Consider the following 128,869-nt stretch of genomic DNA (forward strand, 5'->3'; position numbering starts at 1 on the left):
ATGCATGTCGGTTTGGACAAGGGGAAGGAGGGAGCCCCAGAAGAGGTATAAAATCCTCTCTCGGCGCGCATGCATACCTAATCCTGGAAGGAGGGTCCTCGGGAGCCCAGCTGAAACGTTATTGGTCCCGCCTCGGCACGTGACTTTGCGCAGCGCTATGGGTTGCAGAGGAGTCGCCATTAGACGATGTCGTGTGTTTGAAAAGTTGGGGATTGCACTGGATCAATCGTGGTCTTATTTAATACGGTTTGAGACGGTCTAAGCTGCTCTGTAACAGGCTTAAGGCTTGTTTTATCTGAGGCTGCATTCACTAACAGATTTCTGACAGCTTAGGTGAGTTTATTGTGTTTTATCTCCTTTAAATGTTCAAACACAGACATTTAAGAAGATTAGAAAGACTGATCTTGATGTGTTATTGACGATATTACAGTAAGCGTACCCACTTAGTGTTGTGACACCTACAGCCTTTTATTTTTTTTATTGTTTTTTCTGCATTAATGTGTGCATTACGTTCGATATCTTTTTCTTTCGTAGAAGAGGAGGTGGTTGGTGCCTTATTGGTTTAGGAGTTTTGTAGCAAAGTGGATTTTTTTCTTGAATGGTATTAGCGCGTTGAAGGAAAGCGGGGAGGGTGGAATTCCTGCATGGGCAAACTGGTTTTTTTACTAATTGGTCGAGTGGGCGATCTCCGGTTGAGTGATTTGAATGTAGCAGGTGATAATATGACACCTCTGACCGTGCGGAGGCTAGCGGGAGACGCTGGGGAGGGGGTGGGTGGGGGCGTTGATGTGATTTACGTCGCGTCGAGAGGATAATGATGATGAGGATGAGGATGAAATTGAAATCCGGAATTAGTATTGTCAATTACACCGCGACTCTCGCAATCATTTGCATCGCGACCCCTCGATATGAAAGTTCGCAAGAATTTCTTGTCGGTGCTCTCGAGATACGATCTGGAAATTTCAGTGCACTGAACGATGAGGTTTGAACCCCTTATTTTGCAACCGCACCGTTCGGGGAAAAAAGGAGGGACGACCAAGATACCATCATCCGCTGGGGGTAAAGAACCCCTTTTAGTTTTCTTAAGGTGTTAGGAACCCGCAATTAGACGTCATGTCACTATGCGAGTAGGCCATACCTGGCTATCACTTCCATTATACACGCTTCGCTCAGTTTATTCACTGGACCGCGTTCCCTTCTTTTTGAGTTTCCACGCCTTCATTTTTCACTTCTTTATTCTTCGGGAAAGGGGAGGGGGAATCACGTCATATCAAATTACGAGCCGGACTTTAACAACCATGGGTACCCTTATTGTGTGTGTTTGATCATGCTTTGTGTGTACGTATGTGTTGTAGAGTGCATAGTTGTTAGGTGTAACGCCTTTAAAAAGTTATCGATTTCCAGCGACAGCTACACCAGACAAAAGTATTAACTTGAAAATACTTTGTTTCGATTCATATGCGTTTGTGCATTTTATTACGTTCAAAAAATTGTTCGGCAACCCTGACTTTACCTTCATGAATATGTCGAGTATATAGAAAATAAATATCTCGTCATTACTTGTCTAAATCGATTCTGGAACGAGATCTGTAATTGTTTGTGATATGCTTTCTCGAATGGAAATGTGTAGCAGTCGTGCGAAAAGGCGAACAGTATTGTGGCAGGGGTCCTAAAGCTCCTACTAAATTAATTCAAATATACACAATTATAGAACTCTAACACTTGATCAGTGTATAAGTTGTTTTAACATTATATATAGTAAAATATCAGGGTAATTTCCAATGGGCTATTTAATTTGGATCGCTGCTCGCCAGATCAACATGTATAGGTTAACTAAATTTGCTTCCTCTTAAATCAATTCATTGGCAGTATTACAGGAAACACATTTACATTTATGTAACACGAAAAAATATTCTCAACGTTGCCATTAAGTCACTGCTACAATTTCCCCTCTCTTGGAGGTTTCCGCACATATTTCTGAATACAGTCTGCCACCATTCAAATTGAGCCTAAGTTCAAAGTTTGTATTTCGGATTTCAATTTTTTTCGAAAGTTTTCCATGATACATTCCAGCCAATTTCTTTCTAAACTTAGTGCAGCGTCAACATTTCCCTTCGCTTTTTAGTTTGATTTAATTTGATGTTTGTTTTTTAACGTCGCGACGATGAGGATGAATGATGATATGATGAAATTGATGAACGGACACTCGCAAAGAACTTCCATGTCAAGGCCGGGATTCGAACCCAGGCCACCTGGCGTCGCAGCTCGCCACGTGTTTTAGTGTACGGATAATGTGCCGATAAATGACATTAATAAACGTTACTGGATATTAGTTTGGATCAGTACGATAATGATGTACGGGTTACGAAAACCCGTCTCGATTTCCAGACAATATTTGTGTGTTTACCGTTTCACCCCCTTAGTAATCATTTGTCATTCATAGTCGCGATTGGCATAACAGTAAAGTTAGCGACGTTTATGTAACCTGTGGAGCATTACGGTATACATTTATTCAAATCAGACGGTTTCAATAATAAAAAAGTGAAAAAAGTACGAGGAAATTAAGAATCACACGTGTAGAATCGTATGAGGATAAAAACCAACAGGGGTCTAAAAACCCTTACTAAATTAATCCAAATATGCACATTTATATAAGTTTTAACACTTGATCAATGTAAATTGTTTTATCAGGGTAACTTCCAAAAGGTTACTTGTACTGCTGCCCGTCGAATAAGGATGTATACCTAGAGTCGCTGGTCTCTGACGAAAACGCTTGGAATTCGTATAGTGGAACCTCACGAATGATAATCCCAAAAGGAAAAGTGTGAAGTGGGGGGAGAAGAGCAAGGGATAAGTGCAAACTTATGTCCTCGGCGTGTAGGCACTGTGATTAGCCTCGACGTCTGTTCCGCCCCTTTCCCGTCGGCGAACACTTGCCCTCTACCCGTCGGTGCTTACATTTGATTACGGCCCTGCGGAAGAAGCACCCTCCCCAGCTACTTGAAGCAATCAGCCCCTAATAGCGATAAATCAATTTCAAAGTTAGCAAAGCAGGGAACGTGCCATTTAGGCTGCAACTTTGAGCTTTGGATTAGGAAAAGGAAAGCAAACACGCATCCAGAACGTTCTTGCGGTTGACGCTCGCACTTGCTTCCGGCAAAGTACGCCGTTCGGTTATGCAACTGGAGGGACGCGCTGTCGCGGCCGCGACGGATAACCAAAGAGTAACTATTTATATTTTGGTTATTTGAAGTCGCTTTTCTACCTCCTGGGACGATGTGTATGACTGAAGTGATGAACAAATTACAAAACAATGATACATCAAGGTTTGAACATGCGACCTCTGGCTACGTGTCGCGTGCGCTGACCACAACGTCACAGCGGTCGGCAACAGAATAGTAATGGTGATGAGCAAAATATATTTCAATTTTTAATTTTTTTATATCGCTTTTACAATAGAGAAGTTCTATCAGTTAACCATGTTTACAAATACAGTGTATTCTTTACTCATTATTAATGACATTTGGAAGAGTATGCAAATTTACGTAAAAGCTGTTACACAAAGGCAGACTTCTTTTATTTTAATAAAAAGAATAATAGACCTACAAAAAATATAAGAAGTTGCACGCAAGAATGCAAGCCTAACCCATACAGGGTTGTACAACGACGATGCTCGTATTCTAATTCTGAAACTTGATTTTGACAATCTTCGAGTTGTGTGTATAGTTTCCGTAACGACCCTAGACAAATTTTCTACAACAAACACATCTATTTTCGAAATAACTAATACATAATATAGAGCGCATCTTCGAAAATTAAGAAACCTTAACATTCCGGTAGTAGACCTTGAGACACACAAACATTGTTGCAAGAACTAATTCAATGATGGTTATTGACCTTTTAAACCAATAACATACCAAAATATAATTTTGAGACATTCACTCTCAAGAATAATAACCGGTGCTAGGGTTAAGGTAGATTGAACATTTACGTATATAGTTGCTTGATCAATTCGCTAATTTAAAATTAATAATATCTGACGGCGAACTCCTATCTTCTGTTACACAAATGTTTCAATAGTATTTGAAGATTAGCAACTAAATCGATACAAAATAAGGAAAATCCTGAGTAATTAGAAGAAATAAACAGATATACCTAAGAGAAAAAATCATTTTTATTGGCACAAATTCGAAATCGTCCTACTGTTTGCAAAGCTCTTGAAGTTCTATTCACAAAATTCTCAGAAATGTAAAAGTATATACGGAATACTATAGGTTAATAATATTATTTTCTAAAAATTGAGTAGCCCAGGTTGCAGCTTCATTTCCCGAGAGCTGTGGCCCATACCGATCCTCATTTAGTGTCGTCATTAGGTAAATTCATTGCACCGAATCAAAACATATTTTCTACAACAAACACATCTATTTTCGAAATAACTAATACATAATATAGAGCGCATCTTCGAAAATTAAGGGATATTTCGAAACAACTGTTGCTGGAACTGTAATATGGTCCAGAAGAAATCTTAACATTCCGTTAGTAGACCTTCAAGTTGGGTTTGAGCCAGAAACGACTTTTACAAAAGCATTCCCCGTTTTAAGGAACAAAAAACAGATTTTTCATGTTTTGAAAAATTGCATCTGTTTTAAAGTACTCGAAAAGCCTCACGAGAATTTTCGTGTGCATTGCACATCTCACTATTTGTATATTTCCATTGAGACCTGCACTGACATTAATCTTACAGATATGTTTGTCCTATTTCACTTATTCATGTCAACACAGATTGTACATTGATTACCGCATTCTCTTTCACAATAATAATATTATATTGTATCCGATCATGACTTTTGGCCCTGTACAAATATATTCGTATTCCAACTCAGTTTTGATGTAATACAAAGTGCTGATTGCAGAGAAGGAAACATTGTCAGTTTCAGAGAAGTTACTTAACCGGGGTTAGAATCTAGAACTCCTGGGGTGTTAGCCGCTACTTTAACCACCCCGCCACGGATAATACCAATGTAAAGAAAATATAACACCAAAATGATCTGAGTGGAGAGTTTTTTTGAAAAATCACTGTTTTCGACTCGGTTCATTGTCTGATATTACTATTAAAAATATAATTAGTAGTTTTATCAAAACATTTACAAGGAAATTAGCAATAGAATCAGTTATTCGAACAAAAGATGCAGTGAAAACATACAAATCATTTTTTTTAACAAAATGAATTAAATTGGATTACAAATATAACTTTCCGCTATATTACGTCCTAGAGTGATTGCAGTCATTCGTTTATTTGCCTGTGTCTATACGAGAGCAAATCCTATGGAAATCAAAAGAAATGCTCAGTAACTGACTTGGTATTGTAATATTCGTAGAGGTGGTGTTTTCAGTCGAGTGAGTTTATTTGCTTCCTAGCATGATTATGCACAAAAGAAAAGGAAGAATATCTTAAAGTTCTGCAGAAGCGTCCACTATAGGCCCATTGAATAAAGAACAGAATATGCACAACACTTGCTAGAATAATTATAAATTTCGCGCACTGAAAAATGTAAATTAAAATAACTTTATAACCAATACGAATAGAATATCAAATGGGCGTTAATAATGTAGAGAATAATTACCGATTGTTGGTTCACACAAGTAATAAAAAATTACACTTCACATTAAAAGAAACGTATTAGAATAAAACTATTAAATTCAAACTAACATTACAAAAAAAGATCTGCAGTCTCATAGCTAAGTTCACTGTAGCCATAATAAAACAAGACGTTTTAATATATACGTATATTTTCACTCCATTTTGTGAAAAAAATATGTAAAGTTGGTTTTATATCTACTTTATACTCAAATAAGTTAATCTGGCCTTTTCTACAGATCAAAGTGAGATCCGAGCAACTATATAAAAGGCCTCCGTGGGGAATCGAACCCGAGACCCCACGATTACAAGGCTCTATTTTATGATTTCCATGCATGTCAGCAATGTATACACATTCTTATCTGTACCCAATTACAGAATTTTAAATGAATCAAAAGGATTTTGTTGATAATGCAGATACGTTGGTGAATGTATGAAATCTAAGGAACGTCTGTCTAATTAAATAAGGCTTTAAATCATGCATTTCCGCTTTTCGGTTAACTACGAAAACTCACGGCGCTGCAATATTAAGGATACTTTTTTGAAATGTTCAGTTACACATACGTGTAGTTGTAGGAAGCTTATCTTTTTTCAGATTGTTTATATCGATTGAGTACAGTGTTATGAATTGTTAGTACAGTCCCGGATATTTCTGGGTTGTAACAGCCACACTGACTTTCAATGGAATAATTGCAACCCAGAAGTGTTTGTGACTGTACAAACAGAATTAGTATTGTATTTTGTTTGTATTTTCATATTTTGTGTCCTGTAAGTGCCTCTTTAGGATAATCGTGTCGAATGGTGATGAGATGAAATTTATGGGACACTCATAAACATCCATGGCTGGACAACGCCTGAAATCTTGATCGATTCATTGATTGATTTGGTTTATTTTAATTCGCTTTTCTCCCACTTTTGGCTAATCGCGAAGATGAGGATGTAATTGGGGAAGGGACATCCATGCCTAGGTCGGGATTCGAACCTGGGACCCCTGGCGGCATAGCCCGCTGTGCTAATCACTCCTCCACGGAGATCGGCGCCTGAAATAGAAGTTGAGTCAGCATTCAAAGCGGTCACCAAGATAGCTCACCATATTTTGTGTTCGGCCGCTCTCAATCATTATAAATAATAATAATAATAATGCTAAAAGTTACCATTGCTAAAAAAATAAAAATAAACTAGAAGACACGTGCTTCAATGACATGAAACATATTACATTCAATATTTAAAAAAAAAAATATTGATTGATTGAATTGTTGTTTTAAGTCCACTTTATGCACAATAAGGATAATCGGGACTGGACCTACAGTTTGAAAGGGGATCCGAACCACTGTGCCATGTGCCTCCACTAGGTATCGAACCCGGGACCTCTTGATTACAAGGCAACAACGCTACCACTGCGCAATCGTGGACACCCTTTTAAAAAATTGAGAAATGTAGAGAAGCCAGTCAGCATCTTCACTTGTTCTGATGTTCCTAAAAGTTCATTTTCTGTGCGCAAATTCTTCAATTTTATTAACGGTCCTTAAAAAGAAAAAGAAGAGTTTCAATTTTCTGTGTCCAATTTAACTCTGTTCTTTTTTTAAAAAAAGTTTGTATTCAATTCCAGAATTAAAACATATCTATTCATCTACAGCATACTACAAAAATAACTGGGATTTTGCAGCAGAGGAATGAAATTACGAAATCATACAACTACTACAAAACCAGTGGCGTGACTACGAATTTCATAACGGGGGCATACACCTTTTTGTTGTCAGTGGTACAATTAAAATATATTTTTCCACATGCAACTTCTATTTTTAAAGATAATTCGATTTAATGTATTTCTATTTCTAATTTTGTTATTATATGCCGATTCTATATCTCCTTAAGCGAAGCGCAACCACAAGGGTGAAGAAGCAATGAATCAGATTAATAGAAAACAGAAATTCGAACCAATTCTAACCACTGCGCTACGGTGGCTGGTACTAAAGTGCATATTTGAATGCAATATATTTTAGCATTGTTCGAACAATAAGCAGCAAGAAGCGAACTGTTCAATTGTTTGTTTTTGAGTACACTTTATACACAGAAAGGCTAATCGGGACGGAATTTACAGTTTAAAGTGGGATCTATGTGCCTCCACCGGGTATAGAACCCAGGACCCCATGATTACATGGTGACAACGTTACCACTACGCCATCTGGGAGGCGTGCAAAATGTTATTAATACATTATTATGACATTTGTCTATTACTAGATGTTAGCACTCAATTAGGTATTTAAAATAAACTACGGTAAAAATGTAGATAATTCCAATCATTAAATCAATGGTGACTGGAATTTTTATTTTTGTACTTTCGTAATTTACATCGCTTTCATAGAGTAACCATGGCAACGAGAGTGAATAATAGAAACAGAATGAATCGAAAACGCCTTACACGACTCGAATCCTGCCGACCACCGTGGCGGAGTGGTTAGCACAGCGCGCTACGACGCAAAGGGTCCTGGTTTCGAATCCAGGCCTTGGCATGAGTGTGAGTGTGAGTGTCAATTTTATCATGTTCATCCTCAATCATCCTCATTGTCGCGATAAGTGGAAGAAAAGCGACGCTAACTAAAAATCAAATCAAAGGACTTGAACTTTATCGTCTTGGCGTTCTGCTCCAACCACTTCTACGTGGAAGAGTGGCAACTTAAACTGTAGCAACCAGGTATCAAGTATTTAATGAAATTCGCGCACGTGCAAGTCACTGCTTGTCCCTCGTTTGTCTCCTGGCCTTAGTGTTTTACATTAAGCACGACCGGAAGAAAGTCATGTACTTGAAATGAAAGTCATTTACATCCCATGTATCAGTATTACGTGATTACTACACCTTTTAGACGTAATTACCAACACTATCATGGCGATCTTTAAGTAAAATAAATGAACTGTTAAACACCTTGGGACATACGTTTTTATTGGATGAATAAAAGCACTCACGTCTTGTAAGGAAATGAAATGTGTATACATTGTAGAATGAAATGAACATACTTTTTAATACTGTACATATAAAGTATGTGTTTGATTTTTGTTTACACTAATTAAATTCTACTTTGGCGCAGGAGAGTTTTAGCGAGAGTGAATACCAAATAGATCCTTATTCTCAGCCGTTACGCTTAATTGATTAATTGATTGCTACAGCCACCTTGAATTACAGTTTAGGACGGACAAACCTCAAAGCTGAAAATTGTTACAATTTAATAGCACCTTCAAACGACTTTAATTTCTAAGACACAGCTATCTATTTATACACACAGACACATAAGTACCTACATATATGTATACTTTATATATGTACGTATGTATGTATGTATGTGTATGTGTGTGTGTGTATATATATATATACACACAAACATATATATATATATATATATATATATATATATATATAACACACACATGAAGTGCGTGTTTATATTAGTATTATGAGTATTAGTTTAAAATTTTCATTTGTGAATTGTACGTCTTGTTTGTAATATCACATCTGCATACTTTACATCTATTACTATATTTTGCGTCTCATGGTCGATTTAAATGCTTTCTAGAAGTACTTTAAAAATAATTAAACAGAAATATACGTTGATATTTCAAAGTTCATGACTCAAATGAAAATTTAATTAATTACCGTGTATTAAGCGCTACCAGTTATTTTTTCTATTTTCATTGTTCACAATCTCAGTGTAAAATGGCCATCTGTGCTGTATCTGAAATATTCTCAATAAATAAATAAATAAAACTAAATAAATAAAATATACTCATATCAATGTTGTTAGATTAATTTTAAAAAAATAAACCCTGGACTTGGGCAATTGAAACTCGTCATTTCTGTATGGACATAGTAACGCGAGGATAATTCGGCAGTTAAATATGAGGAACTCAGTCCAAAAAAAATTCAAATTGGAAAAAGAGGAGTCTGCGTTAAACATGCTACTGGAAAAAAAAAAGTTGCTAGACTGTGGCCTTTGGCACTTTTGAGTCCAGAAGGTAAAGAGACGATAGAAGTGTCGGCAACATTTACGACATCCTACGATTAATTTATTTTTAATTTTTGAGCAACCCATACCCTTCCCCCCATATACGCTGTTGTTGCATGTGAAACAACTAGCGATTCCCGTCCAAAGAAATGTATACCAGTTCGTTGTATACAAGAAAGCATGTGGAGATGACACTAACTCAGTAACCACATACAGTGGAAGCCAAATCCATAATTATATCATCTCTTAACCGTTTACCTTACGCAGCAAAATTCTAAACAAATATTCTGCAATCTTTAATACTTATACATTAATTTTATATTTTAACATACACCTAATTTTCTTGTTATCATACTGAAATCTATCTTGATTCCGTATTTTTTGCAGGTATCATATACTGCGAAGACAGCAGTATATATTCTGCAGACTAAATTTTCGTATTCAAAGCGCATTATTATTATGTGGTATAGGTCAGTACTTTAGAACATTTATGCATCTCTTTTATAATCCTTGATTATTCTGTTAGTTTGTAGTAGTCCTCGAAGGAAAAGTAGAATTTATTTGAACTATCAGTTGTGCGTCCTTTATTCAGAAACTATGCCAATGAACAAATTTATTGATTAAAGATACCGTAAATTTATTTTCTGTTAGGTTTCTCGATTAAATATTCACTTTCTATCCTTTTGAATGTTGTATTTGTGAGATTTCCATTTTGATATATGTGTAAAAACTGAACAATGTTCTTAACTTGGTAAACATAATTGTATTCCTTCATATGTGATTTTATGCATCACATAATTGACCAAGTTTGCTGTTTCAATTTACATTAAATCTGCTGGTAACATTTTATTATTCTGAAAGAACGTCCTCTAATACTCGTAAGAAAAAAATATCGAAGGCATTTTCTTGGTTATTTTATAATGCCATACACTCTGATACCTAGCTTGCCCTAAAGGTAAAATAAACTGTGTATCTAAATGTCCATTTTTCACTAAGGATTACATTATTATTTTAGTCCTTCACGATTTTGTATAAATCCGTCGCACATGCAGACATTAACACAATAGCTGTCGGGCTAAACACAATACCCTACATGGAATTAGAATATAAGCCATTTAATCGTGAATATGAAACTAAACAAGTTAGTTTACGGCTTCCATATATTATAATACGAGCAAGATAACTTTTAGATTCAATTCTTCTTCAAACTGACAATTTGATAGGTTTCACAGGGCGACGTGAGTCAATTCGAACTTAGGATTACTGACTTCGTAGTGCGTAAGGTTGACCACTGAGACTGGTTGATGTTATACTGTTAAGGATATTTCTACTTTAATTAGAAGTTTCTTATTTCTTGTTCGTATTTCTTAATATGCAATTTAGATTAGTTTCACCGTACTTCGTATTTCTTATTGGTGCTTTGCTGAAAAAATAGTTTCTACAGATTTACAAGATTTACATAAATGAAACGATACGTGTACACCTTCCCGACTCGTTGTCATCAGATGATGACAGTGTTTTAAGTAATGTTTTTAGCTTTTTGAGAAAAACGGGCTTTTTACACCATCTCCGAGGAAAATTTTTACTGTTTCCTTACCTTTTAATGTGTTGTGTACGTTTAATGTCCGTGCAGATCCCTTTAAAACCTTGCGCTTTTAACTTTTCTCAAGGAGCATTTTACACTCCCCTTTTCAGGTACTAATTTTAGATCAGCGGTTTATCCTCGTAAATTTGAAGGGTGTAAAATGGCCATCTGTGCCAAAACAGCAAAAATGTATAATTCATGCATTCATTAATTCATACTTGTGAACACGTATCCAGAATCTTTCTCTGGGAGGGGCTCAGAATATGCTGAAAGTGTATAGGCTAATAGGATGTGTAGATTTTTCTACATTATCGCCTATATTACTTTTTTGTTGTAAACGTTTAGCCAAGTTTGTTTGAGGTCCACTTTGAGCTCAGATAAGGTAGCTGGGACTGAACCTGCAGCTTAATATAGAATCAAATCACTGTGCATGTGTCATCACTGGCGTACGCAGAGGGGGGCTGAAGGGGCTACAGCCCCCTTCAAAATTTGAAAAAATCAACATTTTTAAATAAAAGCAGTGAAAAACCTTAGTTGGAAATGTAAACCCTCCCACTAAATGGTTCCCGATTGCCATTTTTAAGAGTGGAAAGTTCTAAATGTATGAGCTATCTTATTGTGCATACCGCCCCCTAGAAACCAGCTGTATACTATCCATCTTTACAATTCAAGCCCCTGCCGAAAAATAATTCTGCGTACGCCAGTGTGTGTCATCACCAGGAAACTCTTGCTTACGGTGCTTGTATTAACAAGGATCCTCAGGAAAGATTTCTCCAAAGTAAATTTGTGTACAATGTCCTCCACTATGTCACTATCTGAGGGAATTCCCAATGGTATAGTATTCACATTATCGTCCTGTAATCAAGATATTCCGGATTTAATTTCTAGCAGCGGCAGCAACACATTTCGTTTCATATTTTGTGTGCAAAAGAATGCTTTGTTTCTTTGGAAATAACCATATCATGACTTTTCACAATACAGTGGAACCTTGATAAGTCGAATTTTTTGTAATCCCCTTGAATTGTCCATAACACTCAATACTAATTTTACCTCAACAACTCGAATAAAACCTTGATAAGACGAATTTTTGTACAGTTTATGGGATGCCGTTTCAGCTCAATAAGTCGAAGGTAGAGTATGAAAAATTTCTATGAGTCGAAGTTAAATTCTAATCACCTCTATATATATAACTCGAAGTTTTAGTCGCACGGACCTCAATAAGTCGAAGTGTAGGGTGCGTACGTACAATGTAAGGTGATCAACAATCGTGTTGGGACTTGAACTCCCCCACGTTCAGAAGGGTCAGTAAACTTTAGACCTCTATAACTCAAAGTCGGCGATTTTGACCCTCAATAACTCGAACCTTGGTAAGTCGAAATCCTTGATACCTCGATTTTTTTCCTTTCCCCCCCCCAAGTTCGAGTTATCAAGGTTCCACTGTACATAGTCATTCCTTTTTGGAGGGGGTGTCCCTTCCGCTTCACCTTCGCTCTCTCAGTTACAAAGAATAAATAGTGTGTTTTAAAAGTCCTGCAGGATTCTAAAAACCTATAACTTTTAAAGTAATAGCTTTATTACAACGAAATATTGTTTGTTACACAGAGGAAACTTTAAAATTAATGTTTGATGTGGTTTTGTTCATCGCCAGATCTCCAGCTGGAAACTATTCACGTCCAAACACTCTTGCAATCTTCGTTTGAATTCGAGAATTGCATTCTGACGGTGCTCGTCCGGAATGTTGTGACCGTATCTTGAACTTCAGATTGTCAAGATCTGTCGGTTTCTCTGCATACACCTGGGTCTTGACATGTCGCCACAGCCAGTAATCGCAAGGCGTAATATCTGATGGCAAGCCATAACACGCACTGAGCTTTTTCCTGCATCGACGCCATCTTGGAATCACTTAATCGCGTGATCAATTGCACACATGTCATTCAGCAGTGTGGGCAGAACAAAATATGAAATATTCCTCTGTGTAAAAAAAAATCATTGTAATAAACCTATTACATTAAAGTTATTGTTTTTTTAGAATCCTGCAGGAATTTTAAAACACACTGTGCACTAATTTTGTTAGAAATGTTTAGCGCGGACGTCTGTGGAAAATAATACTTTTATTAGTTTTTGTGGCAATTCGAAAAAGATGGAAGTTGGCAGAAAGTATTTCTCTCTTCTCCATTGCGATCTGGATGGCAAATCGATTACTGAACGTTTATTCCGCGTCGTTTCATTGTTGAGTGGAAAATTGTGTGGAGGGAGAATCTCCCTTCCCTCCCCCGCTACGGACAATTGAACAACGGGAAGCGGCCTGTGGAGAATATGGATTGAAGAAGCTTCCATGTTTTCTACCCAAATAAAAAAAATGCAGATATGAAGACTTCAAGCAGAATTTTCATGTTTATGAGTGCGGAAAGATGACATTTCAAAAAAATATAATAAAACTGGTTGCGTCGCATGATCGATTTGACAAAAAAATTGAAAGGAGCTTGCGCAGGCGTGATCCGTGTAGTCAACCAGAATGGATTCAGCGTCAAAAATTCTTACTTCTACGTTTTACTTTTTACATTGGATGCACTTGTCTAATGTACTGAGCGACAATCCGATCTAGTGTTGGCTTTGACAACTTGTACTGATAATCAAATATGTGACCAAAGACTTCAAATGGCAAAAGAAAAAAATCATCCCCTAGTAAGTTTACATCATCTGCATATGCTAACAACTGAGTTAAACGATTTAATTTTAGTCTTTCGTTAGTTTCTATTGCCTTATTAACAGCAGATTCCAAGGCAAAAATAAAGAGTAATGGTGATAATGAATTGTAAATTTGTCAGACATATTAATACCAACACGAATTTTACTTTCTGTTTCATTATTGCATACTTTTATCATATTAACAAGCTTCTTAGGTATTCCAAACCCGACTAATATATTATATAAGTTATCTCTTTTAACAGAATCACATGCTTCTTTAAAATCAATGAATACCTGATAATATCACCACTTTTTCTCAAGTGTCTGTCTGGTGTAAAAAAAATGATCTATAGTTGATCTGTTACGTTTGAATCCACATTGATAATCACCTATAATTTCATTAGCATATGGGGTTAGTCAAAAATACATCACTTGCAGAAACATTTCATTCAAAGGTAGAATTTTATAACTTTTTCGTATGTGTATCTATATAGGCTTAGATAAGGGTGATATGTTCCTGAAATATATAAAAACCCATGTTATGAACAATTAAATAAATTAAAATAAATTAAAGTGGTTCTTTAGACCATAGGTCTATGTGCATATTTGTCTGCTTCTACGTGATTGAGCATATCCTAACCATTTTCCGTCTATATTGAGCATATTTTACTTTCTCAAGGTACAAAGAAATTATAAATGTGTAATGTTTACACCGTTTCCGAAGTGAGTTTCTTATTTTCCTTCATGTTCACTCAAGTTCTTGAATTTATTACAAAAATGAATTCTCGGCCCTGTAACCTGCCATGTGGGGAAGGCAAGGGAGGAAGAACATTATACATATATTGATATTTGGAATAAAATAATAGGCCAATTACTTTCACATTTCACTTCTTTGTTTTCCCTCTGTTTTTTAATTCTTAATATCTCACCCCTCGAAGTAAGCTATGTAAGTCATACTTCATTATGAGAAAAATTATAGTTCTTATTCATTCTTTTTAAAGAAATAAAGGGAATAATTATGGAAATTTTAGGTCACAAGTGCATTTTATTTTGTATATTTTGGCAAACTTATAATTCATAGAAATCCTAGCATTACGAATAATAGTGCTAAAATTTACTTTATTAATGTGATAGTTGAAAAACCCTCTGTTGTTTAAAATGATGGAAATATATTTATATAGAGGTGTGTTCAAACTATGCGTCTTCATGCCCCTGAGCGTTATGGCTGTATGAAAAACCGATAATGTACTGTTAAGCGCTGTGAAAATGTGAGATATACATGAAAAGTGTTGCCGTTGTGGAAGACATTATTGCATGTAGAAAGTCACATCACATAATATCTCATTCCATTTTTCTTATACAGTTCTGTAATCTCATTCTGATTTTGCATTTTAAAATTCACAACAATGCAAGCTAGTGGTGTAAGTAAATGACTATATAATTTTTAAAAAATACGGACCAAATCGAATTTGTTCTTTTTGCGTAAACTTTGGGCACATGAGCATCGAACCGAAAATGTACATATGAAGGGCCACAGGAATCCAAAAAAAATTGAGAAGCCCTGATCTACCATCATATTACATGATATGCCATGATTTATTATAATTGGGAACTACCAATTAAAATATTAATGGAAGCGATTTTAGGGTGTCTATATTTATGTAGTATAATTATTTTTTATTTCTCTAATACCGTATTTTCAAATTTCTTTCCTTTGCATTTATATCCACTCACAGATCTATAATATATGCTATTTATTTACTTTTTACTGTCTATTATAAAACTATCTCCTTTCATTCTTAATCAGTTGTTTGAATTGCAACACACCTTTAATGCATAATAACAACTATTAACTATGTATAATAATAAAACGTCCTTGCCTGTAAAATAATTTATTTCGAAATTTCTACTCTTCAAAAAGTTAAATAAATTTAATAAGTGTTATTCTATTTCTAAACAATACTCTAGTCGAGAAGGGCTTCTTAGAATTTGATGCGAGCCAAAAACTTTCTTTCTATTTTGAACGTTCTGAAGAGCAAGCTTATCAGATGACGTCAATAATGTCAATAAAACTAAACATAACATGAAACCATGCTATATTGAGAAAAGTGGGATAGAGGAGGGGCAGACGTTGGCGAAATTGAAAATTGTTTAGAGAGTATTGATGGAAACTGGAGTCAGGAGAGATAAAGTACACGTTAAAATAGTGTGGGAGGATGGCATTGAAACGCACACGTGCGGGGAATTGAAACGTAGAAGTCGGCATTCTTAGACCATTAGAGACTGTAACAGAGAAAGATGTTAAAAAGTCGAATGTGTAGAAATAGATTTTGTATAAATTGCAATACAAGATGGGAAATAGTAAGTGGTATAAATATCTGAAAAATCGAAAACAGGTAGTGTACTTAGAAACTGTTAAGGGGGATGAATGTAAAATAAAGTATAAGATAAGAGATAAATGCAAATTTTAGTTTTAATAGCCGGACACCCGTGATTAGAGAAACAAATAATTAAAGTACGTGAAAGGGTAAAGACTTTTATTTGCATTTAATGTTATTTTAGGTAGCTTTTAAACCACTCTGTTTAACGTTAATCACTGAAAAGGGTGAATAATGATTAGGTGAAATAGATGAGGCTTTTCCTGATTTTTCTTTAGTCATTAGACATATAGTAATCAGGGCAAGGCCTGTCAAGCGCTTTTCATGATGTCAAGTAGCTTTCCAGTTAATATCACGATGCTGGGCCAACAGCGAAATTTTGGAGCTAACACCGGGAATCGATCCCGTGACCCCTTGCACCAAAGGTGGGAACGCATATAGCATTAAATCAGCTAAACAACCAGCTAATTCAACGCACTTTTGCTTGTCGTTTTGTAGCGGATGTGCTAGAAGTGTTTAATGATCGGGAATGCATAACTTCGTCGTACGTTATTGCACTCGACTCACTATCTCGCCTCTGAGAGTACAGTGTCCGAGTTCCAGTCACGATATGGCTGTTTCATTTCATCTATGATTTCGCGATTAACCTAAACATGTATAAAACACAAACACGTAATTTGGAAGGTTATTTCATCCCACATTTTGACGTATAGGCAACCAATTTTGCTTTTGCGTAAAGCACGGTCGCATACATCCTAGGATGACGGCCACCTTACATGGACCACCCTATGGGGTCATTGATCCAGACATGAATCTAATAAAGCCACCCTTCAGAAGCAATTACCAAGCATGTGGGCGACATTTTCCTTCGGATTGGATCCTGAAATCAAACACTTTTGTAGGAATCCAATTTGGAAATGCCCTATCCTTGTAACTCTCCAAATACGACAGCCGGAACAGCATCGTTCGAATCTCCATAAGCTCTCTTCAGCAATTAAACACGTGACAAACCAGCTTATTGGGTGCTACGAGATTCCGTAATCACATCAAGTCAATTGCCACAAGTTGTCAGTGAAGCTGATCGATACGTAAAACCTGTTATTGTATGAACAGGGCGGCTCAGCTACAAGGCTTTGTGTGGTGCGTTAACATGCGCAAAAGGAATAACATTGCTGCACAAAATCTAGGGAAATCATTGCATATTGCATTATCATTGCGTGTTAGTCTTGTAATGCACTTTGTGCATCAATAAATAGTTAACATTGAAAAAGAATGAAACCATACCTTTACATTCACAATAATGTAATAAGTCCGTAGTTTATAGTAGACACTTCATAAATTATTATTTATCCGTAGTCGAAATTGTCTATAAAATATCGGATAGTGGCTGAAAATGTACTGATGTTAGTGACAATTCATATATGAAGCTAAAGTTATACTGAATGATGACTGTGAGTGACAAATTAATATGCATGTAGTTAGTATATGTGTGTGTGAAACGTAACGGCAATATAGTGTTAGTTGACTATATTTTGTTTTGCAATTGCAAATTAAATTACATTACTATAATTTAATTTGCAATTGCAAAACAAAATATTCTGACTACCATGCTACAGGTCCCGGGTTCGATCCCCGGCCGGTTCAAATCCGGGAACTTTTCTAACGTTGGAAGCGGAACGTCAGGGGCGTGATGCTGATCACATCATCCCACTCACAACCGGACCAAGAAAGTTTGGGGCGTTACCCCTACAACCTCTATACGCCTTCATGGCGTGGTGCTAAGCACAGGGGAGCACTTTACCTTTACCTTTTTTTAAAACAAAATATAGTCAACTTACGGAAAAAAATATTGTTTTTGTTGTAAGACAATAGGCTATATGTATACAAAGTATTTAGTATTATTGGTGGAATTTTTGTCTTGGCACTTGTAATTCGTGAAGAATTTCACGGTAATTATGAAGTGTTTATTTTTACCTAGGAGTCTATGCGCTGCTGTTTCATAGTAGCAATATTTTGAGAGTATAAATTTATGTGACCTCGTCGCACATTGCGATGAAATAATAAATAGGTCTATGTATACATATTGATTAGATAAACGTGTATGTGAATATTCTGAATCTCTCCCACTCGAATTATCACTAATACACACATATACTGATGAGTGTAGAAATCGGAGTTTACTATATATATATATATATATATATATATATATATATATATATATATATATATATATAAAGCGTTGTATATGTATCACACATAGAAATACAAGACCTGTGAGATTCTATCACTTTCTGTAATACTATTATTGTAATTTTCGTTACATTGAGGATAAGAACAATAAAGAAAATTTACTAAAAATTCTTCCTTTAGAGGATGAATCAGCTATTGAATTGTGTGAGTTCAGCTGAGCTCCCACTCATCCATCTGGTTGGTTTGCTAGAGGCTTGTTCATTTCCCCAATGCTCTTCTCCAGCCACTCCAAGGGCCGGAGGAAACTCCAGCTCTTTCGAAGTCCCTCATGCGAAAGTTCTTCAGAGTGCACTACACGGAAATTTTCTAACTCCGCTCAGCCTCTCGCTTCCCATAAAGCTAGACAGACACAATTAAGATACAAAAAAACTGCAAGAGGTAAACGATTCATTTTTCTCTAAAAATTTTGAAAATTGAATTTGAGTTTGGTATTACTACGATGAATGTTACACTTCACTGTATTTCTTTATTTTTATAAAGATTTTCCTTCGTGTTCTTCATAGGAAGCATTCCTAGTTGTACAATGCTTGAAGTGGAAATTTGAGTTGTGGTGTTTGTTTCAGTTACGAAACTTTAGGACAGATGGAGGATGTATTTTATGGTTTAGCACGGTGACAAACAAATAGAGAATGAAGAGTACTATACTATTTCTAAACTATCCTTGCTGGGGGGTAGACCCCCTCTGCACCCACCGAATTTATACTGTTCATTCACAGTTAATATTCATTAATTTATTTATTTTTAATAAATATTATGATCAGTTTACTATCACTTATTTGAATTATTATTATTAATAATTTTTACCGGCATATTTTTCTTGTTTGTCAGTTTTGAGAATGGAAGAACATAATCTCATTTGTAGTGCCTTTTAGATGGCAACTTACCCGTTTTAATGCACTTATTCTTTATGTCTGTCCAACAGCCTAATTTAAATTTTAGTGTATTTGAAATTGAAGACTAAAATTGGTAAACGCTGTAAGTGCCAAAATAATTCAAACACCGTTTTCCACGTTAAACGGTGAAATGTTCCATGTTTTATTATGTGGTAAACGTGAAAAGTGGCTGGTAGCCCTCCAAGTAGTTCAAAGGGCGTGTAAAGAGGTCACTAGTGTGCACGTTCTTACGGGCTGATGTGCGGAACGATGCGATTTCCCATTCGCTTTTGGCACTTACAACGTTTACCACTTTCAGTCCTCAATTATTCTTGGATACTGAGTCCGTATACCTACGGTGTATATATATCAGATTATTTTATTTATCATGGAAACACTTAGTTAGATTGAAATTTTCTATATAAAGTAACTACTTACTTAAAAAAAAATATCCAAAGTCTGTAGGAGAGTCGTTAAAAACTAAAAAGAAAAATCAAAGACAGAACGTAGAACGATTAATTTTCATGTAACATCCTCCAACCAAAAAGAAAAAAAAACTAAATGGAAATCTCCCTTTGAGTAAACCTTTAAGGCAACAAGCCATTTTCGCCATGTTTGATTTGACCGCGAGGGATAACACCCCGAGGTGTGAACTCATAGATGCTACAAAAAAGGAGGCTTCTGGTTCTTCCCTATTTCTCTTCCCCCTTTGAAAAAAGAAAAGTCCCTCTCCCCCCCTTTCCGTCCGACTTTACCCAGTGCCCACAGCAAGTTAGTCACCGAACTTATACGAGGTTCACACGCTGAGCAAACAATGGTGCGACACAGGCAATCGTTTTCTCACACTGCTATGAACACTGAGTAAATACAAGGGAAAAATGTACTGTGTACTAAAAGATAAAAAACACCATGTTCAACATTTATTTGTTGCACTGATAATTACAAAAAAGATCGGTAATATGAAATGTGTTCCAAATACAATATCTCCATTGTAGCTCTGTCCATTATAAATCAGATAGAACCTTTGTATTTTCTCAGCAAAATCCAGCTGTTTCAAAATGCTACACATGAAACTAAAGGATAGTAGTTTTGGTGTGCTTAAGATTCTAAGCATGGATGTTTAATAAGGACTAGATTTTTTTAGTTTCGGTAATATATTTGCAATATTTTCACTAATTTTCGAGTTTATAGAGCTTGAATCAACTATTACTTTGCTCGTTCGTAATCTTATCTTAACTATTGCAACTTTATGTGATACTTTGTTTTGAAGGAATTCTAAGAGATGATGTCACTCTCCGTTTTAGAAAAAAAATATTAAAAATTCGAATTATTTTCTGTAATTATTATGTTGATAATCTCTAAGTAGGAAATTTGTTGCTATTAGTTTGTGAAAACTGTTGAGTTACGGCAAAAAGTTAAATAAATAAAAACTAAGGAGCTTTTGTGAAAATTGATTTGTAACTTTCGATCGAACACCCTCCTTTGTTTTCATTTTTATTATTTGCATTTTTTCCCCCACGATTCTCTCACTTGGCAGTATCACACACACAAACACATATAAATTTATTACATTGTTTATAAAATATGTATGATAACCACTAGCAAACACAGGATTTTTTTGGAGGGGGAGGGGGAGGAATTGTAAAGTTGAAAATTAAAATTACATCAATAGTTTCATTCTGAGGAGTGTGATACACATTTTATAAATTAGTTTTAAAAGTTATTCACCGATTAAAATTGTAATCGCAGGTCATTTTAAGGGGGGGGTTGTTGCTTTTATTTAAAAGTTTTGATTTTCTCGAAGTATCGGGAGGGGCTGCAGCTCCAATCAGCTCCCTCTATCCGTACGAGACTGATGATTGCAGGGAGTGTATTGGTCTTTTAAAGTGTATAATGTTTATTATCATATCACATGTAATATGTAATTTTGCAAGGAAATTTTCAAGTGCAACTAAAAATGCTAACCAACATAAGCGACAATAATCCATAAACAACTATTTGAAATTTCTGTTCTCTCGTTCACAGGCCCCCTATGTGGCCCAACAGCCTAGCCGGAGGGTAAGTGTTTTTCTTATATTACCCATTCAGAAATCACAATGTACATTCATTGTAGCTAGGTATGTATCTTTGCAATGATTATATAATAGAAACTAGATAAATATGAAAGTGCATAAGATGCAAAAAAGAAATTTGAAATTGCTGATAGGTCAGATGTAGAACAGAACAGGAGGTATAATGAAATGTGTAAAATTCAGCAAACATTTAATGTTTCCAGAACATGTTAAAATAATCAGAGAAGTGAGTTGAAAATATACTTAAAAAATTGAATCATTTTGGCATATTATGTATTAAAAATTAATGAAAGCGTAGGAATGAGAATGTTTCTAGTGAACTTTAAAATTAATTCATATTTTAATAAATGTTCGAAATATATGATTTAAAATTTTCTCGTATTTCCAAAGAGAAGGGTTGTATTTTTGAAAACTTCGTATAGGAGAGTAAATATTAATTTAGCACGATACTATTAATATGTTACACAGTAATTTTTGCCAATGTCAAAATTTTAAACTTCTACATATGCTCGATTCCACGAATTCGAATTTGTTGTTAGTATGACATAGAGCAGCGGTTCCCAAAGTGTGCGCCGTGACTCACTTATACAGGGGCGCCGCGAAATGTTCCTATATTTTCACTGAAAAGATACTTACTTGTTAGTCCACACATGGTTTTAGTACTTTTTACACATAAGATGTTTCTGAATTTGAAGTGTGTGTTTATATTTTAACTTAAGGCAAGCTACATAACCACACTAACTGAGCTTTGCAAGTGTTATGTAGGCCTACATTCTAACTTGGGCGATGGGGAAAATTCTTGAAACACTAAGGGCGCCGTGAAACGAAAAAGTTTGGGAAACCCTGAATAGAGATTGAACAGACTGTTCTTAAAAGAGATCATTCAAATATACAGAGTATAAAGCACTACGATATTCATGACTCTTGTGTGTAATCGAGTGCTACGTGCTAGGGTCATGAATACTGTTTGCGAAATAGGAATTAGTGGTATTTGTTTGTTTTTATTGACTTCTTCATAGTCGAAGTAGAAAATATAACACTGGACTTTGGGAGGAAATGATATATACTGTATTAAAATCCTAAAGTAATAATTAATTGCCGGCCTGCGTGGTGAAGTGGTTAGCACATCGCGCTACGACGCCAGGGGTCCCGGGTTCGAATCCTGACCTGGGCATGGATGTTTGTGAGTGTCCATTCATCAATTTCATCATATCATCATTCATCCCCATCTGCGCAAATTCGCCAAAAGTGGCACAAAAATTGAAGTAAACTAAAGCAAATCAATCAATCTAAAGTATTAAGTCTCTGATACAAGGATGGTGCTGAGACGAAACTTCGTACATTCTCGACTCGTCTCTTAAATTCTCGTTCTCGGTCATGTCGAAATAATACATTCAGGAAATACAAAAATGTAATTATTAAAATAAACTAACATTTTTTTGCACATGTCCGAATAAGTCGCATAGTAAATCAATTTTGAAAAAGTGAAATTCTTATACATTCAAATTTACTAAAGTATCGAACTTCTTGGTCTCTCAACGTCATCGTATAGATACTGCAGCTTCACTTAACAAGGCAGCAGCAGTTGTCCAGATGGTAAAGAGTGTGAATATTAATGGTGGAGCGCCAGAGTGGCTCTTGCACGAATATTGATGGTAGAATTCCTACCTGAGACCACCCTTCCACGAACTCGAACGAGGGTGTCCTGAGTGCCAGTGAGGCAATATACTGTTGCCTTGTAATCAAGGGGTCTCGGATTCAATTTCCGATTGAGGCATATTACACAGTGGTTCGGATCCCACTTTAAACTGTAGGTCCAGTCTTGATTAGCCTATCTGAGCATAAATTGGGCTTCAGGCTCCGTTAGACCTTTGGACAACGCCAGCCAAGCCGTTATAGAAAAAATCTTCTCCTTTCCAAAAACATCTATGATATTCCAAATTCTAAAACAATTACATCTGCTTAGAATTACTTCTACAGGATTAACGGAAATATTCGTGTGGCTTGATTTCGCTGTTCTCTAGGGAAAATAGGCTTATGTAGCCACGAAACTATTGCGAATATCATGACAGCATCGAAAGCAAACCACACGAAGATTCACGCGAATTGTCTAGAAGGAATTCTTAATAGATGTAATATTTCCAATTTGGGATTTTTTTCGAAAACGGCTTGTCTGGGTCGGCCAAAGGTTCAGTGCGGCCTTAAAAACAAAACCTTTATTTCCAAATGAAAAAGGAAGTTAACAACAACAGCAAGGTATAATGTAAAGAAAGAACAAAATATTGGAGTGAAACATAATTTTAGGCCACCAGTGGCTATGTTACTTAGTAATTGTTGTGGCTTGAAACAACTGGAGGGCAAAGAAAAATGGAAACACTTGGAAAAGTGAGAATGTTCTTACAAAAAGTAGAGGCGCAAAAGAATTAGAGGACGAGTGTAAACTTAAGTGAAAAAAGACAACAAACCAGATCTTCTATGATAACACCCATAAGGAATGGGTGGAAAAATGCATACTATAATGAAAGGGGGGATACAAATTGATGTACTAGAGTTGTATATGAGAGAAACAAATAAATCTAAATTTAAAACTAAAAATAATCTAAAACCTACAAGATTGTTCAAAAATGTACAGAAAGACGCACACGTACATAAAACGGTGTTATATTACAAAATAGTGTATAAAGAACTCGAAAAAGTTACCAGTTATCGTTTAATTGATGATGCATTCGATCATGCAGCTCAGATTTCTGAGATGGTACGTGGCGCTATAAATAAAACCTGGTGCGAAAGTTTGAAAAGAACATGGAACTTCCTGCGGAAAAGCGTCAGGTTTCATCAAATATCTAAGGCTCTCCAGAAGTTGGGAATCCGGAAAGTAAAGATCGATGAATAGCGGAGGCCTCTCCTTTAGGCTGCCACAATAAAAGAATCTCAGTCGAGTGAACTAGGTATTAAAAAGAGGCGAGGGCGAAGTGAATATTGCGGTTACAGGAAAAGTTAGGAAGCACAGCAGGAACCCAGAATATTGTAAGACAGCACGTCCCGCAAATATTTGAAGAAGCGTCTCGTGCAACAATAGTTCATTGTTGTGGATGGGTTTAATTGCAGTTAAAAGGGGGGAGGAGGAGATGAGGGTTGACTTATTTCCCTCCGCCCTTGCCATCTTTCTAAGTGGGCACTTGAGTAACGAGCCCCCATTCAACCTCTCCCAGGATCTAATAGGGCACTGCTGCACGCTTCCAGTTTCAACGATCGATTGATGGAACAGGCCACAACTGTTAGGCTGCAGAACTTGTCCTCAGGTGGCTGTTATCTTTTCCAATTATCTACACACACTTTGTGGGATATATGGTAATGACTCCTTGCAGAACAATACCAGGAAGGTATAATGGCCATCTCGTGGAAGGTAGATTCTCATCGACACGTGACCCAGGTGTTTGTGCCTACTCGTCCAAGTGATCTGAACAGAAAAGTCTGGATCGTGTCTTTCACAACTGTGTCAATATAATGAGGTGGACGCAACATTTGCTATAATCGCCTTCAGCATCCTACTCATGCAGATGCAGCAATCAGAAAAACTAGCTCCGACATTCTTTGCAGTAAGAGTAGCATAAGTGACATGAAGATATTGTTTAATGATGAGCAACTATGTATCCATGGGCGTATCCACAAGTTCTGTATTGTTTTTGTAGGAGTGTGAGTCGGGCCATTGACAAAACTTGAATATTAGAAATAATTAATACTAATTATAATGTTTATGATTATTGCACAATAATAACTAAATAATTTTGATCTAAATCTTTATTATTATGAGACTCTTACACTCTATCCAGCAGATGAGTAAATATTCAGCACAACCGTTTTTCACTGTTTTTCACATTTCATACAGTTAGTGCAATGAGATACAGAGTTATTCCATTTCTATCATTAACTTTTATGTAGACTACCTCGTTCAGGAACAAGCTTTAAAAGTTAAGGGAAAATTTTAGTCACAGTGTTTATGTTGTGTGACACCTCACAAAAACTCTATTTTTTTTGGAATTTTCAAAACTGTGAAATCATTTATCCTTTGATTTATATGGCAGAACATGAAAACATAACCTGGTTTCAGTATTTTTATACTCACTTTTTCGATCTAACGAAGCTTTTACTTTGATTATTCTTTTAAAATACTAACTAAATGAAATTTATATGTCTGTAAATAACAATAAAAATAGCAAGCTTTCTGCTTTTTTATAACTTCAAATGAACGATACCGATTTCCAGAGAGGGTTGACGGACCGGTTCGAGCACCCCCTTCCGACACCAATGATTATGTATGCCAGTGAAGTTCAACAGGAATATCTTTTCACAAGTTCGCCCTACATGAATGTGCAACTGACTCCTTTGTCATGCGTGAGTGAAATCATTGCAACTGCAACAACTGTTGCAAGGTAACAAAGGAGTAGAGTTTAGAATAAAGCCAGGATCATTATCCTTGTTCCTTTCTTATCTTTCCTGATACTCTTTTTTTTTCTTTGACAACATCGGCTATAATGCAGGAATGGAAGATTTCAATCTATACTTGAATGACAATGTTGATGCATCAACATCAAAGAAAACGAGCATAATTTCCTCACTTTAGTATGAAACACTAGCGGGATGAAACTGGATTTCGGGATGTGTAAACGCTCTGGATACATCAACATATTCCATGACTTTCATGTGCCATAACTACAAGAAAGAGAGCGTCATCATGTCTTATCCTATACAATCCCATGTTTCCAAAGTTACCAAAAATAACTTTGCTGGTAAAAAAAAAAAAAGGTAAAGTGCTCCCCTGTGCTTAGCACCACGCCATGAAGGCGTATAGGGGGTGTGGGGGTAACGCCCCACACTTTCTTGATCCGGTCGTAAGTGGGGGTGATGTGATCAGCATCACGCCCCTGACCGCCTTTACCCCCCAAGGTTTTCCCCCAGGTACCCATGTTATTCGACGCTGGGTGGGCGCCGGGGCCGCTTGCTGGTCTTCAAATTATTAAAAAGTTTGCGTGTTCGCGATAGTCAAGTCTCGCAATGCTATAAGTATGGCTCGGACGTTGATGACCTAAAAAAATCTTCAAAAATTACCCATAGAATGACTTTAAAATTATTTTAAAAATGACCTACATTTTAAAAAAATGATCTAAAAATATTTTTCGCCAATTAAATGAATGCTTGATTTTTCGTAAATTATGAAAGAGTAGTTGAATAATTTGATAAAACCCATTGTTTGGCAGTTAAAACTACCGAAGCAAACGAAAAAAAAAACAATTATTTTGTAATGTAGTTTTCTGTATTATTTTTCTTGGAGGTTACATAACATAAAACACCGCTAGTTTTTCTGAATAAGACATTGGCCTCCTTTTCAGAGTGGACATTTCACGATACAGTAGTCGGTCAGCATATGAAAATACAGTTCTATTTCGTGTGCATCATACTGTCATTTTTTTGTGACTAATTTTACTTTAAAACTGAAGATTAAAGCAATGATAGTGAGGAACCTCAAAGTAGGCTTTACCCAAAGTGTTTAAAGTTTGCTGGAGGAAAAATATATTTACCACAATTAATTATTTAATCCATTGTCCATTAAAAATAATATTGCGCTTTTGCATTAACCATATTTTCAATTATAATGGCATATTTGTTAGTAAATTTCAACAGTTAAGTTATGCTAGCAAATGCATTTAAAATTTACGAAACAACATGGAAAGGAGCAAAAACAAGACGAAACCTCAAAAATGATAAAACTGAAAAAGAAACCACCAAAAATACTGAACAGTGACCTAAAAACGAAAAAGGTCAGAAAGTGCAGAAGAATGCATTTCATTATTACCAAACATCTTGTTAAACATTAGAACTTGTGTTTTAACATTTCATTGGCATCGATTCCGTGTAGTATAATAGAAGGTATATCAGAACAAAAGGCAGAATTTTTTTACAATCAGAGATCGACAAATCGAATAAACATGCTATCGAAGTAAAAGTGTTGAGTGAAAACAAAGACAATGTTAACTAAGGTCAAACAATGAAACAAAAAAGTAAGCTGAAGGGTTACAATACTCCAATTTTTCAGGAAACAGTAACATGTGACGTAAAGGCAGACGATTCCAACTTCATAAAACTTTTAAAAACAACTGGAAACGATACATAGAACATGAGAAGCGTAGTATCAGAAAAATATAGGATGTGCTAACGAGAAGAGTTAACATTAAGTGAAGCTGACGAAAGAGAGGAAGACATTATATTCTCGTTCTAACAAAAAAAAAAAAAAAGAATTCGAATATTTTTTTCTTATTTTGCTGAACTAAATTTTCAATATATTTCTATTCTGCCATCTGTTGGGAAATATTCTCATTCGAAGAATTTTACTTTCATAGAGATCATTAAGGGAAAAAATATTTGTTAACTTATTTTTTCTGCCTGACGCTACGAAACCCAGTGTGCGAATTAAACTTCTTGCTTTTGGGGAGGACGAAGGGACAGGCATAACTAGATTGAGGCGTGCATGCAGGAAATCAACTTCATCTTTGCCATATAACAATTACACTAAAAACATTAAAATCAAATCTTACCGGATCATTAACCGTTCCACTTCTGGCCGATATTTTTTTTTTAATAATTAGGCCTACATGAAATTATTATTGTATTTTGCAGCACATATATTATCCATTTTCTTTCACAACAAATTTATCAGATTTTATGGGAAATATTTTCAATTACATTAATATTTGTTGGATTTTTATGTAGGAACTACAGAGAAGACTTCAAAATTATGTTTATTGCACAAAAATTTGGCATAATGGTGTATTCCGTCTTGTAAGCTTTTAAAATTATTAATGTAGATGAGTCTTTTTAGCAATCAATATTGCTGAATATTTCTTGATAATATGTTGGTTATATAATTTGTAATGTCAGCAATTTGCACTCGTTTGAAAGCACGAAATTAACCTCGCTTTTTGTTACATCGTATATGACTCTAATTTAAGGGGGGGTAAAATCATCCCTCGTAGGGAAATGCATTCACCTGACGAAACCGGGGTGTAAGGGGTACCTTCCACGTAGGCACCCAAAAGTCAACCTCCCTTCCACGTAGTGCACCCTGGACTAAAGACAAACGAGGCTCTGGCGACTGGCACTATGGCCAGTATAATTTTGTGTGTGTTGTCCTGTTTTTTGTCCTTGTGTGTGCTGAGTGCCCGTTTACAGCCTCAGCTTTTAACAGAAGTCAGAATATTTTAAGCTTTTTAGTTATGCAACGTTAGAGTTGTTATATGTAATGGTAAGGGGCTGGCCCCCGTATAATATGACGGGAGCAAAATAGCCTAAGTGCTGACGCTCCCACAATTTTAAATTCAAATTCAAATTCAAATTCAACCTGACGAAACCGTAAAAATGGAATTTTATCCTGAATGTATGCAACCACATTGCACATTCGTAGTTATCATTAACGGATTTACTTTCGTAGATATCAGCTTGTGTGAATAGGTTGCATGGTGACTAATTTTGGTTTTGAAATATCGTACATTTTAAACGACGTTTGGTCCAACATGTTAGCAACTACTTGCCGACCCCTGTGGCGGAGTGGTTAGCACATCGCGCTACGACGCCAGGGGTCCCGGGTTCGAATTCTGGCCTGGGCATGGATGTTTGTGTGTCCATTCATCAATTTCACCATATCATCACTCATACCCATCTTCAGAAATTAGCCAAAAGTGGCACAAAAAGCGAAGTAAAGTAAAGCAAATCAATCAATCAACAGCAACTACTACTAATTATTATTATTATTATCATCGGGAAACGGATTTATATGTATTAAAAATGTGGTAAATATGTAAATACATATTTAGTTATTTTCACAAAAATATGGAGTTAAATATGGACTTAAAATTGTAAACATTTACCTCTTTAACAATATAAGATAATACGTACGTAACTCTTGAGTTTTAAAACAATTGATTGCGCTTCTCTCAGCATTGTAACTATTACCGTGACTCTTTGAAGAGAAACCAGAAGCGACTCCCGTACGTGTGCCACAAAATCGTTACTTCTGGCGGTGCTGTCGTGACTGTCTTGAAGAGAAACCAGAAGCGAATCCCGTACGTGTGCCACAAAATCGTTGCTTCTGGCGCTGCTGTCGTGACTGTCTTGAAGAGAAACCAGAAGCGAATCCCGTACGTGTGCCACAAAATCGTTGCTTCTGGCGCTGCTGTCGTGACTGTCTTGAAGATAAACCAGAAGCGAATCCCGTACGTGTGCCACAAAATCGTTGCTTCTGGCGCTGCTGTCGGGAACGCAACTAGTAGCGAGGGTGGAGTTAGCAATGGGGTGCTCGACTTGGGACTCTCTTCCAAAGTTGTCTAAATAACATGTGAAATAACCAGGAGCTGATGCTTGAGCCTACATTCTCTATTGTTGACGACAATTGTAAATAAACAGGAATTTCAAGTTCTTATTGTAAGGATGACAGAAAACTTGTAATTAACGCAATTGGATGTTATAAAAATGGTCGTAAACTTTCGTTTGTTTAACGTCGCTTCGGACTTTGTCAGTTATTCGCAAGAAATTCACCCAACTTTTTCGGTCACACGGGGGTACTTATTGCGCGAATATGGAGTATATGTTGAAAAATGTTCTGAAATATGGAAATAATATGTAAGAATAACTAAAAAATGGAAAATATGAGCCAAAACCTAATATGTGCATAAATATGGAAAATAAAAACTGAAAGTCTACATGCCATGATACCAGTGCCGGATCTACAAATCTTGCCCCCCTCCCCGTAAAATATTACCAAAGGCCCCCTTTTACCTACCTTCACACACACACACACACACATTATATATATAATACATATATAATGTCTTGATCTCATGTTCACAAACTCACATACGAGGGCCTACAGGGTGATTCAAAAGTCTGTTAAAACCCCCTATAAAAAGTAAAGGAGTTAGGCTGGGTACAATTGATAGAAACAGGTTAGGCTTAGGAGGAACCACGTTGGTGTGTTCCAAGCGGGTGTCTACCATATTAGTGGCCGCCATATTGAATTCAACTCCTTTTTTTAGAAAAAAAATGGGAAGGGGTGATGTGCATAGGCGCCGATTTGTTAAGAGATTTGGGAGGGGGGTAAAGCTAAGTAAAGCATAAATACTGATTTCTTTCTGTTTGCGGGAAGAGGGGCAATTTTCCTTAAATGGAACCTAATACACTTGAATTAACCTTTGAAAAATAGTAATTGCAATAACTGTATTTGACAACAAAACATATATATCAGGGTACATCGAACTTTATTAACTGGACAAAAAATTCACTGCACTACTGTGATTATGTAATTATACAACATAATACTTTACATGTAACTTTTGACTCAGAATTTTTTATCATATTCTGTTTATAATACTTATTCTTACAATCCTTTATAGGAGTTTAATATCTTCACACATATTTACATAAAAAAGGAAGGCCCAAGATAAAATGTTCATCTGGGCGAGCGATTTTTGACATTTCCGAAGGGAAACAAAGGAGCATATCTTGCAGTGGACTGGCTCATTCAAGACCATGAAGACTGCAGTATTCCCATGCTTCTTCCTCTATTCTCGCACATATTCATTCATATTATGCCATGCGTTTTCCTTAATTCATTGTCAGTTTGAAAAAGGAAATACTGAAATAGTAAACGCACAAGCACAAGAAAGACACTGAAACTGAATGATAGCCCCACATTATTGATTTCCCACCTGTTGTGTGTGGCGTTTCTGTGTGCAAAAGTTATGTAATATGTTGGAAGATATGCATTGGGCCCCTTATAAGGGGGTCAAACGAGAACTGGATGGGACCGGGCCCCTCTGCCCCTCCCTCCCGGTTTCGACACCGGTGGTGATGTGATATACATATATGACACTATTTTCTCATGAAATTGTAGCCTGATTTGATCTAAGGTCGGAATTTTTCAGGCTTTGTCCCCGCAAAAAACTGATCCAGGATCCACCCAGCATCAAATCAAATGGTACCCGTTGCGGGGGGGGGGGGGGTAAATGCGGTCGGAGCGTGGTGCTGATTACATCACCTCCAAGATCACCCTGCCCCCACATATCCTAAATGTGCCTTCATGGCACGGTGCTACATGCACAGGGAACTTTAACTTTACCTCTGATATTGTATTCGTTTCTGTACCTCTGAGTAACTACGGTTATTTTTTATATGCGCATGTACGAACTCTCTACTATGTCAATGGCTGAGGGTTCCCCTAAAAGCTTACTTGTCTCAGGGCACCCACCGCACTGCGGGGTTTTGCGGGTTGTAGATACGGCACTGCATGATACGTAAACGTAATACAAAATATAACTGATTCATACATAAATATGTAGATATATTTACATATAAATCCGTTCCCTGATTATTATTAAGTGCAACATTTGGCGATAAAGGGAAATTTTGCCCTCAAATTGTGGCAACACTGGAAAAATGTCATCTGCTAGACAGGGAGGAGCGAATGGGTAACAGAGACCCAGCGCTTACGCATGCGCTGTTGCCAATTCGTATTATATTCTCACCTTTTTGTATCTTATTAGGGAATGTAGTTTTTTCTAGTTTTCTGGGTATAGTGGGTAATGTGCTGCACGTACATTTGTGCATTCTCATGTGGTTTATTCGTGGCTTTGAATCCCCCAACGTGGGGTTGTCAGTATATGGTGAAAGCTCTCAGCTGTTTCTTCCTAGAAAGGTCAATGTTCGGAAACTGAGGGAACAGCAACAGGTTAGGCCAAACGCAGTTTAGTATGAGACCGAGTATCTCGGACACAATGTCTCATCTCATCCAAGGAGTCTGTGTAGCAAGCGAACGACAGCAAGTAGGACCCGAGAGAGCTCGACCAATGAACACGTGTGAGGGGAAAGGGATTGCATGGACGGGGCAGCGCAACCGCAGCTACAAACCGCTTGCAGTAGCGCGTATAGCGTCACTCCACCCACTCGCTTTCTCCCCTTCTCTATCGTTCTCTGTCTCCTCCTTCGTCTCGTCTAAATTCATAAAAGGCTGTCTTTGCAGGCCCTTAGCGAGGGGTAGGCGAAGCCTAGGGCGCCATTCGAAGCTTCTTTTGTTGCCATTCGCCGATTTTTCTGCCAAGAGATTGTTGCCCAGCAATGAACATAATGGGAGATGCACGTATATATTCGACTGTTTATTTTTAATTATTATTTTACTTCTTTTACGTGTAGGCTCATATTCTGGAAACACACTGCTGGTATTTTCTGTTCCCAAAGTAGTAGTAATAGTACGTTTTTAAAAGATGTTCCTCAGACACTAAGGCCCGATTTAGACGAAAGCATTTTCTTTACCATTTTCTTAACATTTATGCCATGAACGAAAAGCTACCGTGTAAAGTGAGAAATGTTATGGCATTTCAGATGCCATGGCATATTTCACGGCATTTCTCAAGGATAGGCTCGGTCCGTAGCATTTTTCGTAGCGTAACCAATCAGAAGCGACCTCATGGTCACGAGTGCAAATATAATGGCGGTCGCGTGAGAAGTAAACAACGTATCACTTCACACTTTTAAACGACGATAACTATTCAACCGAGAGGAATATCGCTTCGTATTAAATGGTTTTAGGTAGAGAAGAATGGCGCTGATTAACTACATACTTTACAACGTTTACTGTACACGTATGGAAGAATATTTTAGCTTTTTCAATTGTAAACACCATGCACACAGCATTGACGGTGTAACTCGACGTGCCTTTCGTGCTGTATGTATTGTACATTGTAATTGACACGGCTAACCGAAATGTTCCATAAAATGCTTTTGTGTAAGGTACTATCTGGTATAAGGATATAGCAAATATGTTAAAAGAAATGCTTTCGTCTAAAGCCGGCAACACAACTGAAATATTCTTAAATATCTTAAACTTTTCATTTTAATCAGAAATGCAAACTACGAATCTTTAAAAATAACACTGTCCAACAATGGTTTTGTTAAAAGTAAAAAAATTCAACGGTTCTTTATGTTTTGCCACCTGCTGATTCCGAAAATGAAGTCAGAAATTGTCAATCACCCACCATTTTTTTGTAACAATAAAAATATAATTCTGCATTATTATTGCAGCATGCAGTCCATAATTAGCTGATTTGTAGGCAATATTTAAAATACTTTTATGTTGGTTGGTTGATTTGGTGTTTTAAGTCCACTTTACGCACAGTAAGGCTAATCGGGACTGGACCTACAGTGTAAAGTGGAATCCGAACCACTACGTGCCTCCACCGGGTATCGAACCCGGGACCCCTTCATTACAAGGCGATGATGCTACCACTGCGCCATCGGGGAGGCAATACTTTTATGTCTTTGCTCCAACAATACACTAGTAACTTTATGCCTTTGATGTCTGCATGAATGACAACAATTAAACTTGTTAAACAATCCAACTGAAAAATTTGACAAGGATTAACTTTTCAACACAATGCTGTGATTTAACTGTTATGTCTACTTCTCATTTCAATAGCAAGTTGTCTGGAGGAAAGAAGCTTTTTTTGAGTGTTCTTCAGTTCCAGTGAGTGTTTCGAAGCAAATACAGAATCATGTCAAGAAGTTGCGTAAACGACAGGAACATTTTTTGTTATATCTGTGGTGAGTTGACCTTAAAAGCAAATAGGAGAACATTTACTCCTCGTGTAAGAAGAGCTTTGATTGATACTTTGACAATAAGATAGACGCAAACAAGAAATGGGCCCCTGATATCTGTTGTGCGAACTGTGTAACGCTTTTGAGTGGTTGGCTGGAAGGATCTCGTCATATGCCTTTTGGAGTTCCTATGATATGGCGGGAACTTAAGGATCATATAACAGAGTGCTATTTTTGCTTGACAAATATATCTGGGATAAATTCGAAATCAAGGCATACAGTGAAATATCCATCACTAGAATCAGCAACTCGACCTGTGCCTCATGGACCTGGAGTTTCCATACCTGCTCCTCCAGATGACATAAGTGTAACGGAAGAAAGCGAAAGTGTTCCTAACAAATGTAGCGAATTGCATAATGATCCTCATTTTGTGGGGAGTGTTTCAACAGCTGAACCTCACTTAATAACTGAAGAGGATCTTAACGATTTAGTTCGAAATCTAGAGTTAAGTAATGGTAAAGCAGAACTGCTTGCATCGCGATTAAAAGGATGGCATTTGTTGGAGAGTGACACTAGAGTTACTTTTTTCCGGCAACGCCAAAAATACTTTGTAGATATGTATGCTGAAGATAAGAACCTTGTTTTCTCTTGTAACATCGATGGTCTATTAGAGTCACTACGTGTTGTCCATAAAAGTGAAGAATGGCTTTTGTTTTTAGACTCTTCGAAAACAAGTTTGAAAGGAGTGCTGCTGCACAATTGAAATAAATATCCAAGCATTCCCGTAGCATATTCCTGGGGCATGAAGGAAAGTTATGGAAACATGAAACTGTTATTAACAAATATCCAGTACTGTAAATACTCTTGGCAGATATGTGAAGATTTAAAAGTTAATGCTATCCTCTTAGGATTGCAACTAGGTAACACCAAATTTTGCTTTTCCTGTGTAAATGGGACAGCAGAGATAGAAAATATCATTATGTAAAAAAAAAATTCACTGAAGAGAGAGTCACTCATCGCAGGACAGGAGAATTTTGTTCATCCACCACTTGTAAGTTCAGACAAAATCTTACTGCATCCTCTCCACATAAAGCTTGGTCTGATGAAGAATTTTGTAAAAGGAATGGACCGTGAGGGTGGTGGATTTATGTTCTTCAAAGAGAGGTTTCCGCGAATTACTGAGGCGAAACTAAAAGAGGGAATATTTGTTGGCCCTCAAATCAGGAAACTAATGAAAGATAATGATTTTGAAGAGAACCTAAATGAGCTGGAATTGGCTGCTTGGCAATCTTTCAAGGAAGTTTGCGTAAATTTCCTCAGAAACTACAAGTCAGAAAATTACAGAGAACTTATCAGTAATTTGATTAAGAACTATCATGCTCTGGGCTGTAATATGTCTCTGAAGATACACGTTTTAGACTCCCACCTCGTTTCTTCCCGCAAAACCTTGGGACAATGAGCGACGAACATGGAGAACATTTCCACCAGGAAATTGGTGAAATGGAAAGGCGCTACCAGGGAAAATGGACTCCAAATATGTTGGCAGATTATTGCTGGACACTAAAAAGAGATGTTCCTCAGGCAAAGTACAGCCAAAAATCAAGTTTGAAGACATTCTAGATATGCCATTGTAAATAATATTGCATCGTATCACTATAAAGCTATATAAGATTTGTATGTACCTGATATTTTGTATGTACCCTGTTACTCAAATTTCATGGGTGATGGATAAATTCTGTAATTAGATTTGAAATCAGCACATCAAATTCAATTAGAATCACCCACAGCTTCTCTTTTAACAGACAAAATCTTCAATTTTGTTGGACAGTGTAATTAGTTATATTATTTTTAATGAGTTCTTTGTTTCCTCATTTCAAAATTTGTAGATATCACAAACCATGACACAAGAAGAAAATGTCGGCACATATAACGTCGGTGCTTGGTATATATTGCGTGGAGGCGCCAAAATATCTAGCTACGGGGCAGTGTCTTTGTACTCTCTATACGCAGTGATCAATATCTTTATATTGTGCGTACTCCCTTAGACCGTCATACTTTTCTATCTGATTTCTAGCTCTGTTCTGTATTAAAACCATCTTATATCACTTCTGTCTACGTTGTTGTATAAAAACCGCCTTTTTTTAACACAAAGGGGAGGGGGGAGGAATGCCCTCTTTCAGTAACCCTGGCTCAGAAAGGGTACGTGATGATATTTTTAGGGATGGTTTCCAGAAGTGACAATTTACTGGGAGTGATATTTGCAATAGGGTGAAAAGCACCCCAGGGGGGCGAATAGAGAATTGAGTTTGCACGGCGGGGAGAGGAAGTTTCCCCATTGCGAGGGATTACCGGGGAAGTCCCCTCGAACCCTCCCATGCCATAGTCAACGACAAAGGGCTGGATACAGGCCTCAGCTGCCCACATTGTGAAGGGAGGCAAACAGAGGCCGACAATGAGCCACAATTATTCGGGCTAATCACGCGGAAAGTCTCACACTACAAGTGGTCTCGCTTGGGTCAAATCCAGCCACCGCGCATTGAGGAGGCAGGCCTTCCTGTCAAGAAAGCCAAAGGGTAGGTTGCCGCGCAAAGAAAACCTGCTGAAGGCATCGCCTTGAGTGAAGAATTTCGGTTTGTTCTTCGAGATCAAAAAAGTTTCAGGAAACTATTACAAAAACGATCTGTTTGGGAGAAAATATTAAATTTTCAGGGCGTGCCACTGAATAAAAAAACACAACTAAAATATTCAGAGCGTGGCTGCTAGAATCTGTTTGCTTATTTAACCACAGCAGTGCATACAAGTGATTTATGCACACACCAGCAACATCCCCCTAACATCCCACCAAATTTTCGCAACGCTCACCTAAAATTTTTCACGAAGGCCAAATTTAAGGTCATTTTGGCTCTAAAGTTACCCTTACACTCCCCTAAATGCGATCCTACACCAACCCAGATGTAAATTTTTGGATAAACCCCTGATGCACACCCTCAATATCCTAAAACAGGGTACTCTAAATTTATTTTTCCTTTTTTTATGCAATGCCAGTAGCTAAGTACTTGAACTTCGCGGCCTATAATACTGAAGACAAGAAATGAACAATGACCCATGGCGCAACAGCCCTCGAGAGCCAAGACCTTTCACATGCCTCAGCAGAGGTGGGAGATCTTCCAACCAGTTTCCAACTTCCTCACAATGGTGGGTGGCCACCGGTCCCATACACAGGCCGAAATCTCAGAAGAAAAATTGTTACTCTTTCCTCCAGGAGACTCGATCCAGAGAGCGTCCCATAGCCCGAGCCCAAAGCCTAACGCTAAACCGCACGGCCACTATAACTACAAATAATGCCTAGAGATAAAATTAGATTATACGCAGTAAATTTTGCGGCTCTTGAAAACGAGTTAAATTTTGTAAAATTCGCAGAAAGCCAGTGTGGAACTTGTTGAAAAGCAGCTGTTCTGATTGATTGATTTGATATATTTCCCTTCGCAGAGAATTATACTGGATGTGAGTCCAGACGCCAGAGCCTCGTTAGGCCCATGTGCCTCTCATATCAAGCGTACCAGGCGCTGGGGGGGGGGGGGATGATGGGGCTACAGGCAGCTCCAAAATTGTGAGAACATCAATGTTTTCAAATAAAAGCAGTGAAGAATTCTGGAGAGGCTAGAGTGGTAAATGCAAACAACGTTTAGAATGAACTACGATTTCAGTTTTTGAGAGTGGAAAATTCTAAATTTACGGGAAATCTTATTGTGTATACTGTCCCCCTGGAAAGCAGCTATGCACTACCATCCATCTTTATAATTCCAGCCCCCCCAGAAAAAAATCCTGCGTACACCAGCGGTAGCATGGTATTCATATACTCTATAGCGTGAGCATTTACGCAAGATGATGCCTGATGACGCCAACTCAGTTCCAGATTATTATTGTTCATTACATACTACGAAGCATTTCTTGTTTTGCAGGTGTAATCCCGACGGCGAGCTGGCTTTCCCGCCCTTTAGCAGCCCTTGCGGCACCAGTACCTCAGCTGGAATGGCCTACCTCAAATCATCGCCATACTCCGTCAACGGAATTGGCCTCACGATGCCTACAATGGACTCCCTACATCCGACAATGGGGTATCCTTCAGGTCAGTACCTATGTAAGTCCCTCAAAATCTTTACTTACTCTTCTTTTTTAGTATTTAGATGAACTTAGTTTAGAATATTTGGTGTGTGACTGGAAGTAACGTTTTGACCACTTCCACGCCTTATGGTGAATAAGGTCGAATTGGGTTCCGGCGGTTTTTTAATTAGGTATCAAATTTCATGCTGCTATCTGCTCATATCTGGCTTTGCAATGAAATAATAAATATGCAGATTCATTAGACTACACACAGAGAAGATAGTCAGCGTCTTCAATCACTGGGAACCACCACAAGATTTGCATTCTTGCGATTTTCTTCTAAATGACAATTAACCCGCGTCGATAAAATGAATAATGCACAAATGTATGCAGTGCTAGAAGTGGAAATTCCTAAAGGCTATGAGCAGTGGCGGCGATTGGGTTTCAAAACCGTGGGGGCAAGGTGCCAGAACGGGTGGGGGGAGGCAAGGACAGTTTATTTTCCGTTGGTTGATAAAGTTTAGCAAACTGCAGGGGTAAAAGTGGCAAAAAAGTGGGAGGGCAACTGCCCCCCTCGCCCCCCCTAATCGCCGCCACTGGCTATGAGGATTGCGGATAGGAGGCGGAGATGCATGTATGGTTCACCATGGTGACAATAAAGCAGGTGGGAGGATGCTTAAGCCAAGAATTTCCTGTTTGAATAAAGGTTGACTTTTCTTCAAGGTCATATAGAAAATTTCGAAGCTTTGCTGCTCATGAAAATGGTATCACACATACAGTATTATAGTGTCTTTTCCACTTTAATATAATTCAGTTGAACACTAAATAAGAGTATGGACATCTTTACTGGTTATGAACATGTCACAGGGACTTTCAACGATTTTCTTCTAAATGACAACTCAACCCTTCCCGCGTCGTTTCACCCTCCACTTCGAGCACTGCTAACATGTAATTTCACGAATGCTCGAATTGGGGAGAAGGTGGAAATCCATCCTCCACTTATGAAAATTTGCGTAAACATCCCTCACCCCCCCATCTACCACATTGACTCCATGTTCAGTTCAATCATACATACCTATGATTTTCCACTTTCAGCACTGAATTCCGTCCGTTATTATTGAAGGGGTGCATTCCAGCTTTTTCAGTGTTTTACCCGGCATTTTAAAACTTGTATTGAGATACATTTAGGAAGGAGATATGGGTGGTACTGGAGGTTCACCGCAACACTCAAAACACTGTACAGAGTGTCTCTTAATTTATTAAAATTAATGATCGCTGATTGTGTGCAATTGGTTTCCTAGATATCCAGAAGGGTAGCAAGAGGGGCACCCCACCCGGAAAATGAAAGTCAACCAAAAAGTACATATTTCAGACATATAATTTCATTTCAATCACAGTAATAGATGTTAATTATAGCAAGGGCGCTGAAGGAACATGATAACTTCAAACTAAAGCAATGTTTTTTGAGGGAACAATATTATTATGGAGGAGAATGTGTCCCGTTTGCCCCCACCACCCGGAACAAATACCTTGCTTGCTCCTCCCTGGAAAAAATCTTGTAGACGTCCATGATTTGTTTGCAAGAAAATTACCAGCAGAACTAATTGTGAAAGCAACTTACAGTTACCTTTCAAGTACCAGTAACTGTAACTGAGTTGTTTTCAAGATGAGTAACTGTAACTGTACTTTTAAAAAGTAACTTTCCGAACATTAATTTCTGTGGATATTATTTCGAGATTTGAGACGAGAATTTGTGTACACACACACCGAGATGTAGAGAGGTATTTCCATCTCGAGATGAGTCAGCAAACTCCCTTATTCACGAGATGTATCTGTACTAGAGTGCTGGAGCAAGAGCTTTTCGCTCGAGCACCTAATAGTTCGCACGGACGACGCCAGATAGCGTACGGAATTGAGAGATCCTCGCTCACCAGGATGCCACAAGCAAATGACGCTGGACCAGTCAAAACGAGCGGCATGCACTCGAAGCCCGGTAGCAGTAGCGTACGCAGGATTTTATCAAGGGGGGGGGGTTATTTCTAAAACTTTCTCCAAATTCACATTACCATTGTTTTATTATACTTTAATTAAATAATAATCATCACAATTAATTAATAATACTTATAATTAATTAATTAGCTGAATTACTACTAATACCATTACTACTATTAAGTACTAGAGATCTACATAAATATAGTATTTACGAAAGCAATAGAACAATATAACTTTCTAGTCATTCGATTTTTATCAAATTCTGGGAACATTTTTTTTGTTTCTTTGTTCCGAAATAATTGTCTGGTCAACGAGGTGAGACATTTTAAGTGTAAAGAAAATCCATAAAAACAAGAAAATATATTAAAATAAATTAAAATAATCAAAGTATGGAACTCATCCAAGGAGCTGCGGTGGTCTGGTTGGTAGAGCGTCTGACAACCACGCGGGAGATCCGGATTCGATCCCGGAATTGGTTGGAATTTTTCCGGCTTCTTCCCCTCATAAATGTCCCCGATAATTCACATCTGGATTGTCTCTCGATTCTTACCAACAAAACATTTTACAATAATTAAGCTTATTGTCGTTTGAATAAATGTCTAGTCAACAAGGTGAGACATTTTAAAAGAGAGCAATTCAAACATGCTGCGGTAAACAATGGGAAGGCGGACTGGTGACTGTTCTTGTCCGCCGAGCCTTTGTCTATACATTAGCAGCTTACAACGAATCAAGAACTTTCTTTAGTTAATTCTCATTGTTCACACAAAAAAATACATGTTCATTGAACACTGGCGTACGTAGAGGGGTGGCTGATGGGGTTACAGCCCCTACCGAAATTTTTAGAAAATCAAAATTTTCAAATAAAAATCCGTTAAGAACTTTAAAAAATCAAAATGTGTTAGACTGAAAAGCTCGAAAAATACGAAATATTTTATTATGCATCCTGCCCTCCAAAACGAAGGCATGTGCTATCCACATTTACTATTCCAGCCCATCCCGAAAAAAAATCCTGCATACGCCAGTGTACTGAACATTGTTGCAACTGAGATACAAAACAAGTTTTCACTCTTTTAAATCATAGTTGCCCTCATATTTTGTTTTCAAGAATACTTGTTAATTTTCAAGGCTTTCTCCCTGAAAGACGCATGTGCTTGGAATGCTGTGCTTTTCTCCGTGCTGCATAGAAATAATAATTCAAATTATTATTATTTTTATTATTATTATTATTATTAGTAGTAGTAGTAGTAATAGTAATAATATTGTCCTAGATCTTTGACTGTGGTAAGTTGGCCATTTAATTATTTTTTTCCACAGCATTTTTCATAACATTTCACAAGCTCAAGGGGGGGGTTTAAACCCCGTAACTTCCCCCTTGCGTACGCCATTGTAGTACACGTTTAACCATGGATGTCCGGAAGGGGGCAAGGGGAGCACCCCTCCCCTTGGAAAATGAATGTCCTTCTAAAAATTATATATTTCACACATAATTTCATTTCAGTCACAGTAATTTATGTTATGTTATACGGTATATGCTTACAGGCCGAAACCAAGTGTTAGGTAATAATCAAAATCTAATTATTGATAACAACTTATTTGAACCAGTTTCCAAGTTCAAGTACTTAGGAGGAATACTAACAAATGAAAATGATATTAAAGAGGAAATAAAAAGTAGGCTCAATTCAGGAAATGCATGTTACTTTTCTCTTCATAAACTTTTGTCTTCGCGTTTAATATCTAAGAAACTAAAAGTTAAAATATACAAAACAGTAATTTTGCCTTTATATGGATGCGAAACTTGGTCCCTTACATTGAAAGAGGAACATAAATTGAGAGTATTTGAAAATAAGATCCTTAAGAAAATCTTTGGACCTAAAAGGGATGAGGAGACAGGTGAGTGGAGAAGGTTCCATAATTTAGAACTACATAATTTGTATTCATGTCCAGATATTCATTCATTCATTCATTGTTTTCTGCCTAATTGGCAGGTTTTTCACTGCAATCTCCAGCTTTCCCTATTCTCCGCCTTACGTTTCGTAATAGCATACGACCCAGTTAATTTAATATCATCCATAAGCTGATATCACTTTCTTCCACGGACTTTTCCTCCTTCAACCATTCCCTCCAAGGCATCCCTTAGCAGGCAGTTCCTTCTTAGACAGTGTCCTAACCAGTTTCTTTTCCTCCTCTTGATGGTCTCCAGTATAGATCTTTTTTCACCAACTCTTTTCAGTACGGCTTCGTTTCTTACCTTGTCCGTCCATTTTACACGCTCCATTTTTCGCCATGTCCACATTTCAAAAGCTTCGAGTCGTTTCTCTTCATTTCTTCTCAACGTCCAGGTTTCTGCACCATATAGTGCTACACTCCACACAAAACATTTCACTAATCTCTTCCTTAGACCTATGTCCATGGGTCCACAAAAAACATTTTTTCTTCTATTGAAAGCTTCTTTTGCTATTACGATTCTCATTTTCACTTCTTGTTTGCAGCTCATGTCACTGCTTATAGTGCATCCGAGGTACTTGAAGCTATCCACTTGCTGGATTCTTTCACTGTTTGCTCTGACATTAATATTCCTTGGTTTCCGTCCTATAACCATTGCCTTTGTCTTCTTTACATTAATCTTCATCCCATACTGCTCACATCTGCTGTTTAACTCTTCTAACATACTATTTATGGTTATTTCATCCTCAGCGAATAATGCCATGTCATCAGCAAATCTTATGCAGTTTATTCTTCTTCCTCCCAATTTGACACCTCCTGTTCCCTGGAAACAATTTTTCACTATATCTTCTAAATAGATATTAAACAAAGTAGGCGATAGGCAGCATCCTTGTCGTACTCCTCTTCCAATTTCACAGCCTTCTGTCATTTCGTTTCCTGTTCTCACTTTAACTCGTTGATTCATATATAAGTTGCTTAGAAGTCTCCTCTCTTTCCAATCTACCCGAATTTTCTTCAGAATTTCTGAGAGTTTAACCCAATTCACTCTATCAAAGGCTTTCTCCAGGTCTACAAATACTACAAACACCTCCTTTCCTTTCTCTAAATATCTTTCCCCAATGGTCCTCAGTAAACCAATTGCATCCCTTGTACCACTCCCTTTCCTGAAACCAAACTGTTCTTCATCTAACTCGCCACTGACCTTCGAGTATAGGCGTCTGTTCAGAATTCTGTCCAGATATTATTAGAATGATTAAATCAAGAAGACTTAGGTGGGCAGGCCATGTGGCACGGGAAAGGAAAGAAGAGTTTACAGGATTCTTGTTGGGAAACCTGATGGTAAGAGACCAGTAGGAAGACCAAGACGAAGATGGAGGGATAATATTGAGATGAACCTAAAGGAAATCGGTAGGGATGGAAAAGCGTATATAGATCTTGCTCAGGATAGGGACAGATGGAAGGAATGTGTTGCTGCAGTCATGAACCTTCGGGTTCAAGAAGGCTAGTGAGTTAGTTACTTAGTAATTTATGTTAATTGTTATGAGTGCATTGAAGGGACGTGATAATTTCAGACTGAAACAGTGTTTCTTGAGAGGGAGGCATCACTATTATGGGGGGAAATATTCCTCCTTAACCCCCGGAAAAAATTACCTTACTTTCCCCTCCCTGGAAAAAAAAAACCTGCGGACGTCCATGTGTATAACCGTCATTTGTCCGTGGTATCGGGCCGTAAAATAGATTGTGAAGTGAGAGACACACAACTAAACGGTGCATGCATACCATTTTCTAAATCTGTAAATAATCTAGGGGTGATTATAGATACAAACCTTACCTGGTCTGAACATATTAATAATATATGTAAGAAAGCCTATGCCTCCTTAAACGTATTATACAAATTTAAAAAATTCTTCCGCCTGTTATTAAAGAACGACTTGTACAAGCTTTGGTCCTCTCACATCTTGACTATTGCGATAGTGTATATGCTGATTGTAAATATTAATTCAGAACTCGTGCATAAGATATATATTTAACTATAAGAAGTATGACCACTTAACTGAATATTATAATAAATTAGGGTGGATTAAAATGAAAGAAAGACGAAGGTACAGAAAACTAGTGTTGCTATATAAGTTACTTTATACAGGAAGTCCTTTATATCTCACAGACAGATTGCTTGCCTTAGGAAACCCAGTGTTATCATACACAAGATCCCAAAGTTCCAATCTCCTTACAATTAAAACCCACAAAACTGAATTTTTTAGTAACTCTTTTACTGTGTTAGGGACTGGCATGCACTTTCACATGAAATGAGAAAATCATATTCCATAGGTATCTTCAAAAGAAGATTAAGAGAAAGTTTTATGGAGTGATTTTTTTTGTTTTGTCAAATTAATACATGTTTAATAAATATTTGTAGTGGCCTGTTATGTATATAAACCTATGTATGAGTGTGTGTACATGTATATATATATGTTTTATGTATTTCTTTGAATTATATATTTTTACAGCTGTTGGTTTGACATGAAAGGTATATGTGTGATCGTTATTTGCAATGTTTATATATGAATCAATTTATGAATATGTTATATATTATGAAATTTTGTATGTGGTTGAGTGTAAGAAAAGGCATGAGCCTTAATCTCCGCCACAAATAAATAAGAGACAAATAAATAAATAAAATTAAAACTTAAGTGAACATGGTATATGCTAAGATGTAATGTAGTCTATTTTAACAATACATGAAAATATATGAAAATGAAATAGATTATTGTGGGCTGAGATTGTGATATGATTATTGTCAGATTAAACTATATGCTCGTATACGCTCGAACGTAGCAGGTTCAAGGGTGGGAGACTCAAACGATCACGACAGTACTCTAATCTGTACGACGAAGACCATGAAGTCCACAATGTAAAGTCATGAAGAGAATTAGCATCACCTGCTGCTGAATTTCCTCCTTTGTGCCACGTTATATGAGCAGACTTACTAAGAAAAAACAGAACATTTGTTCAGGAGTACACTGAATCAGAAGGGAAGTCTGGATCGACATTTCTAGCTAGAGTCCCGAGCTCTCTTGAGGATCCAGCAAGTCCATAGAACGACTGATCCAACACGCATGCCCATGATCGACGTCCTGCGATGCTCTCTCTCGTGACCCTCATTGGCTTCATCCAGATTGGCCCCGCCCTTGTCGGAGATGGAGCTCGGAGACGCATACAGGATTACCTGCTCAGCCGTTCAACCTCCCACCCCCACTTCGCCCTTTCTCTTCTTCTCTCCACATTACATACATCGAAAGATGTCAGCGAAGAATCATAGCCCCTAAAATTGATCAGCGGAGCCCCTGTTTGCAAAAGCGGAACGAAGATTATCTTCTCCTATCCTCTTTTCTCTCCCATTTTCCTCCAATTTTCTGATTATCTCTTACTTTATTTTTTGTTCTTTCAATTCATTTGTTACCTTCTTCTACCTCCTCTTATAAAATAACATCGTCTTGTTTCTTGCTCGTGCTGTTAATCGTTTCTTATCCGGAATGTTTTCTCAATTTTATACATGGCTGTTCGGGACAGAGACCAAGCTGAATAAAAGAACAGTCGACAAGAACGTGGGCTGTTTATTTAACGTCGTCTTAACATTTAGGTTAATTGTACCGTCAAAGCAGTTTTCGCAAAGTTACTTTCAAAAGTAACTAATTTACAGTTACAGTTATTTCACTACAAAAGTAACTCATAGATCCAGTTTCATATTTTGAAAAGTAACCCCAGTTACAGTTAGCATTACTCAAAATGTTTCTGTAAATTACTTTACAGTTACTTTATCGCATATAACGTATAACTCGTGAAAAACTGTATGCAAGATCGTTCTTTTTCACTGCTCAGTGGCGGCAATTAGGACGGTCGTGGGGGATCGTTGCCCCCCCCCCCCCACTATCGCCTCTTAATGCTAAGCCTTGTCTACCAAGAGAAAGCTGTCCTTGCCCCCACTTCCCACTTTTGGCACCCAATCGCCGCTACTGGTGATGCTAATCTAAAATTGAAATCAATTTTCACTATAATTAGCCTCATATTTGAAAAAGAAAATAAACAGTAGAATAAAGAAAAGTTAAAGGAATCTAGAATTTCCTTCCATAATAAAACGCAAAGGAGCTTTTACTTTCGTTACATGATACTTAGTTAAAGTAACTTGGACACACAGTAACTCATTTTAACAAGTAAATAAGTTATGGTTACTGTTACTCGAAAGTAACTGTTACTTCCAAAGATTGTTGAAAGGTACGAGAAGTCGATCTATTGATTGAATTAGATTATTTTACGTCACATATTCCACTTTTGACTAATCGCAACGATGAGTTGAATGTTGAAATTGATGAAGAAACACTCACAAAGGAAACCCATGTCAAGACAAGTATTCGAACCCGGTTCTCATGGTGTCGTAGCTTGCTGTGATAACCACTAAGCTACGGACGACCGTGATACGAGAAGTGTATGGAAACATGCTTTTCAATAAGAGTAGGTCAAATTTTGTCTGAGATGCCTGATGAATCACTCAGTACTTATGGCGACTATTCTCAAGGATTTAACAAATTGGGAGTGTTTCGGTTTTTAAGTCCTGTTAGGTTTTCCGTTCAAGCTAAATCTTTTAGTTAAAAAATTAAACTGGACATATTCACAACACCAACACACACTTCGGACGTGTTACAAACTACAAGGCTATTGTATACAGTAGAACAGAAACGTGATTTTATGCGCTATCTTCAATCTACAGACTAGCGCCTACGTAAGAATATAAGGTCAAAGGAGGTCTGGTCTGGCTTGTACTGTATCCTTCAAGGCTTCGCTAACGTTTTGTTAACAGAATGTTGACTGAAAGTAGTGAAGAAAGAATCCAATTCTGAATAACACTCTTAATATTGTTCATTATACCTTGCCATATGGGATTAATTCTCTTTAATATCATATAGTATAATAATAATAATAATTCGCAAAGTCGATTTTTGCATAATTAGTGACATTTTAAGGGAAAAGGTGATTTCAAGTAAAATTATACCTCAACAATCTTAGTTATCATGTAAGTGAATTTTGGGAAAAGGGAATTTCACTATTATAGCTGAAAGAGCTGGAAATATATCTCTTGCAGAGAAAGGGAAATAAATAACTTGCAAGTTGTTATATTTTCATATCTTTTCGCGTATTATTAAAATTAAGAGGGTCGAGAAGTTGTAAATCCAGTAACTCTTTCTAGGCAAATCTAGTGCGGTGGAGCCAATCATGACTATCCTTATGAGATAAATATATTCTATATATATTTCCTTTTCGTTTAATGATGGATATAATTTAGTGACGACGCCAGGGGGCGACCCGGTTAATCAATGTTTCGCCCCTCCCGCCTAACAGTAAACAGGAAATAGGAGATGAAAAGTGTGCCTTTAGCCAAAGCACATTCTCTTTTTGTAGAGTGATGATGGTATATTAAATATGACTGCTTGTCCATTAGAGTCAGTGGAGAATATCAATGCATTATCCGACACTTTCTTCTTTGTTTTACCTCCACTATCATTAACCATGCCTATTTTATGATACATTCACTTTCCCTTGTGTTCCCTTTATTTTTTTTACTATAATTCACTTACTTATGACTTACTTATAGTGAACTCTATGCACTTCCATTACCCAGGGGCGGCTTAAAGGCCGGGCGCTGCCCTATAAGGGAAGGCTCCAAACAGGGTTGTTGTACTTGAGTAGCGTCAAAACTTTATTTTTGAATATACAAGGCTATTTGTATATTATTGTATAAGTGGTGCTATTTGTTTTATAAAGTGTTGGATTTGTGTCGACAAGAATTAATTGAAGTTACTGCTGTATAACATAATAAATGGAGTAAGATGGGGCAAGACTGCGCAGTTTCTGTTCATTATGTTTTATTGAAGTTATGAATCTATAGTAACATACGGAATACGTAACACAGAATGCACTATCCTTTGCCAACATACAGTAAATTACCTAAAGCTCAGTAAACACTATTTCAGCAGAAAACAAACAAAAAGAATGACTATGCAAACGCGCAGTCTTACCCTCAACGCGAGGCAAGACTGCGATCACGTTAGGGTAAGAATGAGCATCGTACTAACACTTTCTAAACAGAATCACATTCGTATGAAGGAAAAGGAACACAAATCACTAAAGAAAGTTCCTCTTTCATATGAGAAGCATTTGTCGTGCCATCCAAACATGTGGCACAGTGAATCAAGTCCTCGGCTGGGGGATCGCTAATACAAATCACAAATGAAGGTTCCACCATTCGTCACATGTGGCACACTGCATCCAATCATCGACTGGGAGTTCGCTGTACTTCTCATCACAACCAGGGCAACTGTACTCTTACTTTTGACGTTGCCAGCTTGATACGTCTTCTTCAGCAAGGATGTTCGGTTTTATCATCTTACCAATAGCAGATGGCGGTGCCCCCTCAAGTAGTTCTGCTTTCATTCTCTCCCGTGGAAAGATGAATGCAGGAGGAATGAAACTTCCTGATGCACTCATACGATATACAGCAGTGATGGTTTGTCCACGTTCTCCACTAACAACTTTCTTTTCCGATCCTTTCCTCTTCACACTTCTCACCTTCGGAGGTTTCGAAGGAACTGTGTTGACACCAGATTCATCCATACTAAATACACGGCATGGTTGAAATTTATATCTATCCAATAATTACTGCAGATTTGTAAAATATCTGTTCACCTGGAATTCATTGCGCAGTCTTGCCCCGTGCTGCAATCGGGAACAAAACACGTAATACTATCAAGCCATTGCACAGCTGCCTCTGTGAATCAACATCGTCATATTCTCTACATTTAGAGTGAAGAAATTCTAAGAAAACTTAGTATCAAAATAAATAGTAAACATCTTAAAATTCTTCTCGCTTTCCTCTCTCAGCACAACAAACTACCAATGTGTCTTCACTAACATCCACGGCTAGGATCCATCTTGTCGAAGTTGTGGTGAAGCAGTTGTGACAATGGTGTATGATTTTCACCTGAAGAAAACTGTTCACAGTCTTACCCGACGCGCAGTCTTACCCTTCTCTACTCTATATTGCAAAATTTTGTAACAATTTAAGCTGAGAGATTACTGTTATTGATATCATTATAGGTATTAAATAAATACATACATACAATAAACGCATTGAAAAGTATTTAAAAAATAAGGCTACTATTTTTCTCATTTAAAATCGTAAGATGGTGAATTTTTTTAAAAATTGGGGATGGAAAATAGGAGGATCAGGGCGGAAAGTAGGGTAGGGAGGAATCCACTTTGACAGTTTATCTTGAGCCACCCCTGACATTACCTTATTTCAATTTACTAGTAAATGGATGAATTTGCGCGTTGTGAAGAGCAATCAGATTACCCGCAGGCCCCCGTGGTGGAGTAGTTAGCACATCGCGCTACGACGCTAGGGGTCCCGGGTTCGAATCCTTGCCTGGCCATGGATGTTTCTGAGTGTCCATTCATCAATTTCACCATATCATCATCATCCCCATCTTCGCAATTAGCCAAAAGTGGCAGAAAAGCGAAGCAAAATAAACTAAACCAATCAATCAGATTACCCGAGAATTTTTAAGATTCCAAAAAGTTAAAACTAGAGAATAGAGATTAGGCCATGAGGGGTAACCCCCTCCTTCACAAGGTAATTTCTGAAATTTATTTTAAAATTTCCTTATATATTTTAAAATTGATAGGTACAATGGAGTTGCATGTTTATATACGAGGGGTGATACAAAAAAACTCTTGGTGCGAGATATATTTCCAGTTTATTTCAATCTTAAATTAAAATATTCGATTGCTGATGGAACAAATGTTAAAATATTGTCAGAATTGTTTTACAGGTTCAAAACGAAAAGTAGCCTGTGCCTATTGTTAAGATAATTATATTTTTTTAAAAGGAAAAGAAAGGCATATAAAATCCCAACGTAATGAATACTAGAGGATCAAAGAAAGTGCAAGCAATATAAAGTAGAAACATTTAAGAGCTACCTTCATTAATATATTTGTCCAGACTCAATCAGAGAATAGCATAATGGAAGAAAATACGCGTAAGTTGACGTCCACGTCGTAGACACAAATTGGAAGTTTTCTTTTTTTCTCATAGAAAACTGATGACCATGGAGTGGTGAATTTGAAGAAACTTAGCAACGAACAAGATATCTTGATTGATTGATTGATTTGTTTCAATGTACTTTACTTTTCTGCCTCTTCTGGCTAATCGCGAAGATGGGGATGAAAAGTGATAAGATGAAATTAAATTGATGAAAGAATAATCACAAACCCACATGGACAGGACACCCAACAAAAACCCACATAGAATTATACTGGCTGGGTGTCTAGACGTCAGAGTGTCGTTAATCTACAGAAATGGGGAAGAAAGGTGATTACGGGAATTACAGTTCAAATTGCATAGGACTCGGGTGGATCTGGGAAGGGGTAGATGGTAGATTGATATGAAAGCGAGGAGGGTCATACTTGGTAGACTAAAATAAATCAGCAAACAGAACTTTTTGGCACAATGTGGCGAAAAATATCGGCAATAACAGTGGATAAGGACCGGGAGTAAGTGAGGACGAATTATGTAAACTCATCTGGGGCAAAAGATAGATCAGGGTTAAGGACTGGGCTCAGACAGTGGAGAATGGCACTACCTTAACAAAAGACTGAAGAGAAGTAGCAGCGGAACCTCAAAGTCGAATAGACATGCATATGGTGGACCAAATGTGGATGCACAATTCTCATCATAATAGTTTTTTTAAAAATTATTTTCTGACACGTCCCACGGCGTTGGTTTTGGCCAACGTTGTAACATTCACAGGCCTCCACGTTCACCCGACCTGACACTTATGAACTTGTTTTTTTTTGGGGGGGCGGGGAGGTATAGAACCATGAACTTTTATGAGATGATATCCTACACAGTCGACAAATTTAAGGTTCATCTCATAGGCATCTATCGACTTTCATGTAAGCGATATTTGAGGGCCAGTGGGTGCAACCACGTGGAATGTTGATGGAGAAAATTTTGAGTACCTAAGAGACTAGACAGTATTGTATACTTACTTTGGGGGCACCCTTATTTCAATATGCACATATAGCACTTGATGCTCGTGTTAACTTGTGCCTTACCAGAAAGACATCCTGGACACGTCACTGAAAGCACGTTTTGAAATTATTCGCTATAAATTCACGTTATTTCACAGAACCTGCTATTTACACTCTGAAATTTTCGTAGTAACTTTTCATTTCTTTCTTTCTTCCGCAGCGGGGAATCCTAGGAAGCAACGTCGAGAGAGGACGACATTCACAAGAGCTCAGCTAGACGTCTTGGAAGCTTTGTTCGCGAAAACCCGTTACCCCGACATATTCATGAGGGAAGAGGTGGCCCTAAAGATCAACTTACCAGAGTCACGTGTACAGGTAAGGATGACATTCTTAGGGAAGGTCACGCACACTTTCACCGTCTGTCCGTCAAATTGATGGGTTTCCTTGTTTGTTACTTAGAGTATGTGTTGTAAAAATCGAGGGAGTCTTACGACAATCACAGACCTCGTTTTCCTTTACGGGAACATCTACAGGGTGGCTCAAAATTAACCTTACTTTAGGTCCTCCGCAGGTGTTAACCAAGAAACAAGAAGTAGGAATACAGTGGAGCATTGATAACTCGAACTTGAGAGGAAAAAGAAACAAATCGAGGTATCAAGGCGACTTACCAAGGTTCGAGTTATTGAGGGCCAAAATCGCCGACTTCGAGTTATAGAGGTCTAAAGGTCCGTGCGACTAAAACTTCGAGTTATAGAGGTGATTAGAATTTAACTTCGACTCATAGAGGTTTTCCATAGTCTACCTTTGAGTTATTGAGCTCGAACGGCATCACATAAACTGTACAAAAGTTCGTCTTATCAAGGTTTTATTCGAGTTGTTGAGGTAAAATTAGTATTGAGTGTTATAGACAATTCAAGGGGATTACAAACATTTCGACTTATCAAGGAATTCGAGATGTTGACGTTCGAGTTATCAAGGTTACTGAGCAGTGTTCCCACATGAAGGGAAGTTTTCTTCTTTGCATGGAAATTCGGGCTAAATATTTAAAGGTAAAATTGATGAAAATTACCAAACTTTTAGGGAAATTTGAAGACATCAGCTCAATTTCAGTACCAATTTTTTTTTTTGGTATTACTTGTTACTTTCACTAATTTTCAGTAAAGTATTTCCATTTTGTTTATTTAGGGTATAAGGATAAATGATGAACTTATGAAAAGGAAAATTAAACGAACACAATTATAACTATGTATTCATAGTTGACCAGGTTTCGAGTCTAGGATTTCAGGCCCGATAGCTACGAGGTTGGGTATAAGAATCAGGCACGTATTTACAAATATACCTATATCAAAGGGAGTCCGAATCATGTGTCTCAGAAATAATAATAATAATGTTCAAATTAATAGTATTATATTCAATTAATTAAAATATGTAAATTAATTAATATTGTATTGTTACTATATATGAATAGGTAAAAATACGATATAAGAATATAGATATATCAGCACGTATTCATAAAAATTATCTAGCTTACCTGTAGTTAAGATCGACAAAGTTTGTATAAAAACAAGTGTCCTGGCAAGGAAATTAATGTCAAAAATAAAGAATTGAATATTTATTGAATAACAAAAAAGGACGTTACGTTGACGAAAAGTAAAGTTCATAATTAATATTTTATGCATATAGCGTATATAAATCTTCTTTGCTACCGTCCTTCAAAGCAGTATGATCTCAATATAATCCTTGCCTTCCGGTAAGTTCGGAGGAAATAAATAACTGGATTATACAACAAATGCTAAACAAGTATATTTTCATTATTTAATTATTGTACTTGGCAAGTCTTTTGGAGGGTGGGTCCAGACGCCGTTGACCCTCCTAAATATGTCCTTGATAACAATGCATGGACAAGAAAATACTACCACTTATAATTCTTATTATGTGATTGCTTTAGATGAAGGGACAGATTAGACAAAAAAAGGGAAATTTTACCCCTTGCAAAGGGAATTTGTGCCCACATATTGTGGCAACACTGATACCGAGACGATCTTTCAAAACTCGAGACGAGATCGAGACTCATGGTCTCTTCATTTCCTCTCTATTTTCGAGACGAAATTTCACATTCTCCTCCAGTGCAAAGAAACAGGGGAGGCAAGACAAAAATATATCAGGGAAATAAATGAAGATAACATTGAGAAGGGAGAGACCGAGAGGGGGGAGGCGCAAATAAGGAATCTGGGAACTTTCCTACATTACGCCTGGGTAAAGAGAGCAAAGAAGCTCAGTGGGGATAGCGAACATGTGTGAAAGGGGGGAGGGTTACTAAATAAATAAATTAATAAATAAATTTGAGAAAACTTAGGAATCACTCAGCTAACAGTGCAAGTATATGGAAAGATTTGAAATGAAATAGTGTTTGTGAACTCCCAAGCAGTGTGAAGGTGGAAGCAGACTAAAAGGAGGAAGGGTGTAGGGAAAGTGCACGAAAATTTCTCAATTGTATGGTATGTATAGCTGTAAAGGCTCATACTGGAAATAAATTCTATTCTATTCTATTATTTTGCGTCACTTTTCTACCTGTTTGGTTAATCGCGACGATGCGGATGAATGAGATAACCACACAGCACACAAATGTCCAAAATATATTCACTGGATATCTTTTGGATACTTGTGTCGGAAGTTCTTGATATCCAATAGAAATCCAGGAATGTCCAATTGACATCCACTGGATATCTGTTAGATATCTATTTGTCCGCATACGTGATATCCAGGATCACTTTTGGACATGTTTTGGACATCAAGTAGGACGTAATCTGGACATTATGCTTTGATTTATACTTTTTTGTACGTACTTCGAATATTGTACAATTTTTGATCTCATCTGGATATTATTTTGATATGAAAGGATGCATGCAACAGTCAACCGCCCTTAAAATACACACTAGTCAAGTTGGATAGTTCAATGAACTATCCGAATTCTGAGTACGTGTGTCAGGTTTTCTCCACCTATCTAATCTTTATTTGGCTTTTTTTTTCGTGAAGTGTCGCCTTTATCATCATGGCTTCTATTTCTGTTGTATCGAGTGAACTATTGGCGTGTTGGTAGTATCTCTGGATTCTTTTACTACTGCCACTGTCGCTTGGAGTTTTCATCTGCGTTGCTCAATTGTAGAAGGGATCTACACTGTAAAAAAAAATACACTTCTTGTACACTTTTGGTACACTTTCTTGCATATAATATGCACAAGATGTGTACTGAAGGTGTTGCAAAAGTGTACTTAAAGTGTTCTAGATGTGTGCGACCCGAAATGACGAAATTTTGTACACTTGTTGCACACTTTGGGGACACATTCAAAGTTGTGTGCACTTCTTCAACGCTTTCTGTACACTTTTGTTTAAAGTAAGTCTGTACACTTCTTGTACACTTTTGTAGCACATGATTTCATTTTGTGTTGTTGGTCATATCGATTGTTATTTTATACTTTTTTGACAAATGAATATCTTATGAACATAAATCAATTTAATTATATAAAGCAGTAACACACTTGAAAGCAAGCAACATTAAACAATAACAAAATATAACTATTTTTTTCCTGGAACACATGGAAATCGCATTGCATCATGAAACTATCAATACTTTTTTGTTTAATGTACCAATTTGATAATTGGATAAATCTCATTAAAATTGAAGAAGGAGCAAGTTGAATGTTCCGAGGAAATTAATAGATTTTCTTAAATCGAACTATTTATCTTTAAAGCACACCAAAACAGATCGTTAACTTCGGGGGGTTGGTTGTTCCTACACCGGCCGCTAGATGGTTCTGTCAAAATGTGTACAAGAAACATAAGTTTTTGTACAACAAATAATGATACGTTTGATTGTAATCATAGTGAAAAATTGTGCTTTAACACTCTTCGAAAAATGTGTGAACATCTAAGACACAAATTAAAGAAGAAAATGTACTGCAGTGAACAAAAGTTAATCTCCCATGAGCAACCTTTTTGATTCTGGACTATATAAGTAGAAGGTACGTGTGTCGCAGAAAAACAAACACGCATCTCACAAAATTTAAGGTTCACAGTTGAAAGTTGTTGCTTTTTCCTCCTTCAATTGTCAAGTTAAATGTGAGTTAACTGTATTTTTATTCTAGAAACTAAGTATGAGTACTGAATTGCGATATATCTCATGTGTGCAAGAAGTGTCGCTCAAGTATTTTCACAAGTGTTCCAAATGTGTAAAGTGTACCAGAAGTGATCAAAAGTAGTTTCTGCAGCACACTTCTTACACACTTTTGGGATACCTTTATATTGGAAGTACTTCTTGCACACTTCCTGTACACTTCTTTTGCTGCACTTTTTGTACACTTCCTGTACACTTTTTAGCACTTCGTGTACACTATTGAAGCACTTCCTGTACACTTCTTGTGCACATTTAATGTGTACAAGAAGTGATCAAAAGTAGTTTCTAGGAAGTGTTCCAAAAGTGTGCAGAAAGTGTATTTTTTTTTACAGTGTATGATCCCATCTTTTGGGCCTGCGAAGGACCTATTGATGACGTGTTCATATTGTGGACGGGGCGTCCTGGTAGCTGCTCTACCCAATGGTATTCTTCCTATCTCCGCAACTGTAGGATTAACGTGTGTTCACTGCTTCTCCCAGAATTTCTGAACTTCTGTAGTAATGACATCTTTTAGCGGTTGCAGCTCAAGATGGATAATAAACCTTTTCGAGCAAGGCCTCATCTCCAGGAAGCTATCAACTCGCGGCAAGCCACGGCACCTAGCTACCTGTTGAATGAGATGAGTCAAGGCAAAATGGATAATAAACCTTTTCCTGCTCCCACAAAAATTGGCAATAATTAGGCTGGAGAGTTCAATGAACTAACCGATCTCTAACTACGGTTGCAGCTCAAGATCTTCTTGGATCTGCACATTTGTCGTTTTTCTCCACCACACGTAGCTCCTGATGTATATAGTCATGAAACAGAAGGGAGATTCATTTTTATTCACAGCATTACATTTCAATTTCCATTTTTTTTATTACTCCATGTAAACCATATACATTGGTATTTGGAGGGTTCAGTACAGTTCATACAAAAAATATATATAATTACAAAATTTCTATAATTTACAATCTAGATATTCACTAACGCTATAATATTCCTTATTAACTAATAATTTCTTTAATTTGTTTTTGAAACTTGTCATACTTTCTGCTTATATATCATTTGGTAAATGGTTTAATATTTTAATTGCCATCTGTTGGGGTCCCTCTTCTCATCCATGTAGCTTAATGTTCACACATCTTTTGAAGAGTATTAAAACACAATTTTTCATTATATTTATAATCAAATATACCATTAATTGTCTTACGAAAACTTAAGTTTATTTTATACATTTTGCGAGTGCCATCTAGCGACTGCAGGTAACATCAACATCATATTGTATTTACATTTCACTTCATAACACTGTATTTCGGTTTTTATTTCATTTTGTCATTATTATTTATGTCTTATGAGTATCTCTATTGTTATATTAAATGGGTGTGTCTATTGTTATATATTTTAAAAATGTACCCACCCACGTTAAGTACCACATAATTAATTCAAGCTTGCGTCCAGCTTGCCATACCAAGCTTGCTATCGTAAGCTTTCCGCAAGCTTGTGTGCTATCTGGGTATATTCCTTGGAGATTTGTGATGCTATAAGCGAGCATTGGCCCGATTCTTGTATGGAGTATATTGTAGCGTTACTGATTCTAAGATTTTAAAAAGTTCCAATCGCTGATAGTAGCAAATAACAAGACGCTCACCAACAAGGAAAACAGTCACAAGCTTCTGATTCACTCAGGCCTCACACGAACTGAAAATGATGTGCATAGCTACTGTCTATGCTAAATATGTATAAGAAACTGGTTTTCCCGGATGAGCTAAGTAGGATTTACTCGATTTTAGTCTCGATTGTATTGTAGCGTTTAGTAAGACTAAATCGAAATTTTCTGATTCTAAGAAGAAACATATTAAATCACTAAAAATAACAAGTAAATAAGTTTAGAAACGCTAATGCTTCAATGCAATTATTGTTTCAATTGCAAGATAAAGAATAAAAAAATATACACAACGGGAATACTATGACAATTTTCTAGGGGTGTGCGGGACAGAATTTTTTGGGTCGGGACGGGAAATTTTCTAAATCCCGACATTCGGGACGGGAAAAATTCGGGATGGGAAATGTTCAAACATCTCGAATTCTACACGTCATTTTCACTTTTAAGTGATTGTTTTCGTATTTATGGTACAAAAACGAACAATTTTCGATAAGTTCCAGACATTTACAATGCAGAAAACGTCGAGAATTAACGACTTTTAAAAATGACCATTCGGTATTTCCAGACTGCTCGGGATCCCGAAAAGTCGGGAATTCATTTCCCGAAGTCGGGATTGGGACGGGAAATTTCTTCCGGATCCCGGTCCCGACTTTTCGGGATCCCGCACACCCCTACCATTTTCTAATATTCGAAACATATCCTATTTATGTCCATTGTTGGATAACAAGTTCTGGATCAGTTCTAGACATGTATTACATATCCAGAATTGTATGTATTTTGGATATCCAGTTTTGGACAAGATCTGAATATGTTTTGGATATCCAGAAATGGATGTGTTTTGGATATTCAGTTTTGGAAGAGATCTGTCGACGTATTGGATATTCGGAATTGGACAATGTTTTTTACAACGGGTTCTACACACGTTTAGGCTGTATATTAGATATAAAGAATTTTTCGAGTTTTAGATGTCCAGTTCTGGATATCCTAAGACGTCCAATGGATATCTAGAATTGGATTTCCAGAAATGGAGATCTAATGGACATTCAATGGATATCCATGGATCTGATCTGGACATTGTGGATAACCAATGGATTTCCCTGGGAGATTTGTGGCGTATGGGTAGTGAAATGGATGACGGGACAGATACACTCATTTCTTAATCAGAGTTCGAAACTGAGACCTCTGGCTTCATAGTCCTTTTACCTCACCACCGAGGCTGGAAGTTTTTCGGTTTCGTTCAAGAAATCTTCACGAAATATGGAATTCTGGAAACCGAAAAGTTCCATTCCCCTTTCACTGTACATAAATCTCCTGTACATTGTGCTCTCTATGCACCGGAAGTCACGTTTCTGGTAGGGGAATACTTCCACAGCTCCCAGAATGCCTGTATTTCAGATCACGCAGCTCCTGGCATGGGTCTCCCCTTCCCACATAGAAAAAGAGAAGAGCCCATTTATCACATAATGCATTGTCAACATTGGCCGGCAGTCTGCAAAAGTCCAGCGGCACTTTCGGCCTTGGCTTTTAAGGCAAGAGCCATCTTGCCAACAATGTACCCAGAGGATCCTTAATCGAGGAAAATTATCCTTTCTGATTCATTGCCTTTCCCCCATAGTTAGTATAATCCCGAACAAGTGCATTTTCAACAAGAGCTAAAAAGATGCCGGAGTAGGTTGTGCTCATAAGTGGTCCAAATCCTCATGTTAATCCTGTGATATCTCTACTTAGTTATGCTCCGTGCGGGGCCTTCCCTCCTTAAATTGAGTAGCTCGTATATGCGGTGTCATGTTCCGGTGATTTGAGTAGGTCGAACGTGTTCCAGAATACCATTTACCAGTGGCTTCTGATTGTTCCCGCCTTGTGGGACTGTCGCTTGAACAATTTCACCAACGGACCTCGTTCATTCCTCCTCCTCCCTCGCTTTCCAACAGTTGGTCGTAGCGATGTACACTTTATTCACTGTGAAAGCTTTCAATGTAGAAAGGGCCCCCATTGTACCGGTCTTGTTTTCTTCGGAGGCACGAACTTGCTTTTGTCTTCTGCACGCTCCCCGCGAGATCTTTTACCTTTGGAGGACACAAAGGGACCAGGTGACAAAGGAAATGCCGGCAAATACCTGAGAATTCGTCGGAAAGTAACACCGCGAATCGGCAGTCCCAAACTTCATCAGGCAGTTAACAACTGCATTCGACTAGAAGGGTATTCAAGAACTCTGAAAACCACCAGTCCAGATAAAACAACGACTCAAGGTTGGGAAATGTTCTCATAATTCCATTGATGTAGCAAGTACATGTCGAACCAATTATATTTATTCGGTTTCCTATTACTGTAAACACATTATAGTCAAGTTACTACTCTTCATTGATGAATAAGTAAAATTTTATTCGAGACCAGGAAAAAACCTACCGATAATTCCAAATTGATGCATACTAAAAAAATCTCTATTTCTGACATTCAAAAACTATAATAGAAACTTCATTACGTACATCCTCTTTCTAGAGTTCTAAACGCCTAAAATCCATCATAATTAAACAATTACGTAGTTATGCATTATTATTGACATAACAAACAAGTTTATCCTGATTAGCACTCATTTTACAATAAGTTAAAATAGAGTTTTGAAGCCAAAGTAGTTTTATTAAGAAAGACAATCATATTTTGCACAGAGAAAAACGTGTCTGGAATAACAAAAACAAAAAGTTTCGCGTAACCAAATATTTCTTTAAATAGGCGACAAACGAATGTTCATCAGAACAAAATTATTTTACTCTTCGTGCACATGTGCTTAGAGTTACCAACTAACTAACTCTCTAGCCTTCTTAAGCCAGAAGATATATATGCCTGCAGCAACATAAGGGTTCCATCGGACCCTATCCTGGGCAAGATCAATCCAATCTTTTGCATCCTTACCGATTTCCTTTGGGTTCATCTCAACGTTATCCCCCATCTTCGTTTTTGCCTTCCTACAGGTCTCGTACCATCAGGTTTCCCAACAAAAATCCTGTAAACTCTTCTATTTTCTCCCATTCGTGCCACATTGCCTAACCACCTAAGTCTCCTTAACACGAATACAAATTATGCAGTTCTAAATTACGTAACCTTCTCCACTCACCTGTCCCCTCATCCCTCTTAGGTCCAAATACTTTTCTAAGGATTTTAGTTTCAGATGTTTCCAAAAACATTTTTCAAAATTGCCAAATTCAGTAAAGGCTATCAAAAAGCTCAACCAAATATGTTTTGTTAATTCAAACAAATCCGTTTTCTTATGTAAAAATGTCAGTGAATATATTATTAACAAGAGGTTGAATAACTAACTGACTCACTTCTAATGTAGAATAAGTATTTGAAGTAGCAGTGTTGAGGTGCTTTGGTCTTGCTATCTGATATGGCGAGAGGCGGAAAGAATTAAAAGTCTGTTAACAAGACTACTCGGGGTGTCGATTAAGTTTGACTTACAGTCACAATTCGAATCCTCAAGATTTAGAAATTTTGGCATTTTATGTACACGGCGTAATTTAGACTGGAGGACTCAAATATTCAAACCATAACGTACGAAAATTCACTTGAAAGCTCTAGAATAAATTCTAAACATACGTTGTTTATTTTAAAATGGAATATCTTTGTGGTTTTTCGAAAAGGTAGAAATTGTCGACAACATCTTTGCTGCCGTACGTCAAGGGTACAGCAGCATATAAAATTATTATATTTAAGTTTTAAATATTTACTTCTTTATTCCAATATTTTATAACCATTCCACCTGCACACATGTAGAAGGCAATGCTTCTAATTGAGCTGGATGTGTAAAAAGTGCATAATACCTCAGACGACACCGGCTTAGAAATACAACCCTTTCTTCCGCGTTCCGACAAGATCGAGTGCCTTTTTACCCCCCCCCCCCCCTCTTCCTCTCTCTTCTTTATTTGCATCTCCGTCGCATTCTCCTATCGCTTCCAAAAGCATTAGGGTATTACCTGGCTGTGCAAGGCAGCTCGCTTGTTTAACTGTACACTGGAATTATGGGAGCCCCCCCCCCCTTTCGCTATTCCTCTTCCATGCAAAGCGCCCCACCTCCTCCATTGCTAAGCTTCAAAATCGGATTTTCAGATTTGTGTGACGTCATAGCTTTCAGCTTGAAAATAGTGAAGAGCACCGCCAGCGATTCCTCTTTCCACTTTTTCTCTTCTTCCCCCGTGACAAAGATCATGGTAATTGTACGAGACCCGCGACTTTGCCTTCCTTTTAGATAGGGCCGAGGTTACTGTGCCATAGACGTTTCTAAGACGATCAGTTTGTCAAGTACCTGGGTCATAGAAATGATCCTTAAACTTATATGTAACCCGGAAAGGGTACACAAAGGAGCCTCTAAGAGTATGCAGTCTTTTTATAGGGCTTTGTGAGTTTTAGATTCGTGAGTAAACTCTTTAGAAAGTCTAATAATGAAAGTAGTTCATTCATGAAGGGCTACCTCCCCCCCTCCAACACCACAGACGTCTCAATATAACAATAAGAGAATAATTGCAATCATCACCTATCTTGAAGACTAAATATGCGATCGTCTTCTTTGAGCTCTAAATTTAAGTAATCACCCTCCTCTGACTTCTAAAATTGGGCGATCAGTTTCTCAAGACGTCGGAGACAAAAATAAATCATCCATTACAATAAAAGTAATTGTAATCAACCCCTCGATTAATAACTAAATATGCAATAGGTTCCATTGAGCTCTAAGTTTAAGTGATCACCCTCATCTAACATCTAAAATTAGGCGATCCAGTCCTCAACTCAAGATGTCGGAGACAATAATAAATAATCCATTAAGATAAGATACTTGTAATCATCCCTTCAATTAACAACTAAATATGCAATAGCCTCCATTCAGCTCTAAATTTAAGTGATCACCCTCCTCTAACCTCTCAAATTAGGCAATCAGTTTCTCAAGACGTCGGAGATAACAATAAATCATCCATTACGATAAGATACCCTCAATTAACAACTAAATATGCAATATTCTCCATTGAGTTCTAAATTAACATGATCACCCACCAATTCGGAAACCGCGCTGGTCCAGTCGGTAGGGTGTCTGATCGCTACGCTGGAGACCTGAGTTCGGTTCCCGGAGTGGGTGATCTAAGATCGAATTTTTCCGGCCTTGTTCCTGATTAAATCGGCTCCGGGGTTCACCCAGCCTAAAAGAAATGGATACCTGGAAGCAACCCTGCAAAGGGGGTAAAGGTGGTAGCGTGGTGCTGATCATATTATCTCCGAAAATGGCCTACCTCCATATCCCCCTATGTGCCTTCATGGCATGGTTCAATGCGCACGAATTTGACATCTAAAATTAGGTCATCAGTCGTGAGAGTAACTGAAACCTTTCCTTAATGAAGGACTAAATGTGCGATCGCCTCCACTGAGCTGCAAATTTATGTGATCACCCTCAAGTTTTCCACTTAAAATTTGACGATCAGTCCCTTGGGATATTTAAAACTAATAATAAATCGTCAATTTCGATAGTTATTGTGGGCATCCCCTTAATTGTCCACTAAACATGCAATCGTCTCCACCGAGCTCTAAATTTAGGGGATCATCCACTCTTTTGCCTCTAAATTTAAGTAACCAGTAAGCGCGTAGCGTGCCAATTTACGGGGGGATGCCAGGGAATCTAACCCCGTCTCCCCTTAGACCCAAGCTAAAATTTCATATCTGTCAAGGATGATTGTTATCCCCCCCCCCCCCACTTCTATAAACCATAATCAAATTCGTGGCATAAATATTTCTATTAAATTTTCAAACATAGACTTCATAAAGCAAGTTTTGTCTCATGTTCCAAACGTCTAGAGTGCCATTGCTTTGCTCTCAACATATTTGACTTTTAGAAGCTGACAGCATATCAGGAAATACTCAACAATTACTTTAAGTATTTGCTATTGTCTACTATGCAATGGTTTAAAAAAAGAAAAATCTACACTACTTCTCTAGTCGTTCCCACATTAGATCGTTGTACACTCCTGTTCACAAAAAGTGGCATATTTTATAGGGTTGAGCAGTTGAAATGTGTGCCAGTTTATTTGAACAGGAGTGTACAAGAATACGGAATTGTTATTCTTACATAAAGATGCAGCAAATATTAATACGAAATTATAAATTGGTTGCTAAATGCAATAATAATTGGCCAAAAAAAGATCGGCAGAGACCAAGTAATACATTGATACTTAATAACATAAATAAAATTATCACTCTCAGCATATTTGACTTTTAGAAGCTGACAGCATATCAGGAAAAACTCAACAATTACTTTAAGTATTTGCCATTGTCTACTATGCAAAGGTTTAGAAAACGAAAAATCTACACTTCTTCTCTCGTCGTTCCCACATTAAATCGTTGTACACTCCTGTTCACATAAAGTGGCACATTTTATAGGGTTGAGCAGTCGAAATGTGTGCCAGTTTATTTGAACAGGAGTGTACAAGAATACGGAATTTTTATTCTTACATAAAGATGCAGCTAATATTAATATTAAATTATAAATTGGTTGCTAACTGCAATAATATAATTGGCAAAAAAAAAAAGATCGGCAGAGACCAAGTAATACATTGATACTCAATAACATAAATAAAATTATGTTAATTAGCATTACAACGGAATAACTCACATGTGACCTCGATTGATTGATTGAGTTGGTATTTTAAGTCCACTTTGTGCACAGTAAGGCTAATCGGGACTGGACCTACAGTTTAAAGTGGGATCCGAACCACTATGAGCCTACACCGGGTATCGAACTCGGGACCCCTTGATTACAAGGCGGCGACGCTACCACTGTGCCATCGGGGAGGCCCACATGTGACCTCGAGAAATTGCGTGTAAAATGCAGGGGACCAGATCAGAAATTGATGTTTTCGTATTCTACTACTTAATCCGAAGCATAGTTTTCACAATTCCACAAAATATACTTTTATGTGAGAAATTTATCTGGTAAATCGATAATTTATTAATATTATGTAATAATATTCAATTTTTACCCCACAAAAATTTCTGGCGACTCTCGTGAGGGCATTCTTCCACCGAAGCAAAAAATTTAACTCGCACACTGCTTAACTGCAACAGGGAAAAAAAAATCATGCGTGTCCCCATCAATGAAAGCATGTTAATTCGCCACTGGCTAGGAGAGATTGTGTATAGATAGATAGGAAGAGTACCTGCGGAGCCACGTTTGATATCTTCCCATATTTTGTTAACACCGTAACCATTTGAACTAACATCAAGGATGTGAAATATATATTAAATTCGATTGTTCTGTAAAATATATGCACTTATATGACTTGTGTAAGTGTGAATATTATTTTTTAGAAACAAAAGACATGTATCCGGCAATGATTTATTTATTTGGTTAATTCTACTTCGCTTTTCTACAACTTTTGGCTAATCGCGAAGATCAGGATGAGTGATTGATTGATTGGTGGTTTAAGCCCACTTTATGCACAGTAAGGCTAATATTGCGACTGAACCTACAGTTTAAAGTGGGATCCGAACCATTATGTGCCTCCACCGGGTATCAAACCCGGGACCCCATGGCTACAAGGCGACGACGCTACCACTGCGCCATCGGGAAGGCCTATCAGGATGAGTGATGATATGATGAAATTGATGAAGGGACACTCACAAAGAACACCCATGCCCCGGCCGGATTCGAAACGGGACCCGTGTGCTAACAACTACGCCACGGAGGTCGTCATATCCGGCAATGATGCGATCAACTTTACGGTTATATGAAATACCACTTATGATGATATCCAGTAAATCAGTGTTGTGTATCAGGAGAGACAAAATGTTACTTTATTTCATTTTTTAGTACAAAATGAAGCAATACTATGCGAGGAGATATTGTAAGATGAAAACAAATCCAACGTCAGGGAAGGGTCAGGCCCCCTTTACCCCTATGCAGTTACGAGCCTGTACTGAGCATGAGATTTGTCAGCTTATTAGGAGTTTATAAGTCCTCTACTAGAACTGATATTACCTGTATTGGGCAGCAAAGGTTAGAATAAGCATGAAAGAAAAAAACAGTTCTCTCATGTTGACTAATAACGAATATCCTAGCACTTTATGCGATTTGCCGATTCATTGTGCGTGTTGGGTTGCCTACCACTAAGGATTCAAATTCACTTTTCTATATCGTTTACTTCATATCTCTATCCCATTTTCCTCCTGACTGTTAAAGGTTCTCCATGGTACATGCATGAACACTTGGCAGGGTAAACTCCAGGTTCCCTCTATATCTTCCACCCTCACCCTTTACCTCAGCCACGAAAAAGAATCGATCCAATCGAGACATTACTAGAGCTTCCCGGACCCTTTTCACTGCTAGCTCTTCTGCTAATCGCCAACAAGGAACAAAAGCCCTCGACAGAGCAAAGTGCTACATGCTAATCCCACCAGCACGGGAAAACATAGCTACTGGGACTTTCTGTAGTGTTCTCCAATCCGAGAGGATCTGCCGATATAAACTGTCCTGAGAAGAGTTAATTGGAACATCGTTAGGATCTCTGAGTGGAGGATCCCCCTTGATTTGCTTTGTCTGCGAGCTTCGGAATCAGAGACAAGTTCGACAGATCTTGCAGCCCCTTGTTTGGCAACTGAATTCTCTTGTGATGTCACAGATTATTGCAGATTCGTGTGATCTCCTATCAATTTAGAGACACTTATATTTGATTCTCCATTTCTGAAAAAATCTAATGTGGGAAGTGATAGGCTAATAGCTTTAGAAATTCTAATATGTTCTGATTTTTATTGTATTTTTTACCTTCCTCTCCCCCATTAAATTAGCTTTACAAAACTGTATGCCTACAGTAACAATTACTTGTTCCATTTTGAAACTTGGAAACGCTGTTTATTTTAGAAAGTACTTCGTACTTCATTTATTCCAAGTAAAATACCTAAATCATCTGATTAAAATCTAGCCATAAATTGTACTCGTGAACTAAAAGTATGTCAACTTGAAGAGATGGTGAACCTTAGTAAATACATATGACGAGGTTGTTTTTTTTTTTTTGTTTTTTTCAGTTTAAATTATCTAATTTTAAGAAATCTGGATCTAGGTCTAGTTATTTCAATGTAATTTTTTTCAGGCTAACAGGGGATCGAATCCACGACATACCTGTGATTTCACTACAAATAGGGTGAGATCTGTAGTGAATGAGAAAAGAGTGACGAGAGAGGGGTCATATATTTTTATTAATTCTACACTGGGTTGACTTACTATATGGTTTTGGGTCATTGCTATGAAGTCATCCCAGTGTACAATTCAAACAAATGTAATCCCCTGTCCTAAAAAAATAGAAATAGTATCATAGTGGAGCAAAAATTCGTACAGAATTCAGGAGGAGGGGGGCGTTGAGTAATTACAGTCGGGCCGCGGTATTAACCGGTGTGCAATCACAGCGTAGAATGGTAATTTTGACAAAATCCTGTTTCCCTAATGGCTGCTTTGGGGAGGGGAAATTTTAAGGTTGTCGGCTCTTGCAAAAGTGATGGACCTAATTCGCTGCTTGATTGCGAGTTCCTTCGCAGGTATAGTGGTCTTCCGCTTTGGAACCTCACTTTACTTCAAATAAATTTAAGAAAGATCAGTTTTGTGACTCAGTTGTTAGCATATGCAGATGATGTAGACTTACTGGGGGATGATGTGAATACAATTAAGAATAATGCTAAAATATTTTTCAAAACTGCTAAAGAGATAGGTTTGGAAGTTAACAAAGAGAAAACTAAATATATGCTTACAGGCCGAAACCAAGTGTTAGGTAATAATCAAAATCTAATTATTGATAACAACTTGTTTGAAACAGTTTCCAAATTCAAATACTTAGGAGTAATATTAACAAATGAAAATTATATTAAAGAGGAAATAAAAAGTAGGCTTAATTCAGGAAATGCATGTTACTTCTCTCTTCATAAACTTTTGTCTTCTCGTTTAATATCTAAGAATCTAAAAGTTAAAATATACAAAACCGTAATTTTGCCTGTAGTATTATATGGGTGTGAAACTTGGTCCCTTACATTGAAAGAGGAACATAAATTGAGAGTATTTGAAAATAAGATCCTTAGGAAAATATTTGGACCTAAAAGGGATGAGGAGACAGGTGAGTGGAGAAGGTTACATAATTTAGAACTACATAATTTGTATTCATGTCCAGACATTATTAGAATAATTAAATCTAGAAGACTTAGGTGGGCAGGCCATGTGGCACGAATGGGAGAGGAAAGAGGAGTTTTCAGGATTCTTGTTGGGAAACCTGATGGTAAGAGACCAGTAGGAAGGCCAAGACGAAGATGGAGGGACAACGTCGAGATGGACCTAAGGGAAATCGGTAGGGATGGAAAAGAGTATATAGATCTTGCTCAAGATAGGGACAGATGGAAGGCCTATGTTGCTGCAGTCATGAACCTTCGGGTTTAAGAAGGCTAGAGAGTTAGTTAGTTAGTCAGTTTTCCCCTCTAACAACCGTGTGCCAAGTCCACTTGGAGTCCAGTAAATCTCCCCTGAAACCTTTCCCACCAATAGCGTCCGTCCGAGAAATGACAGAACTTGTCAAGTCCACGTGGAGTAAAAGAGATGTTGCCAATTCAGTATCTTTAGAGATTTCTGAACGCGCGGTTGCTGTTGCGTTATCTTTGCTAGGTTGTGTTATTGTGTTCTGCTATTTTCTTTATATACAATTCGCTATTAAAATTAACCGATATGCCATCTGGTGAGATTTTCAGGAACTACTCTGTGTAGGATACGTTGTGTTGAAGTCGTTTATAGCATGGTGAATATGCGAAAGAGTAAGGTCTACTATTCAGTTTTTTCTCCCTCTAAATCGTTTTATGGGTCAGAACAAATGAAAAGTTTCCATGTGTTTGCACCGCATGGAATCAACATAATGAAAATTGTAAATAAATCAGGGAAAACGTAATTGATTGACAGAAGGTTGGCATGGGGGGATAACAATGTAATTCGGCAAAGAAATTACGAAGAACGCACGAGTCTGCTCACTTCATTTTTCGAGAGGTAAATATATATTACCATGAAAGTAAAGTTTTAAATTGTACTACATGTGTTGCCTAGATTAGAGTTAGGCAACACACATAACGCATTGCAGTGAAGTGTGTATTTCAGGATCTAGATGTCCCATTTCTATTGCCGGTGACTATAGTGTACAATTAACATTGCATGCTAATGTTAATCGTACACTATAACGGCGTACGCTTTTAGAAGGAACATGAGTTCAGCCAATACGCAGCCAGTGCTGTCGCGCTGTTGCCAAACCAACTGCTAGCGGAAGGGAAACGCAGATACTTCGCTGTGTCCAATATTCAGGTTTTTTATGGGTATAATGCATGCACGTGATATTTGAGTACAAATATATAGTGAAAAATTCTACACAGGATTATATCATATCACTGCAGCATATAAGAGAAACTCGTACCTCAGAGAAGTTTGAAGGTACGTATTTATTGTAGGGGAACTGCAAGGTCGCCATCATCTGTTTTCTGGCATGTATCCCAGGAGATTTGAATTGGGATTCTCCGATTTCTGTGGCAGATACAATTTATCCTGTTTTATAATGCGCAACACAGTATGCACACATACACCACACGCTTTAGCCGTAAGTTCTCGGCTCTGAGAAAACACTGTTTCAGCACGCACGTCTTGCGAACGCCAATTCCTTGAAGTAAGAATAAGCTTTAAAACTAAGATTTCTGTCTTGTGAACGTAATACGAGTATTTACCCTTGGTACCTGTACTACTGGTACGTACTAGGTTTCGAGAGCGATATTATTAATTTGATTTGATTTGCTTTATTTTACTTTGCTTTTCTGTCAATTCTTACTAATTGCGAAGATGGGAATGAGTGATGATAAATTGATGAAGGGACGTTCATAAACATCCATGTCCAGGCCAGGATTCGAACCCGGGTCTCCTGGCGTCGTAGAGCGATATGCTAACCACTCCACAAACACAATGGCGCCGGCGCGACATTATTAAATAACACTCACGCAACACATACACTATTGCACAACTATCGAGCATAAGGGCTGTATTTCACATCGCACTACGACGCCAGGGGTCCCGGGTTCGAATTCAGACCTGGACATGGATATTTGTGAGTGTCCATTCATCAATTTCATCATACCATCACTCATCCCCATCTTCGTAAATTAGCCAAAAGTGGCAGAAAATGCGAAGTAAAATAAATCAATCAATAAGGGCTGTATTGAATCCTCTCACAACTGTTCTTCATGCCGTACGAGTAAAATTATCTTACACCGCCCTTGTTATGAAAACGCTGAACTCAAAACTGACCCAGACTCGCAATGTTTGTGAACACACAAGACAATGAAAGGTCATTGTGCATATTCAGCCGAATTTGACACCCATAGCTTTACCAAGACACAACAATTCATTGGGGTCAACACGGTGGCAACGAAAAAAACAACAGACGGAACACGGAAGGAAAACGAAAGGGTCAATTTGTGTGTGTGTGTGTGTGTGTAGAGACGTGTTGTTTCCCGTGTTTCTTCGAGAAACGATAACTCCGGCTGTAGACGACGGAAATTCATGGGACTTGGACAGTCAGGTTCAAAATGTCGTGCCTCATCTTATGATGAACCTTAAAGTGGCGAGTTTTATGAAAACTTCTTGCGCGCAAGAAAAATTCAGAACACGGCGTTTAACTCGCAGTTTCCTAACTGTACAACGTTGCACTCCTGCCATTGGCTGGTCGCCACGCACACCCTCTGCGTGGTTCCGCCCGATATCGCTTCTAAAACCGTGCGTCGTATAACATTTAGAAAATTATATTGATAATACTAGAAGAATTTTTATACGTTTTGAAACAACACAAAACTGCATATAACTTTCTAATGAATTGATAGAAATGTGCAAGCAAATACTCACTCGATACAACATATCTTCAAGATTTTATAGCCAACATGGCAACACTGTGCGCTGCATGATGGGAATTCGCAAAATCGTTAGGTATCGGAGCGCGCTTGCTTGCTTTGTTGTTCATGATGTGGACCCCGCAGAGGAAAGTGCAGTGCGTGCTTTGGCTAGCTGAATTGAAATTCGTTACACGTGTCAGAATGGAATGGAATGTCGATCCTCCCACACGCAAAACCATTTAAGAGTGGGACAAGACACTAAAGGAAACCGGCAGTTTGCTGTCTCAGGCAGAGAAGTATCCGAAGAAGCGCGTAACTGAAGTACCACTTACACAGTTCATACATAGTTTCCTTTCGTTATTTGTAACTTGTAAAGTGAAAATCACTTCATTCATAACATGGCTGCTTAAGAAATTCTGCTCTTTTCATTTGTATACCTAACGATTTTGCAATTTCACATCATGTAGCGCGCAGCGTGGCAGTTGCAGTGTTGCCTTGTTGACTATAAAATCTTGAAGATATTTCCTATCGAATGAGTATTATTTGCTTGTACATTTCTATCAATTCGTTCGAAAGTTATAGCATGTTCTTTTTGTTTACCTGAATCCCGGACACCCTGTATAGTAGCTAACTAGATATCAGAATAATATTTCATTTTAAGCAAGTCTAATTATACCATCGAGTTTGCCAAACTGTGGACTCATTCTTCCAAGTATTGCGATTTTGAATGTTAAAGAAGGCTTTAATGTATATAATTGAAAATCTGTGGATGATATCGGCTTTGACAGGTGAATTCTTGGAATCGCAACATGCACCTCATTGTAATACATTCTATGCAAATATCTCTTCAAGAATATCAACAAAGTCATAGCCAAGAGGATTGCGGTGCCTCAGTGCCTCAGTGGAAACTGTGTTTAAATGTTAACTCAGCTTGGGAGAACAATTGGTACCCTACCTGAAAAGAAATGATGATCTATGATTTAGAAAACTTGATAGTTCGATGTATTGACCGGATTACGCTCAAAAGGCTATTGCACTTCAGATTTTTTTCATTTCCTTTCTTTTATAATAAAAAGAAGCTATAGCCGCAGGTTTTCGCGTAAATGACGGCTCAGTTTTCACCAAACCAACACTTCTTACGCTGGTGAATGTTTGGAAGTTTGCTTGGTCTCCTTGGCATTCGCATAAAGCCGGAAAAAAGAGCACACAAATACAAAAGAAAAAAGGAATGCAAGTTAGGTTCTTTCGTAAACTCGTAAGCATCAACAGAAAAAGAAACGCCACAGAATATCGCTGACAAACCAGTGGTAAATCGATATTTTCCTTTTACCGTGACGTAAAACATGTCAAATTACCGTTCCGGAAGAACAAGATCATTCTATATGGCTTCCTTCTGTTCATTTCACGCTGGAGTTGTTACTTGTTTCTACATTGAGAGTTTCCCCCGCTTCCTTGTTTCCTTTGAGGGATACGAAAGAAGACGTTTTTAGAACATACTAAATGTTGGCATAAATCACTGGCAGGGGTGCCCACAGGGGGTATAATGGGAAAAATGATTTTTTTCTTAAAATAATATAAAATTCAATATATATATATATATATTCTAAAATACAGGGTGTTTCCGTGACCTTGAATCAAATTGGCAGGGTGGATGGAGACTGACCCAAGTACCAATATGAGATAAGGAATCCTGGTGGCTGTTTGAACGCAAGTTCCTTCGCAGGTAAACGCGGCAACAAAGGGTCACTGCCATAGAGGCGGTGACCGCACCCAAATATAAGGGCGGTGGGACTAACATTACTGGAGTAGTTTTGACGATGTCACAGGCAGGAAGGATTCTAGCCACGAGGGGATGCAAGGGGTGTCCCTCGGCTCGGCACCCAGTCGTCACACGTTACGCCAGGCAGTGCACCCTGAAAACTGCAACAAAAGCAGGAAACATGGAAGTTTAAGTGTACATATTATACTTATCAATATTATTAGCTTCAATCCTTCTCTTATATTTAAGTTTCTAAGTTCTATTCTTGGTCCGCTGATCTATTAGGTAAATCACTTTCTCTAAATAATAATTTCTCTTAATATTGTAGTTTGGGTAACACGTTTGCACATATCTGAATAGTTGTTCACATATGATACCACTACTAAGCCAGAGGTACTAGGTTGGAATCCCGACAAAATCATGGACAGTTTTATCAGTGGATCCAGAAATTGCACGGGGGGAGGGGGGAGATTTCAGTTGGGAAGCTAGTAAAGGATCAACATCTCCATTACGTTAAGATTTGGCAAACGGGTAGTAGTTTAAGCGAAAAAGGCAGGCTCGACTAGGATTCAAACACTGGTCTCTGTAATACCGTGCCATTGACGTCTGACGGGGAACATTTCCACACAGGTACTAGAGCAAAAGCAAAACATCATGCGAAATCGGACCTGGTTCGGAGCTACTTTTCATCATAAAAGAAAGGAAATTGAAAAATTTTGACAGAGTTGTTAGCGCAGCGCTGGGTTCCCTGAGAAGATAGAATGTTGATTTTGGAAATTCAAGGGTCTTGGGTTGGAATGTAGAGTTATTAATGTACTTCATAGTTATCACAATTATCACAGACTGAACAGTTAAATATGCGGCGTAAAAACGAACAAACAAACAAGATCCTATTCTCAAAACATTTGACTCTTTTAAACTCTGGGAGACAGGACATTTCACTCCCCAAAATATCAGATATTATTATGTATTAAAAAACCTGACAATTGAGAGGGGCGACCGCCCCTATCGCACCGCCTTCTTCCCGTGGATCCGAGCCTGGGCTTTGTTGTGTTTGTCCCTTCATCCTCATGCTCATCGCCGCGATTAACAGAAGAGGTAGAAAAGGGACATGAGATAATAGAAATACAATGTTGATGTACGATTCATATCAGAGATCACTTGATGCTTATGTTGGGCCCACACGCGAGGAGCATCTCCACCGGCTGGGGATGGTTCTGGCCTAGCCTTCTACCCATACAGATAACCTACAGGGGATGGACAAAAATATGGAAACACCACGACATCGGAACGGATGATATCGACGCAATTTTTCCACTTGAAATCGGACGCGGTGCGACATTATTTTGTTTTGCGCCGTGAGATAGAACACTGTCGGACTGGTAGAAGTCAACAGTTGTACTGTAGATAGCGTGTGGTGCAGTTGATGCTGAGTCATGTACGAGCTGACAGTGTTTCAAAGAGGGCAAACTGTTGGTGCCCGCCTTGCAGGGTCCTCTGTTACCAAAGTAGCCATGTTATTTGGCGTATCGAGAGGGACTCTATCCAAGATCAGGATGACATAATAGTGTGTCCGGAAAGACATAATCAGATAGACACCTGCGTGGACGAAAATGTACACCGAGTGACAGAGACAGAAGGACACTGAGGAGGATTGTGACCATATTTTGCATGAAGAATGTTGCAAGATCCCATTATCCACCATCCAGGACTAGTATTTGTCCAATCCACGGAGACTGCAGGCCGTTTTGGAAGCTAAAGGCGGTCCTGCACCTTATTACCTCCAGCATTCCGGCATTTCTTCGCAGGTGTCTCTATATTTTTGTCCATCCCCTGTACATGAAAAATGTTCAGAACCATTTATAGTAAAGTCACAATCAGATACAGAAAGGACTAAAATAGGAGATAAGAAAGAATAAGAGACCGAGATTGATAGACAGAGGAAGAGAGATAAAAGTAAAGATAGAGAACGCGCAGTTAGGAAGTAAAGATAGATAGAAATAAATACAGAGAAATTTATAGATTAAAATAATTCAGATAAATGGACGAAAAAGGAAGATAGAAAGTTATAATCTTAGCAGCCTTTAGCACTAAAGCACTAAAGTCCGTGTGAGGAATCACATAGAACATTTGTAAAGCATGCAAACAAAATTCTGGACTGTTTTCTTCAGTCTATGAGTATGAAATCGTTGCATCTTCATAGACACAAAAAAATAGTCATTTGTAATCGAATGAATAATTTTGAATTAGCCTATATATCAACCACCCGAAACAAAATTCTCTGTCGACACATATTGTGTTTCTCACGACCTATGAACGTACTAATAATATTTTTCTGTTTACTATTGTTCTCAGGTTTGGTTCAAAAATCGTCGCGCCAAATGCAGGCAGCAACAAAAACAACACCAACAACAGCAGCAGCAGAACGGAGGAGAGAAGACCGGTCGCATCAAGAAGTCCAAATCACCACCTCCAAGCAACTCGACGACAAACTCCAGTTCACCGGCACCTCCAAGTAGGGAGTCCCCGTACAAACCCCCTCCGCTCACCCCGCCTACAACAACAGCTGCCGCAAATCCAATTAATAGTTTATCGTCTGGAGCGGGTCCTGCAGCAGGATCGGCTTCCAGTTCTTCGTACAACTCCATCTGGAGCCCCGCTTCCATAGGCCCCGTTTCGGAACTCATGGGGTCCAACTGTTTGGACAGATCGGGGTACGGAGTAGGCGTCTCCAGTCAGAGTGGAGCCAACTGTTACCCTCAGAACTATAGTGCTGCTTCCTATTACGGCAATATGGACTACCTGAGCCCCGCGATGTCGCATTCGCAACTAAACGTACCGGTGAGTATTCCAGAAGTACAGGGTGAGGCAAAAGTCATGTTACGTAGGTGAATGGCCACCACGGTCGCCAGACCTAACACTAACTGGATTTTTTTACTTGTGGGGACACGTAAAGGTCAGCGCGTACGCTAAGAAGATGAACAGCCTGGACCACCACCTTAAAGACCACACTAGCAGACATATATGCGCCAACTGGGAGGGTAGAATTGAGCACGCATTCAAGCAGATGGTGCGCATAATGAACATACACTGTTAACTGTAACAATTACACATCAACCATGTGTATGTGTTTGAATGCACGCAGGTATTTGTTTTCCTATGTAACGTGACTTATACCTCACCCTATATATAGAGGTAACCTGCAGGAATGGTGCGAATTGGAAATACTTTTATTTTAAGAGAGGTAATTTGGAGGATATATTGTATGCATTCAAGGATCTACCAAGCACAGTTGGTGCTAAAAGATGTTGAAGCATCACAATAGCAAAATAGATCCCATGTGCATTTTCCTTCAGTGCTTGCTCTATAGGAAGGATTATATCCATATAAGATATGCAACCAGGAATATTTTAGTGTTTCTTGGGTTGCCTACCTGTAAGGGGGCTTCGCTTTTTATAAATTGCAGCAACTTGTATACAGACTGTATAGACTCATCTCTCATGGCAGAATTTTTTTTTCAAGTGAGATTATCATGCATTTTATATATTAGATTAATAATAATTTGCTTATTATTTTAATTTTTATCCTATGTTGTTTCTCTGCCTATATTGGCTTCTCGCGACAACGACGAAGACTGGTATTTAGTTAGATGAATTTCATGAAGGGATCTTAAAAAATGAATATAAATATCCACGACAGGTCTCAAACCTTGGACTATCGTTGAGAAGATCTTGGTCCAGCAGTCAATACGGTTGGCTACCGAGGAGACTAATAAACTGTATATTAAATAATTAATAATAAATAACTACAGTAAGTAATAACACATTAAAGATTAGTCACAACGATTTTATAAAATATAAGTAAAGTATATCGTGAAAGTTTCTCTTGTTATATTTGAAAGTTTAATTGTAATAGCTACAACGCGCCCATATTACTTTCGCGAAAAACTACTGCGAACACAAACTAAAATTATTTCCAATTCGAACATTCTAAAGGCTAAATGTAGTTAGTTCATTCATTGCCAACAAATAAGCATGTCGAACTCTATGTTAGCGATCGACTTCCTTTCATGATCGCTGTGACAAAAACATAGCAATAGAGGTGGTCAATGTGTCAGACTTAATTTTCGAATTGGTCTTCAGGTAATTTGATGCCTACGTAAAATGGATAGATGTAATCGGGTGTATGAGTAACAAACAACAGCATGAAGTCATATGTATCCACCATTTTGATTTTTTAGGAGTTAAATCTCAAGCATGTATTTAGATGGAATTACGATTTCCGAAGATAACAGGCTTAATCCTTCATAATAATAAGTTATATTTTTTGTTAACACGGTTCATTAATGGTTCATGGTCTTCACTCATGCCATTACAGTAATTCTACCACTTCGACAACGTTCAAAGAAATATAGTCTTCAATAAAAGAAGAATATATTAGAACACTATTTGAAACCAAGAAAACAAAGATAAAGTGAAGGGCCTTCAAAAATCATTTCAAATAGTTTGTCAATGGTTTTTGAAAATCTACTCATTCACGAAAAACTATGTAAACTTTTGTGAATAAGGGAAGAAGGATGCAAATAATGTTAGGCAACAACAGAACAAAGAAAATAACACAGAAAGATTTATTATTACGATCTATACTTCAAAGAACGTTTATTTCACAATTGATATAATTAATCCTTTATTTTTTCTTGCAAATTTTCATGACTTTCAAAGTATCAATCACAAGTGTGGAAAGGGAGAGGGGGGAGAAAGTATGAGTACAGGTTCGTGTCACTTCTCATCTGAAAGTATTATTTCATTTTTATGGTGACATGTAATCAATACGTTCAAGATTTTGGATGGAGGGGATTCCAATTATTGGATCACTAACATCAACTCTAATCAAGAAGTTAACACTAAGTGGAATAGCTTTGTTTTCAGAAAATTCTAGAACGATTCATCACTTCTGATACTTTCAGAATTTACTTCGCACCAAAAGACGGAATACTGTGACGATAAATGGGTCTTATTTCCTCAATTTTAGCCCATATGATGGTAACACAAAGTGGCGGTACCCCGAAAACTGTCATAAAATAAGGCTCTAGGGACTTTCAGTGTAACTATTGAATACAATTCATGCACTCGGAAGAAAAAAACCCATTTGTGATTCACTATATAATATCTAAACTCAGATTAGAATGAAATGTTGGCACATAGTGATTCCTGTAGCAGATTCAATGTGGTTCTTTCAGAACAGCATTGTGTCACAGTAACCATGCCGGTCTTTCTTAACAACCCCCTCCCTCATGACCTAAGAACTATGTGCCTGATTGTATCAGCAGCACATTAGATATACAGTCTTCCTTGACACACCCTTTGGTTCATCTCGATAGGATAACAGCTTGGATGCGACGTGGACCAAGGGACGGGAGGAGTCGTGGTTTTACAACGCGGCATGCTGGGACCGAAAGTGAAACATCAAAGAATATTCTTCGCGTAAATATCAGGTATGTGCTATAAATTAATCCAACGACACTAACACATGTATGGTTGTGGAGACTACTTAACATCTGTAACATCCTTTTCCTGACGTTGATACGAAACATTCGTTGCTAACACACCCATGTAACATGTTCACTTTTTCCCTCACATCTATGTCTTTCAATGTGGTTTCGAAACTTGTTCCACAAAGATTTTTCCTACTGATAGATAAAAGCCTGCAACTAATTTACTTGTGAATAACTCTTCAATATGAAAAATGTTCGAATATGTTGTTAGCAAAGTGTTACACATGTGCTAACCGAACAACTAGGTACTATAATGCTCAGACGGCACACCTGACAAACAGATAGACAAGTTCGCATCTGGTGGTTGGCGATATTGATTAACAAACACTATGCAATTGTAATTTATTATCGTCTTAAAATCTCGGTTTGAGTTTATCCACTAAATCTTAAATAAATTTGCTACAGGGACAGTGTAAGTTACTTTTCTTTTTCTCTCTTAATGATTTTCAAAAACCTTAAAAAGACAAAGTTTTAAACCAAACTTGTATTAAAAAAAAAGTGTCCAGAACAGTATAGCATCAACTACAAATAAATGTTGAATGGAAAACGATATCTGCTCCCCTTGAAGAATTATAGGGGACAAATACTGCCATATTTTACACAAGAAAATCAAATCCAAAAATAGTGATACTATTAATTTCAAAACCGAAATTTAAAGTCAATTCTCTGGGTGCTTAGAGAATCTACATTGAAGGAGGAATCGATTAAATTGCCAATATAACGGCTTATTTTATAATGTTGTAACGAATCAAATTAACCATCTCCACAACACATCAACACATATCAATATGTAGAGATCGGCGTTCGTTACCCTTCCCTTAGAACTAATATAAGGCTACTATACTGTGATACCTAACCTAGAAAAGAATAACAACTGGCATCTATGCTTGTACTAGTGTAAAACGTTATGGCACACGATACAGTAAATGAACATAGAAACTTTACAACAATACAACTGTCTCACATAACAATACCCTACTTGTTCATTTCAGGTCACCTCAATGACAGGACTGAGCCAAATGACCAGCCACGGTCAAACGATAACCTCGCACGGAATGACTGGTTCGAGGTCAACCCCGGTGACGCCAGTGACCCCGGTGAACCCTTCTATCACGCCAGCATCCGGAGATTGTTTGGAATACAGTGACAAATCGTCGGCCTGGAAGTACCAAAGCTTCCAGGTTTTGTGAGCTGTTAGGTGTGTGTTTGTGTTGTACATAATATTTTTTATTTAAGAAAAGAAATAAGGAAATATCCAGCTCACCGAAGCTCTACAAGCGAACTGGAGAAGCCACTGACGCTAGCACTTTTTACATCGACTTTTCGTGTTTTACCAACTTAAGACCCACCGCATAAAGAGCAATCGTTGAGCAGGTGTGTGTATTTTGTTAGCAGACTTCTTTCAACAGTTAGCCCCTGATGATACAACGTAGCACTTCACGAATGCCGAAACCTCAAGACCAAAGATTATACAACGTTAAGTTACGGACTTCCAGTGAACCTCAAAAAGCTATCCTTGTATTATTCGTCTCTTTATTGTGATGAATGGTTGAATGTATATGATCGAAATGCATGAATGTGAGTATGTACAGTGAAAATCAGTATGCATGACACGAACGTGTGTGTATGGGGAACTATATAAGAGATGAAAGTCGCACATGCATAGCTCATGTAATCAAATCTTCCTGATATAGTACCAGTACAAAAGATACAACTGATGCAATGAAAATGAACACAAATTATTGTGCCTTTCACCAACTGCTATACTAGTCTTCTTTAAAATTAAGGTAGAGTGAGATTATATTCGTAACTATAGCTGAGCCGATACCCATACCGATACCGCTACTCTTACCGATTACCACCGATACGGATGCTTGAAAATTGTAACAACTAAAAGTTGTTGAAAATATTGATTAAAACTTTATTGGGTGAGTATTCTTCTCAAATTATAAGGATCAATTTACCAGAGTTTTTGGTTTAAAATATTTTAAAAATTATATCCGAATATAAAAATACCTGTTGTGTAGTCACAAAATACAGTTTTCCGCATAATATTGGTACAAAATCAATGACAACTTTGAATTTAACATAATATTCAGGACAATTAGACTCGGTGAAAATGCGAATGATCGAAACTCTGGAAAAGTATCGGTAAATAAAATTCAATCGATACTTTCTGATACATCGGCATCATCTCAGCCCTCTTCGTAATATTTATGGCTGTGGAAAATTTGCAGCTTGGAAGCGAGTCCTGACTCCAGAAGTCACCAATCAACAAGGGAGCCGATGACGTCATCTGAAGCGAGCACCTATCGCTAACTCTCCCGCTCACGCTCTACATTTTGGTAGGCTCGCAAGCATGTTTCGCCAACCAGCTGGAGAAGTTGGGAGCCCGCACCTATTCGCTAATCTTCTTACTAACGCTTACACTTGGATAGACTCGCTACCAAGACTGACGCAGCCATCTTCCTCAAGGACTAAGCTTTAGTTACAATTTAGTTACAATTAGTCACAATTCAATTCATACCTTTCCAATACTGAAGACATGATTACAAGCACAAATGTATTATTCTATAAGAAACCATGATATTTGAAAAACTACCGAAGTTTTGATATTTTCTGCATGCATAGCGACATTTTTATTTCATAACATTTCTATCGCAAATAAGTCTTGCAAATTAATCATGAGCAAAATAACAAGTTTGATTTCTTGAGCTGTGCATGTACGTTTTCTTATAGGTGCTGTGGGTGTAGAATCTGAGCAAAGAAAGTTGCACTTAGTTGACTGTGGCGACAAAGCATGAAATGATTTTTCTATCTTGTAGCGAAGTCAAGAATGTTCAATTAATTGCTCAATACATTTTACTAGTCAACTCTGTTATTTTCTTCCTCTTCTTTCATACAACGGAATTTATTTAAAGTAAACCAACAAACGAGCATTTGTAATGAGACTGGAAATAAAAACCAGAATTACGTGCAACTTGTATTTCTGGTATTACATATCCTGTTTGTCCACATTGCATCAAGACATGTCCACACACCATTAGTTTTAGTGCAATGATAGTATTCTATCCATATCTCGAAAACAATACGAATATATAAAATGAATCATAGGTGACGATTTTTGAAAGTGCGGGGGGGAAGCTAATTGCCCCCCTATTCAATATTTCCAGATATCAAAAATTTAGCTATAAAAATATATGGTATGTCAGAATAATTCGTCAGCTCTAACAAATAAAAGGAAATCTTTAAAAACATCAACTATAGTATGACAAATATTTAACTCGTATTTCTATTTTTAACTTCTTGTCATCAATTGGGCTTGTATTAAATTTATGTAACGTTAAAGTATTGTTCCAAAATATATTAGTGGAAGCCCCTATTTTGGCCTAATGTGTGTGTGTGTGTGTGTGTGCTATTTATTTATGTTCTAGTGAGTAGATTTTAAACTTTAAACAATTAACAAAGTATATTCATTTAAGCTTTACACTACTGAATATAAACTATCATTATCATACGATTACTTTTTTGTTCATCTAGCCTAGCTTGCTCGTTAGTGCCATCTTAATAAAACCTATCGTTAAGTGAATCAAATAATGCCATTTCAACTAGTTTCTAGAATATGTGCCAAAGTGTACTTTAAATGGAGAAGCAAATTTGCTTGAATGCCACAGTGACTAAGTCAACGATACAAAAGTTTCTTTTTCTTTAAGTGTCAGTGTAAGTTTGTGAAGATTTATGAGATATAGAAGATTGAATATGTACATGTGTGTATATATGCATCATTTACAAGTCTATATATATACACATTCGCATATATAAAAGAAGAGTTATTTCTGTTCCCATACTTATGTGAAAAAAGTATGAAAATAAGTCTTGTATGTATGGAATTTTGTGATGACATATAACACTTTATGTATATCAATACGTTTCAGGGTTCATACAATATTCTGCGTTCGGCTCATAAAGAATACGCAGAGGCCAAATGTATAAAGACTTGTATTTTTCTTCTGCCGTTTTAGTCTTCCTAACTTCCCTCATCCTATATTCATTATTCCTAGACCTGTTCGACTATGAACAGGTGAACTGGACTTGTACAGACTAACAAAAAAATATCCTCAGTTGTCTCCGAAGACAACCTTAGCTCCTTATAAAAATTAAATAAATTGTACTTTAGAAAAAATATTACTTGTACTGTTTTTCCATCATCCAAAGAGTAGTTTTAAAACATGATGACCGTAAGTATTCCATTGTTTAAAAATGAAAAAGTGGTCTACAATTTCACGAGAAACGTGTAGATATGTAACTTTAACCCTGATTTAATTAATATTTTAGGTGAGTCGTAAGAAGTGTGGAAACACATCCCTACAATGAATATTTTGGATAGGAAAACACGCACATCCATAGGGGGCGGTCTAGGGGGTTCAGACCCTCGCCCCAAAAGACTAACCAAGTGCAAAATTAAATCAGCAAATACTTGTTGCTCTTTTACAATATAATGTAGATTTTTTTTCACAGAACTTACACAGAGGTACGGAAATTTATATATGCTACTACTAAAAAAAAATACACTTAAAAATAATGATCAGGGACTTTTAACTTTTCATCATCTGTAACTAACACTTTTGTTGTTATTCAGTAAATATTCCATTATTTCTTTATATTAATTTCTTTGGTAGGGCAGCTGTTTTTATACAAATGTTAGTGATCTTAACTACACATCATCCAGATAATGAATGCATGAACATTTTAATTTGTTCATGCAATAATAACAATAATATAATACTAATTATTAATTTATATATTTTAATAGTTTTATTTCAATATTATTAACATAACGTTGTTATTATTATTGAGACACTTAGTTCGGACCCCTCTAAATAGAGTACAGTGGGATGCATAAGTATTTCCAAGCAAGATGTCCATACCATATTGTTTCTCTTTGTTTTAGTCAAAGGGAGCTTTAGATATTGGAACAGAACGCCAAATAATCAGCTGGCAGCCTCTGTACCATTGCTTAAAAACAAGTAGCATGTAACAGAAAATTTAATGAAAATAGTCATGGATCATTTGCTTAGCAATACTTGTGCATCCCACTGTACTAGATACGTGCATGCCCACCATGCTATGGAAAAAAAGGAAGGACTTAATGTTACCAGCAGAGTGGCTATTTCGGAGTACGCCATTTTGGATCTTAAAGCAGTTGAGAGGAGGCATTTTAACCTGCAGCTTCCTCCAGAGCATTTACCCACATGGAGTGAACTGAAGACATTTCGGAGGACACAGAAAGATACAGACAATCTTGAGGATATGAGAAATATAAGATTCTCACACTGGCAACTGGAACAGAGAAGAGAAGGGAAGCCAACTGTAGAAAGTGTTAAAAATAGCAAATGCAGGTATTACAGTGAAGAGGGTAGTTAGCAACAGAAGGGGGAGGGGGCTTACTTGCAAGGCAGAATAATTCTCGTCAGAACCCGATAATTTGTAACATGGAGTGAACTGAAGACATTTCGGAGGACACAGAAAGATACAGACAATCTTGAGGATATGAGAAATATAAGATTCTCACACTGGCAACTGGAACAGAGAAGAGAAGGGAAGCCAACTGTAGAAAGTGTTAAAAATAGCAAATGCAGGTATTACAGGGAAGAGGGTAGTTAGCAACAGAAGGGGGAGGGGCTTACTTGCAAGGCAGAATAATTCTCGTCTGAACCCGATAATTTGTAACGAGCTTATTTTATATAGTCGGCGTTAAATGTCTTGTACAGACACGGGCATTTCTGGGTTGTAGCCTAATCATCGCAATGACTTCCAATGGAATTGTTCGAATGTATAAGTGTCCGTGACTGTACGTACAGTAGCAATCAAACAGAAGCTCATCAATCTGCATACTCTTAGGCATACAACCCGAATTTCACACAAATCCTACAGTTCTGCATGCATAACATTCATAGATGCGACTTCCTATAGAGCAATCATATAGGGAAAGATTGTGAGAATGAGAAGCTTACTCTGTGGTTGAAGCAACGTCAACTAGACCGATTCAACTAAAACAGGAAGTATTTCGGATTTACATTTTCTTATTTTGTGTAACTTTCCTACAACTTTTGGCTAATCGCGACGATGAAAATGAAGTTGATGATAAAGAACGAGCTATGCTCAAGCCGTGACTCAAACTTCAGAAGCGGGATTGCCATTCAACCATTCAGTCGCTTGGCGCTTGGCCACTGAGGCGGCTAAAACAAGAAGTGCAGTAATTAAAACTACTTTCCACGGGCGTTGCGATGGGGTGGGACCAATCACACAGTTCACATAGTTCTCTTCAAGTTACAGAAAAAGCAGAAAGCTTGATATTTTAATTGTTAATAACATAAATAAACTCCCTGCGTGAGATCGATCAGTGTCAAATAAAGAAACCAGGCCATGTTTTCATGTTCTACCATTAGTCTAAAGACAGTTCCAAAAATTACAGTTTTATGTGAGAGGTCATACACCATAAACTTAATGACTAAAATTTTCGCCAGGTTTTAAAGGTTTTTCTTGAACGAAGTGTATACAAGTTAATATATAAAAACATAGAATGACTATGCATACAGTAGTACACTAACTGTACAAAATATAATAAAGAAATAATGAAAAAAAAACATCTGTGCTGGATTTGGTGGATCGAGTAGAAAGAATGGTTGTTAAAGGTACAGGAATTTTAAATAAATTCAATTCCGGTCCAGGAGAGAAAAGCAGCAAGCGTAAATGGGTTCTGGACCGTAAAGAACCTTTCAATCTGTAAAGTATTTCAATTCGGTCCATGAACCTTTTCTTTTCGGATGAATTTAAATACGACCCAGGAACTTTTTTCCGACTCAATCTATACGGTCTAGAAACCTTTTTTCAATGAAACAATACGCAACTAGGACCGAATTTAAATTGTGCGAGAAAAAAGATTCCTGGTAGAAAAGTACATAATAATAAATTTGGAATAAAATTGGTTTAATTTCACAAGCTTATAACAATTATTATTGTTATTTCTACTATTCAAGCCAATCTCCGCGGAGGAGTGGTTAGCACAGCGCGCTACAACGTCAAGGGTCCCGGGTTCGATTCCGGGCCTGAGCATGGGTGTTCTTTGTGAGTGTCCTTTCATCAATTTCAACATCTTAACTCGTCCCCATCGTTGCGATCAGCCAAGAAGTGGTAGAAAGGCAACGCTAAATAACAAAATTCAAATTCTACTATTAAAGTTTTATCAATGATCTGACACCCCCTACAAAAATTTCTGGCGACGATAGCCTTTGTATTGAAACTGAAAGACATTGCAGCCTATGCATAGCCTTATAAATAGCTTGACGATGAATTTCAATGCAATAGCCCAACATCTGGAGCAATCTTTCTTTAATAATAGGGATATTATACCCATCAAAATGTAGATCGATACTTGACCCGCTCCACAGCGTGGCAATGTTGGGAGGAATATTTTCCGGACCAGTGATCCTAATTTCAATTATGGGGGAGTTTCCCTTGACACTCTGCCGAGAGTGCTGCATTGTCAACCGCTGGATCAGTCAATATTCATGATGACGGTCTTCCACACAGTCATTTTTTTTTTCGTTTTCCTGCTCCGGCAACAAAACACCACTGTGGCAGGATGCAGAACAAAGGCGAATGGGAGAGCCATTGCTATTTAGTGAGCTCGACCCTCCACATTATCTCCACAGAGGGGCACGCCGCCACAATGCCTGAAAGTGGATCCCTCAATGGACCAATACTTCAGGGGGTAGCGTTCGAAAATCTGTTACCGAGATTCCTATTACATCCATTCGACCGAAATGAAATTCGGCACAGTTTACCGTTTTCGCCAACAAATATCAATCTAAAACTGAACACTTTATTTGTAATGGACAACATTTCATATTTTTATAAGTGTCCCGACACCCTAGGTTGAAGCCTATGGCGCCATTCAAAGCTGTTATCTTCTTTTGTCGGACATGCGAAGGAGAAATTTAAATTAGGCAGAGGTAATGTTAGAAGGAAATTCAATACTTTTATAAAATCAGAAATGGAAACTACGAATCTTTAAATATAACCTAATTCGTCATTTCAAAATTTGTAGGATGTAAATACCCCCCAAGAGCCAAAATAGTGACAAGCAGAAACCAGAGGGGGAATTCCCCTCACCCTGCTTTAAGAAACATCCCTGGTCTTATTTCACTAGTAATAAGTAAACGTTTTCCACAAAATTAAAATACTTAGTCCACTTTAGGATGAAATATAGTAGTGGCGTAGGTAGAGCATTTTCTTCGGGGGACGGGGGGGGGGGGTCAAACGTGTACGCATTAATTTCAGGTGGGACTCGGCCTGGAGGGTCAAAGATACTAACATTCTCATTTTTCTCTTTCCAACTTTTTATCTTTTCCTTTCCATGTTTCTTTCTTACTCTCCCTCTTTCTATCTCTCTCTCTCTCTCTCTCTCTCTCCCTTCTGTTTCTCTATCTTCTTCTTTTCTTCCATCTTTCTCTCTACCTTTCAGTCAATCTTTCTTTCCCCTCTCCTTGTTTCTCCATTGTCTCTTTTTTCTCTACTTCTCCATCATTTTTTTCTCTTCTTCTCCATCATTTTTTTCTCTTCATTTTTTGCCTATCATTCTTTCTTTACATTTCTTCTTAAGTGTAGTTGGAAAGTAAGGAAAAATAATGAAACATTTCATTTCAGTCGGAGAACATGCCCTTCAGGGGGCGGATTCTACTACATTCACTCCTGAATGTAAAACACCAAAGACTTCCAAGTTTTTTTAAGTCCTCGTTTGCCTGTAATCAGTGACGTCATAGGGCCCACCCAATAATTTGCCTGTTGATATACTTTATTTTAAAAATAAAGTCCTCGTGCGAGGGAGCCTGTGTGCTCAGTTCCATCGCTGCAAACAACGTTGGCGGGAGAAACCTGCTTGTTCCTTCCTCTTTCTCTGCAACGCTTGGCAGAGACAGTGTTACTATGCATGAAGAGAAATTTCCCTTGGTGAAGGGAGGCCCAATTTTAAGCGAAAATGGAAATTTTCTAAAAAGAAATATCGAAATTGCAGGAAATTTGAGGTTGCCAGACTCGCGTTTTTGTATTACTTGCATGCCTGCATTATTTTTTTTTACTTATATTACATCTAACTAATCTAGATAGGGGGTGTATAGTAAATATATACAATAAATCAGAATTGGTGGTAAACAAGGTCAAATTTTCAGGATAAACACTGGTCATTTCATTTTACACACCCCTACAGTGTTAAACTACGTATAAACATGAGAGATTTATCGTCTGGAGACTTGTCTATCAACAATTGTTGAAAAACAATTTTGATACTAGGGAATGCTTTTCTTGCTTTTACTGCGTATCGTCTCTTACCGATTCTCCTGTTAATTCAGGTTACATTTTTTACGTTATTATTTCTGATAAAGCTACAGAGCTAATTATTATTATTATTTAATTAGTTCCAATAAACGCAGAAGGGAATTTTTGGAAGGAGGAATTGAAATGCTAAAAACAAAATTTTGAATGTAATTGTGAATTGTGAATAACGTCGTCGCCTGGTAATCAAGGGTCCCGGGTTTGATACCCTGTGGAAGCACATAATTTTGGGGTCCGATGAGCCTATCTGTGGATAAGTGGACTTAAAACTCAAAACAAACAATAAAAAAAATAGCTTCATTGTGTCCTAGTTGGTCCTTCATAAACCCTGAAAATTCTAAGTATTTGAGTTAATAAAGTTCAGCTGCAGATGACTCACTATTAAAAACAAGTCATTTTTTAAAACGTTAAAACAACGTATGTCATTCGAACCTCAATTATTGTTGCTTGTCTCGTCTCGTTTTCGAACGAGACACGAGACGGGACAGGCTTTTTAAAATTCTGTAGACGATACGAGAAGAGACGGCTCTTGAAAAGTCTCGTTTTGAAAAAAATACAAACAAAATAATTAATCAGTTGTAAAAACTTATTTACTCGGAAAAAAGTATATTTTCCTTGTAAACGCAAATCAACGTCTATCACATCAAGAGAATTCTATCCTACTTATTCTTAATACTCTTTGGAAAATCAGCATTACTTTCAATTTATTCAAGGTTAATTATTTTATGTTGTGGTAGTAGTATTTCAAATACAAGAACATTGCTAAAATACCCATTCAGATATCTATGTTTGTATAAAAATATTGTGATAGAGAACTGTCCTCGCTAAGTTCTTTGAATAGGCAGCAGGCGCGGCTAGTGCATTATTTTCCTGGGGGCTCATCGAAGTCATATGACACATATTCAGTTTTCGCAAATAGACTTTCTTTGCGAAACAAAGGGATCGGGGGGGGGGCTTAAAAGATTGGTACATAATTTTTTCATAGCATGAGGTTTCATAGTAGAGGTGTGGTAATAAATTTAGGGCTAAAACTACATACAATAAATTGTGCCTCTATGAAAAAAATTTCGGGTTTTATTAGAAAATCATGGACGTCCTCAGGATTTGTTCCAGGGATGGGAAGCAAGATCATTTTTTTCCAGGGGGGACAAACGAGGCACATTTTTTCCTGTAATAGTGTTGTTCTATCAAAAACACTCCTTCAGTCCCTGCAACGCCTTTATAATAATCATAAATTGCTGTGACTGAAATGAAATTATATGTGGATAATAAATAGTTTTAGGTTGACATTAATTTTCCAGGCGGGCGTGGCCCCTTTTCCACTTCGGACGTCCATGCCTTCAATTATAAAACGACTAATCACAATGGTCTTACAATTATTAAAGGGAAATGGCAACCAATGGCATGTGCGTACTAGAAACCTGGGACCCTTTCATTGAAACGTTACAGCTTCTTTCTTTCTTTCTTCAAATTTGGAGTTGGTCGATCAGCACACGCATTATCTCTAAATTCCTTTCAACATACGAGAAAGTTTGTTTCCGTTAATTGTATGCATTTAAGCGGCCATTTCTTACCTGTGCAGACAGCAACACCTACACTGAATCAAATGACGCAACATAGTCCATTCTTTGGACCATCAATACTTCGCAACAACTATCCAAGCACTTCGAAAACTTACAAACTTGAAACATTGACACCGACAGGGTTTGTCAAGTCTTCCTTTCTTGTCTAAGATCGCGCGATTCTTTTACTTTCACATATCCGAAGTGTTTCCATCTTTAAGGAAAAAGTCTGAATGCATGCACGAGTTATTTTAGTAATGTATTTGTTTTATTTTAATTCATCGTGTCTAATTCCAGCTTTCATTCATTTCTACTCATCCTTCTCTGCCACAATTTTGCATTTATGCCAAGAAGTTCGGTACAAAAGTTATTCAACAGAGAAGACTGAATATGTAACGAATGCGCTTCAAACTTGAACCTCACAGGGCAACTCGCAGCTAGGACGGTACCTTCTGGCTTCTGCGAACTGCGCATGACCGTTGGTTGGAGATCAAGGTTCCTCAGTATCCTCTTCCATGTATTTTGCTCATATAGCTACCTCGAGCTGCTGCATACCTCCCGAACCTTCACTATGGGGGTTCAGTGGGTATGCACGAGGGTGGCCGACTCGCGGTTTCTCTTTCCCAGCAAAAGAATTTGCCGTGTTAGGGACACAAATACATGACTTCCTGTGTAGAAATTTTAGCGGAAAACTGTCAAAAGGTAAAGACATTGCTTATTGTTCATTCTCGAGGTAAATGACTTATATTACTGGAGGTTCACTGATCCTGTGCGCTACAGGTAGGAAGTTTATGAAAATATCGTAAACCATATACAAACCTGCACGTGCCGTGTAGACTGGGCATTACTGTATTATTATTATTATTATTTCTCAACATCGTATCGTGTCGCCTCGGTCTGTTGGGTGAATGCATGCGCTGTGAATGCATGACTAAGAGAGACTTCAGATCTAAGCGACACGCGACAATCGACACGTGCCTCTTGGAAGCGAACCCTCAGTAATCAATGCAGCCTTTCGAAGTCTGTCGCTAATGGGTCGTTATTTTAATACCTTGCAGCGTGTCGCCTCAGTATATTGTTTACGCACGCGCTGTGAATGTTTTGCTTCATACTTGTGTCGCGTGCCACTTCGGTGTGAATTCTCCGTGTCGTTTGGGAACGAACTAATCAAGATCAACGTTTCACACCGAAGCGGTGAACACCGAAACGCACAAGCCTGCGTTCGATTAGTGAAATCATGCTTGCTTATAGGCGGAAGGGGCTCCTGTCGCTTGTCACTTCGGTTCATACTTCCTCGTGTTCCTTGTCGCTTCGGTCTGTCTGAAAGCTTCTTAAGTGTACGATGGATAAATAGTTAATGGAAGGCAGGAAAAACAACAAGGCAGATTCTATAAACTACCTAGCTATCGGTAATCAACAAACTGTATTTTAAATATTAATGTTCTTATGACTAACGAACCTTATTTATTCTCCCTATACAGTGAACAAAGCGTTTGAAGGTTTAACCCACTTTCGGAAATAACATTTTGTGATGTCTTCCACTTTTACCTTTTGTTGGCATATCATCCTGCATTACTTTTACGAGACGAGACAAACTAATATTTTCGAGACGAGAAGAGCTAATATTTTCGTGACGAGACGGCATTTTCATGAACGAGACAGACCCAAGTCTCGTCTCATGGGCAACACTGACCTCAATTATCTTGGGAATAGATGAGTTAAATTATCTATTTGTGGGTGGTAAGATGTGTTTGTGTTTGTTATTTAGCTTTCCTGTCACTTTTGGCTATATAACTACAATGAGACAATGAAGCAGATGGGGGATATTTACGCAAATTATCGGGATGCTTTACACAATTTTTTCCCTGGCGAGGGGGTGCTACGGTACAGAAAATTGACTGAGGGATATCCTCCATGCTCAAAGATGCTATCGTTGCATGTGTGTTGTACACGTCTCAATATTTGCTTTATTTTCTTCCAACTGTGTGAATTAGCCTGTCAGTACGTGCAAAAATAAATTGAGACCCTGAGCAATCGCTCCCTGCGCCAATCCCACCCAAAGTTCTTTCGGTCGGTTAGGGAAAGTAGTAGTAAGATTAGTTCTTCACCTAAGGTCTCTTCGGGGATCGACTTTCGGCAACCCTTCTTTCAGCGCCCCCCATCTTTCACCCACCCCCACGCACACACAAACCTTTCAGCGGCCATGACAATTGTCCTTTGCTTGCACTAACTAATTCTTTGTCATTGTGGTTCGCAAAACGCCTCAATGTTTGTTTCATTCCAACTGTGCAAATTATTTATCAATATCTGAAGAAATAACATAAGGCGAGGTTGTGAGGTTGTAGGCCACAAGATCCCTTCAGGATCCTCGGGGTGTGGATGCTGTCGACCCCGTCCCCTTTAATTCGCATTTGTATGCGCGAATGCACACATGGCCGTATTTAGAGGTGGGGTTTAGGGTTCAACCCCCCCCCCCCCGAAACTTCTGGCATGTTGGATTAATGGAAGTTCAGAAACCAAAATTTGTAACACATTTTCAAAAATATATTCGCAGTTTCACAAAAATACAACAGGAAGACAATCCTGATATGATCGAGCTAGAATTTTCAAACATTTTGAATTTTGAAATTTGAGCAGAATTGCAGCCCACTTGCGACCCCTTCGTTTTCACTTCTGCTGTCCTCTTTCCAGTGCTGTTCCTGGACCAGACTGAAAATTCCCTTGTGATTGTCCCAAAATTCCCGTTGCAAATTTTAAATTTCCTGTTCGATAAGGGCTTAAATACCCCTTTATAAGAGTTCAAACCTAGGATCTCCAGCTTCGTAGTGTGTTACGTTCACTATCCTTCACTCAGCGGTCGATTAAGAGCGTTGGAAAGTGGGATCGAACTTGTCCATGCCCCCCCCCCCCCACACACCTCGAATTGAAATCGTTTATTGCAAGTTGCAAAATAGCAGAACGTTTGTTAGTTTTATTGTTAATAACAGAAATAAAGTCCAGTTAGTATTCGAACAGAAAAACCAAAGAAAAACGGCGTTAGATCGAAAAATTGAGGCTACATACAATACATGCACCAGGTTATGTTTTACCATTTAAACCAAAGAATAACTGGTTCCACAGTTTTCAAAATTCCAAAGATTAAGTTTTATGTGAAAGGTCAAACAACATAAACTTTATGACTAAAATTTCTCTCTTACTCTTAAAGCTTTTTCTTGAGGTATCTAAAATAAAATAACAAAATATAATAATTGTGCATTTCAGTACACACTGCATGAAACGTAAAAAAAAACATAATAAATAAATAAAAACAGTTGTACTGCATATTCACACTTCTGTTGGATAGAGTAGAAAACTCTCCTCAAGAATATAAGGACAGCAATAATAATAATAATAATACGTTTGGAATAAATTAGTTTATTATTATTAAATATTAATCATTATTATTATTTAATAATTATTATTATTGATATTATTTCTATTCAAATTTCTTGCGACGCCCAGGGAACAATTATGAGTGAACTCCCCCGAAAAATTTTCCTGCCTATGGCCATGAATTCACAATGTTTGTTGTTTTAAGCGCACTTTATACACAAGATAGGCTAATTGGGCTGAAGCTATATTTTAAAGTGGGATCATAACCACTATGTGCCTCCACCGGGTATCGAACTCTGATTTATTTTTTTAATCAAAGAAAGGCTGTTGTACGGATGGTGACGAGACCGATGAGGTCTTGTCAAAATAGAGGCGAGGACGAATGCAAATTATGGGGTGTAAGGGGTGCTGCTTCCACGTAGTGCACCCAATAGTCAACCTCACTTCCACGTAGTACACCCTGGACTGCAGACCAACGAGGCTCTGGCGACTGACCCCATGGCCAGTATAATTTTGTTTGTGTTGTCCTGTGTTTTGTCCTTATTTGTGCTGAGTGCTCCTTTACAGCCTCAGCTTTTAACGAAAGTCAGAACATTTTAATATTTTATGATTTTAGTTCTACAACGATAGAGTTATTTGTAACGATAAGGGGCTGGACCCCGTATAATGTGATGGGTGCAAAATAGCCGTAGTGCTGACGCACCCAAAATTTTAAATTCAAATTCAAAAATTCAAAATCGAATGCAAATTATTTATCAATTTACGAGGAAAAATAAAATAAGTCACCCAACAGAAGTTGCCTACGACGTCCCCTCAAGGGCTTCAGGGGGACAATCACCCATCTAACCCCCTCCTCCTTTAAATCCGTCCTTGATCACACTTGGCTTATAAAAACTGCTCGAGTACAATCCTTACGTAGATCAGCCAAGAATATGACGTTCGTTTCAAGCATGGGGGAAAGGTTTGTGTGCAAAACCTAACCAATAAACCAAATGATCGTGAAGGTTGAATATTTGCAGGACTAACATTGATATCAGACAATAAGCATTACAATATTAGGGGACATAATCGATGTGCCCTAAGTGTAATTTTTTAGGTAATACAGTATATGTGATTAAAAGGAGATTAAACAAAAGTACAAATACTTTTACCCTACCTGCAGTGGATAAAGGACATCACGTTTCTTGCTCAGAATGCAATCTCATTTCGTATATTTCTTCGAATAGTTTATGTGTGGAAATCATGACTCGAAGCACTGAAAGCAACCTAATTTTGTTTTCAGAAGAAAGTTTTCTGTTAGATGTTCGCTATCATGGCTTCGACTTGATTCATATTAGGAGAACCTTGATAGATTCGCAAAATACGATTTGGAATTCTAACATTTCAATTAAGAAAATATTTGCACATGGACAAAATGTAAGATATGTTTTGTCACATTAATATCCTTTTTTAATGGAAAATAATTGCAGTTTGTTATTTTCTGTCACTGGTACCATTAATAATTGTGAAAATAGAATAGAACACAGTGCCAACAGTGTCTCCGCACTATGCCAACCTTGATACTGACGGGATTATTTACGGTGCAATTCGGCACAACCTTCGAGTACATACAACTACAATGCAGCTGCTTAGGCATGGCCAATTGCAGATGGCAGCACGATGGTTGTGTCCTTACAGGCAACTGTCCTTAATAAATTGCACGTCTAATTTGATTCTAACCTGTGATATGATGACGGAACACGATTGATGAATAACCAGTGCTTTAAAACGCCTTTTCAACACTTTTGAGGAATCCGACTAAGAAAATAATATATGTACTTACCAATTATATTAGAAGAGAAAATATTGCATTATACGTAAAATTATGAAATTGTAAAATTATGAAATGTAACTGGTGCCTAGCTGAAAAGCTAAAACCAAATATATATATATTTATATAAAAAAACATATATTTTTAAAAATATGATCGTCACGAACGTAAAAGATATCGGAACTTTTAAAGAACGTTAAAAATTTTACGTCACTTGAATTTTCACAATTTAAGTGATTGATTGATTTAGTTTATTTTACTTCGCTTTTCTGCCACTTTTGGCTAATCGCGAAGATGAGGATGAGTGATGATATGATGAAGGGACACTCACAAACACCCATGAATAGGCCGAGATTCGAACCCGGGACCTATGGTGTTGTAGCGCGCTGTGCTAACCACTCCTCCACGGAGGCCGGCGCTTTAAAGAATAATACATAATTTCGTACGATTGTACATACTTTCATTTTGACTCTTGTTGTTTAAGTTTTAAGTCCGCTTTTACGCACAGATAGGCTAATTGGGATTAGACCTACAGTTTACAGTGGGATCCGAACCACACTGCAATGTGATTCCACCGAGTATCGAACTGTGGACCCCTTGATTGCAAGGCGACGATCTTACCACTATGGCATCGGGAAGACCCAAACAGTGGTTGTTAATAATTGACTATCATAGTTTATATTTCTACGTTTCCTTGCCACTTGAATCACATAGCAGCCACAGCAATAGGTGTGACTTGGTAGGGCGAGGAGGATTATTAAAATTTACAAGGTACACTTACGGGTACTTATGTTAACCACCTGGGATGAGAGGAGCAAATTATAATAGAGAGCAATATTTGTGATTTCATAAAAATAATCTTGGACAATTTTTATGGGACACAAAAATTTCAGATTCTCCCACCATGCCTTCCCAAAGTTAGGCCCATGATTAGAGGGTGTAAATTCTAAACCTTATTGCTGAACTGAAGGGCATGCATGCCAACTGGAGGGCTTGGGGGTTCAACAGCCTGACATAATTAATACTAATAATAATGAAAAATTAGCAATATTTAAATAGCAAAGTTGTACCTCCTTGCTATATATATTGTGAAAGTGAATTCGTAAATCAATCACTAAGTAACAAAATGTTTTCCACTTTATATCAGATTGGTGACATATTAGTATAATGTATCTGAAAAAAATAATTATCTGCCCAATTCGAATAAGGATTTGCTTTACTTACGTGGATATCCAGTGTATAGTTTCCATATAATAAGCCAATAATGTAGGATATTAGCTACTTCATTTTGCCTTTTTCTACTGCAATTCAGTTAGGGCCTACAGTTTTCTACACAACAATTTCGTATTTATAAGTGGTTATTTCACCTCTTTTTACCTCTCTAAGTTAATCATGGAAACAAGATATAATAGTGAATTGATGGAATAGGTGAAAAACAAGTCAAACTTACATGTCTTACCCAGAATTTAAACTTAGGCCTTCTTCTTCTTCTTCTTCTTATGGCGCTACAGTCCACTGATGAACCTTGGCCTCCTCTGTGATTTGTCTCCATCTATCTCTACCTTTTGCCACAACTTTCCAATTTCTATGCTGGAGCTTCCGAACATCCTCATCCACTCCATCCACCCATCTTAATTTAGGCCTTCCTCGCTTCCTTTGTCCACCTGGGCTATCCAACATCACTCTCTTTGCAGGGTCACTATCACTCATGCGTATCACATGACCTGCCCATCTTAATCTAGCAGCCTTTATTACACCAATAACTGTTGGTTCTTGATATGAGTCGTAGAGCTCCTTATTAAATCGCTTTCTCCATTTTCCATTCTCACATACTGGTCCCAATATTCTTCGTAATATCTTTCTTTCAAAGGTCTCTACCAACTCTTCATCTTTCCTTGAACTGGTCCAAGTTTCCGCAGCATAGATCAATACAGGTCTTATCAGTGTCTTGTAAAGTGTTAACTTAGTTCTTCTGGACAATATGGTGCTCTTAAAATGTCTCTGTAGTCCATAATAGGCCCTATTCGCTGCTATAAGTCGTGCCTTTACTTCCTCCTGTGAATCATTTTCATGTGTCACAACAGAACCCAGGTAGATAAAGGCATCCACTCTATCAAAGGTATAATTAGCCATTGTTATGGTCGGTGATGGATTATATCCGTGTGCTTTGCCTGCTGCCATGTACTTAGTCTTCCCTTCATTCACCACCAATCCCATCTTCTTTCCTTCCCTTTCTATGGCCAGAAATGCTTCTTGTACTGCATGTAGAGATCTTCCTACTATGTCCACATCATCTGCATATGCAAGTATCTGGATTGACTTATAATATATGGTACCCCTAATTTGCACCCGAGCTTCCCGTATAACCTTCTCTAAGGCAATGTTAAACAACAAACAGGACAGCACATCGCCTTGTCTTAGTCCATTTTCTATTTCAACAGGTTCGGTGGTGTGTATGTATGTGTCTTGTGTTGTAGTTGTGCTGTCTAGTATGTTTGTGTAGTAGTTGTGCTGTCTAGTAGGTTTGTTTTGCATAGTAGTTGTGCTGTCTAATTTGTTTGTGTTTGTCTTGTGTAGTAGTTGTGGTGTGTTTGTGTTTATATTGTGTTATAGTTGTGAAGTGTTTGTGTGTGTCTTGTGTAGTAGTTGTGCTGTCTAATGTGTTTGTGTTTGTCTTGTGTAGTAGTTCCTCCATTCATATTGGGGGTTAGGCGTAGAGCTGACAACTCTGCACTGTAAAAAGCCATGTCAAGAATCAGCAATATAAGGCCATGGATGTTCCCAAGGTAAAATATTCCGGAGGTAAAATAGTCCCCCGTTCGGATCTCCGGGTGGGGACTACTTTGGGAGGTCCCTGGACTAAGGATAAGATCTACGTTAGGAATAAGAAAAATATTAAATTAGGCACCTGGAATGTTCTGAGCCTTTACCGGCCTGGGGCATTTCAGTGTACAGTTAATGAGATAGTGAAGTATAAATTAGATGTAGTAGCTGTCCAGGAAGTTAGGTGGCCAGGAGAAGGGAATTGTAAAACTAAAAATTATACTTTTTTCTATGGTGGTACTGAAAATCATAATTTTGGAACAGGCTTTTTCATAAATAATAGAATTATCTCGGCTCTTAAAATAGAGATATTTATTAATGATAGGATATCATATGCAGTTTTACAGGGTAGGTGGTGTAAAATTATTTTAATAAACATACATGCACCAACGGAAGATAAAGATGATAATACTAAAGATGATTTTTATACAGAGTTAGAACAGGTCTTTGATAAATTTTCTCAGTATGATATGAAAATTCTGTTAGGTGACTGTAATGCACAGATTGGGAAAGAAGAGACATTTAAACCCACGATTGGTAAAGAAAGTCTTCCTGAATTAAGTAATGATAATGGTATAAGATTGATTACTTTTGCAACCTCAAAGAATTTAATTGTGAAAAGTACCACTTTTAAACATAAAGATATCCATAAATATACCTGGTCTTCTCCAGATGGTAAAACTCATAATCAGATAGATCATATTCTCATTGATAAGAGAAGGCATACTAGTATAATTGACGTTCGTACACATAGAGGTGCTGACTGTGCCAGTGACCATTATTTAGTAATTGCTAAATTAAGAGAAAGACTCTCAGTGATAAATCATAAGCAACAAAATCTAAAAGTTCTAAAATTTGATACAGGAAAGTTTACTGATGAAAGAATTAAGAAAGATTACCAAATTAAACTGTCAAATAGATTTGATGTTTTGCAGGATTTAAATGATGATGAAAATATAAATGAAACAGACGTAAATAAGAATTGGGAGCACATACGTAATGCAATAGAATCAGCAGCTAAAGAAAGTATAGGATACCATAAACCAAGAAAAAGTAAGCCATGGTTTGATAATGAATGTCATAATCTAATAGAAATAAGAAATCAGGCTAGACTTAGGTGGTTAAATAACTCTGATGATACAAATCTAAACAATTATAATAGAATAAAGCGAGAAGTTAACCGCACGTTTAGAAGTAAAAAAAGAGATTACTTGAAAAGCAAAATTAACGAAATTGAAACAAACAGCAAAAATAAAAATATCAGAGATTTATGTAAAGGTGTAAATGAGTTTAGAAAGGGGTGGCAACCTAAAGTAAACTTGATAAAAGATAAAGACGGTGATTTTCTTGCTGACCCAAGGGATATTCTAAATAGATGGAAGAACTACTTTAATGACCTTTTAAATGTCCATGTAGGAGATAAATCAGAAGTGAATGAAGTCCACACAGCAGAACCTTTAGTTCCAGAACCTAACTTGACTGAAGTTAAAGATGCTATTAAAAGGCTAAAGAATAACAAAGCACCTGGCATTGATTTAATACCAGCTGAGTTAATTAAATATGGTGGAAATTCATTAATTTGTCAAATTCATAAATTAATTTGTTTAATATGGAATAAAGAAGAAATCCCTCAACAGTGGAAAGAATCCATAATTGTTCCTGTGTTTAAAAAAGGTGATAAAATGAACTGCAATAATTACCGTGGAATTTCTCTACTCTCAACAACATATAAAATATTATCTAACATTCTTTTAACAAGACTAACCCCATATGCTAATGAAATTATAGGTGATTATCAATGTGGATTTAAACGCAACAGATCAACTACAAATCAAATTTTTCACATCAGACAGACACTTGAAAAAAAGTGGGAATATAATCAAAATGTCCATCAGCTATTCATTGATTTCAAAAAAGCATATGATTCGGTCAAAAGAGATAAATTATATAATATATTAGTAGAGTTTGGAATACCTAAGAAGCTTGTTAGTATGATAAAAATATGCACCAGTGAAACAGAAAGTAAAATTCGTGTGGGTATTAATATGTCTGACAAATTTACAATTCATGATGGGTTAAAACAAGGAGATGCATTATCTCCATTGCTCTTTAATTTTGCCTTAGAATATGCTGTAAGGAAGGTAAACGAAACTAAAGAAGGACTAAAATTAAATGGTGTGACTCAGTTGTTAGCATATGCAGATGATGTAGACTTACTGGGGGATGATGTGAATACAATTAAGAATAATGCTAAAATATTTTTCAAAACTGCTAAAGAGATAGGTTTGGAAGTTAACAAAGAGAAAACTAAATATATGCTTACAGGCCGAAACCAAGTGTTAGGTAATAATCAAAATCTAATTATTGATAACATCTCGTTTGAACCAGTTTCCAAATTCAAATACTTAGGAGTAATATTAACAAATGAAAATTATATTAAAGAGGAAATAAAAAGTAGGCTTAATTCAGGAAATGCATGTTACTTCTCTCTTCATAAACTTTTGTCTTCTCGTTTAATATCTAAGAATCTAAATTTTAAAATATACAAAACAGTAATTTTGCCTGTAGTATTATATGGGTGTGAAACTTGGTCCCTTACATTGAAAGAGGAACATAAATTGAGAGTATTTGAAAATAGGATCCTTAGGAAAATATTTGGACCTAAAAGGGATGAGGAGACAGGTGAGTGGAGAAGGTTACATAATTTAGAACTACATAATTTGTATTCATGTCCAGACATTATTAGAATAATTAAATCAAGAAGACTTAGGTGGGCAGGCCATGTGGCACGAATGGGAGAGGAAAGAGGAGTTTTCAGGATTCTTGTTGGGAAACCTGATGGTAAGAGACCAGTAGGAAGGCCAAGACGAAGATGGAGGGACAACGTCGAGATGGACCTAAGGGAAATCGGTAGGGATGGAAAAGAGTATATAGATCTTGCTCAAGATAGGGAAAGATGGAAGGCCTGTGTTGCTGCAGCCATGAACCTTCGGGTTTAAGAAGGCTAGAGAGTTAGTTAGTTAGTTAGTTACAGGTTCTGAGAGTTGTCCTCCTACTCTTATCTTACTATTGGAGCCCTCCATAGTTATCCTCACCATTCTTATTAATCCTATTGGAATTCCAAGATCTTTCATTGCCAGATATAGTTGGGTCCTGTTTATACTATCGTATGCAGATTTAAAATCAAGAAATAGATGGTGCGTTCCTATCCCAAACTCCAGAGTTTTCTCCAGTATTTGCCTTAAGGTGAATATCTGGTTAATTGTAGATTTTCCTGGCCTGAACCCACATTGATATGTTCCAATGCACTTTTCTACATATGGTAGTAGTCTTTTATATATAATTCTTGCAAATACTTTATATGCAACGTTCAACAATGTAATTCCACGATAGTTTGCACACTCCATCATGTCCCCTTTCTTGTGGATAGGTACTATGATACCAGTCCTCCATTCACTTGGCATCTGTCCCTTTTTCCAGATTATGTTTATTATTTCCTTCAAGCCTCTAATGACACTCTCGCCTCCATGCTTAAGCAGCTCTGCTTGCAAGTTATCTATACCAGGTGCTTTACTATTTTTCAATATCTTGACTGCCTCCCATACTTCATCTAACTTTGGACTTTCTATGCCCTCTTCTCCTTCCTCTTCTTCATTTAACCCTTCTTCGAGCATATCTGCACTGCCATTCAATACATCATTAAAATGCCTTCTCCATCTTTCTAAAATTTCACTACTGTCACTAATTATATCGCCTGTTTCATTTCTACAGACTGTTGTCCTTGGTTTAAAAACATCTTTTGTATTATTTACCAGCTTATACATCTGTCTTACATTCTTCTGCTCATGCAGGCTTTCCAACTGCTTCATCTCTTGCTTCATCCATTCCCTTTTTTTTTCTATGGACTTTCTTCTCAATCCTTCTTTTCTCTTGATATTCATCCCTAGCTCTCCTTGTTGCACTTCTTTGCTGCATCCTCTTATATACATCATTCTTTTCTTTGGTTACATTTTAACATTCCTCATCAAACCACGTTTCTTTCTTTACTGGCTTTTGTGTTTCAAGTATTTCCTTTGCTACATTACTGATCCTCAGCTTATATCTATCCCACCTCTCATCTACATTTTCCACTTCTGCCGGTTTCATCCCGACGAATCCCTCTTGTAGTTTACTTCTGTACCTCTCAACCACCGTTGGATTTCTTAACTGCGTGACATTAAATTTAATCAGGCTAGTCGCCTTCATTTTTCGGCTATTAGATATTCTTGCTCTAATCCTTCCCATAATCAAATAATGGTCGGAATCGATATTAGCCCCTCTAAAAGATCTAACATCAATGATATCTGATCTATGTCTACAATCTATCAGCATGTGGTCAATTTGATTGTAAGTTTTTCCATCCGGGGCTCTCCAAGTTATTTTGTGAATATCCTTGTGCTGGAACAGAGTTGTTGTTATTACTTGATTCCGAGATGCTGCGAACATTATTAGCCTCATACCGTTGTTATTTGTTACTTTATGCATACTTTGTTTACCAATTGTTGGTTGATACACGTCTTCAATGCCTATCTGGGCATTAAAGTCTCCAATTACTATTTTTATGTCATTTTTTGGGCAATCATCATATGCTTTCTCTAACGCATCATAGAAATCTTGTTTTACATCATCTGTGGATACTTCCGTGGGTGCATGTGCATTGATTATACTGTAATTAAAGAACTCTCCTTTAACTCTTAATGTCGATAATCTTGAACTTATAGCTTTAAATCCTATCACTAGATGTTTTAGTTGTTTATGTATTATAAACCCAGTTCCTAGCATATGCAGCCTTTCATCACAGCTATAGAAAACAGTTGCTTCTCTCTTTTCCAAAACTCCTTTTCCGATCCAACGTACTTCTTGCAATGCCACTATCGCAGGCTTATAATTATTTAGTTGATCCAGCAACATCCTCAATGCACCTGCCCTATACAAAGATAGCACATTCCAGCTCCCTACATATAGATCCCTTCCCTTTCCATAATTCGCTTGTCCATTGTTCACGCCAGTCCGTCGTCGGTAGATCTGTCCGGCTACATTTCTTTGAGGTCTCGTAACGTGGTTCCTTTTGTGGGATGGGGTTGTCGGCCCCACGCCCAACCCCCATTCTTGGAGGACCAGGATTTGTTTAGGGTTTACTCCCGTAGGGCAGCTGGCTTCACTATGCCTTACGAGTCTGCCCTACCCTTGGTTTTCTGTCAGGGTATCCTTCCCTTAGCCTTTGGGGATCCCTCGCCTCCCTGCAAGGCAGCAGGGGCTGAGCTTAGTTAGTGGCGGCTCTCCTCGCCACATCGCAGGATTTTCATCGGAGCCTTGCAGTATTTACCGAGATGAAGTTGCCACTCCACATCTCACTGCCTCCTCCAATCCTGCTGCTGCTTGTCCGCGACTGTTTCCAGCTAGCCAACATATCTGCTGGCCGTTCCCCTATCCGCAACCTGGGGACGCGCCTGGTGGCATACAGCTCTGCCTCTGGGAAGATAACCCAGCCCAGGTAAACTTAGGCCTAGTTCATGCTAAAGGGGTGGGGGCTGGTTGATGCAGGTATCTTCTGTTGTACCAATCCTCGAACGAGGATCCATATGGAAACCTAAAGTTATCTGCCGTAATTTTCACTGTACCATATAGGCATATAGGATATGTGGAAGTAATGTTCCAATGTGGTTGATTTATATGTGCTACAAAAAATCAAAATATGAATAAAAATAGCCAATATATGAACTTAGGTATCCATTAAATATTTTAAAATTGTACCCTTACCATATATGGTATGAGGGACGTTCATAAAGTAATAATTTTGCTTCTTATTTGCATCCTTGTTTCAAGAATTTGCACTTAGGGGAAGCCTTTGGTCCTTAAGCTATCGGATTGGTACACATTCCGCACGCAGTAGTTCTGCGGAATACCACTAGAGGGCCAGAAAACCAAGATAGCGCAGACTGTGAAACTTGCTGAAGTTCAAGGTGTGATTGGCATTTTGCAAATTTTTATTTCAAGAACAAAATAAATACACGATGAACTTGTGCCAGTGTACGGAACGAAAGCTCAATCATGACACAGTGGTAAGGTGTGCATAGAAGGTTTCAATGTGTACACACATACATAAATAGTCGATCGGAGATGAACTCCCTACCAAGACTACAAACCCATTAAACTTTCTTAAAATCCCCAAATCTTTGCTAAAAGATGAAGCTGTAAAAGGGACATTCAGCACACGTAAGGACAACACATAAACTCACAGAGGATTATATTGGCTGTGGGACCAGGCGCGAGATTCTTCTTGGGAAAGGTAAGCCGTAATTTTTCCTTGTAGGGCGGTCAAGTGACCTTTGAACTTCTCTTTGGGTGCCCTACAGATAACACCTTGTAATTAAATGGTCCCTCGTTCAACAGCAGGTGAAAGAACTTGCAATTGAGAAATACTGTAATATTCCTATTTATACAGTAGCATTACTCCTGATTATCGTATTAAAATAAAGAAAGAAATTTTAGGGGATATCTGGTACAAAGAAAAGTATTACGTAAAATACGTCTTGAAGTTTTATGCTGCTGAATAATGTTGATTATCTCGAGATATCGTTGTGGAGATGTTATCAAGTTTTCGGGGCTGATGATAACTTACTTACTTACTTACTTACTCCTTGGCTGCTACAGCCCCTAAAGGGCCTTGGCCTCTCTCACAATGATAGCCCATTCTCCTCTGTCTTCTGCTCGACTTCTCCACCGTCTTACTCCCATCCTCCTAAGGTCCTCCTCAACATCCTCCAACAATCTTCCTTGGCCTTCCTCTGTATTCAGGCATTTTTTCCACGTGTCCTAGCCACCTCAGTCTCATGCTTCTTATATCGGAAACTATATCTGGTTTTTTATAGAGTGCTCTAATTTCATCGTTTCTCCTTATTCGCCACTGTCCATTCTCATTTACTAGCCCGTATATTTTCCTTAGTATCCTTCTTTCCCATCTTCGCAAAAGTTCTTCATCTGCCTGTGCCAAAGTCCATGTCTCTGCTCCATATGTCACCACTGGCTTTACCACTACGTGATATAGTTTGATTTTCAAATTTCTACTCAGGCTGCGAGATTTGAAAACTCTTAATGCTGAGAAATAACTTCGATTACCAGCTGCAATTCTTGCTTTTATTTCCTACTTAATATTATTATCCATGGTAACTAATGTTCCAAGATATTTAAAACTTTTGCATTTTTCGTAAGTGCCTCCATTAAGTTGTATATGTTGTCCTTCCCTGAATTCCATATTTCGCGCTGGGAACATGTATTTAGTCTTGATTTGATTTATTTGGAGTCCCATCTCACCAGCTGTGTTCTCCAATCTTTCCAGTCCTTCCTTCACTTCTTGCAATCTTCGTGCCATCATATCAATATCATCAGCATATGCTAGATTTTGGCTCACTCTGTTGAAGAGAGTCCCTCCTGAGTTACACCCTTGACCCACTCTTCTCATGATCTTTTCTAAAGCTATATTGAACAATATCGGAGATAGCACATCTCCTTGTCTCAAACCTTGGTTCACTGCAAATTCCCTTGCGAGCTCTCCTTCAATCTTCACCTTGCATTTAGTACCCTTTAGCGTCATTCTGGTTAATCTTATTAGCTTGCTTGGGATCCCTAGCACCTTCATTGCCTCATACAATTTTCCTCGTATGATACTGTCATATGCCTGCTTAAAGTCTATAAATAACTGATGAATATTAATGTTATATTCATAAAATTTCTCCATTATCTGCCTAACCATAAAGATTTGATCCGTAGTGGATCTGTTTGGCCTAAAACCACACTGATAATCCCCTATTATTCCCTCAGTCAGTGGTGACAATCTTCCTGCTAGGATCTTTGCAAGCACTTTGTATATGACGCTCAGTAGGGCTATACCTCTATAGTTCTCAAGGCAAGTTTTATCATTCTTTTTATGTATAGGGCAGATTATTGCCATACTCCATTGGTCGGGCATCTGTTCATGTTCCCATATATCAGATAACAATTTGTGTATATACTTTATTAGTTGGTTTCCTCCGTTCTTAACCATTTCAGCAGTGATATTATCAATCCCTGGGGCTTTGTTATTCTTAAGAGACTTAATAGCTGTTCTAACTTCTTCTAGAGTTGGAGATGCTACACAATTTAGCCTGGTCGACATCCAGGGAAAATTATATTTTTATTTCTTGAGTTAATCGCGATATTGAGAATGAATTATGATTAGATTAAGTAGATAACGCTACAACAACAATAACACACTCATGCGTTGCCCAGGATTAGAACCTAAAACCTCCCCTTCTCGATTTCAAAATGTCATATGTAAGCGTAAAGGAAGTCAAATTCTTTCTTGCAGGCATTAAAAGCGTGTTCCTTACAAGCAGAGTTTGCTATATGTGTACAGGAATTTAAATGTTCAAATCATTTATAAAAAAGAATGCATTTTCAAAGTTCGAAATTCATGACGGCTACTCTGTTTGAACTTAAGTTAAGTGGAATTACTGCTATGTAATTTTTGCGAATCATAAACGCAAGAACTAATTTTTTTTAAAAAAATGTCTGGTTTCAATTTTGCATTGATATTCAATGTAGAAGAGGGGATAATGTAACTGGCAGGCATGTGAATAGCATTTTACCTTCCAGGTATTGTATATGCTTCCATGAGTGCCAGGTTGTAAGATTCCATATGGGTACAATCGTTCTAAATTTCTGCCGATGGCTTTCAGCTGATTAAAGATGCCAGACTGTTCAGTTATATTTTACGTTGATGTTGCACATTTAATAATTAATAGACAGGGACATTTCTCTCCTGTTTCATTGTCGGTTTTTCAACAGTGAAGACTCCAGTAGTAAATAACCTGGCAGTTTAATGAACTTTCGTCTGCAAAAAGAGAAATTTGCATGTGCTATTTAGAAATATAGGCTATATAAAATTTGAATCTCCTCCCAGAAAATAGTCTCGCTCGTCGCCTACCTCCTCGCTCCTTTTCAGTCGCCGTTGCGGTTAATCCGATTTTATAAATAAGTGACGTTAGAAAAAACTTTTCGAAACTGTCATGGATTTTCAAGAATGTCACAGATATTGTCAATTGCAATCAACATTACATATTATTTGGAGCTGGGTGTATATATAGTTCCGAAGCGGTGAAATTGTCCCCTCTCCATAGGAATTGAACCCTGTCCCTTTAATGATAAGACGGCTGCATTAACCACTACGCTATCGACGGTAAACAGCCAGTTTTTGTAATATTACGTTGTTCTCGGAACAGTCACTAAATTATTCCAAATAAACAGTTAAAGGATTATACAAAAATAGTCTTAATTCTCTTTAAAAACTATGTTCCTTTTTTCAACATTTCTAATAGCTACATGGTTCTTGGAAAGGATGGTAAAGCAACTCTTAACTCCTTCCAGGGCCAGCCCTAGGTGGGGGCATACAATATACAACCAAAACCTACAACCAAAATGTTTCAGAAGTCGGAAAAAATCAAAATTTTTTGTTTCTTATTCTGAAGAACAGGCGTTCTATAAAATCACAATCTCGTGCTACTACCTAAGAGCAATAAGCAGAACATGTTGAAGGTTAAAACCAAGAAGTATGTGAGCTTGTAAAGTGGTGTTTCTTTTCATGGTTTGACGTTCATTATATTAATTACCAAACTCGGTGTGTTCAATATCAAACTATTGTTATACCTATGATGTGGCAAATTTTAATCATATACAATAACATTCTCTATCATAATTCCTTTTGGTTTACCTTTTACTTAACCTTCATATTCTCCCGCCAAAGAGAGGGAGGCCAGGAATTCGTCAAAGGACATTTGGTTCCTCCACAGCACCTGTTTCGCAGAAATGTGTCAAGTAGTATCTACTTAGGAACTGCAGGCAGTTATTGGAGTTCACCGACCTCTGCCCGCCTCCCCGGAGTATTGTTACAAGCTAGCCCAACTCGAAACAGAAGTAGCAAATTCCTAGGGGAAGGGAGGGGGGGAAAGAATTCACGTTCCACTTTATTTGAAGAGACCAAACTACCATTCGTAATCTGCTTTGGATCTATCAGTCACCTAACTCCTGTTCTTGCTGTTAGCAGAAACTTTGAGTCCAGGTTCATTTAAAGTGTGCAAAAATATTATATCAAAATTTCTTCAGAATCAAAAATAAATTATAAAAATATAGTCTAATTTTTGAGGGTGCGACTGGGGAGGAGGCAAAAACGCCATATTGCCCCCCCCCCCGTTCCGATGTCCCTGCCTCACATTTTGGGGGAAAAAAGCCTGTAAAAAGCATTTTAGGGGCAAAATGCAAAAATCATAAGCAACAAAATCTAAAAGTTCTAAAATTTGATACAGGAAAGTTTGCTGATGAAAGAATTAAGAAAGATTACCAAATTAAACTGTCAAATAGATTTGATGTTTTGCAGGATTTAAATGATGATGAAAATATAAATGAAACAGACGTAAATAAGAATTGGGAGCACATACGTAATGCAATAGAATCAGCAGCTAAAGAAAGTATAGGATACCATAAACCAAGAAAAAGTAAGCCATGGTTTGATAATGAATGTCATAATGTAATAGAAATAAGAAATCAGGCTAGACTTAGGTGGTTAAATAACTCGGATGATACAAATCTAAGCAATTATAATAGAATAAAGTGAGAAGTTAACCGCACGTTTAGAAGTAAAAAAAAGAGATTACTTGAAAAGCAAAATTAACGAAATTGAAACAAACAGCAAAAATAAAAATATCAGAGATTTATATAAAGGTGTAAATGAATTTAGAAAGGGGTGACAACCTAAAGTAAACTTGATAAGAGATAAAGACGGTGATTTTCTAGCTGACCCAAGCGATATTCTAAATAGATGGAAGAACTACTTTAATGACCTTTTAAATGTCCATGTAGGAGATAAATCAGAAGTAAATGAAGTACACACAGCAGAACCTTTAGTTCCAGAACCTAACTTGACTGAAGTTAAAGATGCTATTAAAAGGCTAAAGAATAACAAAGCACCTGGCATTGATTTAATACCAGCTGAGTTAATTAAATATGGAGGAAATTCATTAATATGTCAAATTCATAAATTAATTTGTTTAATATGGAATAAAGAAGAAATCCCTCAACAGTGGAAAGAATCCATAATTGTTCCTGTGTTTAAAAAAGGTGATAAAATGAACTGCAGTAATTACCGTGGAATTTCCCTACTCTCAACAACATACAAAATATTGTCTAACATTCTTTTAACAAGACTAACCCCATATGCTAATGAAATTATAGGTGATTATCAATGTGGATTTAAACGTAACAGATCAACTATAGATCAAATTTTTCACATCAGACAGACACTTGAAAAAAAGTGGGAATATAATCAAAATGTCCATCAGCTATACGCTGGTCAAGTCGTCTGCTGGTCCCGCGCATGGGTGCGGCCATATTGGCAATAAACAACCGGTTGCTACGGTCGTTGCTAAGGTCGGTAACATGGAGTTGGCTATAGAGCTTTGCTGAGGTTTTGGAAAGATGAGCCGGAAACAATGAAGGAGGGAGGGTTAGTATGTAAGGAGAACCACTTTCGTAGTTTCAGATACACAAGATAAGAAGGAGTCGTCAAAGTAAGGGTGAAAGCAAGCATGAAGGAAAGAATATGATGTTAAGGAAAGCGATACTTAGATGTCGCACGTGTTGTGACTAGCACTTTTTCGAAAATTTTGCAATAGCTTTGTGTATGTGCGAAGAGATGTTTATTATCTTTCTTTCAGTGGCGGCAATTAGGGGGGGCGAGGGGGCAATTCCCCCACTTTATCGCCCACTTTTGCCCCCGCACTATGTTAAATCTTATCTACAAAGGGAAATATACTGTTTTTGCCTCCCAGTTTTGACACCTTGCCCCCCCCCCCCCCCGGTTTTGGAACCCAATCGCCGCCACTGCTTTCTTTATATTTACGTGAACCAGATTAAATATTTTACATAACCAATGTCGCCTCTATTCCTTTGTTACGAGCCTATTACGTGGACAAAAGGGTTGAACACAACATGTGCCGTTTCCTCTGTCCATCATTATCTTGTTATTCTTTCAACTTATCACTTTATCATGTTCTTTTATGCAAAAATATTAGAATGAAAACAACTTGTTGTAATTAATAATGAGCTGCCAAGCTGAAAACACCTTCAGGTCGATCAGTAGGCTCCAGGCGCCAGGAATGTATCCAGTAGCGTAACTAACATGCTCTGCGCCCCCCCCCCCCCCCGTGCAACTTTCAGTTGTGCCTCCATACTCGTCTAAAAATATACAAATATATTTCTTTTCTAAAATATTAATTCACGCCCACATTTATATTAGGTATATCAAAACATGAAAATGCATACATGTAATTTGAATCAATGTAAAAACTGATACGAAAGGTTAAGACAACAGAGAAGCTGTAAAAAATTATATATGATAATTATATATGAAAACAGACTGTTATTACAAAAATTACGATATTGTCAAATGATCATAAGCAGTCCTCTGCATTTTTTTCATGGAAGCAAATTCTTGTTTGCTAGTTTTCGAGCTCGATCGCTCTCACTCTTGACATTGTGCTTCTCAAGTAATTTTTGATGAATTTTAACTTGGAAAATCATTTCGTCGAGGAAGATTTTTTTTAAACTTCTCTTTTCCGTTTGGTAAAAATTGTAAGTAGGGTGAAAATTAGCGTTGCCAGTGTGTTCTCTTGCCTGTCGTCTACCTGTCGGCTACGTAAACCATTCAGCTAATAAAGTTTTGTTTTCTAATCTGGTAATCCACTTTCTACTTGTGATTAACATTTTCTGTTTGCAGTTAGGGGCATAAAATATAATATGTTCGGTTGAAAATATATTTTAACGCCGAAAGTGAACTATCGGTCTTTCTTAGTTTATCATTCTTACTGCGCCCCCACCCGGGCACTGCGGGGTTGTTATTTACGCCACTGCATTTATCACATGTTCAATCTTTCGTTCAATAGTCCTTAATGCACACAGCGATATGCATAACTCGAAAAAGGGGTGAATTTCCAAGAAGCGGGAAAGATTTCTTTCGTATTATCTCAATTCCTCATAATCTATAATTGGGAGTAAAATATTTTCGGTTAGAAATCGCTTATTTACGAGTTACGATTATTCAGAATTTCTGGAAATTCAAGAACATAATATATTTTGGAAAGTGACATTCGTTTAAGATGTAAATGCGAACCTAATTTCCTGAAATAACAGACGTGATACACCTTGAGTTTACCCATTTACTTTGGATGCAATAATAATAATAATACGGTGGAGGCACATAGTGGTTCGGATTACAATTTAAACTGTAGGTCCAGTCCCGATTAGCCTTGCTGTGCATAAACTGGACTTAAAACACCAAATCAACCAATCAATAATAATAATAATAAACCATTGTTATCTTCATATGCAAGTATTATTGTTGTTGATATTAGTAGTAGCAATACTCGTCCCTATTCATTTGTGGTTGCTGTTCCGGCTATTGACTGAAATCGCTTTAGACACTCCCAATATTACTACTACTACTATTAAAATATGTCAATGGCCTGACTACCCCTACAAGAATTTCTTTCGACGTCCATGACTATGTACTACACATATGTATTCTTCCGATCGAGAAAATGCATTGTACTTTTTGAATACCCATTAGTGCAAAGGCACGAAATATGCCTAATGTGCACAATGATTGTAATCATACGCATAGCAATAAGACTTATCTGACCACAGACAAAGAACCATGCGACTTACGTTTATTTTCCCGTCAACAAGCCTGTGTAGCGGAAACCGAAGAAATCGTAAGTTGCCGGTCACTTTCATGGAAAGTGCCTGCTTTTGTTCTTCCATTTTTTCTTTAACTTGTCACCTGTAAGCAACCTGCATTTTATGTACGTATTCTTCTGAATCTCATCTTTACAATGGTGTAAGATACATATTACCATGTTCGTTGAAAAACCCTGTCACTTAGACCAAAAGATATCCCTTGCGGTCCGTTTCCAATTATAACTGCATGGGGAAAGTACGGACAACGCGTTGTATATTGCCAGGTATACTGTTGCTATGGCAACAGCGCCGGAAGTGACGTTCATTAGACCAGCGTATTCATTGATTTCAAAAAAGCATATGATTCGGTCAAAAGAGATAAATTATATAATATATTAGTAGAGTTTGGAATACCTAAGAAGCTTGTTAGTATGATAAAAGTATGCACCAGTGAAACAGAAAGTAAAATTCGTGTGGGTATTAATATGTCTGACAAATTTACAATTCATGATGGGTTAAAACAAGGAGATGCATTATCTCCATTGCTCTTTAATTTTGCCTTGGAATATGCTGTAAGGAAGGTAAAAGAAACTAAAGAAGGACTAAAATTAAATGGTGTGACTCAGTTGTTAGCATATGCAGATGATGTAGACTTACTGGGGGATGATGTGAATACAATTGAGAAGAATGCTAAAATATTTTTCAAAACTGCTAAAGAGATAGGTTTGGAAGTTAACAAAGAGAAAACTAAATATATGCTTACAGGCCGAAACCAAGTGTTAGGTAATAATCAAAATCTAATTATTGATAACATCTCGTTTGAACCAGTTTCCAAATTCAAATACTTAGGAGTAATATTAACAAATGAAAATTATATTAAAGAGGAAATAAAAAGTAGGCTTAATTCAGGAAATGCATGTTACTTCTCTCTTCATAAACTTTTGTCTTCTCGTTTAATATCTAAGAAACTAAAAGTTAAAATATACAAAACAGTAATTTTGCCTGTAGTATTATATGGGTGTGAAACTTGGTCCCTTACATTGAAAGAGGAACATAAATTGAGAGTATTTGAAAATAAGATCCTTAGGAAAATCTTTGGACCTAAAAGGGATGAGGAGACAGGTGAGTGGAGAAGGTTACATAATTTAGAACTACATAATTTGTACTCATGTCCAGATATTATTAGAATAATTAAATCAAGAAGACTTAGGTGGGCAGGCCATGTGGCACGAATGGGAGAGGAAAGAGGAGTTTACAGGATTCTCGTTGGGAGACCTGATGGTAAGAGACCTGTAGGAAGGCCAAGACGAAGATGGAGGGACAACGTTGAGATGGACCTAAAGGAAATCGGTAGGGATGGAAAAGAGTATATAGATCTTGCTCAAGATAGGGACAGATGGAAGGCCTGTGTTGCTGCAGCCATGAACCTTCGGGTTTAAGAAGGCTAGAGAGTTAGTTAGTTAGTTAATGCAAAAATTTTGGAAATTTGGCATCTCCTGTCGGCAGCAGCGCCAGGATTAATCATCAAGGGGTGCTGATGGGTGCGGAAAGAAATTTAGGGGATGTGATGCTGAAAATAAGGAAAATATGAAACCTGCAAGTAGTAGTGTTTACGGTAGGGACAGGACCACTTACAAGTGTAGAAAAGGCGAGGCTATTTGATTGAACAATCAGATTTGCTTACACTTAAAACAATGCCAAGATGGGGCCTGTACCCCAATTCTTCAGGTGTGATATGCTCTGATTTTTAAGAAATTCTGAATTTCTAGTGTAGAAAAGGCGAGGGCTCAACAGATAGATTTACCCATACTTAAGACAATGGCAAGAGGGGCTTATACCCTAATTTTTCAGGTGTGGAGGTTCGGGTTTAAGTCCTCATAAAATATGAAGCCTCCCCTGATGGCAAAATGATAATATTGTTGTTTTGTAAACAAAAGGCTCGGGGTTCGAGTCCTGATAAAATATTTAAGATTGAAATACATGTGGCAAAATAATATGTCCACAAGTGAGATTTTGAGAATAATTACTGCTAGTTGATAGCCCCCAAATCTGAAACCCTGGTAAAAAAATGTTTTACAACAATATATTGTACAAAAAACTGAATTTCTCAATTTTCTTATTTTCTCATGTTTTATAACCACTTGCTCAATACAATAGGAGAAGAGCGGGTAAGCATAATTAATTGTTTGCATGCCTTGCCGGCACGCAAGAGATAAAATCTACACGCTAGAAGGGAACATTAATGATTTTTCTATTCACTGAAGGGGCCATTAATCTTTCTGTGCGACAGGGGGAAAAAGTGTAACATGTCTGCAACATGTAAAAGTGTAACAAAGATTATTGAGATAAAAATACATATTTTCACACAGTGGCAATGAACTGACCCCCCCTTGTGCTAAAAGCAATTCTATTCTGATAATATGAGCCTAGGCAAGGACTTAGAAAATATTATGGCAGTTCAAAATCCAATTTTGTCTGCATTAAGGTCTCAGAACCCAGTAAAATGTGGGCATATTCCATATTGAGAAGTGTTAATAGTGTTGCATTGTAATCAGGGGCTTTGGGTTCGAGTCCTGATATAAGATTGAAATACATACAACTGCCCATACATAAGATATTCACTGCTAGCTGATAATACAGTTGAGGTTTCAAAGCTGGTAGAGTGTCTGGGGCCTCTCTGACAGCAAAGTGTTGGTATTATTGCTTTGTAATCAAGGGGCCTCTGTGTTTGAATCGGGCTTCTAGAATTGCTCCGTGACTCTCTCATTTCTTACATCATAAACATATGATTTTTCACCTATGAGAATGACAGTACATATGGTGTCATCGGGTAATGCCTCGTGGAATTCACAGATAATTTTAATGTTCGTCCTGTCATTAACCACAACTTGTTTCCTTTTTGAAGTGTTGATTACAAACATGGGTCTCTGTATTTTGAATTCATCTGGAGTGTAATACATATCCGTATTGCCCGTAGTGACCCTCTTGAAAGCCGAAAAAGCCTCATATAATTTAAGAAAATCATCCTTGGAAATGTCTAAATTGTAATTTTCTCTAGGAAAAACCTCATTTCTGCCATTTTTAAGATATATGTTCTTGATGTTGCAGTTATCAAATTTACTTGAATTTTTTTCCTGATTATTGTGTCTTCCAGTCTGAAACAGCACCACCACAAAATCAGGCATGTCATATTGTATGCTGGAAAATGAATTTGTGGCATCAAATTCATAATAAGTACCAGTGGCAACCTTCTGTACGCATTGATATGTATAAAATTGCAGAGGAATGTGTGGATTTTTTAGGATATCAGCTTTGTATTTAAGAGCATAGCTGGCCTCATATTCAACAACAGGGATTCTTAGCTCCATAGTCTGAATAATGCATTTGCCTGCATCTGGTAGGGTATTGGGCAGAGCTTCCCCTGTAGGGTTTATTGCACTGTACCTCATCAAAGCATTATTATCATTTGCAGCTCTTCTAAATGTAATTCTTAACCCACCCTTCCACATAATTTCTTTGTAATCCGAGAAGAATCCTGGCAACAGGCGCATGGGGAACAGCACTGTGTGGCTCTTGGATAATATCTTATCACCAGCCTCAAATCCACCTATTTGATAGTATGAAGCCTCTGTTTTGGATAATTTTAATGTAGCCAAAGCTGTGGAGGTAATGCCGGGATAATCTATTCTGTTTATAACAACGCCATGCTTTCTGATCTCAATTTCAGAGAACAGATGCGGTACAAAATTGTCTACCAATCTTATGTTTGAATTTGCCGGATAATCTGTTCCATCGAGCTTTACAACATCAAATTTGATGTATAGATCTGCTCTGTGGGGGTGTATAAATCCGTCCCCTACATCAAGATCAACCTCTATTTCTGTGTTGGGTTGATTTAAATTTGCAAATGTCCTCCTGTTTGGAGGGAATGATTGTAGCTCATAACTCTCAATATTTTCCATTGTATGTATTTTTATTTAAATGTTAATCTCTATGATTGCAGTTGTTGTGGCTCCAGCAAAATCAACTAATTCTTCTTTTTCATTAGTGACCATCAATTCAATGTAATCTATTCTATTATGACACACAGGAAAATATAATGTTGGGGATGGATTGTAGATGATTGGCTCCATAAATTCGGAATTAGGTTTGAATGTTGCAATGATGCCGGTTTGTTTGTGAGTGCCTATGCCATTTGATTTGGTGATCATACCCTCGGCCACATTACAGTGAATATTCAGAGTCTCTATGGCTAAGAATTTGGGTATATTCATAGCAGTGTGTTTGATTGCTGGTTCAAGTTTTGTGTTGTTCTCAAATCCTAACAGCTCTCCTATAGTACCCAGATCCACTGTCTCCGTGGCAGATACAATCTCTACTCTGTGAGTGACAGAATTTTGACTTAACACTATACCTGTGGGTAATTGAGCATTTAGAGTGGACAGATTATACTGCCCTGGAGTGATGACAATTTTTTGATCCCCAACTGCAATTTTGTTGTTGTGGTGTGTAATATTGGGGATCAGGTACATGCCATAAAATGCTCTGAGAGCTATTGTTTTGGGATACACTATGTCATCATGCAATTTGAGTTTCAATATTGAATTTTGGCTGGTGAGATGGAATACCCCCATGATGTTTCAGATACCACAAGGCCTTTTGAAAATTTTCAATTGATGGTTTATTTATTTGAGACATATATCTGAGAACAGATAAACACAAATGTCCACAATTAACATCTTTGAAGTTTTGAACACGGGCATTATTGTAATAAAGATTAGCTGATTTTAGATATTTTACTAAATTTTCAGGTGGAACACCTCCAAATGAATCAAACACAAATGCCTCATTGTTTAAATATTTAAGATAACAGATCCAGTGAGTGCCTTGATTTTTGTACTCATCCAAATTAACAATGCCACACTCTTTGTTGAGTGGTTGTTCTGGTAAAGAATCAGACATGTACACACCTCTAAAATTTTTGATGCCCAGTGGTTTGATTAAAGCTTCAATATCTTGGTTTGTAAGCGGCTCTTGTTTTTTTTAAACTTATTCATGGCTCTCTTAACACCTTTGCCTTTTTTCTCCATGGCGAGGTTATGGCGCCTCTGCTCATCTAATTCTGCCTTATTCTTCTTGGCATCTATTACTGTTTTTGCTATGGCAGCTGATCCCCCAGCCAAGCTCCCAACAGCCCCGAGAGCTGCTAAGATGGCCGGGATGGTAAATATGAAACCCCCCACATGTGATTTTTTCCTAGATTGCTGTAATTTTTTTAATTGGGGTGTACTAAGCAACAATTTCATACCATGGCCCTTTGCAAGACAAGAGCTTTTTTTCTTGCGCTGCTTTTTGGTTAAAAGACTGTCAATAGTTTTAAGAGATTTAAGACCTGCATAAGGTATTTGATACATAACACCCTTGGCCTTCATTCTAGGTTTATTATATATATATTCACAGCCCCCACCCCAGTTTTTGTTTGGTGCTCATAGCTATGGTGGTTCCCAATGCTGCTATTTTTTCACTCAAAGAAGCATCTTTGCTTACAAATCTACCAAATGCAACCTCTTCTAATTTCTTGTCTGCAACATGTCTCTTGTCAAGATCAGTATGTGTGTTGTATGCTATGTCATGGTCTCTGCAAGCAGCATCTAGGGGATTAACACCAGGATCCCCTCTGTTTAATCTATGGTCCAATTTTGTACCGGGACCACAATACTGATAGCCTGGAATATGTAGTTCAAATGGCAGCTTGTTTATAATGTCATTAACCAGGCCCCGACCCTCAGAAATATTCCAAAATTTAGGTGGTAGAGTATTAATAATTTTTATAAGATATCCAATCCCCTTAGTGTCATTCACTATAAAATTAGACAATTTTGTGCTTATCATGTCCATAATTCCAACCTTTTCATTGTAAAAATTGTGGTTGCCAGCATTTTCCTCCCCAGCTATCACCAATAACCTATCTACAAGTTTCCTGACATCATCAACCCACACAAATTCTTTAGGCAGGGTGTTGTATTGTTTGATTCCACTTCCAGTCTTGATCTGTGACCATATGGGCTTGATTAAATTATTGTATTTTGCTCCACTGCTAGACTTGACTCTTTTTTGTGTGGGATCATTGTTCTGGTATAGAGCATCTGATTTTATTAATATTTCTTTGTAATAATCATAATCTTGATCTGTATAGCTGCCAGGCCTTTTCCTAGTCATCAGTTCCCACAATCCAGGTGTTCCGGGGTACTTAACAAAAGCACCTTTTTCTCCGAGACGAGATTCTGAATAAACAATCAGATCATCCCCCATAAAAGTTACTCTGAAATTGCCAATTCTATGTATGATGCTCCCATCAAGCTCTGTGTCAGCATATAAGCCAAAGACCTCATCTTTGTTGTCTTTAGGTGTGGTTAAATATTTTTGAGCAAGAAGACCCAATTCAATAGGATCCTGAGTAGCTTCAATTCTTCTAGGAGCAATAGGACTAGGTGTATGAATACTGGAAAGTGGGGTGAATGGATAATCTAATATGTTCCTTGCAGCTACAGGTACAAGCTCTGTGATCAAATTTTGATTCTGCTCTGTAACAGTTTTGATATTCTTACCTAAATTATTAATAGCATCAATTACAGGCTGTTCTGTTTGTTTGTGTTTTTCATAAATTCCACGGTTCTCTGATTTCCATCCCTTAAATCTTTTTACAAGATAATCTCTTAACTTAAGATCATCAATGATTGGCCTTTTCATGGTTGTTTATATACGTCTCTACGTCTAGAAAATCGTTGATTTTATTTCTGTATTTGCCACTATTGGGTGTTCTTGTCATATCAATTGTGACAAACCCATAACTGTCCTGGCTCCAGCACTTGCTGCAAAACTTGGAAAAATCATTGTAGCTCAAGTCCCCACCTACATATTCATCATGTATGTGTTTGAGGTTGGTATGGTCTTGATGAAACACACATATAAAATTGCTGTTGTCTCGGATCAGCTGCTTCGGTATTTTAGAAAAAGTCTGTGCCAGGTAGAAGCAATCAATGTTTTTGTGTCGGCCCTGTGTAAAAAAATTTCTAACCTTGTTTTGATTATCCAGTATAATGTCATCAAACACAACAACAGAATTATCGAGACATTCATGAAGTGGCTTAACATCTGGTTCAAATGTGGCTATATCCAATCCATCATATAGCTTCATCAGCTGCTGATATTTTAATTGTTCCAAGCTCTTAGAGAAGATATACAAGTGCCTGTTTTTCCAGTCTAACCAGTTGGGTGCCAATAAAAAATTATCAACCATTAGTGTAGTTTTACCACAAGCAGATGGCCCAACAATAAGACACCTAATATTATCAGGCAGCAAGTTGCCATTTCTCTTATTCTGCTGTTCAGGTTCTGGCAGCCTTTTTATAACATCCCAGGTGCTCATATTATCACTTTGTCTGCATCGATCCAGCTGTTTTCCGGATGACCCAGCCATTTGACAAATAACTTGTTGCCTTTTCTGCGGATTATTTTTTCTATGAGATATGTGTCAGGCTGTTTAGTTTTGCTGAGCTCTTGTTCATAGAATCGGCCTTTGAGAATTTCTCCTCGATGGTCTTTTATTATATATGTGTTAAGGGTCCCGGGTTTAACTTGAACTACTGTAAATAATTCGGTGCTCCAGTTTCTCGTAAAGCCTCTTTTGAATAAGTGCTTATATTTGCTGATTCTTACTTGATCGCCCACCCTGTATTTGGCCCTTCTTGTTGTTGGCTGGTATCTAGGATAATAAACAGTCCTGATCAATTTTTGCTCATCAGATGAAGTTACTTCAGAGGGTTTCATGTTGATTGTGGAATGGACCGAGTTGTTATATTTATGTAGAAGTTCTGGAAGAATATTAATCCATTTATAATTACCTTGCAGTGTGAATTGTTTATACATAAGATTTTTTAGGGTTCTGTTGAATCTCTCTACAATTGAGGCTTTGAGATCACTGTAACTCGAGTAATGTTTTATTGCCTGGCTTTTAATAAATTGTTGAAACACAGAATTATAAAATTCTTTGCCATTATCTGTTTGCAAATAGCGCGGGGATCTTCCTGAATGATTGATGATTGTCCTGAAGGCTTCTGTAACACATGTTCCAGTCTTGGATTTGAGTGGCACAGCCCAGGCAAATTTTGAAAATGTGTCTATGACAGTAAGTAGATACTTGTAGCCCTTGTTGATTTTGTCTAAGTTTTTCAACTGCCCACTTGCCAACTCAATCAAGTCGCTCTGCCATAAATCATCTATGCCCTTTGTGACTACTGGCAGTCTCTTAAAATTATGTCTGGCTTGTCTGTGTAATTCATCAACAATAATTTGTCTAGACATAATATGTAAACAGGAATATTGCAACTATGGGGTGTTCAGCAGCTGAGACTGCAGGATTTTCTAAATATAATTTGTCCCCTATTTGTATTTTAAATTCCAGAGAGCCATCATCTTCAGTATAGGCTGTTTCTAATGTATTGGGATCTGTAAAATCCTCTAACTCTACACTGGTGATTTTTGGTTTGTTGTCAGCATTTGTTATTGATAAGGTGGGGTAGTGGTGTGCCTGTGGTTGAAGCCAATATTTGATCTTGATTGGTCTCAGTGTGCCTCCAACAAAAAACTGGTAATAAAATTGTGCAGGGGACAGCATATATATTTTGCCACCTGGTGTAAATGGTGAATCATATTCTTTGTTGGGGATGCTGTACAATTCAAGAATTACTGTATGTTTTGGATTCTCGATTATGCCCGTTATTTCCTTTTCTGCTGTAAGCAATCTGCTTGTTACAGATTCAAGGTGCTCATTGATGGTCCTAACAACATCATCATGGCCTGGCTTGATTTTTATGTCCACAGCAAGTCTCTTGTATTGTTGCACAATCTCTTGAAGCTGGGTGGCAAAAACAGACAGAGCATTTGCTTGATTGGATTCCATGGTCCCTAGCTGTTGCTTGATATTAGCTACAATTTGTTGCAAATTTTCAACAACTGCCAATTTTGAATTTTGCGCAGTAAGATCATGGACCTGTCTTCTGATATCCTCAAACAGGGCATGCAGTTCATTAATATGTTGATTGGTTGGAAGAGTGGCCACTGTCTGAGTGAGATGTTTGATCTCTGCCTGGATATTCTTGATATCTTCTGATTTCAATATCCTATTCACTGCCCTCTTAATATTTTTAAGTTCCTGTGATGTGGGCAGATTTGATACAGTATTTTGCAAAAATTCAAGTGCCAATTTTACATTGTTTAATTCAGAAGCATCAGCCACATTTTGCATAGCATTTTGGAGCAGGGCTATATCTGCCTGAGAGGGTGTTGATTGTTGTAAAATTTCAAGTTTTGTTTGGATATCATCTATCAAGTGATGAAAATGAGATAGCTCAGATTCAGTGTTGAGGTTTTCAAGCTTTGTGATCTGTTGCTGGACACTGACAAGTGTATCTACAATTCCAGGCAATCTGGATTCTAGTACATTTGCCAAATCACTTTGCACTGCTGCTATTGTACCTTCAAGATGGGTTATGGAACTTTGAATTTTTCCAAAATCTTCATATGTTTCAAGTTGCAGCTTGATGTTGGCAACACTCCGAGTTATTGCACTCAAAGCATCAGAAGATGGCAAATTGTTCATAAAATTTTCAAGTGTCTCAATTTTTTCTTTAACCTCGGCTATGGCATTGTTCAGAGGGTCCAGATTAGGTATCTGGAGTGACTGAATCTGTTCTTTTAGAGTGGAAATCACTAGATCAAAATCTTCTTGTGATTTTATGCTTTTGACAATTGTTTGGAGCTGTGCCTGGACATTATTTATCTGCTCTTCCAATTGCTGTTTCAATTGCTCGGAGTTGTTAGCCTGGGTCTTAAATTTGGCTTGAAGAGCTGCTACAGCTTCTTCTAAACTTTGAAAATTATCCAATGTGGCCAAATCAGTATATTTCTGAAGCAATAATTTGAGTTCTGAGTCAATTTTAAGAAGAGGGTCCATGCATTGTGATTGTAAATTTGTAATTTCTAATTGAAGACTGGCATTGAGTGTAGTTTGTAAAGCTTGTAAATCATTTCTTAATTTCTTAACTCTGACATCAAGCATCAGAATCTCATCACTGTGATCTTCATGTCTTGTATGGCCAAATATATCATTAGGCATTTTTGTTTTAGTGGTTATTTATTATAGAGTATCTGATTCTTAATTCTATAAAAAAGGGTATAAGCTTGTCATAGGATCCAGGGACCTCAATATATAAGCAGTCACCAGCAGAAACCGTATATACAGTGCCAGAAATCATGTTTGAGTGCTTGATTCTATAAATATTTCTCCCTATTGAAATTTTAACATCACCCTCGGGGGTTGTAATAAATTGCAATTGCCCACCTACAGGTAATTGGTAATGATTTAAATTATTGTTAAATATGTACAATGTTTTGCCTGTTTCATCATCATTATCTGTAAGTATGCTGTTCAGATGAATAATTAACAAGCCACTCAGTTTAGATATCATATCAGAAGAGGGTTGTGGTGTTGGCAGCTCCATAATAGCCTGTTTTTTGAACCCAAATAAGTTCATAGGCATGTTTATTTATTACAAATCATGCTCTGTAATTGGGCATTGTTTGCCATTTTTCAAATCACAATGCCCCCAAGGTAAAGTATGTATGCCACATGATAAAATACATCTCTTATCATCATGTGGGTCCAGAGCCACTTTTCTTACAATATTTGAAGTCAGCAAGTGATCCACACTCTGAATTCTGGATTCTGATGTTTTGATTGAATTCTGGGATTTGATGCAATTTTTATAATCTTCAAATTCAAGATCTTTTTCAACAGCTACTTTGCCAATGCCCTTGGCCTTTTTGGCAACAGCGCCACTACATGTTTCAAAGGTGTACATCTTGGCACTTAACCCAGCAAATTTCACAATAACATCACCAAGTGTCTCATCTTTTAACTTGCCAGGCACCTTTTTGTTGTGGTGGTGTTGAATTATTGTATGTTCACTGGTATCAAAATATTGAAACAATTCAGGCTGTGACATATCTTGATAAACATCTTCTGTTTGAATATCAAGAATAAAACTATCCGTATCCATGTACAATAATTTTACACGATCACCATAAAAAGGTTTCAACACATCATAATACAATGTTAACATATGTAATTTGGACGATTCCAATATCGCAGCCCCTTCATAAATAGGTTTATCAAACTTAATCTTTGTTTTCTTCATGTTGAAAAGTGCCATGTGCTCATCATAAATTCTTCTGTAATTGAAGTTGGGCTTTGCAATCAATTTTTTGCTCCGGCTGGGGTCAGTAATTATTTTAACATCGGTATGTTTTCTGACATTTTCAATAGTTTTGCCATATACAGAATTCACCATCAATTTAAACAAGCCCTTATCAAATTGGCTCTTTGCCGATGTTCGAAGCTCTGTATTTGTATCAATGTATGGTTTCAACCAATCTGAGTGCCTGAACCTCAAAACTTTGCCAATTTTGGTTACTTGGACACCATGTTTCATCAGGAACTGGAGGTTTTTGTAATATATGACATAGCCTTGTTTCGGCTCCAGTGTCATCATGAGCTTCTTCTGTTTAGAGCCAGGTGAGCACTGAACCTCGGAAATTGGGGGAAGATCAGAAAATTTCTTGTGCAAATCATCAGGAATTATCAGATCAACCTCTAAGAAGAGGCCATAGACACTGTCATCAAAATTCTGAAGATCCTCAATATTCAAATCTTCAACCCACTCAAGCTCTGCATATGGCAGTTTTTGCGTCATGGCATGACCATAGAGGCTGTTTGCATCTACATAGAGTATATAATTTGATGGCAGTGCTGGATCATAATCGGGCATATATTTGTTATTTGCTCTGGCATATCTCTGGGAACATTGCACCATCCCTCCTCTTATACATTTCTCCATAAACAGATACATATCTTGATCGTGGATCAGATCCAATTGCATTTTAGTGTTCAAAAACGTTGCGGCCCATGCTAGGCCCGGAGCACTGTAAAAATATACTGGGTCCAGCTTATAATTTTGCATGGAAGATTTTCTGAATGCCTGTATTATATCAGCTAAGAGGGTGACGTCAAGTTTCAAATATGCCATGTGATAATCACCAAATGTCTTGCATTTTAAATTGTTCCACATCAAGTGGGCATGGTGATAATCTTCATCACTGATTCCAGATCCTCTGATTCTGCTGTAAAACGCTTCTTGTGGTGGCAGGGAACACTCATCAAATTTAGAAAAATCTGTAACATAGTCATATGGATATACACCCTTCCGCCTAATTAATTTCAGGTCCTGATTTGGAAACGAGGCACGTGTGATTTTGAATTGATCATCAGATAATTGATTTGCCAGTGTAGGCAGGCCAGCAGGTAAAAATCTGTAAGAATCAAGAAATCTTATGTGAATAGGAACACCATCAACTTTAATTATCTTGCTAATAGATATATATTTCTCATCATTTTCAGCTAAAATATTTAAATTCTGCTTGTCAAACCCCTCGTACCTGATCAAATGATGGAAATCATAATTGGATGCTCCGTGGCAAAATATGGGGATAAATCTTGGTCTCTTGATCTGAATATTACAGCTATTACACAGGGCCATTTTGAATTTACCATCTGTATGAGAATGGTGTTTCACCTTGATATTTGTATCTGAAAATTCAGAATCACATACCGGGCATTTTTCTGCATTGTTGAAATCTTCAATCTGTTCCTCTGTTAAAGGCAACATAGGTTTTGATTTTAATAAAATATTAGATGCTATGTCACGGCACTCATTTTCTATTCTATGTGCAAATTCTTTGATGGCATTTGGTCCCATGTATGAGTGTGGCTCACTAGCTACACCATCCCGTATAACTATATAACAAAAACTGGAAGGTTCATGTAGCTGGTATGGTGTAGTTGCAGATTCTTCAGGGTCTGGATTGCAGAATGCAAGAGGTTTGAGGTTCGATTCGAAATCACAGACAATATATGCTGGGTGTTCCAACAAGGCTTCAAATTTTTTGAATTTGCAATTTTCACTTGGATTGGGCATCACCATATGAACAGGTTTATGGTTTCCACAGTATTTCAGATGCTCAATTAACTTGTTTTTGGCAATTTCTGCACTCTCTTCACGAACCCCCTTCACCATTTTTTGACCATCAAATACAGTTAAGCATCTTCTACACAACTTGAATATTGTATTGGATTTGTCTAGTTGTGTTCTCACTAAAGCTTCAAGATTATGTATCAGAGTGTAATGATATGTGCCATCCCCTTCAATTAAGAGCAGATCAATCGGAATAGCAGATTCATCATCAAGTGTACTGATTCTGAGAGGTGCTATCGGGCAATTGCCCGTGGAACAAATAAATACATTAATAGATAATTGTTTGCCATTGATGTGCCTGGCCCTTTTTTCAAATTTATCAATATTCTGAACTAACATTGGATATTCTAAACCCTCCATTGCCTCGTCAAAAAGATGTTCATGTTGTTTATAATAAGTTATTCTCTCAGGATGCCTTGAAACTGGATACAGAGCAGCTAAAATACACCACAAAAAGCATTTCTGGTCATTATTTTTTATATTGACCACGGCTCTTTTGTTTTTGATATTAGCAGGTAATGGCAGATATGTAGAACCTTTTAATGGGCTGAATTCAGAAATATTAACATATAACTTGTGCGGAGAGCCGCATAGGCTCCATCCTGACTCTTTTGCCGCAAATTCAGAGTGTTTCATATTCAGTTGATCTATCAACCTGCTTATTATTCTGTCCGAATTTGTATTTGAATATACAGGTACAGTTTCTGTTAAGTGGGGATGTATAAATTTTGTGCCATTTGGTTTCTTATATTGAGTATACAATTTGAGGGACAGCTTATAAGAGCCATTTTGTGCATTAAGAATTGCCTGTATATCAGGTTTTTTACTGTTCAAAAAATTCTTAATGCCACATCTTGGCTCTGATACAAACCGATAATCCCTAAGTTGGGCATTAAAACTGCTACGGATGGGTTCATAGCGTGGCTGCTTTGCTGCTCTAGCATTAACAGGTGCTTCGTGCTTCCTTTTCAGACCAGATGTGGATGGTTGTGAGGGCAATGCTGATGACTGTACATAAGAATTACACTTATGCCATTTGTAATATGCCTTGCTTAATATTTTATGGCATCTTGGACACATTTTTGTGGCTTTTCTGCATTTCTTAGAGTTACAAATACGGCAATGCCTAGCCCAATGAGAACTAGATATATTTTTATTACACCGATTGCAATATTTTTGTTTTGGCATTTTTTCTTGTTATTTATTATATAAGATTTTCTGGGCTTCAATTCAAAACTTTATACTTAATAAAAAATATCAGTTGGGTTCAGCAGTTAGTGGCTGAGCTGGTGCTTTTATACCCAAACAACAGCAGTAACTAGGTTTTGGTGATAGTTTTGCTGATGTACAACACACTTCACCAGGTTTAAAACCTCATCTCTATATCAACTAAATACAATTCAAAATTGGATTTTGAACTGTGCAATAAATATTCTGTAAGTCTCACTTGTGTTTATATTAACAGAACAATACAAAACCAGAATTGTATTCAGGATTGTATGTTTTCATACAAAAAAGCCATATTTTTGACAAGTTTATAAACAACAATCACACAGATATAGCTTTTACACACATGGCCGAATCTGTCTGAGCAGAGGAGGGAGGGGGGTTTCAGATTTGGGGGCTATCAACTAGCAGTAATTATTCTCAAAATCTCACTTGTGGACATATTATTTTGCCACATGTATTTCAATCTTAAATATTTTATCAGGACTCGAACCCCGAGCCTTTTGTTTACAAAACAACAATATTATCATTTTGCCATCAGGGGAGGCTTCATATTTTATGAGGACTTAAACCCGAACCTCCACACCTGAAAAATTAGGGTATAAGCCCCTCTTGCCATTGTCTTAAGTATGGGTAAATCTATCTGTTGAGCCCTCGCCTTTTCTACACTAGAAATTCAGAATTTCTTAAAAATCAGAGCATATCACACCTGAAGAATTGGGGTACAGGCCCCATCTTGGCATTGTTTTAAGTGTAAGCAAATCTGATTGTTCAATCAAATAGCCTCGCCTTTTCTACACTTGTAAGTGGTCCTGTCCCTACCGTAAACACTACTACTCCTGCATGCAGCCTTTCAAAACTGGCGAGCAAGATGGCAAAACAGGGGTGGGGCAAGACAGTTTACTTTCCCTTAGTAGATAAGGTTTAGCATAGTGTGGGGGCAAAAATAGCAAAATGCGGGGCAACTGCACCCCTAATCGCCGCCACTGACTAACAAAAGTTACTGACTGAAATGAAATTGTATGTGTCAAATATAATAACTTTAGATTGACATTCATTTTTCAGGCAGGCTGTGCACCCCCTTGCCTTCCCCCTGGACTTACATGATGATATGTATTAAGTCTCATACTCCAAGTGGTCGTACAGTGTAAACATTCAGATATACAGGGTGCGGCACGTAAAACCAGCCTGCTGTAATCCCGATGTAATTGCTTTGCTAATGAACGTGTAAAACATCTAAATAAACATGTCAACAGAAGATGGCGTTGCATGAGTTACTAATTCTGTTTCTCACCAACAGGTGGCTTGTGAACCTGTGGTCGAGTGAAAGCAGTCGAGAATCAGGCCTTGTTGGGTGAAGCCGTGATAATGCCGTATTTGATTCCCGAGCGTGTTGCAATTGTTGAAGCTTTTGTGCGCACCGGATCCTTTGTGCAAACAAGGAAGTTGTTTCAGGAGAAAGTTCCAGGACGTCCTGTCCCAGCAAAACGCACAATACAGGATTTGATTGGGAAATGGAGGCGTACAAGATCTGTTGCAAATGCTCCCAGGGACAGACGACCATCTGTCTGCACACCTGAATTACGGAGGCAGGTGCAGAACATAATGGCGAGAAGTCCTCGTAAATCAACGAGCAAATTAAGTCAACAGGTTCCAGCTAGTGAGTGAAGTTGTAGACGTGTGTTAAGGGCGCTGAAGTTAAAACCTTACTGGATAAGTGTAGTGCAACAACTGAGGGAGCTTGACCCGGGGAAGAGGGTGGATTTTTGTACATGGCTATTGACGAATGTTGCCAGTGGTGTTTTGGATCCATTGATGCTCATCATGAGTGACGAGGCGTGGTTTCACCTGTCAGAATCCACACGTAATCCACAAGCAGCCATTGCACGACGAAAAGATTGGTGTTTGGTGTGCCATTTCCGCACAACGCGTTATGAGGCCCATATTTTTTGAAACCACAGTAGACAGTAACGTGTATTTGGGAATTCTGGAAGAGTTTTATGAACAATTGACAGAAGAGGAGCGTCAGTTCTGTTACTTTCAGCAGGACGGATCAACAAGCCACACATCAAATGCTTCACTATCCCGTGTGCATGAAATGTTTACTCCAGAGAGGACAATTAGCAAAGGCCTGTGGCCTCCTCGGTTACCCGACTTGACAACTTGTGACTTTTACTTGTGAGGAATGTTAAAGGGGAAAGTATTCGAAACAAATCCACGCACAATTGAAGAACTCAAGACCTCCATCCAGAATGTCATGAACAGCATCACCACTCAAGAATTAACAAAGGTGTACATGAATCTCCTGAAACGTGCTCAGACGTCTGTTGAAGTGGGTGGAGAACACTTTCAGCATCTATTGTGAAGGTGAGAAATCTTAACACACAACATTAAATTTCATTTGGTGTATTGCTTTTGTTTTAATTTCACTTAATCATTCAAATTGTTCATCTAATGATATCTTATGAAGGGACGGGCTGGTTTTAAGTGCCGCACCCTTTACCTTGCAGCCTTATTGAACTACGTAGTAAAATAAAAAATGAAATAATCCTGGTCTTTAAAAACACAATTTTTGAACCTTCTCAATGTAACCAATGGAGGTACCAAATACATTGTACATTCAGTCTGGCACTTCAGGACAAAACGCGAAGTGCACAGCAACTTCGTCTTCAGTGAAGTCCCTTCTGTCGTACTATCCCCAACAACAAACTGTAAAATTTCTTTGTGCACACTGGGCCTGGGCCTCTTTCTAACTGGTTTTGAAAAAGCCTGAAATGGTATGTTTACTAGACACGTTACGTGGAACAAATACACAGAACGTATTAACAAGAAAACTACCATTCATATTACAACTCACGTTAAATAATTTCCCAAGCACGACTTGGTCAGTTACTTAGTGATACCTTGAAAGCAGCTGAAATTTTTGCTCCAGTGTAAGAAAGAACAAATAAGTGGAAAATAAACAGTTTGTCAACAATGCAATAGTAAAAGAAAGAAAAAACCTAACTCACATTAATCTGTAGGCAATTATCGAAAACCACAAACAGACCACTTGAAAAACAAAGGAAGAAAAAATTCATAACAATGATGCTGACAAAAGAAAAAACAGCTGCTGATCTTTATAGAGGCTGCCACCAGTACAGGAAAATACGTATATCGGCATCTCTTTTAGTGCTTGCCTGCTGCACACTATAATAACTGTCTTACTTCAGTACCTAACGCTCGATATGACATGACATAATATGACACTCTAAGGGTTAGTGTTTTCAGTTGAATGTAGGGGGTGCTGAAGAAAATTAAGGGATGCGCAAGCACCACCTCGTACCCCCCTCGCACCGCCCCTGCCAGTCAGGCCCCTAAAGCTACAAAAATTTCTTCTTAAATTGTCAGGTCTTTATTATTAAGAGAAGTAGGAGAAACTTCACTTGGTTGTTGTTACATGTTCATACTATGAGAAAGGACCATTTTTTTTGATTGGTGACAATTACCCAGTCTGGCCATAAATACTGTTACACACTATTTTGTGAATAAATTTAATACGGTTTCAGATTTTTAAATGTTCTTTTAGTATGTTACACTTACATATATTACACGCAAATAGCACCAATCAGTTTTCAAAATGTACACTTTACGCCCTCACACAGGCTCGAAGTCTCCCTGGCCAGGCATCTATTGCAGCACGGATGGTCTTGATGGGAAAGTCCGCCCCTGCTGCTATCAAGGAGCACTTTTAACTTTTAATTAGAGGGTGCCTCTTCTTTCAGACAGTCCCCTCTAACTCTGGACACAGTTTGTAGTCCAAGGTACTGAGATCATGGCTATCAGATGGCCAATCAAAAGTGGAGATGAAATCGAGTACACTGGTCTCCAGTCACCGTCGCATCATCCTTGCCTTATGAGCTGGGGCATATATTTCTTGAACATCCAGCATTCATTGTGAAACATTGTTTGGTTCAACAGTGTCACGAGGGGGTCTAGGACACTTTTCACATACACTTTCGCACAGCTTTTAAGCCCTTTTTCTCAAAAATGAAGCCTGGTGGAACTCTCATAGCTCACCCTCCACCAAACCATGACTGAGAAGGGCTGGTGGTATCTCTGATTTTTGGGAACTCTCTCACAAACTTCTCGAGAGTTTGAAGGATACACCCATTCATTTTGGCGGTTAAAACTTTATTCAGTTGTGAACAATTTCTTATCAGTGAAGAGAATCCTGAAATGCCCATTAGCTACGTAACACTGCAGGAGCCGTCTCAGTTTCCTCTGCTTCTTCACTTGTCGTCAGGAAATTTCCAGTACTCCACCGGTAAACTCCAATTCCTTCATTTAGTACCCTGAACATTGATTGTTGTGAAATGTTCAGCTCCTGTGCCATTATCACTTGCTTCCAGATGGGATTTCGGCGGATGCGAGGGATCACTGCTTTAA

The 128,869-nt window shown here is 37.6% G+C and overlaps 1 protein-coding gene across 3 annotated transcripts; it reads left to right on the plus strand.

Annotated features, from left to right (window-relative positions):
* The first annotated feature begins 209 nt into the window (after positions 1 to 209).
* On the plus strand, positions 210 to 81,385 carry LOC145978935 (homeobox protein OTX2-B-like). 3 transcript variants are annotated; one of them, XM_083111934.1, is made up of 7 exons: positions 210 to 333; positions 21,438 to 21,470; positions 38,086 to 38,264; positions 51,468 to 51,622; positions 74,099 to 74,584; positions 77,124 to 77,237; positions 78,290 to 78,394. In XM_083111934.1, the coding sequence occupies exons 2-6, from the start codon at positions 21,445 to 21,447 to the stop codon at positions 77,202 to 77,204; spliced, it is 927 nt and encodes a 308-aa protein (XP_082968060.1). In that variant the 5' UTR covers positions 210 to 333; positions 21,438 to 21,444; the 3' UTR covers positions 77,205 to 77,237; positions 78,290 to 78,394. The 3 variants fall into 3 exon arrangements, with proteins under 3 accessions (XP_082968060.1, XP_082968058.1, XP_082968059.1); XM_083111932.1 differs by lacking the exon at positions 77,124 to 77,237 and having other exon boundaries at positions 78,290 to 81,385; XM_083111933.1 differs by lacking the exon at positions 77,124 to 77,237 and having other exon boundaries at positions 38,086 to 38,252; positions 78,290 to 81,385.
* The last annotated feature ends 47,484 nt before the right edge of the window (positions 81,386 to 128,869 follow it).

This window comes from Lepisma saccharinum, chromosome 25 (assembly GCF_977018435.1).
Source record: "Lepisma saccharinum chromosome 25, izLepSacc3.1, whole genome shotgun sequence".
In the NCBI taxonomy this organism is placed as follows: domain Eukaryota; kingdom Metazoa; phylum Arthropoda; class Insecta; order Zygentoma; family Lepismatidae; genus Lepisma; species Lepisma saccharinum.

Coding starts and splice junctions, on each gene's coding strand:
- LOC145978935 (XM_083111932.1), top strand. CDS start 21,445: ATGTGGCCCAACAGCCTAGCCGGAGG. Junction 21,471..38,085: donor CCCAACAGCCTAGCCGGAGG/GTAAGTGTTTTT, acceptor CTTGTTTTGCAG/GTGTAATCCCGACGGCGAGC. Junction 51,623..74,098: donor TACCAGAGTCACGTGTACAG/GTAAGGATGACA, acceptor TATTGTTCTCAG/GTTTGGTTCAAAAATCGTCG.